The sequence below is a fragment of the Diospyros lotus genome, chromosome 7 (assembly GCF_014633365.1).
Source record: "Diospyros lotus cultivar Yz01 chromosome 7, ASM1463336v1, whole genome shotgun sequence".
Classification (NCBI taxonomy): domain Eukaryota; kingdom Viridiplantae; phylum Streptophyta; class Magnoliopsida; order Ericales; family Ebenaceae; genus Diospyros; species Diospyros lotus.
This window is the reverse complement of record NC_068344.1, coordinates 23,158,666-23,302,844: the sequence shown is the minus strand read 5'-3', so window position 1 is coordinate 23,302,844 and position 144,179 is coordinate 23,158,666. Positions and strand designations below refer to the sequence as shown.

The following is a 144,179-nucleotide window of genomic DNA, read 5'->3' as shown; positions in this document are numbered from 1 at the left end:
TAGGAATAGCTTTAGGAAATCTCAAACTAAAGATCTGTCACATATTTCTTACAATAACATTATCTTATCAAGTTATGTGGTTATGATTACACTATTTCTTATAAACCTAGAAGAAATAACTAGGCAATAGATGCCTTATTAAGACAAAATGCTCTTGCTAATCGAGACGAAGGTGAAATTTCTAGCCAAGCTCTCTTGATGGCCCTTTCTAGCTAAACTAGTGGTTAGGCTCTTAGGTTGTAGGAGGAGAATCAAACTGATGAAGAATTGGGAAGCCTACATTACAGATTTTAGCAAATTAAACTCCATGATGACCGTTATCAAATACATAATAGGCTCGTATACTATAAAGCAAGGATGTTGCTTAGTTTAAAATCTCCGTTAAAGGAGATAATCTTACATGAATTCAATGATTCTCCATTAAGGGGCATGTTGGGATTGTTAGAACCTATGTACAAAAGAGTAGTAGCTAATTCTTTTTGGACTAACATGGGAAAAGATGTTCAAGAATACGTGCTAAGGTCTACCATACGTCAACAAATGAAGAATCTTACAACCAAACTAGGGGGTCTTTTACAACCTCTACCAATACCTCAACAAGTCTTTGAGAACCGCTATATGGACTTCATTGTGAGGCTTCCAAAAGCCTAGGATACATAATGTTATATTGGTGGTGGTGGATGGGTTAACCAAATTTACACATTCTAGAACTCTTCACTCACAATACATATTGCTCAAATGGGAGCCTTCCTCTTTATATAGTTGGTTGCTAAAATCACTACAAAAAAATTGATTTTTTGAGGTGATTTTTTTAATATTTTGCGGCAATTTTATAAAATCATCACAAAATTCATTAAGAAATTAAATTTTGTGGCGGTTTTCGAAAAATTGCCTCAAAATTTTAAAAATAATTTAATAATTAAAAATATATATAAAATTTTAATAATTTATAAAAATAAATTTATTTTTATTTTATTCCATTATAAAAATATATTATTTTATTTTTAATTAATTTAATTTAATTCAATTAATTTATTGCATTATTTTTAAAATATATAGTTTTAATATAATAAATTAATTTATATTAAAAAATATAAAATATAATTCTGAAAATAGTGGTTAGATTTGTATATAATTAATATGTGTAGGTATATAATAAGGATGTTTCGCAGATCAAATGGGTTTGCGTGCGTACAGGAGGTCTCGAGTTCAAAATCAGGGAAGGGGAAGGCGTTGGAATTAAAATTCCAGCATTGCCACGTGGCGCGCTGGGGGAGGGGCATGCGGCCGGGCAGGAACACGGGGGCCCAGGCATGCGCATACGCCCCTGTGTGCGGGGCAAAAACCATGGCGGTTTTAAAAATTGCCGCTAAAATTTAAGATTTTTGGAATTTTGCGACAATTTTCAAACCGCCGCTAAATCTATTATTTTTGAATTTTAGCAGCGATTTTGAAACCACCGCTAAATGTTTTAAAAATTGTCTCAAAAAAATGTAATTTGCGACGATTACTCTAACGGTTGTTGAAACCCGTCGCTATATGCTTCACGACGACTGTTTTAACGACAGTTTTGAAAATCACTGCTAAAATTCTTTATAGCGATTAAAACCGCCGCTAAATACAAAAAAAAAAAAAAATGCCACTAAATATCGTTTTCTTTTTTTGTTGTGAATACATGGGTTTCCAAAGATCATAATGAGTGACAAGGATCCCTTTTTACTTAGAAAATTATGGAAGGCTTTTTCAAGGAAAGTGGAACTAACTTAAAATACAATTCTTCTTACCACCCACAATCAGATGGCCAAATAGAAGTGATCAACAGAATATTGAAATCTTATCTAAGGTCTTATGTGCAACATTTTCCCTAAGATTAGGTCCAACTCTTGTCTTAGGCTGAGTTGTGGTGTAACATTGCTTATCATTTAGCTATTAAGATGACTCCATACCAAGTTTTGTTAAAAAGATAACCTCCCAAATTACTTGATTATGTCATGAATGGTACCATAGTAGAAACTACCAAAAAGCTCTAATTAGAAGAATCAAATTGCTAAATGTTTTAAAAGAGAACTTAACTAAAACAGATAACAAATGAAGCCAAGTTATGACCAGCATAAAAAGGAATTGCACTTTAGTAAAGGGGATTGGGTGTGGGTTAAATTATAGCCTTACCGACAACATTCTTTGGCTCATAAACAAAACTCCAAGCTTAGTCCAAGATGCTTTGGTTCATTCTCTGATTAAAAAAAAAATTGGTATTGTAGCCTATTAGTCGACCTTTCCTTCTACCTAAAAAATATAGCTTGTCTTCCATTTGTCTTTTCCCAAACCTTACGGAAGATACCTTCCCCAACACAATTAATGGCACATTTACCTGAAGCATGTCTTTCTAATCAAATTGAGATTCTTCCTTTTGCCAATCTAAACACCAAAAGAATAGTACATAACGACAGGGACAGGGAATGAGTCTTAGTGTAGTGGGAAAGACTTCTCTTTAAAGAAGCTACTTGGGATGATTACTTGCAATTTATAGCTCACTACATTCACCTCAAACTTGAGAGTAAAGTTTGATCTTGTAGTAGATGGTGATGATAGAAAGCTGTAACAACAACCACCTGAGTTGGCCATTAATGGATAGGAACAAGGTAAAAGAAGGAGCCAAAGACAGAAGATAATACCAATGAGATTCTTGGATTAAAAGAGAAATGGAATGGAATAAGGCACTAGAATGTCATAAGGAGTATTTTGTAATTAAGGCATTGGAACTTGTCAGTGATCATGTGTCAATTTGTTGAGTTTTGTCCAAATTGGAAACGTGTTAATTAGTAAAGTAAACGTAGCCAATTCGATTGAAAACAGTGTCTATTTTGAAAACTGAAAACACAAAACACAAAAGAGAACAAAACGCTCTGATCGCTATAAAACTGAAAACTAAAATTCAATTTTCAATTTTCAATTTTCAAATGCGTTTTGTCTATTATAAAATGTGTTTTGCCTTTTCAAAATAGTAAAGTAAATGTGTTTTAGAGTGTCTATTTTGAAATTTTTGAAAACGCATTTTTTTTATCATTCTGAAAAATTATTTTTTAAAACAGCAACTAGAAAACACATTTATTTTACTATTTTGAAAAAAAAAATATTTTATAATATTTTATTCAATAAATTTAATTTCTAAATAATAAAATTAATCATTTTTAATAAAATTCTACTATTAGCATAAAACAATAAATTTAATTAATGAATTGTTGTCAGCAATAATTTATATTAAATATTATTATACATAATATGTGTAATATACTTAATAATATACTATATATTATTTTATATTTTTAATTATAATATAGATATATATTTTTGAAATTTTAAATAAATATATAATTTTATTCTTAAAATTTAAAAATAATTTTTTCTTTTTTTTCTCTTCTTTTCTTTTTTTTTTCTTTTCTTCTTCTATTCTCCGATGCCCTTGCATCTTCTCCATCATCAGCGACCACCACCAAGTGGATATTCACATGATCAGAACCTACCATTAAAAACTCTAAGACAAGGGGGTTAACATACGCAAAAATAAGCCAAATTTAACGGTTGAAATTTCGTAAATCTAATTTTTAATTTTCAGTCACAAGACTCAAAACGCACTACCAGTAGCCATTGGCCACCGTGGCCAGTAGTTTTCGGTGATCAAAGGTAACCACCCGACACCTAAGGGCCCATTGACCAACATATCCAAAAACCAATAAGATCCAATGGCCAAATCTCCTTAGATTTAAGCTTAAATGTTCGACCCACCTACTTATATACATACTATTAGTCGCCATCGACCACTGTGGCCGGTGATTTTCGATGATCAGAGGCAACCACTCAACACCCAAGGGCTCCTCGACCAATATACGCAAAAGAGAAGGGAGAAGATAAGAGAAACTTACTCAAAAACCCGACATACCCAAAAACTTAACACACAAGGGCTCACATCGCCCGTGGCTAGCAAGGTCAATAGCCAAGGAAGGAAAGAGAGGATAAATGAGAGAGAGAAGAGAAGTTGGGTATGTGAGATTAGGGTGGATTGTTTTGTGTGTTTTGAGTATATTTTGGTTGAAAACACTTAAAACAACAAAAAATTATTTTGAATTTTCTTTACAAATTTTTTTTTTTGTTTTCGTAAACGCGTTTATAAAAATAGTAAAGTAAATACATTTTCAATATTTCAAAAAACTAAAAACTCAAAACGGATTGAAAATAATAAAGAAAATGCAACCTAAATGTTTTGAAAGAGAACTTAACTAAAGCAGACAACAAATAAAGCCAAGTTATGACCGGCATAAAAAGGAATTGCACTTTAGTAAAGGAGATTGGGTGTGGGTTAAAATGTGTGTGTCGTCGGTAAAAATGAAAATCGCTTGAAGTTTTAGATAAATATTTTAAATTAAAAGGGTATTTGTGCAATTAACCCAATCCACAAGCCCTTTAGGATAATTTGCCCTTAAAAGGACATCTGTAACATGCAAGTTACCTCTGACGAGTTGTAAAGTCTTAAAAATATTAGTGCAATTTTGACTATTTATCTTAGGCTTGGGGTTATTTCTACTCTTTATGTTATTTTTGTCAATTTAAGTATATCACGGCAGTGGTGGAACTACAGCTAAGTGAGGGTGGGCACACAATTCCCCCATTTCCCCCGCTCTTTAACTTTTAACATTGTCCATCCCTATTTATTTTGTGTATAAATTACTATATATTCTAATATTTGTCTCCTTGAAATAAAAAAGGTAACGACAATTAAGTAATATTGGTTTTAGCTTTAGATCTATAGAGATCAGTCGTTGAATCTTGTTGGTTTTTTGATATGTTAGTTAATGAGGATAAGGGTGTTAGATGGTTGCCTCGGATGGCCAGAAACCACCGGCCACGGTGGCCAGTGGCGACTAGCAATGTGTTTAAATTGATGTTAGGTTTGGTCGAAACTTTAACCTTAGATCTACGAATTTTAGCCGTTAGATCTTGTTGGTTTTTGGGTATGTTGGTCGATGGGCCCTTGGGTGTCGATGGTTTCCTCTGATCTCCAGAAATCCACCGGCCATAGTGGCCGGTGGTGACTGACAGTGCATTTTTAAGATTGGTCGAAAATTAAAATTCAAATCTACTAAATTTTAACCATTAAATTTGATTCAATTTTTTGTATGTTAAGTCTCTTGACTTGGTATTTCTAATGATAAGCTCTGATCGTAGGAATTTTCCCATGGTGGTTGACGGCGGCAGCGTTGGCGACGATAGTTGTGACTATATACATACATACATATTATTTCGTAATTATTTTAATTTATATTGTGGATGTTGATATTCAATATATGATATTTAATTATGAATTTGTATTGAATTTGTGATCTAAATATTGTGATGGTTAAAATTAAATTGAATTGGTTGAAATTTAAATGTTAATAAATTAAATTAATTTGTATTTATTTTGTGAATCCTTAAATTGAAATTATTAAGTTTATTTAAAAATTAAATGGTAAATAGTTATTGTTAATTTTATTTGAATTTAAATATTTTAGATTTAAATTATGTCAATTTTTTTTATAATAAATTAAAGATTTTAAAATATTCAAAAATTTGAATATTTTAAATTCTTATATTTTGAAATATTAACAGATTAGTGATATATCAATAGTTTAACAATTTTGAATTGGTTTGTCCAACAGTTTTAAGATTTTGTGTTTTATCATTCATAAAACGAAATATTTATGAACATTACTCTAACAATGAAACGTAATTGCTATTAGCTGTCTGATTTTGAAGGAAAGAATCTAATGGTAATATTCAAATGAATAAAATAGTGTCACAAAGATTTTAACAATTGTAAACTCAAATGAATAAAATAATGTTACAAAAATTTCAACAAAGATTCTAGTTTTAACTTTGTAAGTAATCTCGCCCTAGGATAACAAATTTTTCTCTTTTTTTTTTTTTCTTAATTTTCTATTTCTCTCATTTCAATTAGATTTTTGAGTTAATAACTTTGCAACAAGAATTGAAAGTACAAGAAAAAAAATTCATTTTCAGAGGTGAATCACAATTCTGACTTGGATTAAGATAGAATAATTTTTAAAATTGATTTGCTACAACGTACAACTTTTTGAGGCTCATCTGTTTTTAATTTTAATATAATAACCTTTTTGTTTCTTACACAAAAAATATTTAATTTTTTGTATCTTGAGGAAAGTTAGAAATTATAAAATATTCAAAATTTTAAAATCTTCAATTTATTATAAAAAAATTAACATAATTTAAATTTTATTTAATATAAATTTAAAATATATATACATTAATAAATATCTAAATTCAAATTAAATTAAAAATTTATTTATCATTTAATTCTTAAATAAACTTAATAATTTCAATTAAAAAATTCACAAAACAAATACAAATCAATTCAGTTTATTAACATTTAATTTTCTATCAATTCAATTCAATTTTAATCTTCAGAATATTCATCAATCACAAATTTAATATTCGACTTCCCCATCTTCAATTCAAATTTAGAATTAAAAATCATATTAAGATATAACATCCACAATATAAATTAAAATAATTACAAAATAATATGTAGATATACACTATAGTCACAACCGCCGCCACCAACGCCATCTGCAACCACCGTTTGCCAAAGATTCTCATGATCAAGGCCTATCATTAGAAACATGAAGTCAATAGAGTTAACATGCAAAAAAATGGATCAAATTTAATGGTTAGATTAGAAGATCTGAGTTTTAATTTTTGGCCAATTTTAAAAATGCATTACCAGTCACTATCGGCCATCGTAGTTGGTGGTTTCCGACGATCAAAGGTAATCACCTAACACCCTTATCCCCATCGACTAACATACCCCAAAACAAACAAGATCCAACGGCTGAATCTGTAAGGGCCCTCTCTCGAATATTCCCACTAGCATAGGATATTTGAAAGGAGATCATCATAGAGATGATATAAAACAAATCATAAATAAACAGACAACTCATTTCATTACTAGCAGCGGAAACTAAATTAAGATTCAGTTACACTTCCAAAATCTCATGAGTAATGGCTCGAAAGTCATATAAAATAATTAAGAGGCTCTAATGATAACTAACAAAATAAAAACAATTTCATCTCAAGGCTCACCGAAATGCTAAACAAGATTTTCAAGTTATGACGCATCCCCGTACGTACACCACTATCCTTAGGCCTTGGTCCCACTGGACTCGCCTCCAATAATAACTTTCCCTTTTCCTAGAATGGCAACGAAGATTAAGTCAGCCACAAGGCTCAATAAGTTTTAGGAACAATGAACAATGAACATGAATAAAGAATATGGTGATTCCAAAAAGAGTAATCAAGAACTCAATAGTTATATATAAGATTTGTAATTTATGATTTTATCAATTTCAATTTAAATGCATCATGTCACCATATATCACTATGCAAATGTGCATATAAATTTAATATCAGTATCAAATCTCGTAGACTCGTAAGCCATCAATTAACACATGCCAAAGTGTATCACATAAACAAAACCTCACAATAATTATGGAGCTAACCTGTCAGGCTATGGCCACCTCGTCTCGCGCCAGGTGCTCTAGGGCACCCTTTACCTCCACGCAAAATAATAGATGCACAAAGATAAATAATACGATGCATCATAACATGAATATACTAACTGTGTACAAAACGTGTCATGCATTCATTTCCACATAAACATAGTGAAAGTTTGCCTCACAACTGTTGCCATACTTATATATATATATATATCTATATTTTCTATCCATATCACAATACTGGATAGTTTTCCTTTTACATCAACTATGTACATGAGACACAGTGATTATCTAGAATATTCTATTAAATCAATTCTCAAGAGGCTCATGAATTCTTTACAATTTATTTAAACGAGTCCCAACTATTAATACGCATTTTTAGATGTATGATTTATGTTATTCATGGGATAACAGTAGCTAGATGGGATATATTCAGCTTTATATATATATATATATATGAGTACCACCTATAAGAAGAGAGGATTTTGTTTTCGAAACAAACAATTCCTAAAACAAGACCTCACTGCAGACTGAAGGGTTGAGGCCTGCGATAAGGTTGGAGCTTGCGGCTAAGGGTTCGCGGCATGAGCACCCGACAAGAGTTTGAGGCAAGAGCTCATGGAAAGAGTTCATAGCCAAGGGGTTGAGCAAGAGCTCGCGGAAAGAGCTTGCGGTGAAGGGGATTAAGCAAGAGCTCGTGGAAAGAGCTCGCGGTCAAGGGGTTGAGCAAGAGCTTGCAGCAAAAGCTCGCAGCCAGAGGTTAAGCAAGAGCTCATAGCAAGAGCTCGCGACCAGGGGTTGAGCAAGAGCTCACGGAAAGAGCTTGATATCAAGAGGGTTGATTAAGAGCTCGCAGTCAAGGGGTTAAGCAAGAGCTCACAACAAAAGCTTGCAGCTAAGGCTCGTAGCAAAAGGGCATATAGGTATGAGCTCGCGGCAAAGAGTTCGAGACCAAGGTGAGCGGGATTGATTTTAACAGACATACATAGGCTTTTTAAAACAGAGGGTATCTACACCAAGCTGCTTGCCTCATATATATATATATATATGTGAGGGACTATCTGAATCGGGAGTATTTTTGTGTATATATATATATATATATACATGGAGGCCACTAGAATCAACCAGGAAGTAAACATGCGAGCTATTTGCTTCTTATAAGGGTTGCTCGAACAGGGGTGGGGTGTATATTAATACATATATAAATCTCTATATAACTTAGTTGTTACGGATACAAACAAGTGAAAGTTCACATCCCTACCTACCAAGGTGCCATTCACTGGAAGGAAATAGGGGTGATGCGAATCCCCCACCGTGACCTCATTAAGATTGTTAAATAATAATAGGAAACTTAAAGGATGTTAAAGAAGATGCTTAAGAACTTGCAGAATGTTAAAGGAGAAAACAGAAAATCAAAGAAGTGAAATACAAAATGTATAAGCGAGCTTGCACTGAAAATAAAATGGAAGTGCAAGAAGAACTTGCCTGTTGAGGATGCACAAATCCGAGAGAAGTCCCACCCGCATACAAGAAGAAATGCAGCAATAACAGTGAGCAGAAATGAGCAAATAAGATGGAGAAGGTGAAGTAGAAAAAGAACATGAAGAGGAAATGAATGAGCAATGGAACAGAGCAATCTGAAGGAGAGGATACACATTGCACTGAAATAGGAGATTTGCGCCCAGTTATAATCGAAAGGAGAGAGTGCGTACAGATATGCACGCCAACTCTAGAAATTACTAAAATGGCATTTTCTTCATATAATAGACAAAATTCTCTAGGGGCTTTATTTACAAATGCTAACTTAATTTATTTTTTTTTCTATTTTCTTATTATACCACCAATCCTATTATTTTCAAGTTATTTCTTACCATGGGCCTAAGCCCAAACCACATATACCCCATATATATATTCCAAGCCCATTAGGCTTAATTTTTCCACTTAGGCTAAACTCGTGACCTCATTAATTAATCAATTAAGACCCATTTCACTTAAATTCTTGATTTCATGAACCATAAAATAAAATTATACAATCTAAAACTATTTACGTGCCATTAAGCAATTTATCATTTAATATTAAAAATACTTAGACCCACATTTTAAATGCTATTAAACTGAAGTTAAGTATTAAAACATTTAGACCAACTTTAGGGTCATTACAGAATCTCCATAGATCTAAGTCTAAAACTTTCGGCTAAACTCAAATAGTAAACACACTGCCAATCGCCACCGGCCACCGTGGCTAGTTGTTTCCGGTGATCTGAGGCAATTACCCGACACCTTTTTCCCCATCAACCCACATACCCAAAAACCAACAAGATCCAACGACCAAATCCCCATGGATCTAAGTTTAAACTTTTATCCAAACCCAAATTGTAAGTATATACATATGAGAGAGAGAGAGAGAGAGAGAGAGAGACTTACCTCTTTGTAGATTGGGGTCGGAATGAGCACGCTGGAGACGTTGTGGCACGGGACGAGCAAAAGGAAAGAACGAGATCGTGGAGCATGGGTGAGAATACGAGAGAAAGAAAGGGAGCGACGATTGGAAGGTAAAAAGACTGACGACCGACAAAGAGAGAGGAAATGAAAGGGTTATTTTGAGCGGGCCAAGAATAAAAGTTGGGGCAAAAATTTGAAATTACTTGATTTTGGCTTCTCTTCATTCCATGATATCTCACGATATTTTGGAATCGAGATATCACGATCACGATATCTCGAGGGTGGCTTTCCGAAGGGCCGAATAGCAATACTCTTACGTTCTTTTGCCAAGTCTTTTGAGTTTTGGCTTCCTAATCACTACATGCCCGGCCCCCTTGTGTATTGAGGCAACTCTTCTTATAATATTCCTCATTCTTGACCATTATGCAAGAACAAAGAAAAAGATAAGAAAAAGGTAACACTAAGTGACGTATTAAGGAGACGTAAATGCATATTATTTTTAAGTGAGATGCATGCATGTTTAACCTATTTGGGTGGGTGGAGTCCACTATAATATTCGTATTCATGTGTTACAAGAGTCTTTAATTTGCAAGATACCAAATTTGATTATAAATGCTTGCATGCATGGCCCATTCAATGGCATTGCCGCTTCTATTACCATTTGTTCATACAGATTGAACCGATCTCTAAAATTATTTTCTCTATAATATTAATTTTCAACAAACGTTGGAGGCATTACAGACACTTCTTCACCATGATGCGTCCAATAATAATAACTCTTCATGAATCCATATTTGCAAATATCCCTTTTTTATCTCATCGATTGATTTAAACCTCAAACACTTTAACTTTCTTTCTAGTCTTATGAAAATCTCTTGGGTAGATACAAGTTAAATAAACTCATCGATGCCATTATAAAATTCTTGAGTGATTCCACCCCTTCTTAGGTTACACTTATTATCAATTCATTTACGATGCGACGAAATTTTTATTTTAAATTTAATAATATATATGACCAAAAAAAACTATCCTAAAAATCCACAAATCATCTTTGAGTACTACGTATCATAATCATTGGCAAATTCATATTTAAGTAATTAAAAAAATAAAATAAACTAACTAAAAAAAATAATATTATATAATTGTGTCGCTGATAAATTACTTTCCATTTATAGGATCATTTATTTTACATTTTAGTTTTCAGATTTTTTGTTCATATTTTCTATAATATTTCTTTCTGCATTAAATAAATTCATTTTTTAAATCGACATAAGGAAAAACCAAATAGGCTATAATCTAAATAAATCTAATTCATTTTTAAAACATCAAAATGAAAATAATTTATTTTTTTTAACTATTGAAGTTAATAAATATTATTTTTATTGCACTTTCAGAGTTTTAAATTTTTTCCAAAATAAATAAATGTTTTTATTAAAATTTATAACTTTATATTTTTATTTCTAATTTTAAAATTATATTTACTAAATAACTAACTCTACAACAATATTTATAACATTACATTTTTACTTCTTATTTTAAAATAACATGAAAAATTTTAATTTATCTATAAATAATTACAAAAGCCAAATAGTTTATAATCTAGTTAAATCTAATTAATTTTTAAATCATCATAAGAAAACTAATTTCTAATTTATTTTTTAACTACTAAAGTTTATAAATATTATTTTTTATTGCACTTTCAAACTTACATAGTTTTAAATTTTTTATTAAAATTAATAACATTATATTGGTATATCCAATTTTAAAACTTGTATTTAATAAATAACTAACTCACCAACAACATTTATAATATTATATTTGTACTTATAATTTTAAAATACAAATGAAAACTAATTAAAATACAAATATTAAGCTTTTCATTTAAAATTATTATACTATATTTAATAAATAACTACTTAAATTTTTTTTTTTACAAATAAATTGTATATTCATTTTATTTTTTTATATATAATTAATATTTCATTGAAAAACAAATTGACATAATAATTTTTTATTTCTAATTTACACATTTTCTAATGATTTCTCATTTAAATCATGAATAATATATACATAATACACAATAATATATACAGAATAAACAACTATATAAATGTAAAGTAAACAATAATATACATACAATAAATATAAATAACAGAGAAATTAAAATATCTAAAAATGATATTATAAATTAACAACTAATTATGTTGCAGTCATTTTATTTGTTTAACATATCAGTTAAAACGAAGAAATCTATAAGTAGATGGATATTTTTCATCTAAAAAACATTCGAATATGCATTTAAAAGTTAAAATAACAAAATACTAAAAATATAATGCACAAAGAAAAAAAAATATCTTATAAATTTTGGTGATGCTCATATCTTTTAAATGAATACTCTACAAAAAAAAAAAAATTAAACAAAACTTTGAGAGTGAGGTAGGGAGTACAGAAGGGGAGGGGATTTGTAAAGGGGCGGGGCCCCGAAGTGGGAGGAGAGGTGGACAATTCAAAGATGGGTGCAAGCGGGAAGAGAGGGAAATTCAAGGGGGGAATTCGGTGGGGGGGGGTAGCGATGGGCAGCCCGTCACTATTTTTAAAATTTTCAAGAATTTAAAAAAATATTTCAAATATTTTTTAAGAAAAATCATAAAATATAAATAATATATATAGAGAAAAATATATTTTATACTCAATAATAAATATAAAATAATATATATAAATAATAAACAAAATCTTGAATTTGGAGTATCTTTCTTTCACGCAATTCACAAGGTTCAACAAGCAATCGATAATTCACGATTAAGGGTGTAATACTCTTTGTAGTACTGGTCCTTATATATCGTATTAACAATTGAAATATAGTCTAAAGAAAAAATCTCTATTTCATAGCACTTTTTCCTATACTTATGAATTTCATTAGACCCATAAATGATACATTGGAAGACTCCTTTAGGTCTTCCAATATCAATAGATTGATTGTCTTGCTCCTATATATTTCAAAAAAAAAAAAGATCTTTAAAAGTTATTTCCTGAATTGGAAATAGAGTACTTGGATTCTCCCAATAACTAAAAAGTGTAGAATGCTTGATTTTAAATGGGGTTCTTGGTGGTGGAGGAACTGGATAAAAAAAAAGAAAGGATTCTAATTGTAAGATATCTAATGAAATCGTCGTTAGAATTAAAATCTTATTCAAATAAGAGAATTAATTCATATATAAATAATATACTAAACAAAAAATAATGAATAAAAATACTATATAAATTATATATTTATACTAAATAAACAAAAATATATATATAAATAATATTTTTAAACTTCAATTTAATGTTAAACTAGCAAAAAAAAATGATTCACAATTTATATGTTAGAGAACTAATTTTATGAGTAAATAATTCTAAATATTTAATAAAAAATATCTTCAAAATCGAACAAATTTTGTAAGTAACTCTAATTTTATTTGTACTAATAATTTTTATACAGATAAATAATGATCAACTATCTTCCATGATATCCGAATATGCAAATATATATTTGTGTCTTATATTCATATATGTTTTCTTCTTTGTGTCCTGTATTCGGATATATTTTACTTGTATTTGTTTTATATCCGAATATATATATATATTTTAGTTTTGCCTTGTATTTGAATATGGGCTTCTTTGTTTGTCTTGTATTCAAATGCAGATGGAATATTACACCGCTAATTCAATTAATTTTAATGTTTGTTAATTTTATTTTGTTACTAATTCAAATAAAAGTTTTATAAATTATTATATTAGTTGTGAAATTTAGTCCCTATTTTAATTTTAATTTGTAATTTTATTTTTTATTAATTTTACAACTTAACGATGGAATATTTTGTCACTAATTTTGAATTTAATTTGAATTTTTATAAATCCTACATTTAAATTTAAAAAAATTCTTTGTCAAATGAGATTTTAAATTTAATTTAAATATTTTATGAATTCACATTTTAGCAACCAAATAATTTTCTCACTAAAACTTATAATTTAATTTTTATTTTTTTTAATTTTAACAATGAAAGAATTCTGTTGCTAAAAGATTTAAATTTAAATTTAAATTTTTTCCCATTTAGCGACAGATTTATTTCGTTACTAAATAATTTTAAATTAAATTTTATTTCTTTCTTTTAGAGATGACATTATTCCATCGCTAAAAGATTTTAATTTTAATTTAAATTTTTTCTCATTTAGAGATGGAATAAATTATTTTAAATTAAATTTTATTTTTATTTTCTTTTAGCGTCAGAATTATTCTGTAGCTAAATTAAAAAATTTAATAAAAATTTTAAGTTAAAAATTATATTTTAAAACAAAAATCACAAAAATTATTTAGAGACGGGCATATCTCTGTCACTAAATTTTAAAAATATTAAAAATTATTTATTGAAGGGTCTTTCAGTCGTTAAATTAAAAAAAATTTAAAAAAAGTTAGCTATGGAATAAACTATCATTAATCCGTCGCAAAAAATTAACGACAGATATTCTGTCACTAATTAGCGACCGAAAAATTCCATTGTTAAAAAGTGTTTCTTATAGTGTTCCTAAGCTGTAGTTTCCTAATCTATAGTTTCCTAAAGTTGTAGTCATCTTCCTTATTAATAGGAAATGTAACCCCGTGCATATCGATGGGAGAATACTGAGATTTTTTTCAACTGTTATTCTCCTATTTTTCTATCAGTCTTTGTAGCAACACTCTTCTCTTTTCTAGGTCTTTTAGCCTTCACTGGACCTATTTGACATGTACGTTTGTTGTGCCCAAACTGCTTACATGATGAGCATCTTATGCTCAACTTGCTCCCTTTTTCTATTCTTTCTAGGCCTCCCTGTTCTTCTCTTAAGAAGAGGAGGTAAAATCCTCTGACTTTCTTTGCTGAGCTCCAATTTCAGTGCTAGGAAATGGATGAACTACTCCATTGTAAGTCTTGAGGTACCCCTCAATGGAGTAGTAATCATGGCAGTAGTCCTCAAGGTTGCCTCTCTTGCACAGAATTGCAAGAACTGCATGCTTGCAAGGCAAACCTTAGATGGTCCACCAGTTGCAGCTGCAGGTGTTTGTGTTAAGGTTCGCAACAAACTTGATGGCACCCTCCTGCAGTTCATACTTCTTATCCCTTCGAGGTAAAAGCTTGCAATGCCTTGCATGCCGAACAAGCTTGTTGAGCCTTTTCTTGCAATCAGAAGTGACTTTCCCATTCCATCCACACCCCTTTGCATACCTCTTATACTATCTGACCATTAATTTTTGCCTTATGTTATCAATGATTTTGATTGGGTTTTGAGATCTGAACTTACCAATCCAAGCATTGAAACTCTCTGTCATGTTGTTGGTGCAGTGCTCTGATTTGCACTAAGCATGGGAGGCATGCCTAGACCATGACCTCACATCCTTGTTCGCAAACCAGTCATGACATTCTTGCTTCCTGTTCTTTAAGTTCTTCATTGCACATTTGAACTCATGCTGGTTTGTGGATCTTGCACAACTCCAAAATGCCTCTTTATGCAAGTATGCCCTTCATATTAGCATAAAGATGTCTTTAACAGCTTCTATGTCTTGATGTTGGGTAGAAATCAGCAATGGCATCAATTAGACCGTGTCCAAAGTATAAACATAACAAGAAGTTAGTGGCCACAGTATATTGAAAGCAAAGTAAGTTATTTTATGATGCCAAAACATTTACCTTTTTCCCATCTGACATCATTGCATATGGAACTCCTTTGTCAGGTCATCATGGCATCAAAGAATCATGCCCAATTGTCATAACACTCAGATTCAGCAATGCAGAAGGCCAATGGGAAAATCCCCTTGTTGCCTAAGTGCCACAGCTGACAATAAAACTCCCCCAAAAGGCCTTTTCAGGTGGCAGCCATCGACACCAAAGAAAGGCCTACAGCCTCCTAAAAACCCAGGTATGATATGCTCCAAAAGACACAATGACCTTTTTGAGTGTTGGTGCTGAATCAAGGTCAACTTTGTCCTGGTATGCATATTTGACCACTATACCAGGATTGGGCTTCTTAAGTTGCTCAGTATATGCATAAAGTCTGCCAAAAGCCTGAGTATGTGTTCCTTCATTCTCAATCCTTGTCATAACCTTTGCTATTCAACTTCCACTGTTTGCCCTGTATGCCATACTGCCTAAGCAATTCATTAGACAATAAATCTATTTTCATATTAGGATTAGACCTAAGAAACTCTCTCATATTCTTGGCTATCCAAGCTAGGGTTGTATTAGAGTGAGTAGTGGTCCTTAAACATGTGTGCTCATCCTTTAATGTCTTAACCATAAATGTCTTTTTGTCTGGAAGCACACTTGCATATATTCTCCACTTACAATCCTGACCCTTGCATGTTGCAGTTACCTTATCATGATCATTTTTGAATCTCCAAACATCATACCCACCCTTCACTGCATAATCCCTAAGTGTTTTGGTAAAATGCCATACCCAATGTGAACTCAAAAGCACCGGAATCTAAACTCTCAAAAACTTTGCCCCTAACTCCTTCGAGAGGATCTATGTTCCTCTTAGTTCTCAAATTACCATCCTCATCACTATCAGACTTTGTCTCTCTCTTCTGAGTTATCAAAGCTGAACAATCAGAATCATCACCTAAACTAAGCTCAATTCCCTCTGCATTCTGGACCTTCTACCTCAATATCTTTGTTATCATCCCCATGTTCAGAATCACTAACTGCATTATTGTTCTCCAACCAGTCCTCATCATTTGAGTCACTCAACCTAAACTTCTCATCGCTCACCCTAATTTCTTCCTCAACATTACCCTCTTTTCTCCCCCTAAATCTATATTTAGATTTCCTATGTGAAATACCAGACCCTTTATTCCTACCCCTGATATTTTGGGTTCCGGTTTGTGTTTCAACTTGGGCTTGGTTGGGATTTGAGATTGGGCTTGAGGTTCAATTGGGGTGTCATATTGGGCTTGGGATTCATTTGGGGTCTGAGATTGGGTTTGGGTTTCAAAAGGGTTATGAGATTGGGTTTGGGGATGATAGATAGGAGTATCTATTAGAGTATACGTCTTCAATATACTCTTCCTTGACATTATACTCTATGCATAGTGTGTGTTTCCTCACATACATCTGTAATAATGCAACAATAAAAACCTCCAATTTAATCAAAACCCCCATTTTTAGTCTACAAAAACACTAACTGACATGCATTCTAACAATCTTCCATAAAATCGAATTTAAAGTGTTAAAATATGGTTAACATTAGCTGAAACGAAGTCCATTATCTATTATTAACTCTCAAAAAGGATTCAGACTTACCTTAACTATATATATAGGGGTGTTCTTCTTCTGGAGAAAGTTAATTTCTCTTAATCATCAATCAAAGGACTGTACATGCATGTTCTATATATATACAGAAAAGAAAAACCAATTACATCTCTAAACTAGGAAACTCCTAAGAATATGCAATTAACCTAATCAAAGAGATTTAGAAGCTGCCTATTCTTCTCACTATACATTGCCTAAAATAGGGGTATCTTGGGATATTCTGACAGAAATGAAAATAACTATTTTGAGAAAATAAAGCCTGTAATAATTCTACACTTTTACTCCACGCGATGCTAGAAGCTTTCGTACTCTTTCTATTTCTCTCTATTTCTACTGCCTAGCTTGTTTGTTGCATCGTGTCTTGGTTTGTGGTGGTTGTGTGGTTAGGGTCGCAAGTGGTGGTGGTTAAGGGCCGGGGGTTAAGATTTTTGTGGTTGTTGTTGTTGGGTTTGTGTAATCTAATAGCACCACACCAAGGGGGAAGGTGAATTGGATGTTTATAATTAAAAAAAAATTGTAAAGGTTTGCAAGAGAAATATGAAAGCTGTGAGTTAAATACAAAAAGATAAAAATCGAAGTATGTAAATGACACTAAGAATTTAGAGTGATTTGGCTCTACCCAGCCTACATCCACTACTTTAGCTTCCGAAATTCATTAAACAATTTTCAGGTTGTAAACCACAACTTATTACACCAACTAGCTCCAAACTAGTTCTTCTAGCACAACCCCTAGGAAAGATACAACACAAGATATTCAAATCTTCCAACACTCTCTCTGAAATCTATCTAGATTAAGGCTTGAAGAAATCTTTACAATGAATACAAATCTGCTCGATAGAAAAATGAGTGGAAAATGAAGCACAAGAAAAACTTGAGAATGTATAATAAAACTTGAAAGCTCAATTGTCAACTACTTCATCTCAAGCTTCAAATCATCTTTTATATATAGGTTTCGTGGCCTCTCTCAATAAATGTAGCCATTGGAGCCAAAATCTTGAGAAATCCTATATGCAGAAACTTGTCATGACTTAGGCTAGTTATATTTTAATTTTCTTTCTTGCAAATTGAATTAGTTTGCAGAAGAGTTAGTTATTGTCTTATCTACAAATTTTTGACAGTTGTGGGTTAGTTTAAGAGCGGTTACCTCTAGTGGAGGCGTGAAAACTTCCCTATAAAAGGTGGCTTATATATAAAGCTATACACCTTTTGATCAATTTTATGTTTTTGGATGAATTAAAAAGTATTCCTTCTCTCTGCAATTCTCCCTTACTCTTTCTCAGATCTCTTTATTTCTCCTTATTTTCTGTCTAAATTCTACCTTCTCTTTCTCAGTTCTCCCTCTTAATTAGTCTGATTTTTCCCCTTGTTCTCTCTAATTCTCTCTCTCTTTCGATTATCTCATTGAAGAACTTACAGTCAAACTTGGGTTCTTGACAAAATCAGGTACAATTAATCGTTGGAATTTCTGCAACAAAGCCGGTCGACTAATTCTCAAATTTCAGTCAATAGTTTACAAAATTTGGTTGACAGTTCCCAAAACTTTCGACTGAAAATGATATAGTAACAATCGACAACAAGCAACCAAAAGCATGCAAACTAAATTCTCGACTGTTCTTAAGAACTAATTGACAGTTTTCTACTGTTTTTAAGAACTTTTGACTGTTTTCTTGAGGACAAGAACAGGTTGTTAACATGTTCAATTGCCTTCTCATTTTCTTTCACCTTTAGCATATCAAATTCCATTCAAATTCCCAACAAAAAAGAAAAAAAAAAAAAACTCAGTTCTGATTTAGTAGCTTGATTGTTTGTATTCGCTTTGAATCATGAAACACCTTAAGTGCATCGCAGGCCTCTTTCACTTTTGTAGCAGGGGCTATTTTGGAAGAATGGTGTCCTGAACTAGGAAGGGAAGATAATGCTTTATAATTTCTTGTTCTTGGTGCCAAATCCTTTTGTCGCTGACTAGGATGTTCTATTTCCTCTGGTTGATAACATTTTTTCAACCATTTCCCAAAGATCACAGGGCAGGGGGGAAAAAATCATTTTAATTGACCAAAAATGATAATTTTCTACTGTGAACGCAGGTGAGGCAGGCAAGGCAGGCTGCGCCCATGTGAAGCCATGGTCTCATACAAATAGTCTTTTCTCATGAAGAGAAGTTCGAAGCCAAACTCGTTGAGCATACGACTAGACGCAAGATTTTTCCTAACTTTGTGATAGATGGTGTACGCATCACTAAAGAGAATTAGCTTGTGCTTTAGGCCATTAAGAGCATTTTACCAAAAGTGTATTCTAAGTCTGTTGTGCCTTTTGCCTTTTTCTTTCTACGGTAGCTGTGTGCCCTCGTCAACATTAGGATGCTTTGGTTCAACTGGTTCCTAGATTTCGAAAAAAACTCCTTCCTTGGATGCATGCATGTTGGCTGCTCCAAAGTCTCATTTGTCCTGCTTGAATGGTCTTGGTGTGTTGACTCTAGAGAACTCTCAAATTAGTCAAGGACTGAGGAGAAAATGCATTTTCTTCTGCCATCTTCCAATCTTGTAGCCATCTCTTAAGATTGTTATTGCAGACATACAAGAATGTAAATTCTCCAAGATTAGCTATGCTTAAGTAAATTTGCTTGGTAATGCTACCGAGAGATGTACCCTTTAGTCCCCCAATTAAAATTCTCATATTTCGTCCTTTTAACTATTTATTTTTGTTCCCTTTAGTCTTTCGATTAACGGGAGTTAATGACTAAATTAATAGTGACAAGTAAGATAAAATTTTTATTGCACATCAAATTAATTTTTTTAGATTGAATACATAAAAGGTTCCTAAACTATTAAAAAATTATGGCTTTTAGCTCTTCAGCTAAAATTTTAGCATATTCCTTCATTTAACCATTTGTTTTCCTCCCATTTAGTTATTAATTAATTAATTGAGAGTTAAAAGCTGAATTAACGGAATTGTAAGACAAATTTGGTAGTTATATAAAGTTGGTTTCTTGAAAAAATTAACTTGTGATTGTATATAATATATTGATAATTTGAGTATATAAATAGTGATAGAGGAAAAAGAAATTTATCAAAATTAATCTCATGTATTATGGAGATTTTGTCTTACTTATTATAGTTAATTCAATCGTTAATTTCATTTAACTGAAGGACTAGAGGGAATAAAAACATATGGTTGAATGAAGGAATATGTTAAAATTTTAATTGAGTGGGTAAAGATTATATTTTTTAATAATTTAAGGATCTCTTATGTATTGAGTATAAAAAAATTAATCTTATGTGTACTAAACATTTTGTCTTTGAAAAAATAGAAGTGGAATTAGTCAAGAGTGAATAATACTAGGGAAATTTGGAAAAAAAAGGACTCTCGGTTTGAAACTTTGGAAAAATAGGACACTTTGAAAATTTTGCAAAACTAGGACTTTTGAATTTTTACTAGACAAAAATACCCCTGCTTTAAATCAGCCAGCTATAGGATCCTGTCGGTCTCGATCCTATCTTCTCTTCTTCCCCCTTTTCTTTTCATGAACGCTCTCACTCGCTCACCGTCAATTTGCTGCTTCTTCATCAATCGTCTTCTTCAAATCCATTGTTGTCTCCATACCAAGTATGTATTCGTTCTCTTATCTTTGAAAATCTGCGCCAAAAAGAATGTTAGTAGGTTGAGTGATTTTATAGTAGTTTATGCTCTCTGTTGATTTTTTTTTTTTAATGAAAACGTAATGTGTTTGTGAATGAACATGGCTATGGTTCTTATTCAAAACTCAATTGAATGAAGATTATGCATTTAACTAGTCTTATCAAATATTAGTTGATATATCTGATAAGTCATGACATATTTCAACCGATATAGGTTAAAACACATGCACCCGCAAAAAATATTTTGATATTGGTTTATATATATATCGGGATGAACTGATATATTGATAGCATGTTATCGGTTGATATCTTATTTAAACCAATATCCTTCAACAAACGTATCCTTACACAACAGATTATACTTACAATAGTAGCAGAAGAGATAAAAGATGAGAACGAGACCTGAAGTTATTCAAAAGTAGAGCGACTCCAGTTTTGGCCTGCATGTACCACATGTTGCCCATGTTAACTTTGACTTGCCAAGAGGATGCAAAGAAATCAGAGCACGTGAAACTAAATAGTGGAGCAGGTTCTTTCAACCGATATCATTTGCATCTGCTATCTATGTATAAATTGCAATGTAAACAGAAACTAAATAGATACATCGGTTCTATTGTATCGGTTACCAACTGAAATGAATTGACTGATATCTCTATCATGATATCTCTTTATATTTTGTAATGTAAACATGAACTTACCGATATGACTTCACCAATATTGTTTCCAAATATTTTCTATGATATTGTAAGAATCCCTGTCCAAGGCTAGCAATATAACTTTCTTGGGCATCTCAGATACTGGGCCAGGTTCATTCACCGACTCTGATTCACTACCTCCTATTGCTAGTTCAGATTCCAAGTACATCGTCAATGCACTGCTACCAAATAGATACTGGGGCAGCAGTGCATTGGCAATGTACTTGGAATTTGAACTAGTAATAGGACACAATGCAATAAGAATGTGTGAATGAACCTGCTCCCATATCTGAGAAGTCTGAGAAAAGGGATCTATATTATTGGCCTTGTACTGGGATTCTTACAAACTTTGTGAATACAAATTGTACTCCTCCTAATACCTTCATCAGGAATAGAAAGCGAAAATTCTAGAGAGGCAAGATAACAAGAGCAATGAGATAAGTTCTACGCAATGAGAATAAAGAGTTGTGTTAGAGACAACGAGAATGTAAAGAAGCTAGAGCAAGGCAAATGGAATGGTTAAAAGAGAAATAGATCAGTTTTAAACAATATAAACAATTAAGAAGAGTGAGTGACCATATATATATATATAGTTTCAGTTGTGGCTTCCCAATAGTCGATACAATATAAATAAGCTAATGGCTTCCCAAGAAAGCATACCCAAAGTCGGGTAACCAAACGGTCGCAAATCACGAAGTAATTATCGATCGGTTATACACCGATATCATCATATAGTTGGAATAGTATAAGTTATTTTACATCAGTTGCACAGCGATATGTTTGACTGATATTACACAGTTGGAATAAATGAGCTAATGGCTTCCCAAGAAAGCATACCAAAAGTTGGGCAACCAAATGGTCGCAAATCATGAAGTAATTATCGATCGATTATACATCGATATGTGTTGACCATACCATCATATAGTTGGAGTTACATCAGTTATTTTACACCGTTTACACACCGATATGTTTGACCGATATTACACAGTTGAAATAAATGAGCTAGTGTGATCCCAAAAAAACATACCAAAAGTTGGGCAACCAAACGATCACAAATCATGAAATAATTATCGATCAATTATACACCGATATGTTTGACCCATATCATCATATAGTTGGAATAGTATCGATTATGATACATCGATTACGCACCGATAAGTTTGACTGATATTACACAGTTGGAATAAATGAGGTAATGTCTTCTCAGGAAAGCATACCAAAGATCGGACAACCAAATAGTCGCAAATCATGAAGGTATATGTTAGTCATATATCATATAGCTAGAATAGTATCATATATGTTATATCACATAATTGGATAAATGAGTTAGTGGCTTCCCAAGAAAGCATACCAACTCACGAAGTTTTTAATGCAGATAATTTCTATTAATAATGCAGTGAGACCTGTTTTTTATTTTTTTTAAATTTATCTTTTGCTGTTCCCTTCCCGCTCGCCACATGGTATCGTCTTGGACCGATATCATACAACAACAAAATAGTATCGGTTTGGTTTTATTGATATGTTTTACCGACTTAATTTGCATATGTTATCATTGGTATACATATTTCATTTATGTAACCAATATATCTACACCGATATTAATCATTTTCCTTTGCACTTCCTAATATCTGCACCGAAAGGATGTCTACTATTTTACTAGGCATAAATGCCCTTCCTGCTAAAAAAGATATATCCTCATGCTTAAACTTCCGTACATTTCTGTCTCTTGCTTCCCAGTTCAATACATAGTTGGAATAGTATCAATTATGTTATATCGGTGTATGGACCTATAGGGTTTGATCGATATTATTTAGTTGGAATAAATGAGCTAGTGGCTGCCAAAGAAACCATACCAAAAGTCGGGCAACCAAACGGTCTCAAATCATGAATATATTATTGGTTTGGACTAATATGTTTTGACTGATATCTTATATTTGGAATAGTATCGGTTAGGATATATTGATATGTTGACCCACTAAATTCACATATGTTATCATCGGTGTACATACTTCGTTTATGTAACCGATATGTATGCACCGATATTAATCATTTGTCTTTGCACTTTCCAATGTCTGCACCGACAAGACGTCTACTATTTTACTGGACAAAAATGTCCTTCCAGCTAAAAAAGCTATCTCCTCCTGCTTCAATGTCCATCCATTTCTTGTTCTTGTTTCCCAATTTAATACATTGTTTGCGACTGCTCTTGCTTTCTTCTAATTGAGTACAAGTCATCTCATTGCTCTAGTTATCTGTCTTCTTTTAAATTTTTGCTTTCTAATGGCTTACTCAAGTCATGTGTCGTTTGACAAGAACATCATCGAGAACAAGGCAAAGCCGGTGAAGAGAAAGAGTGGGTTGAAAATGACAAAGAAGGTTAGAACATGTTTTCTTTTTTTTTTTTTTTTAAATTTTGCATGTTTTGAAAAAGTTAGCAGAATGATTGATTTGAAATAAATCCAACAGCGATTTATGGGCATCAAACACTTATGTTTTCTCCTTTTGCTACAGAGGTTGGATGATGATTTGGAGATAAATGAGTTTTTCCACGCTAGGATCACACAACTTGATCATTTCAAATCAACTATTGCTCAGATTTGGACAGCATTAAAGGAGAAGCCTGACGTAGAGGAGCAGTTTAAGAATTCACGTTCCGACCAGCTTGTGTATGGAGTGCAAGGGCTGACATGGAACATAGAGTTAGTTCACAACCTGTTGTTAAGGGTGATGAAGATAAGGGAAAAGGACAAGGAAGGCTCAATGTACTTTAAACTGTGTGGAGAGCAATTCAAGTTTGGGAAGGAGGAGTTTGCTCTCATCACTAGATTGAAGTTTGACAACTGCAAAGCTGCCAAGCGAAAAATAAATGTGATTGAGACGCCAACGTTGTTTTCCAAGTTTTTCCCCGATGAATCTCCAATGGAAGTGCGGATAGATCCGATTGCTTAAACTTATACTTCAGCACAACTAACTTCTCAACCGAACTAACATTGAACTTGCTGTATAAGGAACTTACTAGTTGGTCAAATCTACAATCTGGCTCCACACATATTACCAACCCACATATATTAGTCACATATTTATATTTTTTCGTAGCAACATTATATTGCCATTGACCTCCATAAATCACAAGTAAAAACACTACAAGAAATTCGGAATTTAGCGACGGATTTTTAGAGACGAAAATTTTCTTCGCTATTTTGCAACGAAATAGGGGAAAATAATTTTGTGAAATTAGAGATGGATTAGAGACGAAAAATTATTCCTTTGCTAAAATAATTAAAAAAATTAAAAAATAAAAAGTTCTTAAGTTTTTAGAGACAAATTTAATAATCCGTTGCTAAAAGTAGTAACAGAAAGACCTTTTCATCGCTAAAATTAGCAATGGAAAGGTTTTTCTGTCGCTAAATTTTAATAAGTAAAAAAGAATTAAATTTTATTTAGAAACGAAATTGTTTTTTTATCGCTAATTTTGGCGATTAGCGGCGAAAAATGAATTCGGTTGCTAATTTTAGCAATGGAAAATTAATTCCGTCGCAAAAATTAGGGACAAAAAACCAATTTCGTCGCTAAATAAATATTTTATTTTTTTATTTATTAAAATTTAGTGACAGGAAGACCTTTCCGTCACTAATTTTAGCAACATGAAGACCTTTTTGTCGCTACTTTTAGCGACAAAAATATTAATTCTTCACAAAACTTAAAAATAAAAAAATTAATTTTAATATTGTTTAAATGACAAAAAGAATAAAAAATGGAAAATTACTTTTGGCGACAGATTTGGAGAATCCGTTGCTGATTTAGTGATGGATTATTTAATCTATCACTAATTTTAATTTTCCTTTTATTTTTTTATTTTTTAGTCAATTAATTTATGAATATTTAAACTTGAGAGGAATATTTAAATATTTAAATTATATAAAAAATAAAATATATTAATGTATAAATATATTTTAAAAATTAAATATTCATTTAAAAATGAGATGAATATAAAAAAATTATTTTATATAATTTAAAATTTTTAATTTAAATAAATACATTAATTTTAAAAACCATAATATTGTTAAATTCTAAATATATCAATTAATATATTTCATGTGCATAAACTAAAAAATATATATTAAATGTATAATAATTAACTATTGATAATATTTATTAAATGTGTACAAAATGTAATCAAACACTACATTTAAAAAATAAATAAAAAGTTTAAAAACCATAATATTGTTAAAGTTTTGATTATTTTAAATTTTTGAAATCACAAAAATGAAATCGTATTAGGGGATTATTTTATATAGAAATGAGTTTAGGGGTTACCTTGTCAGTCTCTTGCTCTCTATAAATAAGAAAACTTAATACTAAGCTAATATATACTCATAATCTTAGTGAAATTATAATTTCACTTCAAACACAAAATTGACTTATGCATTAAAAGGTTTGCAGGTGATCTCATTTGCGCCTTAAACTTATTTTTCTCTTTGCAAGTCTCTAAGAGATGCTAAGAGACAACTCTCTTGCATCTTGATCGAGACATTATCTTGCATAAAAAAATTATTATTATATCTTAACAATAACAATGTAAATTCAACATATAACAATGGTTCTTAAAACTTAACTAGAACATGCAATTTTTATTGGAAATAAATTATTTTTAAAATAAATTCATGAAATGTCTCCTTATTTTTTATGAAAGTATTACCAAAACCATTTCTAAACTCTCTCAATGCTCATCTTCATGCGTCGAGGTCTTCAATGTTTTATTGATCATCGTTTAACCTCTTTGTATGACAGTCATATATCACTAGTTTTTGAAATTAATTCTCTTTTCAGTGTTTAATTTTACTTTAGTTGTTTACAAGTTTTGCCTCATTAGTTGTTTGTGAAACTCGAGATCTACCCTGATAATCTGTAAATGTTTTGTGGTCTTTGTTTATTGTAATTATTATTTATAAAAAAATTAATTATTTGATGTAACAAATTAATAATAAATAATCCAATATATCAAACTAATTTATTATAATTATTAGATTTTTAATATAATTATATTTTAAATGAATATTAATTTGAAATGCAATAATTTAAATTATTTTATTGTGACATTTTAAATTATTACAATAATTTATTATTTAAATTATTTAATAATTTTCATAATTTAAATTATTTTGTCAACTATCATAATTTTAAATTATATTATTTTTATCAATTAAATAATTATTTTTATTTAATATTAAATATTTAATTATTTATAAACATTAATGAATTAAAGAGGCAAGAATCTCCCCGCCTCTTTCCCTAGCCAAACAACCCCTCCCCCTAAAAAACCCTTCTCCCTCTTTGGCTCTCTCGCCCCCTTCTCCCTCTCTACCTTTCCTTCTCTGACTCTCTCTCCCTCATCCGCTGCCTCGCCCTTGTTCTAGCCTCTTGTGGCTCGCTCTCTCCCTTGATCTAGGCTCTCGTCGTCACCCTCGATCTAGCCTCTCGTTGTTTTCCTTGCCCTCTCACTCGCTGCCTCACCCTCGCTTTCGCTCGCTTCCTCACCCTCGCTCTCACTCGCTCCTTAGCCCTCGCCCTCGATCTAGCCTCTTAGTCATTGCCTCGCCCTAAAGAAATTATTAGAATTTTAAGTGTTTATGAATAAGGTAAGTATAAATTTATTTTTTAAGTTGTATGTAATTTATTTAGTCTAAATCATAGTATAAAATATATAGTATAATTAAAATATGCTTATGTACCAGAAATTATATAGTATATATTTTCTTACTGTTATATATATGTATGTATATAGGTATATGTATAAGTATGTAAATGGGTATAGGTGTATATGTATATGTATATATATATATATAAAGTTAAAATCTCTGAAAATCTGGAGCAGGCGCGCGGCCATACTCTGGCCACGCCTACAATCGGCCACCAGAGGTAAGGGAAGCTTTTAATGCTTCAAAGGACGATGGAATAGTCGTCCAGGACGCGTGGCGATCGTGATGGGACAAGACACGTCGAGTTTTGGTTATAAATAGCTGAGTTTGAGCAAGGCCTTCATTAGACTTCTTTTACTTCATAGATCGCTCGATTGGGGTAGCATTTGAGAGCTTGGTGAGTGAGGTCTTGGTCTTTGCGTCGTGGGCAAGCTTTCTGGTGAGTTTGGTGGCCAACGGAGTAGAGGAAGCGGTAGATCGAAGTCTCGCTGAAAAATTGTGCCTCGCTGGAGCCGAAGCTTCAACCGTCGATTTGAGGTATTTTCTGTTTTTTTTTTAATTTTTAAGTCCGAAATCGGGGTCGGGGGGTCGGAATTAGGGGGATTAGAAGCTTCTTTTGAAGCTTTGGGAGCAGTAGCGTCACTGACGGCGTGTTGAGCCACTGGAGAAGATGAAGCAGACGGGCGCGCATAGCCACGCGCCCGTGAGTAGGAAGAAGGCGCGTGGCTTGCACGGCCTACCAGGAAGAAAAGAAAAATAAGAAAAGAAAAGAAAAGAAAGGAAAATAAAATAAAATAAAGAAAAATAAAAAGAAATAGATAAAAATTTTGCAAAAATTTCTATTAAATCTGGAATTTTGTTTATGTCTTAGTTTGTGAAAAATATTCTGAAAAATGCTAAATTAATTATTATTTAAATAGTTTTGCTATTATGGAAATAAGGAAAAATAGGATTTAATTTGAAAAATTTCAGGAGGCTAGAAATATTAATTAAAGAATATTAGTAAAGAGAAATTGGATTATATGAAAGTTTAGATAATTATTATGTAATTTTGAAGAAATAAGACTTAGAAAATAAAGAGAAATTGTAGAAATTATGAGAAAATAGTAAATTAATATTCTGAAAATAAATTTAATGTTTTAGGAATCCTTAGGGCAAGAGGATTGGGAAATAGCCCACTCAACACGGTTATCGAGGTCGACACGCTTTTTGAGGCAACTTAGTTGTAAGTGTACTTTTTACGAATTAGCACGGTTATAAATGTTTATCTTCGAGAATGCTTTCATCATATTGACATACTCTGCTATGTACCCATCACGTAGTCTGCATACATGACATGACTATAAAAAGTATAAATACACGTTGATATCATTGATCACACGCATTGAGGCCGTAGGGAGTACGAACTGGCACCGCTACTTTACCAAGGGTACCTCCAAACACCCCGGCTTTGAAAGAGGTGGCCGTAAGAATGCTAGGTAACATGAGGGGTGCAGTTGACACCTACGATGAAAGACATTGCATACACTCATGATATAGCATTATGTACCTTTACTTAGATGATTCATCATCTAACTTGGCTTTTGCCCTTGGAACATTAGACGTTCCAGTCAGGACTTGCAGTGATGGTACGGAGGTTGAAGATGTGTAGTGACGCGAGTCATCAAGAAATGAGCAAATGTGCCATGTTATGTTGTAATATGAATAGTTCAAGAATTATGTACATTTTAATTTATCTTCAGAAGCTTATGTATCAACTTTGTAATAAGTGCCATGTTCAGTTATAAGATTATATTTATCTCTAGTGTATGAAATATTTCGTCAACCACTAGATAGGTCTTAGGGAATTTCGGGAATAATGTAATTTCGAAAAAAAAAAAAAAAATAAGACCCAATTTCCTAAGGCATAACACGCCCAGGGTAAGTGGGGTGTTACAACCTTTCTTCATTGTCATTGGGATACTTTGGCTTAATCTTTTAAGGTTTGCTTCAATCTTTGTTGCTGTGTTCTGCTTGGTTTCAAATTCAATATTATGGTTTGTTCTTTTGATTCAATCTTTGGTGTTATGTTATGTTCTTGTTCTATTTTGCTATGTTGTTGGTTTAGTTTAGAAGTTTGTTTCCTAAAGTTATCTAACTTTGAAATTTGAAATACTAATTAGTAGAATGTATTTATTTTTGTAACCATAAACCAATTATGTAATTATGAATACAATAGTAACTTGCCTTTCTTTTTTCAAAAAAATTGTTCCTAAGGTGTTAAATAATAAATAAAAATTTGAGGAATATTTACTGCCATTTCACATTATGATGATTTATAATTAACATTATTTGTGCAAAATCCAAATTTGGTCTGTTTTGCCTAGAAATAGAATTAAAATTTCTCCTTGGGTCTCAAAGAATAATGAAAGCTTGGATAATTTTGTTTTTACCAACCTAATTAATTATAAGCATATGAAGCTAAGTTTTTGTTTTGAAAGTAGTTTTATTGTCCCTTAAGATAAGGGTTTATTTGTCAAGATAAATTGTTAATATATATATACACACACAAATATATTTGTTATGTATAAAATAAATAAAAGCAGAGTGAGTGCCAAAAAAATCGGGTCAAGAAAGCGCCCCATGGCCCCCCGAGAGAGCGCCACGTGGCAGCCCCTGGGTGGCCAAAGAAGGCCACACAGGGGGAACCACCCCCGAGTGAGGTCACTCGGGGGTGGCAGGCGCGGCCCCCATGGGCAGCCGCGTGCGCTGCCAGGCAGCACGCGGCTGCCTGGTGGGGGCCGCGCCCCTGTGCCAGGGGGGAGCGCCCCCTCCCCCGAGTGGACGTCACTCGAGGGAACAGTACCCCCGAGTGACCCCACTCGGGGGAAGGCAACCGCGCGCACGGCTGCTCGCGCGCGGTTGCCCGCGCAAGGCCGCGCGCGCGGCTGTTCGCGCGCGGCCACGCACGCAAGGCCTCGCGCGCGGTTGCCCGCGCAAGGCCGCGCGCGCGGCTGTTCCCGCGCAGCCACGCGCGCAAGGCCTCGCGCGCAGCTAGCCGCGCGCGCGGCTGGCAGCATATGGCTGCCCGCGTAAGGCCGCGGCCACCCGTGCACGGCCCCTCACGCTCTTTTTTCCATGCTAACAGATACCCCCGAGTGAGGGTCACCCAGGGATCCACACTCGCCTCCGCGGGCCTCCCATTCTTACTCAACCGCCTCCAAGAAAGTCGGCCTAAGGCTATTCCCGCGAGACTCGGTCAAAGCCCCTCCGAGATTCTTGCCACAAAACTCGGAGCAAGCGACACATGGATGCCCATCTTGTTGCTATAAATAGGAGGTCACTTTCTCTCATTCGGTATGCAATCTCTGGCTCTCACATTTACTCTCTTACTTTCGAATACTCAATTTCTACGGTGATCTAACTTAAGCATCGGAGGGTCCGCGCGGGGATTTTCGCCCGCGCTCCTAACCGATTCTTTCTCTAATAGGTCATCCATTGCTCGGAAACACCTCCGGAGACTCATCCATCACTCAGAAACGCCCTACGAGACTCACCCATCGCTGCCACATTACCCCGGGAGACTCATCCATCGCTCAGATAAGCCATACGAGGGTCATCCATCGGTGGTTTCCCATTTTATAAATTTTATTGTTGTAATCGTGTAACAACAATTGGCGCCGTCTGTGGGAAACGCAAACAAAAAGCTGCAACACTCTTCCCTCATCATGGCTCAAACTCGAAGCAATCGCCAGACCCTCTCCCGTGGGGCCCAATCGCCTCGACGAGAAACCCTCCCTCGAGCGGAAGATCAGCATCAGTCTACTCGCGATGGCCCGTTACCCCTCATCCATGGGGGCCATCCGCCCCTCTCCCATGAGGGACAGCCTCCCCTCACTCATGGTGGCCAACCGTCCCTCACCCATCAATCCCCTCGTGAGGGTCACCCGTCCCTCACACACCAGCAGCCGCCCCTTCCAGAGCCCTCTCACCCACTGGGGGCCCAACTTCAGGTGCCTCCTCTTACCGCCCCACATATTCTCTCGGGACCCTACTCAGGTATGCAGATCCCATCCATCGTGCCTTGGGCTGAGTACAAAGCCCTACGACAGCAACACGCTGAAGGAATACAAGCTCTGAGGGAAATGGCTGGTATTTTGCAAAGTCTGGTCCCCCACGGGACAATCCCAGCTGTATTGAGAAAGTTCATCCCGGGGATAGTTCCATCTCACAGGGCTCGTCAAGAGGTACCAGGGAACGACTCCTATCGAGACGCAAGCCCTGAAACCCACGTCCAACCTGTCCAAACTCGAAACAATCAACCAAGGTCTCCTTTAAGGGAAGATCACAGCCAAACATCTCCTCTTCGAGGAAATCAAGGAGGAACTGACCGTCGAAAGACAGAAAGACGAAGCCCACAACGAGGAAGATATTCGAAAACAGTAGCCAGCACTCCGATGGAAAGAGGCCGGGAGGCAAAACCCATAACCAAGCAAAATGATGGGCCTGAGGATAACCCTACTGCATTTAGTGCACGAGAGGCCGCCGATATGAAAAAGATGATTGAGCGGGTCCTACAACAGAATAAGTTATTACCAACCTCTGAGGAACAATCCAGAGGAAAGTTACCATTCGTGGCCGAGGTAATGGAGAAACCTTTGCCGAGGAAGTTCAAGATGCCTCAAATAAATCCTTATTCAGGAAAGGACGACCCGTACGATCACGTGCAAAATTATGAATCTTTAATGATGCTTCATGGATGGGACGACGAGATAATGTGCAGGGCATTTCCTTTAACCCTAACTGGGCATGCTCGAGCCTGGTTTAACGGCTTACCCTAGGCATCTATCTCTTCATTCGGGCAGCTAAAAATAGAATTTATCAAAGCATTCATTATTAACAGTCAGAGAAAGAAGGATGCGACATATCTGCTTAGCATTCGACAAGGGAATAAAGAGACCCTACGGCACTACGTGGACAGATTTCGAAATGCCACACTTGAGATCTGTAATTTACCGATTGAAATGGCGGTGTCTGCCATGTTCCAAGGGACACGACTAACCCCTTTGCAAGAATCATTATCCCTGGACCCTCCGAAATCTCTGGCAGACCTGTTCGTCCGGGCTAACAGGTACATACTCCATGCGAAAATGATGAGAACGATAGGGGGAAGTGAAGACGGAGAAAGAAAGAGGAAAGAACGAGATATTGAAGAAGGATCAAACCAGCGAAAAGAACGGACCAGGAGGTCGGATACCGTGGGGCCACAATTTCATCATTACACTAGGCTCAATCAACCCCGATCAGCTATATTGGCGACAGTAGAGGGGTCTGGTCTCCTCCAGCTTCCGAAAAAGGCAGATCGCCCCATGGGGAGAAATCAAGAAGAGTACTGCAGGTATCACCGAACTCGGGGACACTCTACCGATCAGTGTAGGGAGCTAAAAAATCAGATAGAAGCACTCATTCGTGAAGGGCACTTGCAAAGATACGTAAGGACTGAAGGTAGAAATGACAGAGACCGTCAAAGAAGGGAAGAAAGGCCCGAAGGTCAAGATAGACAAAATTTACGGCAGAATGAAGGGATAAGGGATGACAGAATGGTGGCCCCCCCTGACAATGAGCCGACTCATCAAGCTATTCATGTTATCTCTGGGGGCGAGACCTTAGCTGGGAATACTTCTTCTTCTCGAAAGGCCTATGCCCGTCAGGCCTACCAAGTCAACTCTGTGATGGAGGTGAGAGAGAACGAGGAGCCAATCACGTTCACCCCTGCTGATAGAGGTGATATAATACTTTCACATGATGATCCAATGGTAATTTCTGCAGTTATCGCCAAACACCCCATCAGTAGAATTTTGGTGGATAGCGGCAGCTCTGTTAATCTAATCTATTGGAATTGTTTCGAACAAATGAACATATCCCAAGACCGGTTGAGAAAAGTGTCCTCTCCCCTGTACAGCTTCACTGGAGAACCTGTCTCGGTAGCAGGATCTGTTCAACTACCTGTCACATTAGGCGCCGACCCACAAAGTGTGACTCGACAGGCGAATTTCATGGTGGTCAAAGCCCCTTCTGCAGCATACAACATGATTTTAGGCCGACCGCTCCTCAATGATATGAGGGCTGTAGTGTCCTCTTGCTACTTATTAATGAAATTCTCCACGCTCTCAGGAGTAGGGCAAGTTCGTGGAGATCAGAGGAAGGCTAGATCCTGTTATGTATCGTCCACAAAAGGAAAAAAGGCAGAAGAGACTTTATCTATCGTTGAAAAAGCCATACACAAATCCCTGGAAGAAGAGATTGCTCGCAAGCCCCAACCAGTGGAAGAGTTAGAAGCAGTGCGATTAAGTGACACAGATCCCGAGAAGTTAGTGTATGTGGGCATGAAGCTTCCGAAACCAGTAAAAGATGAAATCATGGGGTGCCTTAGAGAAAATTTGGATGTCTTTGCTTGGACACCAAGGGATATGCCAGGGATTAGTCCCGACGTGATATGTCACCATTTGAACGTGGATCCTCAGTTCAAGCCTGTTCGACAAAAAAAAAGGAATATCGCCCCTGATAGGCTACCGGCGTTAGAAGAAGAAATTGATAAGCTACTAAAGGCAGGTTTCATTCGAGAGGTGTTATATCCAGAGTGGTTGGCCAATGTGGTTATGATTAAAAAATCCAACGGAAAATGGCGCGTGTGTATAGACTTCACTGGCCTCAACAAGGCGTGTCCTAAAGATTCCTACCCATTACCTCGGATTGATCGTCTGGTGGATGAAACATCTGGGTATCATCTAATGAGCTTCTTAGATGCTTTCTCAGGGTATCATCAGATAATGATGTATCCTCCAGATCAGGAGAAAACATCATTCATTACAGAAAAAGGGACATATTGTTACCGAGTTATGCCATTCGGGCTCAAGAACGCGGGGGCCACTTATCAACGCATGGTGAATAAAGTTTTTAAGGAATTATTGGGTGATACAATGGAAGCATATGTCGATGATATGATCGTGAAAAGTCGGGAGAAGGAATCGCATGTTAAAAAGCTGGCACGAGTGCTTGAAGTCTTTAGGCAATACAAAATGCGCCTAAACCCAGCAAAATGTGCATTTGGCGTTCAGTCTGGAAAATTCTTAGGATATATGATCACACAAAGGGGAATCGAGGCGAACCCCGAAAAGATACAAGCGATACTGGATATGGAACCCCCAACATCAATTAAGGAAGTGCAGCGGCTGACAGGTCGAATGGCGGCTCTTGGGCGTTTCCTCTCCAAATCGGCCGAAAGGGAACTCCCGTTTCTTCAGACGTTAAGGACAGGGAAAAAGTTTGAGTGGACGGAGCAATGCCAAAAGTCATTTGAGGCATTAAAAGAGTACTTGAAGGAAGTCCCTTTATTGACTCGACCTGAAACTGGGGAAATGTTATATTTGTACTTGGGTGTAAGTGACAAAGCAGTAAGTGCAGTACTGATTAAAAAAGAAGGGCAGGTGGATCGACCAGTGTACTACGTCAGTAAGGTTCTACAAGGGCCGGAAACGCATTATCCCTTCACAGAAAAGGTGGCACTGGCCCTATTGAACGCCTCCAGAAAGTTGAGGCCATATTTCCAAGCTCACTCCATTAGCGTACTAACAGACCAACCATTACGGAGCATTTTACAAAAGCCTGAGTGTTCCGGTCGTCTCACCAAATGGTCCATTGAGTTGAGTGAATATGACATACAATATCATCCTAGGCAGGCTATAAAAGGGCAAGCATTGGCAGACTTTATTGTCGAATGTACACCCTCCAAGGAGGCCAAGGAAAAGAGCATAACAGAGTGGTTACTATTTGTTGATGGGGCTGCCAGTTCCCAAGGGAGTGGAGCGGGAATAGTGCTTATCCCACCAGAAGGAGAATCCCTTGAATACTCTCTAAGATTCGCTTTTCCAAGTTCGAATAATGTGGCCGAGTATGAGGCACTAATCGCTGGTTTGAGGTTAGCCCGAAAACTTGAGGTAGCACAATTGATAGCCCACAGTGATTCTCAACTGATCGTTCAGCAATACTACGGGCAGTACGAGACTAAAGAGCCGGCCATGGGACAGTATCTCCAGAAAGTCAAGGCACTCGCACAGTTGTTCGAAAGTTTCCGGCTAGTACAGATCAACAGATCCCTTAATGGCCATGCAGACGCTTTATCCAAATTAGCATCCACTAAAGAAACTACTGGGAGAACAATATATGTGGAAGTCCTTCAACAACCAAGTATCGAAGAATCTGAAGTAGTATGTATTGAGAATAGTAACGACTGGAGAACCCCTTTCTACAAATATTTGACCACGGGAGAATTACCGGCAGACCCAAGAGAGGCTAAGAAAATTAAGTTTAGAGGAGCTCGTTTCACAATAATAGATGGGATGCTATACAAGCGAGCGCACACTATGCCACTCCTCAAATGCTTAGGCCCTCGAGAAACCAATTATGCTTTGACTGAGGTTCACAGTGGAGTATGCGGTGAGCATCTGGGAGGAAGGGCCCTTGCGGCCAAAATCCTAAGAGCAGGCTTTTTCTGGCCCACATTACAACATGATGCTCAAGCAAAGGTCAAAGAGTGTGATAAATGTCAGAGGCACGCCCCGATTCATTCTGCTCCGATATCGCAACTACAACCCACATTCCAGCCCATTCCATTCGCTCAATGGGGCTTGGATATTCTCGGCCCATTTCCGCAAGCTACAGGGCAAAGGAAATTCCTTTTAGTGGCAACAGATTATTTTACCAAGTGGATTGAAGCCGAAGCCCTAGCCACCATCAGTGCGAGGAAAGTAGAGGCCATGGTATGGAAAGACATTGTATGCCGATTTGGAATCCCACGAGTCATTAACACCGATCATGGAAAGCAGTTTGACTGTGATTCTTTCCGAAATTTTTGCAAAGGCTTGGACATTCAGCTAAGGATTTCTTCAGTAGCATATCCCCAAGCTAACGGACAAGCAGAAGTCAGCAACAGAACAATTTTACATGGCTTGAAAACTCGGCTAGAAGGCGCAAAGGGAGCATGGGTGGATGAATTGCCTACCGTCTTGTGGGCCTACCGAACAACCAGTCGGGTCTCAACAGGTGAAACGCCATTTAACCTAGTGTATGGAACAGAAGCTTTGATCCCTGTGGAAATCTCGTGCAGATCACCCCGATTGGATGCTTTTGATAAATGTGACGGTTCGAAAAACTCTGATTCATTAAAAGAGAGTCTTGATCTCATCGAGGAACAGAGAGACAGGGCGGCTGTACGAATCGCTGCTTATCATAAAAGGGTCGCCAACTATTACAACTCTCGTGTAAGGAGCCGACCTCTCAAGAAGGGAGATTTGATCCTCAGAAAATCAGCCATCACCAATGCACACCGAGAGGATGGAAAATTTCGACCAAATTGGGAAGGGCCGTACCGCATTCAAGAAATGATAGGTCCTAGTACCTGTATCCTCCAAACGCTCTAGGGTGAAACCATGGGTAAAACTTGGAGCACAAACCACCTGAAATTATATTCCCCTTCGGACATGTAACGCAATAATAATATGAACCCGAAGAGGGACCGTGGACGTAGGCACATTTTGCCGAACCACGTAAAATTCTTGTGTTTTCCCTTTCTTTATTATTCAAGGCAAAGGAAAGAGAACGACCCGCTATGGGTCCCTTCTCGCACCAAAAAAAAAAAGCTTTTTTTATTGCTTCCTCGCAGAATAATAAGACAAGTCTTGCCCGGAGGTGAAAAAATCAAATGGCATTAGCAAGCAAATTAATGTCCCGCTAGTAAGATATTTTACTGAGCCCAATAATAATGCAAAAGGCCCTGCCGCATAATACGCTATGAGAAAAGCACGGCTCAATAGGCCCGACGACTACGATAGCCGTCCTGCCTCAAAGCCAAGTGGCCCGGTCTAGCGAAGTGACAAATATGTCCACAGCACCCCCTCAACATTGAAATCAAAAGGTTATCCCGCTAGCCTACTCAACTAGCCTGGCTCGATAACAGGAACAAGGAATGGCCAAAGGACCACTATGGGCTGAAGCGCCCATAGTCCACCTTGTGGCATGAAGAGTCTAAAACCCTAAGGTCGGAACCAGACTTTCGATGGGAGATAATAGTAAAAATCAGCAAGCTGTAACTACTGTTTAAGAAAAAAGACGAATCTTATTCATACAAATAAAAGATACTTCACTCAACAGAGAAAAAGCTACTACACTTAAAAAAAAAAAAAAAAAAAAAAAAGAGGTCTATTCTAAGTCCGCTTCCTCCTGCCAGAACTGGGAGCACCGCTACTCGGAGCAGATGGGGCCTCCCCTTCTCCTTGGCCCAAGGATGCAATAACTGTGTCATCAGCTGTGGGTAGGGCATCTGTCATCTCCACTTCCTCTGAGGCGAAGGCATACGGCTCCCACGGCCCCGACAAGTTCTCCAGATTATCAACCAAACGAGCATTCAAATAAGCCCTGGGACTAGTGGGGTCAGGATCATTATATCTTCGCCAGTCAGGAACATCAGACTCCTCAACCTCATCAGTATAGACCAATTCAGGGAACTGTTCTCCTGGGCGTTTTAATTCCAGATACGAGCGTGCGAGATAGAATCCATACTTCGTAAAGCAGCCCCCATAACTGATCTTTCTCTCTTGACAGTCCGTTGAAAGGCGATAGTCCCTCACAGCCTTCTCCTGTGCTGCTAAAATCTCTTCCTTCCTTCGGTCCTTGAGCGACCTATATTGCTTCTTCTGACGAGCAAGCTCGTCTACCCTCAAAGAATGCTCTTGCAAAAGGTTTTCATGAGTTTCCTTAACTCCTAAAAGCTCTCTCGTCAGCGATTCTTTGCTATTCCGGAGATCCACTATCTCCCCCTTTATGCTTGACGATTCACCATCAGCTTCCGCCAGCTTGGAACGCATGTCTTCTACCTCTCGGTTCAGCTTTCTGATATCGGCTTGATAGCAACGCTCGTGATCACTCCACTTTATCGCGTTTTCTCTTGCCTCCGCTTTCTCCTGTTCTGCTCGATGATGATAAGCTCTCCCGATGGCGTTGGATATCACCAACCCCTGAACCCCCTGGGTGCAAGCAATGTATTAGAAGACCAACAACCAAGTCAGACGGCAAATACAACATATAGGCACAATAAAGGCATCCTACCTCAATAATCTTTTGCTCAGGAGAGTTGGCAACGCTAGGCCAATTGCCAAAAAAATTCTGCTCATCTTGAGGGAGCACGGTAGCATACATCATCCTGGCGCCCACCCCCGGGTCCCTTATAGAGTCTGAATCAATCAGCCCGGGCTGCACCTGGAAGTGGTCACCCCTCACTCTAGTGCTGTTAGGAATTGGCACGGAATTCCGTCTAGGTTCAGCGATGGGAGGAAGAATAGGCCTAAAGTCTGGGAGCTCAGCCTTTAGCTTTCGTCGTTCCCTACGAAAAGGGACAAAAGGTTGGCGACTCTCCTCCCTGATTCTATCAAGCTCGCTGCCAAAAGAAGAGCGAGAGCTGCCGGTCCCCTTCCTTCGTGAGCCAGAGGCATCGGTTAGATGTGGTTCCCCGAGGGCGACTTCGGGGACAGAAAGGTCTGACATGGAAAGGCCTGAAGTGGGAACCGAGGGTTCAGGACAAGAAAGGCTGGGCAAGACACTCACCTCGGACCTCTTCACTTTTAGACGCCTTCGAGACGAGCTAGGAACTGGCGGAGGAAGAAGGCTAGGATCAGGAATGTCAGACGGAGGCCCCTGCGACAAGTCATGGAGCGCTTGAGGAGGAGGTTGTTAATCTTGCTCACCAGCCTGTTGAGAATTCCTACCACGTCGTCTGAGCGTTTGTTCCTTGAATATGTTCATATCGTCTGCAAAACAAGAGATAAAAGTCAACCACTTGCATGGATAATCTCTACAATTTTGGGGGTCTACCCTCAGAAGAAGAATAACCAAGAAAGACCATACTCCCTAGAGATCTTCCCTTTTCCTCGGGGCCCTCGTCCTCTTCCTCGCCGCCCTCTTCCTCCTCAACTTGTAAGGCGTCCTCGGGCATAGCCAGTGGTGGCACAAAAGCGAGAGTAGAGGTCCCGGGCATGTCTTCAAGCCGAACACCCCACCCTGCGGCAGCAATATTCTCTGAGGTAAGCAGGTCGGGTAGATTACAAGTGCCAAGGGCACATAATCTCTCAATTACTCGGCGATAGACAGCCCGGGAAATCCCGATGTCATCAAGCTTCTCCGACCAAAAGTCCCGCTCGTTATCCCAACACCAACGAAGCGGTGCTTTCCAGCTAGGAGGAGGCTCGACCACAATCCATCGGGACTCGAAGTCCACCTTATTTTGGAGCTTTTGAAAGAGAGGAGATAAACCCACAATCCTTTGAAGTGTGAAAAAGACGCCCCTCCGTTCGACCCTCCTCAACCTATAGAAGCAACCGAACAACTCTACGGAAGGAGGCACTTGGATCATATGGCAAAGGATGGTGAATCCAACTAACTGACCCCAACCGTTAGGATGAAGTTGAGCAGGGACAATGCAATGATAATCGAGCCACTCCATGCCAAAGCTAGACAAGGGGAAACGAAGACCTGCTCTTAAAGAAGCTAAATATACCCCGAAGCCATGTCCCCCTACCATAGCGGTACTTGTCTCCTCAGGCGTAGGAAGTCTAATATGATGATCAATTGGGATATGAAAGCGAGACTGTATCCCAGCTAATTCTCTCCCCTTCACCGAAGACCGTCGTCCCAAAGATATATATACATTGGGAGCAGGAGGTGGAGGTGGTAAAGCATTCTTAAAACGGCCCATGTTGAGTGCTTAAATCCTAAGGCGCGGCTGCGAAAAGCAAATTTTTTGAGCGAGTTATGACTCCTGGGGGTCACAAAAGACTAAGGGCAGGACCCATGGATGAGGGTCACGCTTAGATGGTAAAGAGACCCATGAGAAGACTCGCGCATGGTTAAGGCCAATAATTAAACCTATGGGTGAGGTCACGAAAGACTAGTAGTTTTCCCATGGGTGAGGGTCACGCTTAGATGGTAAAGGGACCCATGAGAAGACTCGCGCATGGTTAAGGTCAATAATTAAACCTATGGGTGAGGTCACGAAAGGCTAAGGGCAAGACCCATGGATGAGGTCACATAAGACTAAAAGCAAGACCCATGGGTGAGGGTCACGCTTAGATAATGAAGAAAACCACAAATAGACTCACGCATGGATGAGATAAATAACAAGACCCATGGATGAGGGTTACAAGAAGCTACGACCAGCAATTGGACCCATGGATGAAGAAGTATACCGTGTCAAAACCTAGAATGCTGAGAGAATTCTCACGGAAGAGTGGTTGAGTAATAAAGAAATGAAAGGCCAAATCTCCCCTTTTTATAGCGGTCATGGGAGACATTGTAGAAAGGATAAAGCACGAGAAACCTAAAGATGAAGGAGATAGATGCAGAAAGAAAACATTTCAGAATGAAAACGGCCTCAAGAAAATGGAGTTACAGCATAAACAAAATACTCTTCCTCCCGGTACTCCCGACAGAAAGAGTAGGGAGCAATTGTTATGTATAAAATAAATAAAAGCAGAGTGAATGCCGAAGAAATCGGGTCAAGAAAGCGCCCCATGGCCCCCCGAGAGAGCGCCACGTGGCACCCCAAGAGAGCGCCACGTGGCAGCCCCTGGGTGGCCAAAGAAGGCCACACAGGGGGAACCACCCCCGAGTGAGGTCACTCGGGGGTGGCAGGCGCGGCCCCCATGGGCAGCCGCGTGCGCTGCCAGGCAGCACGCGGCTGCCTGGTGGGGGCCGTGCCCCTGTGCCAGGGGGGAGCGCCCCCTCCCCCAAGTGGACGTCACTCGGGGGAACAGTACCCCCGAGTGACCCCACTCGGGGGAAGGCAACCGCGCGCACGGCTGCTCGCGCGCGGTTGCCCGCGCAAGGCCGCGCGCGCGGTTGCCCGAGCAAGGCCACGCGCGCGACTGTTCCCGCGCAGCCACGCGCGCAAGGCCTCGCGCGCAGCTAGCCGCGCGTGCGGCTGGCAGCATATGGCTGCCCGCGTAAGGCCGCGGCCGCGCGCCCGGCTGCCAACACGCGGTTGCCCGTGCACGGCCCCTCACGCTCTTTTTTCCATGCTAACAGATACCCCCGAGTGAGGGTCACCCAGGGATCCACACTCGCCTCCGTGGGCCTCCCATTCTTACTCAACCGCCTCCAAGAAAGTCGGCCTAAGGCTATTCCCGCGAGACTCGGTCAAAGCCCCTCCTAGATTCTTGCCACAAAACTCGGAGCAAGCGACACATGGATGCCCATCTTGTTGCTATAAATAGGAGGTCACTTTCTCTCATTCGGTATGCAATCTCTGGCTCTCGCATTTACTCTCTTACTTTCGAATACTCAATTTCTACGGTGATCTAACTTAAGCATCGGAGGGTCCGCGCGGGGATTTTCGCCCGCGCTCCTAACCGATTCTTTCTCTAATAGGTCATCCATTGCTCGGAAACACCTCCGGAGACTCATCCATCGCTCAGAAACGCCCTACGAGACTCACCCATCGCTGCCACATTACCCCGGGAGACTCATCCATCGCTCAGATAAGCCATACGAGGGTCATCCATCGGTGGTTTCCCATTTTATAAATTTTATTGTTGTAATCGTGTAACAACAATATTGAACTGCAATTGAGTGTTTAAATTTAGATTGATTTCTTTAATTATCAAATTGTATTTATTAAGTTGTTTTAATAATAGACTAATGTTTGTTCTCGTGTCAAAAAGATTGCATAAGTTCCTCTCCCTTGCTAGGTAAATTCTATGATTTAAAAATCTATGTTTAATTATTAATAATATTAATTATGCTAATTGATTTATTTAATTGTAGGCATGATAGGTGCTAGAGAACGTTATCATGCATGACGCAGTGGTTCTAGACCGAACTCTTCTGGGCCCATTACTACTTCCACTTCATCTACTACAGCACCGCATATTTCGGGGGATGTTTTGCCAGCCTCCCCCCACTAACATCTCTAGTTGCTACCCCTGTAGCTGCTTCTACATCAACCCTTGCTGAAGAGCCATCAGTACATCCATCATCCCACTCGATTGCCAATCCTTTTACATCCAAATCACAACATGTTATAGAGCAAGATGGCGATAGGTAACTTTGTTTTTTCTATTTTTTTTTTTTACATTATGACATATGTTAGTTTTTATACTAATTATTATTATTTGTATACAAGAGCATTTTGTGTCGTACAGTTAACATCTCCCATATTATATGACAATCTTTAAGAAATGTCTTCATAAGGAGGGCCATGTTTGGAAAGAAGTGCCTTCGAAGACGAAGGCCTTGTATTGGAATGAATATGCAGTATTAAATTCAAATTAATAATATAATTTTTTTTTGTTAATTATTAATGTAGAAATTTTTCAGATATTTAATCTTATTTTTGCATGCAAAAAAATTTTTAGAGGGATCCTATGATTGATGCATTAGTGAGAAGAGAGTGGGCACAAAAGGAAGCTAAGCGATACATCGACAACATTCGTAGGTGGCAAGCTAATGGAAAATCGGCTTTTGTGCCAGATGATGTATGGGACTTTTGGATGCAAAAATGGGAACAAGATGAAGCCTTCAAGAAACGGTTTGCACAATCGTCGTTGAATCGCTTGTGTGAGATGGGTGGCCTTGGCGCCAGTCCTTCTCGCCACACTAAGGGCTCCATATCCTCAATGAAGCATAAGAGACGAATGGTAATATAACGAGCCTAAAGTGGGTCTAGGTGTTTTAATACTTAACGTTAGTTTAATGGCATTTAAAATGTAGGTCTAAGTATTTTTAATATTTAATGATAAATTTCTTTGATGGCACATAAATAATTTTAGATTGCATAATTTTATTTTATGGTTCATGAAATTAGGAATTTGAGTGAAAGGGTCTCAATTGATTAATTAATGAGGTCACGAGTCTAACCTAAGTGAAAAAATTAAGCCTAGTGGGCTTGGAATATATATATATATATGGGGTATATGTGGTTTGGGCTTAGGCTCGTGGTGAGAAATAACTTGAAAATAGTAGACTTAGTGGTGTAATAAGAAAATGAAAAAAGAAAATAAATTAAGTTAGCATTTGTCAATAGAGCCCCTAGATATTTTTGTTTATAATATGAAGAGAAGGCCATTTTGGTAATTTCTGGAGTTGGCGTGCGTATCTGTATGCACTCTCTCCTTCCGACAGTTACTGTGCGCAAATCTCCTATTTCAATGCAGTGCGTATCTTCTCTTTTTGATTGCGCTGTTCCATTGCTCCTTCATTTCCTCTCCGTGTTCTTCTTCTACTTCACCTTCTTCATCTTGTTCTGTCACTTCTGTTTGTTGCTATTGCAGCATTGCTTCCTATACGCGAGTGGGACTTCTCTCAGATTTTTGCATCCTCAACAGGAAAGTTCTTCTTACACTCCCACTTTATTTTCAGTGCAAGCTCGCTTATATATTCTGTATTTCACTTCCTTGATTTTCTGCTTTCTCTTTTAACGTTCTACATGTTCTTAAGCATCATCTTTAATATCCTACAAGTTTCCTATTATTATCTAACAATCTTAATGAGGTCGCAGTGGGGGCTCGCATCACCCCTATATTCCTTCCAGTGAATGGCAACTTGCTAGGTAGGGATGCAAACTTTCGTTCGTTTGTATCCGTAGCAGCTAAGTTACATAGAGATTTATATATATACTTATATACGCCCCACCCCTGTTCGAGCAGCCCTTATAAGAGGCAGATAGTCCACATGTATACTTCCTAGTTGATTCTAATGGCCTCCCTATATGTATATATACACATATACCCCTGAGACGAACAGTTTAGTGTAGATACCCTATATTTTAAATAGCCTATGTATATCTGTTCAAATCAACCTTGCGAGCTCATGCTTATATGCCCTCTTACCACAAGCCTTAGCCGTGAGCTCTTTGTCGTGAGCTCATACCTATATGCCCTCTTCCCACAAGCCTTAGCCACGAGCTCATGCTTATATGTCTTCTTGCCATAAGCCTTAGCCATGAGCTCATGCCTATATGCCCTCTTGCCACGAGCCTTAGCCGCAAGCTCATGCCTATATGCCCTTTTGCCACAAGCTTAGCCGCAAGCTCTTTGCCGCGAGCTCATGCCTATATGCCCTCTTTCCACAAGCTTAACCGCGAGCTCTTTGCCGCAAGCTCATGCCTATATGTCCTCTTGCCACAAGCCTTAGTCGCAAGCTCATGCCTATATGCCCTCTTACCACAAGCCTTAGCCGCGAGCTCTTACCTCAACCCTTTGGCCTCGAACTCTTTTTGCAAGCTATTCTCACGAGCTCATGCTTCAAGCCTTCGCCGTGAGCTCCAACCTTGTCGTAGGCCTCCACCTCTGTCATATTTTGGAAATCAAATTGCCTTGAGCAATACTCTCTTTTAACAAATCAAAGTCTATTCTGATAGTAAATAAGAATACACAAGCGTGACCATTGTAAGTGTATTGAGTACACGATTTATCTATGTTAAATGATCTCAAATATGTCCAAATTATGAGATGCCCTAGTGAAATCCCTCCTAAATATTCCTCAGAATGTGGTCATTAATTTAAACACCCACTGTTTGTGTAAAAGATCAATACCAGTTTGTTAATGAACAAACATGCATGGTGTGGTCATTTTGATTACATGGGGATTAATCATGAATTTGAGCTATGAGTATGAATGCAAGTAAATGCACACTGACACTAGTTAAATGAAATAACAGAAATTATATGTTGGAAAAAATAGCATATTAAATCTATAATACCCAGTATGGGTGAATGGTGTTGAAAGTATGAATATTGAAGAAACAAGAATCTAAATGTATGTGGTTGGCAAATGCATACATGATGTATACATGTACATATCATATCTATATATTTTGCACACCTATTATTTTGCACGGAGAGAAATGATACCCTAGAGCACCTGGCGCGTGACGAGATGGCCATAGCCCGGCAGGTTGGCTCCATGTTTATTGCGAGATTCTATTGACATGATGCACTTGGCATGTGTTGGTTGATGGTTTGCGAGCCTATGAGATTTGATATTGACATTAATTTGTATGCACATTTGCATAGTGATATATGGTGACATGATGCATTTAAATTGAAATTGATAAAGTCATAAATTACGAATCTTGTATATAACTCACTACAAAAAAATTGATTTTTCGCGGCGATTTTTTTGCGGCCATTTTTTTAACATTTAGCAGTGATTTTCCAAAATCGCCACTAAATTCAGAAAATAAATAAATAATTAAAAAATTAAATAAAATTTTACGACGATTTTAGAAAAATCACCGCTAAATTAAAAAATAATTAAACAAAAATTAAATTAATATTTGCGGCGATTTTGAAAAATCGCCGTAAAATACAATTTTTTAATCATTTTAGCAACAATTTCTAAAAATCGTTGCTAAATTCATTTTAAATTAAATTAATTAAAAAATTAATATTAATTTAATTAATATTATTTAAATTAATTTAAAAATATAATTTAATTAATTAAATAATATTTACTTAATTTATTTTAAATTTATATTAAAAAAGTATAGAATATAATATTGAAAAATCATATTGGTTTAATATATAATTAATATGCGCGAATATATTATAAGGAGACTTCACGGATCAGATGGTTTCACACGCACACGCGCGTATGGGAGGTTGCGAGTTTAAATCCAGGGAAGAAGAGGAAGCTGAAAAATTAAATTTCAGCATGGTCATGTGGCATGCAGGGCCAGGCGTGGGCATGCGAGCCTGCGCCTGCGAGCGGGGCTAGGCACGGCGTGTGGGGCCTGCGCCCACGAGCAGCCGGGCGCTCGGCCTGGCCGTTTAGTTGTGAACTGGTTCGGCAAATAGAAAATCGCCTTTAAAATTAATTTTTTTTTAATTTTTTACAAATTTAATAATTTGCAATATTTTTGCGACGGTTTAGAAACCACCGCTAAATATTTTAAAAACCGCCTCTAAATCACATAGCTTGCGATAGTTCCTAAACTGCCACAAAAAATAGCATTTAACGGCAGTTACTCTAGCAGTTGCTGAAAACCGCCACTAAGTGCTTCGCAACGCTTGATATAGTTAAACCACCGTAAAATGCAAAAAAAATCACCGCTAAATTCTGATTTTTTTGTAATGACTGTTGAGTTCTTGATTATTCTTTTTTGTGTTACCATATTCTTGGTTCCTGTTCATTGTTCATTATTTCAAAACTTGATGAGCCTTGTAGCTCACTTGATCTTCTTTGCCATTCCAAGTAAACAGAATTTTGTTACTGAGGGCAAGTACTCCAATGGGACTAAGTCCCAAAAATAGTGGTGTACGGAAACGCATCCTAACTTGAAGATCCTAATATGTATTTTGGTGAGGCTTGAGACGAATTGATTTTTATTTTGTTAATTAACATTAGAGTCTCTTATCTATTTTGTATAACCGTCGAGCCCAAACTCATGAGATATTGGAAGTATAACTGAACCTTAATTTAGTTTTTGCTGCTAGTAATGAAATGAGTTGTCTGTTTATTTATGATTTGTTTTATATCATTTCTATAATGACCTCCTTTCGAATATCCTATGCTAGTGGGAATATTCGAGAGTAGGCCCTTACAGGTAAGAAATTTTATTTATTTAATTTGCTAATATTTATAATCTTTTATTATTAAAATTATTAATTATATATCACTTTTTTTTTAGAAAAAGGAGTTTGGGAGGGAGCCCACGCTGATTGAAGTTTTTGAACGAACTCGTTCAAAAAAAATTGAAGAAAGAGAGAGGACATATATCGACAGAAGTTTTACAAGCGTTGCAGTAAATTTTTTTCTATTGTAAATAATATTAATTTTATAATTAACATAAATTTTAATATTCATAATTAACATATTCTATTTTTTTTTTCATTAAACTATCGTAGGAAATGTACTAATAGATGTTGAAGTGGCGACTCAATTGGATGAGGGGTCCGATCAACCAGTTGAGCCAGTTGCAATAAGATATTCATTCAGATTGCTAGCGAGAAAAACAAGAATAAGAAGATTTACGGCATAGAATCCTTATTCCAATTGAATTTTTCAGACGTCGGCAACTCATCCACTATCTCATCCGGCCTTCATAAACTCGCAGGCTCAGGAGTTGAACGACTTTCGACGATAGATGTCTGAGATGCGAGCTTTGATTGAACAACTTATTACATTTACTCATGGCATGTTTCCTTCTTCTTCTCATCCATAGTTGATTCACTAGCCTGACTCGCCTAATGCTCGTGACGATTCAGAAGATTATATTTCATAGTTTTTTGGATATAATTATCAGTATGATATTAATATTCTGTTATTTAGACGGTTATGTTTCGTAGCTATTTTGATGTAACAGTCAGGATGATATTTTAATTTTTATTTTATAAATATAAATTTTATAATTTCTATAATAATTCTTGTTTGAATTTATATTAGAATTAAAATTATTTCAAATTATTTAGGTTAATTTAATAATTAATTATAATATAAAATAAAAATATAGTTATTTTAGCAATGGAATTAGTGACTCAATTCCATCGCTACCATAAATTTTTTTTTTTTTTGATATATTTAGCAATGAAAATTTCCGTCGCTAATCCGTCGCTGTTTAATTTGGCCGTCATATAAGACGACTGAATTAGAGACAAAATTCTGACGTAAATTTTCGTCGCTAAATTTTAAAAAAATTACATTTAGCGACGGAAAAATTTTCATCACAAAATTGGCGACGAATCCATCACTACTAAAATTTAGTGATGAGCACTTTAGCGACGAATATGTTCCGTCTCTAATCCACTGTTAAACTGATCTAGCGACAGATTCTTGGTCTTCAATGCCATAGATATATTTCGTCTATAAAACTCGAATTTCTTGTAGTGAAAGATAGGTCTCGAAGATACCATTCCTATAATATAAATTAAATCAATTTCTAAATTAAATAATGTAAAGTCATATTGGTTAATATATATCGATTTACATAAGATCTGAACCGATAACAATCTACCGATATATCAGTTGAGAAATGATGTCGGTACATATATATCGATTGATATATATCCTTACATAACCGATATATAAACCAATATAATAATTTTTCATGATATTTCTGTGTTTGAACTTATGTCGATTGAAATATGTCAAAACATAAATTGTCGATATATTAATTGAAATATGTCCAAACTAGCGAAATGTATACTTTTCACTAAATCAATTGAGCTTCTGAATGAAGAACCAGAGCTAACTTCATTTACAAACCCATTACTTTTTCATTCAAAAAATAGCAAAAACGAGGATAAACTATCCCGAACTCACCCAAACTCGTCAGATTCATTGACCAAATTACTTCAAACACTATAAAAAATCAGCGTTTTAGCGACAAAAAATTCAGTCGCTAAAACATCAAAATCCGTTGCTAAATTTTTTAGCAACGAATTTAGTGACGGGTACCTTTTCGTGCTAAAAATGGCGTCGCTAAAATTTAGCGACAGGTATTTTTTAGTGACGGAATCAGCGACGAGGGTTGTACCCATTGCTGATTAGCGACGGGGTTGATCCGTCGCTAAATTTGAATTATTTTATTTTATTTTTTTAGCGACGGGGTTTAGCCCGTCGCTAAATTTTATTTTTTTTATTTTTTAGCGACGGGTTTGAGCCCGTCGCTAAATTTTAATTTTTTTTATTTAACTTTTTTTTTTTTAGCGATGGGTCGCTAATTTTGTCGCTAAATTAAATCCCAAAATTTAAAATTCAACACGCGCTAGTCCCCAACCTCCTTTATGTGCGCCACATGGCTGCGTCTTTGCTCGCCACGTGGCAACGCTGGGATATCACTCTCCCAGCTATTATTCTCAAGCTTTTTACCGGATTCGAATCCCCAACCTCTCATAACCAAGTTTCGCGCGCGAGCCAACTGATCTAAAAGCCTTCTTGTTTATTGTTATACATAAAATATATTTATAGTATTCTCTACCAAATATTTCAAAATTATATTTATACACCAAAATTTCTCAAAACTTATTTAATAATATTAATTTTAATATTAATGCTAGTAAAGGGAAATTAATATTAATTTTAATTTTATTTCATTATTAATTCAAATAAAACTTTATTAATTATTATATTAGCAGTGAAAAATTATGTTTTTAGTTTGATTTTAGTTTGTAATATATTTAAAAATTATTAATTTAATTTTTACTAATATTAATGTTAGTAAAAATTATTATGATATGTTTAAATGTAAAATTTTCAATATTTTACTTAATTTTTTTTATTTTTTAGCGATAGGGTGACCCGTCGCTATATTTTAATTTTATTTATTTATTTATTTTTATTTTTTAGTGACTAGAGCATCCGTCGCTAAATTATAATTTTTTATTTAATTTTTTTATTTTTTACCGACGAGATTGGTCTTGTCGTTAAATTTTAATTTTTTTATTTAATATTTTTTATTTTTAGCGACGGGCTCACCCCGTCACTAAATTTGAATTATTTATTTATTTATTTAATTTTTTAGCGACGGGTCCCGTAGCTAAATTTTAATTTTTTTTATTTAATTTTTTTTTATTTTTTAGTGACAGGGTTGGCCCCATCGTTAAATTTTATTTTTTTATTTAATTTTTGTTTAAAATTCTTTTTATCTAATTTTTTTTTTAATTTTTAGGGACGAGATATGCCCTGTCGCTAAATTTTAATTTTTTTTATTTAATTTTTTTATTTTTTAGTGACGGATTGATCCGTCGCTAAATTTGAATTATTTATTTAATTTTATTTATTTATTTTTTATTTTTTAACTGCAGGTATATTTGTGAAAAGAAGGGGAAGAAGAGAAGACATGATTGGTATTGACAGAATCCTATAATTGACTGATTTAAAGTGGAGGTATTTTTGTCCAGTAAAAATTTAAAAAGCCTAATTTTACAAAGATTTTCAAAGTGTTCTATTTTTTCAAAGTTTCGTACGGAGAGTCCTATTTTTCCAAATTTCCCACAATACTATGATAAACTAGAGGTCTTATCACTTTGAAATAAATAACCATGCAATGACTTGCCGTTCCAAAATTGCAATTTGTATTTTCCAGCACGGGTCCCACTTAACTTTTCCTTGATGACAATGTTGATCAAGATGGAAGAAAACTAACAAACGGCGTGCGTGAGAGAACGCTAGAAGAAATGAGCTTGCTTACTGTCACTCGGCAGGCAGGATAAGAGAACGCTAGAAGAAATGAGCTTGCTTACTGTCACTCGGCAGGCAGGATAGACACAGCCGGTCCTGGGTTTTAGGAGGCTGAGGCAAATTTTTTCAAGTGTGCCTTTTTATATAAATTAAATAAAAAAATTAATTAATTAATTAATTTTATTAAAATGATAAGAATTTATAAAAAATAATTTGAGATTTCATTAAAACCTTATTTGAAGAAAATCTAATAGTACAAAACTTCAAATGAAGGAAAAAGAGTACCTTCTATTGTAAATATTGCATTAAAAATTGAAAACAACATATTTGAGTCTACATACTTTCTCCCGAATCTCCATAAGCATTTCTTGATTTGATCAATCTTCCTTTCACGTAGGGTTGTCAAAAAATATCTAAAAATCGATAAATTGGACCAAACTGGACCGAACAATACCTTTTGAATTGGTTCAATGGTTAGGTTCTGGTGTTAAAAAATTAAGAACCAATATATTTAGTTTGGTTACTAATTTTTTTTTTCAAACCATGTTTCGAATTGAATTGGAACCGATATTATACTTATATATATATTATAATTTTTTGAGTATATATATATATATACATATGCATAAATAGTATCACTTCTTAGAAAACTAGCGAGATTCATGAACTCTTTTATTGCTAACATTTTATGCGCTATTGCTATACTAAACGGTCAATGTAATTTCATTTGATGAGATAGTCTATGAATTATTTTGTTCTACTTTTAGTTCAAGACTTGAAGCATTAATGAAATTATGAGTTTATTTTAATTAAAAAATTTATTTGTAATTTCATATTTTGCAAAAATATTTAGAAGTTAAATGTTGATTGAATAGAACCGAAACCGGTCCGGAGTGACAGATTGATCATGGCTTGGTTTTATATATGTAATTGTTTGCTTACGGTTCTTATTTTTTCGGAACCTTTAAAAATGGTTCGGTTATTGAATTCTTATAGAATCGGACAAATTCGAACCATTGACATCCTTACTTTTATCCTCTACAATTAATCGAAGTAAAAACAATTATCACATATACCAACAAAAAAAAAAATAGCAATGAAATCTTCTTTTGACAGGATGTAAGTGACAACTTCTTTTGTTATTTTTTTTTAATTTTTTATACACATATATACATATATTTAAAAAAGAAAATTGTGCCCCCTCACTTATGGGCCTTGGGCTGTGGCCCTGGTAGCCCTGTCCCAGGGCCGGCCCTGAGGATAGATGATGGGCTGCCAGCCAAAACTCAGAAAGAAAGATGTTATTAGACGGCACCCCTCTGCCAAAAAAGTTTTAAGAATTTATTGAATTTCAAAAACTAATATGAAATTCATGTAGGTGTCATCCATCGAGACAATGACTAAGAATAAGATGCACTTAATAATTGAGTGTCGTGCCTGGCCTGGGTTGTATTTGGCTGGAAATTGGAACGTGTTGTTTTGTTCCAAAGACACCATCTCTCATTGGCCACACCTGAAAAAATCATACGCTTGTTACATGTCGTAATGATTGTATAGGTAATAATAACTAGTAGCATCTTGGAAAGCCTATTTAGTTGACAATAGACTAATACATTTTCCAGCCCAAATATTTGATTATATGCTTCAGTAATTAAAAAAGAAGTTAGCTAAATGCTTCAGTAATTTTTTTTTTTTGGGACTTATCTAGAAAAATTTATGCTCATCAAGAAAACAAAACAAAACATAGTCTAAATGGATCCACTTTGACTTATCTACTTGCTGTCTAATAACATCACTCTCTCCCTTCCAATTAGCGCTAGCTTGTCCTCAAAACACAAAATAGTTTTGGATAACGAACAACTAAGTGAGCAATAGACTCCCAAGAAGCGTCAACTGGGGATAAGCCTTCCCAATGAATCAAGGCCTTTCTTTCATTGACCCCCATCGAACTTGGCAATCTAGCTAGAACAATTTGAGGAGTGGGAATACGAACACCTTGGTTGAGCAGCAACAATTAATATTGTAGGAGAAACTAAATCGGTGCCATGTGGTTTGGTATATTTGGACAAGAATCTCTTATAGTTTACTTCTGTTCTTAGTGCTTTTCAAGAAAAGCCTCAGTTGTCGACAATTAATGGAGTAGTGGTTTTAAATAACATAATTTTGCGTTAATGCTAGTCGTACTTAATTGATTGGGGTTAAAGCTAGCGCAAAAAAGACAAAAAAAAGAAAGAAAGAAAGATTGACTTGAGGAGACTGCAATTGACTTATGGATCAGTTACACAATCGCAATCAATAATAAATCATTAATCCTTTCAGCCATGTGATTTATTATTCACGTTACGTTCGATTTGTGTTCTCTAACACTCATCCTCTTGTTTAATATTTGCATCTCATATAATACAATATGTAACTTACCATCATTTATTATTAATATGTTATACTAATCAAAGTAGTAAACTATAAATCAGTCCATAATTGATTAATTGATATACCCTTTTCGAAGAAGTTTAAAGACTGAGAACTATTTAAGATTCTTGTACCAAATAATCTCGCTCACATATTCTTAATAATTTAAGAATGAGATTTTTAACAAGATATTTAGGAATTTATTTGTAAGAACGAAAAAGATGAATAAGAAATGACTATTTTATTAATGAAAATAAAATACATCTTAAACCCTGTCATTTAAATACACCATGATCTTTTTCATCTCATTTTTAGAAGTCTAAAGTTGTGTACTTCATAGCAAATTTCTAAGGATTATATTCCTTAGACTGTTTCTTACTTAGCCAATGAGACTGTTGTTTAGAGTAGTAAGTGGTCTTTCCTCCCCAGCCAATGCAGACCCTTTATTTAGTTCTTCACATTTTGAATTTAACTGAATAAATATATATATATATATATATAAGTTTAGTATGTCAAGTCATATGTGTTGTCCAATCCTTGAATTTCATCAACTTTTTAATTAATATGCTATTCAATTTTGGCGTTTTATCGTTTATCACATTGCTGCTATCTATTGAGATTTCTTGTTGGTTGTGTTTGTTCTTTTTTTGTCTTTTATCAGATCATTTAAATGAAATTTAATTAGTTTGTAAATTAGTTGCTGGGTAGTCATCTTAAAAAAAGTACAAAAAATATTATAGTATATTCTATTAATTAAAAAAATAAAATAAAAATAACTAATGCCAAGTCTAGTAATAATTAAGATTGTCCCCATTAGTTATTTTTTTACATAAATGGTAGATATCACAAAGATAAATACCTGATTAGCAGTGAAAATTTAGGATCTTTGAAACTTGTCATGTCATGATTAATTAAATTACATTAAAACCTAATTAAATCAAAATAATTGAAGAAAAGTATCTCCCATCAGCTATTGACTGCTGGCGGCAACCTTTAGCGAGTGGCACCTATGATGGGTACACTACACGCACGTGCCAACGTATAGAAAAAAGGCCAAGTCCATATTTTTCTTTTTATATTTTTATATTTTTTTATGATTATTTAAATATTTTATTATTTCAATTACACATCAGAACTTAATTTTTAAGTCAATTTAACCCTTGTACTTTAATCTCTTTTTTTTTTCATATGACAAATTGAACTTTTCGTTGCTTCGATTACATCTCTCAACCTGCATTTGGGACTATTATTAAGATGAGATTTTGATTAATAGTTTATGAAGATTTAAGGGTCTAATATCCAAGTTAACTCAAACTACTTTAGTGGAAGATTATCAAATGAAGTTTGAAATTCTCTCATCAAAGGTCATTGGACTCCCACTAGATTACTTGTTAAGTTGCTTCATAGCTGGATTAAAACCTGTGATGCAGGTTGAGATAATTGCTAATTAGCCAATTATACTTCATTAGGCCTTTGCATTAGCCAAGCTATATGAAGCAAAATTTAAGGTGATCAAGAGCATGCAAGGTAATTTCATAGGATGTTCACTTCATCCCAAAGGTTAATTAATGGATCTAATCAACAATCATTTGCCTCCATACACTATTGCATAGAAATCACATAGAAAGCATTCTCATCTCTTATATCGGATGGTTCAACTCAATAGAAAATCTTCGACACAAGCATACAAAACAACTATGTCGCCTCCAGTCAGACCACCAGTTACACAATCGAAGTCTGTAGCAAATCATTAATTCTCTCAACCATGTGATTTGTTACATGCGTCACATTCGATAGATGTTCGTTCAACCAATATTTATCCACATGTCTACTATTAGCATCTCATGCAATATGGTATATGACTTATCATCATTATCATTAGTATCTCATACTAATCAATGGTAGTAGTCCATGTGACAGTTCGTAATCAATTAATCATATTCCCTTTCTAAGAAATTTAAGGACTAGGAATAGCTTTAAAAAATCCTAAACTAAAGATCTGTCACATATTCTTTACAATTTAAGAATAAAATCTTTATCAAGATATCTAAGGACTCATTCATAATATAAAATGAGAGATATGAATGAAGATATGATCATTTTATTAATTAGCAAGAATACATCATTAGTCCATATTATACACATACTAGATGTTATCTAAATCCAACATTAAAGCACTAACACTAACAATTAAAACCTTTTTTAAGGCAATATGTGGTAGTTTTTTTTATGATATACTAGTCTATAACAAGGGCCTAGAGGAGCATTACAACATTTGTCCTAGGTTTTTAACGTATTACAACACCATCAATCATATGTTAAAATGAGCAAGTGAGTTTTATTAAAGCAATTTAGAGGATTCTTGGGACTTACAAGAAGTGTAAGGAATTTATTAAAGGATATACCATGACAACAACCCCATAAATTCTTCTCTTAATGAAAGAAGCCTAGCACTATAGGGGTAGGAGGCAGAGCAAGCTTTTTAGAACCTTAAGAATTGCATGACTAAGGCACTATTATTGGTTATTCTAGACTTTACTAAGGCTTTTATAGCGGAGATTGATGCATCCAAAACAAGGGTAGGTGAAATTTTGGTGCAAGATAACCATCTCGCAACCTATTTTAGCAAGAACTCCCTAAAATATTATTGTTAACTTTAGTTTATGTGAGGGAATTTGTATGCCATTGTGCAAGCTGTTCAAAAATGGAGACCATACATACTGGGACACTAATTCACAATTTGTACATGCCACAAAAACCTTAAAGAGCTTATAATTCAAGTCATTCAATACAGTAGAACAATAAAATTGTCTTATCAAGTTATGTGGTTATGATTACACTATTTCTTATAAACCTAGAAGAAATAGCCAAGCAATAGATGCCTTATTAAGACAAAATGCTCTTGCTAATCGAGAGGAAGGTAAAATTTCTAGCCAAGCTCTCTTGATGGCCCCTTCTAGCTAGACTAGTGGTTGGGCTCTTAGGTTGTAGGAGAATCAAACGGATGAAGAATTGAGAGGATTGCATTGCAAATTTTAGCAAATTGAACTCCAAGATGACCATTATCAAATACATAATAGGCTCCTATACTATAAAGGAATGATGGTGCTTAGTTTAAAATCTCCATTGAAGGAGATAATCTTACGCGAATTCATTGATTCTCCATTAGAGGGCATGTTGGGATTGTTAGAACCAACGTTCAAAATGGTTGTAGCCAATTCTTTTTGTACCAACATGAGAAGAGATGTTCAAAAATACGTGCTAAGGTCCACCATATGTTAGCAAATGAAGAATCTTCAACCAAACTAGGGGGTCTTTTACAACCTCTACCAATACCTCAACAAGTTTTTGAGGACCGCTATATGGAGATCATTATGGGGTTTCCAAAAGCTTAGGGGTATAGTGTCATATATAGTGGTAGTGGCGGATGGGTTAAACAAATTTACACATTGTAGACCTCTTCATTCACAATACATAGCTCAAAAGGTAGCCACCCTCTTTATATAATTGGTTGCTAAAATACATGGCTTTCCAAAAAGCATAATGAGTGACAAGGATCCCCTTTTACTTAGAAAATTATGGAAGGCTCTCTTCAAGGAAATTGAAACTAACCTAAAATACAATTCTTCTTACCACCCATAATTAGATGGCCAAATAGAAGTCATCAACAAAATATTGAAATCTTATCTAAGGTCTTATATGCAACTAGGTCCAACTCTTGTCGTAGGCTGAGCTGTGGTGTAACATGGCTTATGATTCAGCTATTAAGATGACTCCATACCAAGTTTTGTTAAAAAGAGAAACTCCCAAATTACTTGATTATGTCATGATTGGTACCATAGTAGAAACTACCAAAGGGCTTTAATTAGAAGAATCGAATTGCTAAATGTTTTAAAAGAGAAATTAACTAAAGCAGACAACAAATGTGTAATACCCAGTATTTAATATTAAGAGTATATTCAGAATTTTCGAGGTCAAAATTGTACTTATTATAGTTTTGAGCCTACGTGTAATATTCAAAACGTAAACGAAAAGTGAGGGACTAAGTCAAAGCAAGTCAATAAAGGTAAAATTGTCCAAATAAGCGATATTTGCCAAAATCAAGAGATTTTCGAAGGATTGAAGTCGGAAACATGCGACTAGGGGTATTCGGGCAAAAGTGTAAATTTTGTAAAATACCCGAGGGAGGTTGAAACGACGAATTTTCTAGAAATTCCTGAGGGAAATGATTAGTTTAGAACTTGAGAGCAGTCAAGGAATTAACGAGAAGTCTAGGGGCATCAAGGTTTAGGAGGAAATGCAAATGGAAGATTGTTGGGGCTAAAAGGTAAAAATAATAAAATTTTCAAGTGGGAAACTGACCGGCCGCCTGTGGCCCCCTGCAGCCGCCTCTAAGGCATCGGGATAAGGACAAGCAAGATATAGTGGGGAATCAGGTCGAGAACGAGTATAAAAGAAAGTTGAAGGCCGAAGGTTTCGAAGCAAAATCGGCCAAAATTACTCTCGTTTTAGGCTGAATCGAGCTTCTGGGATAATTAAGGGGTTTTTGTTCCTTGGGTTGTGAGGATAATTTCTGGAGCATTTGGAGTCGATTGGTGTAGGTTAAGTGGGGTTTTAGAAAGTTGGCCGAAAAGTCGGGCTCGCTGGAATCGCGACCTGCAACCGCCGTTTAAGGCATTTTCTGGTGGTTGTTTCAGCCATTTGAGGTCGCCTCATCGAGATCTTCAAGGCCCCATAGTCGTTTTGGCCAAAGGAAGTCGTCGGAAAGCTGCCATAGCCGGAGAAGACAACCGGAGCCGACTACGCGTGGGCTTTACCTGCCGAGGCTTGGGGTGGCATGTGAGGGCACGTGAGGTAGTATTTTTCTCTGAAATTAATTTTGTAATTTTGTTAAAATTATTTTAGGAATTATCATGGAAAAATATTTGGTGAAATTTGATGTTAGGTATTTTTTATGAATTTTAGAAGGTAAGAAAGGTTTAAAAATGAAGAAAAATAGAGAAAATTGAGGAAAAATAGAAATATTAATTTCTAAGATCTTAACTGGTAAATATGAGACAATTGGGCTATTGAAAAGAAGGATTGCACGATTTTCGAGGTGTGACATTTTTCAAGGCAAAAATTGATCTTTTTCGAATTGAAGTGAGTGGTTTGATTCTAGCTTTACCTTATCTTGAATATGTGTTGGAGTGTGCGTAGTGGGTTCTGGCGAGCGATTTTACCCTCCCGAGCTTAGGATACACGTGATTGGACTAGTTTTAGTGAGCGGTTATACCCTCCAGAACTTAGGTTGTTTTTCAAAGATGTTTTCTCGTATGTACTTGTGGCGTCATATGCATATTGAACATGTAGTATATTGCATCAACTGTTTTAAACTTATAAAAGAGTCAATGCATGGCGTGTGATTTTCATATCATCGGGGTGTTGATTTTCGTGTCCTTGTTGGGTCCGTATGGGACAGGATGGGGTCTTCTTAAGAATGGGACAAGGTTAATCTAGGTAAACCTGTAACACGGTAGGGCACTCGATGGATTAAGTATGTCACGGCAAGGTCTACCCCAACGATGTGTGGAATGGATTTTCCACAGGAGGTTGAGTATGTTAGGGAGATTTCTCAAGATAGACATGTTGCATGTTATCGTTTGTCTGTATATGCCATGCTTATATGTCTTACATGCATTATGTAAACTGTTTCATGCCATCACTAAGATGTTTTATCATCTAACCTGTGTTATGCCCCTGGAACATTCAACGTTCCAACCAGGGACTGCTGGGAGGTTAAGGACATGGTCGGTGGGGCCAACGATGTTTAGTTGATAGTCGTTGTACCATTTTGGAGGTGTTAGTATTTATTTTAACATATGTATGAACGGTTGTATGAGAATGTTGTTATCATTTGATAGATTATAATACATATTTCGGTGTGGGAACACCTTGTAAGGAACTCTTGTTAAGTCACGACATTTTGATATTATTTAATCCACTGCGTTATATTATATCTCGTTTAGTTTTAAGTTTATTGAGCTTGTTAATTAAACCAGCAAGACTAGGGTTCTCGGGATTTTTACCTGCATGTGAAGATTACCCATGAAATCATCGCGAGCGCCGGCCATTGTATGCGACAGGTGTTTCATCTGCATGTGAAGATTGTTCCTATGGAGCCACATGTGACAGACTTGGGAAAAAAAAAGATTCCCAGAGATTCCCTTATAGTGACGCGCCCGTGTAAGGCGGGGTGTTACAAAATGAAACCAAGTTATGACCAGCATAAAAAGGAATTGCACTTTAATAAAGGGGATTTGGTGTGGGTTAAATTATAGCCTTATCGACAAAATTCTTTGGCTCATAAACAAAACTCTAGGCTTAGTCCAAGATGCTTTGGTTCATTCTCTGATTAAAAAAAAAAAATGGTATTGTAGCCTATTAGTTAACCTTTCTTCTAAAAAATATACCTTGTCTTCTATTTGTCTTTTCTCAAACCTTATAGAAGACCTTCCCCAACACAATTAATGGCTCATTTACCTGAAGCAAGTCCTGCTAATCAAATTGAGATTCTTTCTTTTTCCATTCTAAACACTAAAAGGATAGTACATAACGACAGGGATAGGGAATGAGTCTTAGTGTAGTGGGAAAGACTTCCCTTTAAAGAAGCTATTTGGGATGATTACTTGCAATTTATAGCTCGCTAGCTTCACCTCAAACTTGAGAGTAAAGTTTGATTTTGTAGTAGATGGTGATGATAGGAAACTGTAAGAACAACCACTTGAGTTGGCCAATAATGGATAGGAACAAGGTAAAAGAAGGAGCCAAAGACAGAAGATGATACCAATAAGATTCTTGGATTAAAAGAAAAAGGGAATGGAATAAGGCACTAAAATGTCATGGGGGGTATTTTGTAATTAAGGCATTGGAACTTGTTAAAGATCATGTGTCAATTTGTTAGAGTTTTGTCCAAATTGACATATTATCCAAGCTAGTTAGAAAAAGGTCTTTAAAAAGCCTTACCCGATAATAGATAGAAGGACAATGAGAATTCAAATCTTTTTCTTCTACCTATTTCTTCTCTACAACTCTCTTCTCATTGAATCCAATTTATCGCCATTCAACAAATTCTCAAAGGGTGATCATTTCCTATAAAGGAGATCCTATCATCATTTTCACATTCTAAATTAATTCTTTTTACTAGCTCTTCACTTGTAAGAAAGACACTCGCAACCATTATTCTCTAAAAAAGCATCTTTAGGTCCCAAAAGGTCTTCTACTAACCAGGCTTTAATATGTTGCTCAATGAAGTTAGTTGACACAGTGTAAAGGTCTCATTTGAGTTAGAATAAAGAGGTAGAAGACTATTGCCATGGATAAAGATAAAACAAATCATTTAAATCCTAAGACATCTTTTCTCCATACACCCAATTCCTAGTAAATCAAATTATTCTTTTTGACTTAAACCATGGATTTGGATGTGTTTTTCTTCCTTGACCACTAATGAGGTAGTAATGAATGATTCTAATTTTGCTTATTAGGCTTGATGGTGAAAGAAATAGCTAAAAGAAGGCCATCAACCATCTTTCCTCTTCAATAATCACATCCTTAGCTAATTTTTTATTTATGATGGTTGAGTTGGGGTAGGACTTGGAAATGAGGAATTAGTGGTTGAGCATGGATAGATGGAGGATATATATAATATGAGAATGGTTACTTATGTGAGGTTGTAGTGGAGGTGCGGTCATAAGAAGCAAAGTTAATCCTATGTTGGTTGCTATTGATATGTCAGTTAACTAGTAGGGAAAGTCTTGAACCCTACTGCTTTTTCTTTTTCTTTTCTTTTTTTAATAATTAGAGAGAAAGAGAAAAGAGTTAAATTTAGTCTAATTTGATCTTAAATAATGTTGTTTAGGTAAAAAAATTAACACATAGGGAGAGAGAGAGAGATAATGTGTGTGTAACACCCCACTTTTCCAGACATGTTATAACTTAGGAAATTCCGAGCTAAACAAACCTAACACAACACAAAACTCCCAAAATTTTCATCTACCATTCATCTAACTCAAATGAGAATCATCATAAATATCAAATGCGAGAACTAAGAATCGAACCTCGACAGAACATAGAATCATAACTATATTACACAGTCATTTCTCAAACATAAATCGTAATACATAACATTCTTTTATTTTACGAGACTATTTATCAATGGAACATAAGTTTCTCAACATGACTAAAACACATCAGAATCTTCATAAAGAAGAAAATGCAGGGACAACTAGTCAAACACATGACATCTTAAGCCATTACATCTCAACCATTTCCTTGCCTTTACTGTAGGCCCCAACTGGAACATTAATGTTCCAAGAACATAGCCCAAGTTAGACTTTAAAACATCTAAGTGAGGTTTTATTTAATAAAATTTCATGCATAACATGCAAAAAGCAAAATACATTACCATTTTCTTTCATGCTAATCATCATTTATGCGACCCTACTTACAAGGGTTGGATGTATTTACAACATCTTTGATAGATTAACATTTTCATCATTCCACATGCGATGCATGCCAAGAAATATTAATAATGTACATATGCATACCAACACATCATATGAATGCATTTCTAAATGTATGAGACATAACACATAACACATGATAATATGACAAAAAACATTTGTGTATTATTTTGGAAAATAATCCTTACATAAAGTCATACAAAGTTAGGGTCAACCGTTCACCTTAACTTAGCTTTTTAAGCCTTCTCAATATGCGTGCCCAAAAAATTTTTTGGCCAAAATTTCCAAAATATTAATAAAACATCTTTTCCTATTCTTTTTATAATTTTCTAGAATTGTTTTCCATTTTTTCCCTTTTTTTCTCTTTTTTCTTATTTTTCTCATTTTCTCACCTTCACACCAGCCCACGAGTCCGCACTCATGCTCCTAGCTCATGTATTGCATGCGCTCGTGCTCCAATCTCTTCTTCGGTGCTTCTTCATCGCCGATGACCTGGTCTGACCTTGTTTATTCGATTTTCTTATTCATTCCTTGCCTACTTGATCTTCCGAACACGATGGTACCACTTTAGGCTTGAAAAAATCGGACGAACCCCCTCATTTTGGCCGATAATCCCTCGGCTTCGGTGATGCTCGTTTTTTTGGTCACACCTTAAAACACCATTAAACCAACATGAAAACTCTTAAAACTTTTTAAAAATGATCCTAAGTACCTATAGAGCAAAAGTCCCTTATCTATTTCACTCGATTTCTTCCCAAACTCACAGATTTAGCCTTTAAAAGTTATAACAAAAAACCATGGCCAAAAACCCTCTATTTATAGTCACTCCAGCAGATTATCCGGCCAATTAGGGTTGCATCCTTGCCCCCCCAGGGCTGAGCCTAGGCCGTGATGACCTTATCTTCTTTCTTGGCCAACTATTTGACCTGATGGCTAACGACCATGGAAGGTTTCACACTGTCATTTGTTGTTCGGTCCGTCAATTTTGCTTCCCTTGCACTTTGGCCATTTTTTCTCAAGCCCTAAAGCTTTCTGAATTACACTTGGTCACCCATATACTTTGGTTAATTGCACTTTAGCCCCAAAGTTTTAGAAAATCTCACTTATACCCCCAAAATAATTACACATTAAACTCTAAATTTCTTCTTCATTTCATTTGGGTAATTTTTTAATTGCAATTACTCTCTCAACCATTGAATTTGTAATATCCCAAATTTTTTAAAGGGTTCAAGAGTAATTTTAATTTGGGTCATAGGTGAAATTATCAAAAGATTATGAGTTTAAGTGTAATTTCTTATAGTTATAAGTACCGAATCGACTGTAGGGAATGCCCCGAAGTGTAAATATCTATGAAAAATGATATGGTCTCGATGAACATTTCGAGATAGAATTTATGGTATTAAAAGAAATCAAAATTGAGACTATTTTCAGTACAGTAAAAATATAGTTATGATTTAGGCTGAAAAACTGAATTTTCGTATGGGATTTTCAGGAAGTCAACGAAACCCTAAAAGTGCTCCAATTTTTCATAAGAATCAACCCTGAAGTGGTTTTAGGATGAAACAAAAGTCCAGTGAGGGCGCAGGGATGAAATTGGTCTTTATCGAGTAAATATTGATTATTAATTTTGATAAATTGAGATATTGTGTGGCTTGAAGGTAATTATTTTATGGCGAGTCCAAGAGCTATTATCCAAATTTCTAGTGCAATTATCAAAATCCCTAAGTGGAATTATGGAGAGTTGGTGGGGTAAATGTGTAATTTGTGTGTATATATATATATATGGGCATGGCTGCATAAGATTCTCTTCCAACAGATCTTGGATCTAAAATTGGAGAAAGAGACAATGGCTGAGAGAGCTTGAGGGCAAGGCCGAGAGTAGATCGAGTGACAGAGTGAGCGATCGGAAGAGGGATAGAGAGAGAGAGAGAGGCCGGCCGAAGGAAGCAAGCAGCGGCCATGGAGTTGCAAGGGCCGAGCAGCTGCACCGAGGGAGGCTGGGCGGTGCTGTTAGCAACGCTGGCCGGTGGCAGTCGCGGTGGAAGGCGGCTGAGCAGCAGCCGGAGGAGGCTAGAGCAGTTGAGGCGAGCGACGGCGTTGGAAGCAGTGGCTGGTCGCGCGCAGGTGAGGCTCGCGGTGGCTGGCGGCCACTGGCTGGTGGTCGCGTGGCGGCGAGATCGGCAAGGCCGGTGGCAACCGGCGACGGCGGTGCTGGCCGTGGTGGCGGCTGGTCATGGCGGATAGGCGTTGCAGGCAGTTTGCGCAGAGCAAGAAAAAGAAGCAGGGGAGAGAAGGAGAAAAGCAGAAGAAGAAAAAAAATATATATATATGGAGAAAATTTTCAAAAAGTACTAGAAAATTCTAGAAATATAAAAAATAGAGATTTATTAATATTTCAAAATTTTGGCCAAGAAATTGATCAGGAACGCGTTTCGAGGTTAAGACCCGCATATCGAGAAAACCTGAGAAGCTAAGTCAAGGTGAGTAAAATTTTCTAAAAAATTTTAAAAATTCAAGAATGTTATTTTATGAATTGTCATAGTGAAATATTTCAAAAATATTTAGTTTGGATTTATTGAGGAAAAATAGGAAGATAAAGAGAAAAATAAAGAAAATGTAAAAAATTATGGAAATATAGGCTTTAAAGTTTATTTAAACAAATATGATGATTAGGGTGATTTGAGGCTTAAGTCGAAGTGACTTATGCGAATTTTGAGGTTGGCACACAAATCGAGACTATGCACATATTTCGAGGCAATGTGCGAATATCGAGATAATCCGATAAGCTTAAAAAGGTAATTAGTTCAACTAAAAAAACTTGATTTTATGTAAATAATTTTATAACGTTGTAATGTCTTGATGTGAGCATGTCATGTAGATTGTATTTACATGTATTGATGATGAAATATGTATATGAGCACAATGAGATTCACGGTCATACGTTGCATGGGTTTCAGATTAGGAACTAGCGTCGTTGCTTTACCAAGTGTGCACCCATATACCTCAGTCTAGCAGGAATACTGTAAAAATGACGGGCAACAGTTGGGTGCAGTTGACCCAAACATAAGAGTAATAATGATATGTCCATTGTATTCATACACATGCATTAAATGTTTTGTTCCCTTACTTAGATGATTTATTATCTAACTTGGGCTTTGTCCCTAGAATATTCAAACGTTTCAAATGGAAATTGTAGCAGAAACGATGATGAATTAGGCATGAAATGGCACTTAGCAAAGTGCATGATGAATTGAATGTATGTTATGTAGCTCATATATTTAACTTTTGTTACTTCGAATTTTGAACTTTTTGAGGCATGATAATATATAACCTTATTTATGATTAATGAGAATGTAAGAATTGATTTATGATTAATATTAAGATGTTAGGTTGGATTCTAGCTTCCATATTTGATGTTTATGATAATTTTCTTTCGAGATAAATATATTAAAATTTTGAGATGGATATGAGTAATAATATGGTTTAGTCATAGTTTTAAATATAAAAAATTTATTATCCCATAATTATCCTAAGTTATAACACACCCGAGAAAGTGGAGTGTTATAGAATTAATAATCATTGAGATACTTAAAATCTAAGATTAATAACCCAGTTACTCGACAAGCATGTTTTTTACCCTGGTGTTCTTACAGGACCCTTGTTTCATCCCAAAACTATTTCAGAGTAGATCCTTACATAAAATTGGAGCCACCTTAGGATTCCGTTGGTTTTTCGAAAATTCCTTACGATTATTCAATTTTTCAAGCTATATTTTAGCTGTACTATAAATTATCCCCACTTTAATTTTTTTTAGCGTCATAAATCTCATATCAAGACGTTTGTCAATGTCCTACCATTTTTCTTTGATATTTATGTTCTGGGGTTCTCCCTTCCATTTATTCGGTTGTTTAAAATAATTAAACTGTCTTCTAGATCTTTAAATTTGATTCTTCTAACATCACGAAATATGAGATATTTCAATAAATTACTTAATTATTTTGACTTGGGGTATTGCAGTGAGTGTGTGTGTGTGTGGTAGGTAAAAATGAAAATCGCTTGAAGGTTTAGGTACATATTTAAAATCGAAAGGGTCTTTGTGCAATTAACCTAATCCACAAGCCCTTTAGGATAATTTGCCCTTAAAAGGACATGTGTAACATGCAAGTTACCTGTGACGAGTTGTAAAGACTTAAAAAGATTTGTGCAATGTTGACTATTTATCTTAGGATTGAGATTATTTCTACTTTTTATGTTGTCTTTGTTAATTCAAGTATATCACAATAGGGGCAGATCTACAGCTAACTGAGGGTAGGCAATTCCCCACCTCTCCCCCTGCCCTTTAACTTTTAAAATTGTCCATCCCCTTTTATTTTGTGTATAAATTACTATATATTCTAATATTTATCCCTCTGAAATAAGAAAAACGTGAAGACAATTAAGTAAACTGAATTAAAATAGGAGAGAAAATAAAAAATAAAAAACAGAAAAAAGATAAATACTGTTTGGATAAAAAAAAAAAAAAGATAAATAAAATTTTCAATAATTTAGAAATATAAAGAGGTAAACCCACTTCATACACATATATATACATATGGATGAATTGAGTATAAGAATTTCAGTATGTTATAAAAAAACTTTAACATACGAATTTAGAATTTGGGGATGATGCATAATGTTGACTTAATGTTCTGAATCTCCTTTCGTATATGACACCAAAAAAATATATTATATAACACTTCATTATCATCCGTGAGACTTATTATTCAACATCTTGAATTTGGGGATGATGTATATACCAAAACTAGTTAGGCAATTAAATTTAAAACCACTTGTTTGGTAATTGGCTTCGATACTACTTAATGAATTTTCATATTCATATTTGGTACCTTAAATTATGAAACTCAATTAAAATTCACCAAAGTCCAAATATTTCATTTATTTTTTTTTTAAATTTTTTGAAAATTTTTTGTTAAGAAGTATCATTTTTGTTCATAAAATTTATTTGTAGACAAAATGAGAAATTTATTTGCCAAAATTTACTTATTTTGATGGTATTTAATTTAGTTATTTTGAATTTCATTTCAAACACGTAATTTTAGAATTATTAATAAATTTAATTTTTTTTATTAAATTCATTCAATAGAAACAAAGATGTAAATTATATATGTCATTTTCGCAGAAATTTTCAAAACCTCACATGGAACGCCTGCCCTTTAATTCATCGTCTCACCTATTTCGTCAATGTGTTGACTGAGTGCTAACATTCTCACCATGAACCTCTCTTCACCAACCAACACCCCCCCCCCCCCCCCCCCTCTCTCTCTCTCTATATATACCCCCCCCCCCCCCCCCTCTCTCTCTCTCTCTCTACACCTCAAACCCAACAACAGTAGTCCTCTTCCTCTCTCTCTCTCTAATTATCGTTGAATCAATGACTAGCAGTCCCTTCTCGCCTTCCTCTCTTCCTAATAGAACTTGCTATGCTTCTTCTTCTGCCCCATCTACAGTGACGATTGTGAGGCCGTGCGCCGCATGCAAGGTTCTCCGGCGGCGGTGCGTTGAGCAATGCATTCTGGCGCCCTACTTTCCACCCAACGATCCACTCAAGTTTGCCATTGCCCATAGAGTCTTTGGATCAAGCAATATCATCAAGATTCTCCAGGTATGTGTGTGTGTGTGTGTGTGTGTGTGAGTAATTGTCTTTCAAAGTGGAAATCAACCATTTCTTTTTCTTTGTTTTTTTTCTCAGTAAAATTACCCATTTAATTTCCTTTAGTTGCATGTCTTCCAGTGGGAAAATGACATCATTGTACAATTTTATTGCCACTAAAGTTATAGGTTGGTTAGTGGTAGATGATAGGGAGTTTAAGGTCGTCTGATCAATTGTTTCTCATTAGGTTTGGAGTAATATATAATCTTACTTATAAAAAATATATATACATTACAATTTTTAAAAATGTCAATGATTTACCCTATTTATGTATTTATTTATGAACTATTTTAGAGGGTATTTTTCCTTTAATGCATTAATTTATGATCATTAACCAACCAGCCAGGTAATTCTGTAAAAGAAATTTAGCACAAAACTTTAGTCATCAAGAAATTTCAATCAACAGCCAAGTCCGATTAGATACAAGTCGTGGCCTTTTCTTAATGTGCCCCAGTCGAATATTAGACACAAATAATCACTAAATATTAAACCCCAAATCTTAAACTAGTAAAATGTTTTAATGTATTTTTGCAGGAAATTCCAGAGTGTCATAGAGCAGATGCAGTGAGCAGCATGGTTTACGAAGCGAATGCCAGGATGAGGGATCCGGTGTACGGCTGCACCGGCACCATCTGCCAGCTCCAGAAGCAAGTCAGCGAGCTGCAAGTACAGCTGGCTAAGACACAGGCAGTGATAGCTAGCATGCGGAGCCATCACCAAACTGATCATCCAACGCCCTTGGCTTGCATGGATGTCTCACCATCTCTTCAACAGTGGCAGCAACAAGTGTTCTATCAGGATGATGGCAATCTGGTCAGCCCAGCCCCAGCCAGTTGGGGTTTTTGCTGGTCGCCGTGACCCGAACTTGAAGTTAATTAATATTTTCATGGAGCTTTAACAATTAATATCACAAGAGAGAGAGAGAGAGAGAGAGGGGGGGGGGGGGGGGGGGGGGGAAGGGGGGGAGTTAATCGTGATAATGAAGTATGGTACCATGGTGTTTAAATTATTTGCCTTGTCATTTTCATTGTACATCAGAGAATATTACATATTCAAACTCAACAGAATTTAAGATATAGCTACAAAGAATTGTACCACAAGCTTTTGTGAGACATGAGTAATAATAGGAGTCATGAGTGATGACAGTACTCCGATCCTAGCATTATTCAAGTTTTTTGGGCAACAATTTTTGACCCACAACTTGTCTCAAACCTTCTTTATGTAGTTTTGTCTTCTCTTCAAATAACTTTTCTTTTTAATTTACTCAGTACAATGTCGAACTATATTGAGTAGGTATTTTCTTTGTGATTAACATAAAAAATTACTTTGTAAATAATAAGACCCAAAATACTCATACTTCTTTTTCTTTTCACTATTTCTTTTTAGTTATATAGGTATAGTTTCTTTTCTTTGAAAAAATGCATGAGCCGGGTACTTGAGCAATTTGACAGTATATTCACACAAAGAAGTCTTCTTTAGAAAAGGGTAAGCAATCACATCATTTGAGGTCTCCGATTAATAGGTTTTAGTTGTAATAGCACAGGTGGAGAAATCACTAAGCCCTAAAAATAATTTACAGATCAAATGCTTACTTATACTACTGAAGGTGTCTCGATGTATAATACTATGTGCGGGCCATTTTATCATAATTATTATTGTATAATTATAGTAACAAGCAAATAATCTTACTGTATCCAATAATTTATGACAATAGATTTTTTTGAGGCTCTTATATCAACCCTGTGGGTTTGAGACACCGAGTGATTTGACAATTTCCTGTTAATTCAAATAAATATTAAAATTTATTGGAAACACTAAAAGTTCACAAAAATCTAACTAGATTTGGGAAACTTATTGGATCCCAACACTTTTTTCGAATTTTTATATGTTTTTGTTGGTTTATGTGTATATAGATCTAAGAGTTTCAAGATAATGATTTTGGGGATGAAATGACTAAAATTAAAAGGAGATTATCTACTGATTGAAACAATGAGGATTGTGAATAGACATAAAACCAATAATATCATATGATGGAGAGAAAATTAACTTTCAATGTCCAAGCCATACTACTAATATCTTGATTTCCTATCGGCTCAGGAAACATCACACAAAATAAAAGACTCAATATCAAAATTCCATCACTACAGATAACAATGCCATCATCAAACTAATTGTCAAGGTGCAAAAGAGAACTAGAGGCTCAAAAGAAACGTAATTTGATGTTTGCAAATCTCCCTTTTTAATCAATAATTATTTGGATGTTATAAATTGGTAGATCTTGCTTTCTCTATTCTTGTTGTGATTCGTGTTCCAAGTTGATGTTAGCAGACCTTTTATGGGTTAATTTAATTATTAGTAAAAAAAAACACACAATCTTCACACCTAGCACAAAGAAAAAAACTCAGGAAATAAAAAATAAAAAAAAAAAAAGAAACTCAAATCTGCTGAGCCAAAGAGCTAGTAGCAGCCCTGTATATATCTTCATGGGTATTTCGACATACCAAATGAGCAGATTAATTAGAAGAGCTAGTCTTACCCTAAACTGAACATAACACAGCTAATAATCAGCACTTTTCCGAAAAATAAGCAAGACACTGAATCATCCATATCCATTTAATTAATAGAAATAGAGGCACATCCATACATATTCTTCGAGAAAATTTTGGAAAGGTCATGAAATACTTATTGAAGAGAGTACGTACTGACCAAAACCTCTCTTTAATTATCTATCCAATCTTCAAGTAGTTGCTATCTGCTAGGGTTCTCAAATCTCTATGCATTCAAGCAGTTGCTATCTGCTAGTGTTCGTCTTTGGTAACTTGCCAAGGTTATTTAAGGACCAGACCAAGTGTGTGTACTTTTGCATGGGACGCTTCATAATTTATTGCATCAAAACCATTTCCTGAATGATTTTTTTTAGTGGATTTGTACGAATATATATGATGAGGGGATATTTTACTAAGGGCAAAATTACTATACTAGTACCCTCGAAGTATACCAACCTGGTGCCGCCACGTGGCACTCTCAAAAAGCGCCACGTGTCATCTAGATCTTCAACCCATATTTGATTTTGAATGAGGTTGACTCGGTCTCCGAGATTATCTCCATTATTCAGAAGTTATCTTATCTCTTTAGAGTATGTTCTACGCCATCTTTAAATAGCGATCAACTTCTACAGGTATGGATCATCTGACTACTGTGTGATTTTTCATTTCGGGCATTGTTCTTCTACTAACTTGAGCGTTGGAGTTCTCCCAAGAAATTAAAGGCCCTACCCTTACAGGTACTTACTTTGAGGCAGATCTCGGTGATCGGTCCAGTATCATCAATATACATTAAAATCGAACCACATAAAATCATCATGAATTCTTTATTTTCTCTCGTTTAAGATATGATGTTGAGGAATATAGAAGTCATTCCACCCAACACTATCTTCAACGACCAAACCTCTGTCCCATACCAGGTGATGTGACAATATTAGCAAACAAAGAGAAAATGAGTGAAAAAGTTTGTATTTTGTGAAACGCATGCAGCTCTTTTTCCTTTGTATAAAATAAGTGCGGCTAGCCATTGACTATATAAGCTGAAAATCTTTGGAGTTTCACACCCAAATATCCTATTAAAAGTATAAAGGATACAACCATAACTAGTAACCATCCCAAATAAAGAGCAGTGTAGTGGACATAAAAGCAACAAAATTCAGCAACGCCTCAAATAACTAATTAAACCATAACAAAAATAAACTTGAAGATTCAACTGATAGGCTCTGTTTGGGATGGGTGATGATAAAGCCACCGGTCTTGATGGATATACAGTGAAGTTCTTTCACCAAGCTTGGCATGTGTATTGATAATCGATGGTCAATTTTTAGCTTCGTCAAGCGGCTTTGGTGTCTCTGTTAGTATTGCTTTGGCAACCTGATCCTCTTCTCGTTGTTTATTTTTTTAGCTGCTTTGTTCGCACAGGATACGTTGTTTGGTGTTGTGGTAAGTCCATCTTATCTTCCCATTACGTCGTCTTCTTCCTCTCTCTACCTTTCTCTTGACGTTTGACGTTTCGCACAGGATATGTTGTTCGCACAGGATACGTTGTCTTCTTCCTCTCTCTCTCGCTCTCGCTATCTCTCTATCTGTATCTCTCGCTCTCGCATCTATCTGTATCTCTCGCTCTCACTCTCTCTGTATCTCTCTCTCTCTGTATCTCTCGCCCTCGCTATTTCTCTGTCGTTTAGTCGCTGTCGCCAGCCAACCCTCTTCTTCTCATGCAGATCGAGATAAGTGGCACACTTCCATTGGCTTGGTCAATGTAGGGCCACATCAAATGGCATGTGCAACTCACGCACCAATGCTTGCTGCACTAAGGTATGTAACTATTACAAAATTAGTAGTTGATGTATATAATAGGTTTAAAATTGAGAGGTGAAGGGGCTAATAGGTCCTTGTTTAAGTTAAGGGGGCAAAATAGTTAAATGGTGAAAGGTGAGGGGATTGGGTATGCCTTTAGCCTATAATATTCATATTCATGTGTTGCAAGAGTCTTTAATTTGCATGATACCAAATTTGACTACAAATGCTTGCATGCATAGCCGAATTAATTGATTGACGAGGGTGTCGGTGTCATATATATATATATATATATACACACACACTAGTTTAAGTGCCCATGCCTTGTACATTTGCTCTTGGTGTAGTTGAAGGCGAAGAATTTAGTGACAGAGTGTTGTTTTTTTTATTTTCCCATTGACATTAATTTAAATAAATTCCTTTTATTTTTCCATTTCTGTTACATGCATATTGAAATAAACTTGTAAAATTAATTTAAATAGATTCCATATAATTTGCAGAATTTTATGTGTGCAAATAAATTCATTTAATGAGTATAATCTTATTTCTCACTTTCGTAGAATCAATGTGATTTTAAACTCATTCCAATCACATTAAAATCTATGGAGAGAATGTATAATTTTTTCTGAGCTCATTTTATTTATTCATTTTAAAGTCTCTTAAACAACTAATAAAATTTCATAAGTTTACAAATTTCTTTAAGTTCTTTCTATCATTTCATAGATTTAATGTGACTTAATATTTCAATAACATAAATAAAAAATAAAAAAATATTAATTTAAATATCTTTAATATAACTTAATGATAAATTTGAGATTAATATTAATATAAAAATTGCAATAACTACCCTTGACGTTTGACGTAAGTGTAAGAACCACTTTCCATATTTTAAAAATAGTAATAACCTCTCATCTTTGTAAACGAAGAGATAAAATAACGATTTTACTCTTTATTCTATTTCTTTTCTTTCCTTTCTCCCTCATCTTTCCTCTTATTTAGAAAAAAAAAAAAAGAAAAAGAAAACCGGTGGTTGTTGGCAACCACTGAGTTATTTAAAAAGAGAAAAACAACACTGAACCTAAAGGATGAAAAGGTTTATCGTAGATAAGAGAGGGAGAAAGAATAGATGTCACTGCCATGAACAATTAGCAGTTGCTACGGTGAACAATTGACACCACTACACCCATGAAAATATTTGACAGATCAATAGAAAGATAAAGAGGTAAATAACCATACAATGGATTTAAAGTTTGAAAATGGCAATGCACTGTGAATCTAGCCAAATTTTCCTCAATAACGTTTTTATCGTGATGGAAGAGAAAGAGGGAAGCAACTACGAAACAGCCTGAGGAAATCTTACAAATGATCTTTACTAGGCAGTGGATACACTATACATAAACCCAGAAATGGAAATTGATATCTTTTAAGTTTACATCCTTTATGATTTGGGTAATTTGTAGTCTTAAAATGGGTTTGAAAGTCCTTAAAGTTTGATATTTTAGTTTGAACACTCTTTTCTGATACAGATGGTGTTAATTAATTTAAAAATATGTGTAATTCAAAGATGATGAATTATTCAGTTAACTTCTTCTCTCTTTAGTTACTCATAACATTTTTCTTTTTATAAATTGACACATGTATTATAATTCAAAGGGCAATTTTGAAAAGTTTTTTAAACATTATAGTTTATATGCATTTTTTTTTTTACAAATTGGGAGGGGGCAATTTGAAATTTTTTTCAAAAATATTAAAGGATAAGTGTAGCTTTCGCAAATTTAGGAATAGCAATTCTATGTAAATCCACCAGAGAAATTAATGAAGCCAACGTAGGTGTGGAGTTTAGAACAAGTTTGCAACTGTCCCTCAGGCAGAAAGACGATGTTATTGGGAATAGGAACCATCACAATGATTAAGATGCAGCTAATTAATCATACTTGGAATTAATAGGTTGTACAATATATAATACAAAAAAGATATATAAAACTTTTATATTGTTTTTAAGTTACATTGAAATTTCGGTGATTACTTAAAAAGTCATACCCGCGTTTCATGTCCAGTAAGGGTACAAAAGGAGCATGTTAATCGCCTGGGTAGCGCAGGGCTGTCATTAGCCAGCAGCATTGACTGGTTAGTCGGCTCCACATGGTCCTTGGGGTTGGTGGTTTCTGAAAGGGATAGATTATACAATCTGACAAAAGCAAACATTTGGTGCGTCTATTGGGTCTATGTAAGGACATGTTAGTTTTAAAACTTTTCCAAAATTAAAAACACAACACAACACAGCACAACACAACAATGGAAGTAAAAACAAACCCTTATAAAATTCGATATTAAACATCTATATGCATATGAAAAACAAAAATTATTCATATGGCGTTTAGAAAATATACCTCGATGGATGTTCTTGTTGGTTGTCTGATTCAGCTTGAACCAGAGCTTCTAGTTTCCTCCAAACCACCTCAAGCTGCTCTCGTACCTACAAACTCTGAGTAACCAACCTGCCTCCTCAAATGTGGAAGACCAAGTCCATCCACGCCTAAGCTACATCAAAACTCTTCATCGAACCTGTGCTAGGACCATCTCAACAAAGGTGAACAAAAGTTATGATGTGGTTCTTTTACTTTGCTTTCGGTTGTCGCACAACCAAGAATCAAATGAAGTAGAAGGGGAGTAAAGGAAAAGGAGACCGATCGATTTCTTCAAGCAAGAAAAAGAAGACTAGAAAACCAAAGAGCAGAAGGAAGAAGGAAGTAGAAATGAGAGAACGGCTGCTCACTTTCTCCTAGGCTCTTGCTCGATTGCTTCTGTATTCTTCTACATGCTTCTTCTCTTTTTTAAATGTCTTCTCTCTCTCTCTCTCTCTCTTTCTCTCTCTCTTATTTATTTCTCCTATTTAATGCCTGCAAGAGGCACCCATCAGAACATTTAACGTTGTGATAGAGAGAAGTGATAGAAAACAGAAGCACACGGGATTAATCCTTCTCTCAAAAACTGTCGACCATTTGTCGAGAACTATTAACCATTTGTGCCTACAACTATTCACTAATCCAACGCATTGCTCAATATGTATGTGACTTTCTAGGTTCATAACGATGTAACAATTAGGTGCATCAATTCATTGACCCTAATTAAACGTTTTAATCTATGAAGATGATCTTTTCATCTCCTTAAAGTATTCTAAAAGATCCTGAGTATCCCCTACGTAGGACTCGGGACAATCCTAGTGGCAATGAAGTCTATACTTTGGATGAACTTATTAAGACTTTTTTATTATCGCACACTTTAATCTTTTCATTGATTAACATCCTGACCGAGTGAGAGTCATAGACTAATTAAACTCATAGAACTCAATAACTATACTAGATCTAGTATAATGTAATCGAGATAACACTTCAGAACTCCTTCCGACATCAGAAACTCTTTTTCGATTATGCATATCCTAATCAAAGATTTTCCAACCACAACCAACTGAAATCACATAGGATATTCATCCACAATCTGGATGATCCATCAGCGAGCATCTACTTGTATACACCACTGCACAGACAGGGGTGGATCCAGGGATGGATCTGGGCCGGGGAGGATTGCCCCTAGATCCATAAGTGATTTTAGCCCCCTTCCCTTCCAAAATAGTCCAAATCTCAGGAAAAATTTGAAAGAAGGCTGAGGCTAGCATGGACTGCAGCCCATGCCTGCCCCCCTTAGATCCGCCATTGTGCACAGAGATCGCATAAAGAGCATCCTCGCATCTCACTTTGAATGGTTTTGCTCAATGACAAATCCCCAACATTAGTGCACAAAACAAATTTGTCGCAAGTATTTCTACTATGCAATCATTTAATTGCATCAAGGAAAATAAATTTTTTAGGTCATCCTATAAAATGGATTGATTGGTTAAAAAATGGTTGTCATGGATGTTCATAAACATGCAAAATACACACGATCATGTGGCGTTAGGAGTGTTCAAAAAAATTGACAAATTGTGAAAACCAACCGAACCGAACTGCATAGCACGGTGTTTTGAGGGGGCGGTCCGGCATGATTTGAGAAATCCTTAAACCGTGTGGTTTGTGGTTTGAAAATTTCTTAGTTTGGTTTAAATCGAATCGTCAGAGTATAATGTAATAATAAAAAAATTAAGAAATAATAACCTGTTTATAATAACAATATATTTTAAAAATAATGAAACAACTTATATATTCATGATGTTTATATATAAACAATCTGTTTGTATATAAACAGATTGTTTATATACAATATTAAACAGATTGTAAACAGTACTAAACTTGTATATAAACAGTATTAAACAAACAATCTGTTTAAACGGATTGTTTGTTGACAGATTGTTTAATCTGTTTAAACAGATTTATATTCAATCTTTTATTTATTTTGGTTCATAGGCTAAATGGTTGATGAAACAATTTATGAAATCGTGAAAATCGTACTACGAAAATAGATGGATTAATATTTCAGATGTTTTGGGCAAACCGCAAAAACCGCACCGAATCGCACTGCATTTTGTTGTGCAGTTCGGTGCGATTTCTACACATCAAATCAGACCACGTGGTCTAGTTTGACAGAAAAATTGTACAAGCAATTTGACGTACTAAAAATGTCAAAAATCGACCACATCGAACCGTGCACACCCCTATGTGGCGAAGTTTGAATGAACATGCGAGTTGCATGGGTAAGTCGGGTATGACACAGTGTGAATACTTCTAAAAATGATAAGATTGCTCATGTATGAAAAATCAAGTATTTTGTATCTACCTAATTAACGCAAAATAGAGCGTGGGTCATGTGCTTTAAATACGCTCATTACGGCAATGTATTCAGTTTATGGTCTCAAATCAATGGAGGCTAGCTGGTCACATGCAAGCCTAATTCAGACAGCCAGACGTGCATGGATCCTTCACAAACTCCTTTCACAACGTTTGTGCGTGTATCAGACATGTGACCCTAAATTTTGGGTCACAACATGTCTTAATCGCATCTTTTCTTACCCCAAAAATCCACAAATGGAATTTTAAATTGACTAAGTATGGCAGTCTTGCTAGAAATGACGTAACCCAAAATTCCATGAAGGCCTTCTACCACCTCCCAAGCAGCTAATTAAAGCAAAATCAAAACGTTGTACACAAACTCACAATACTATATATTTTATATATAAATGTATACTATTGTGCACTGAAACAATTTCATGTTGTTTGAATTTTGTGCAACATGTGTCATTCTGTTGATTTTTCTTTTTTCTGCTTCTTTAAAAAACACTGAAATTTGCCTTTAAATAATATTATTAATTATAATCATAATGATAATAATAAATAAAACTGCAACTGTTAATAAATAAGCAGTTGCAAATGTGGGTAGGGGAGTTAGAACGAAAATTTGCCTTATAATTTTTTTGTTGGAGAATACATTATGGTCGCAACTAACCAAAGAACAAAGCACAAATGTTGAGAATCAAGATCCTATCTAATTACTCCTTGATTATCTCTGTATATTTTTTACTTATTACTTTCCTAGGTCAAGCTATTAGTTAGGTAGGTTGCTATTATTTAGGAAAATTTTATCCTTCCCTTTGTGCATAAATTAGCTATTGTACATTCAATCAAAACAAACAAAAATTTCTCCTTAAGAGGAAATCTTACATGATATCAGACAGAGCTTGTATCTGCACATATCCAAAGAAAATCAACCACCAAGCTGCCCCACCTTTTCCCACATTTTCTTTTCTCCACCACCATTATGGAAAATGCTATTTGTACAAATAAATAGGTTATCTAGAATGATCAAAGATGCCAAATCACAAAAATGTTCTCATCCAATTTACAAATTCACCACCCTGTCCTTGATTGTCTCTTCTCTTCTCATCCATAACCGCCTCCAACAAGCTCCGCATCAACTCATCGTCGCCCTGCGTCGCCTCACGACGCACCTCGTCGCCTTCACATCGCCTTTCAACACACCTCATCGCCTTCATCTCACCCTGCGTCGCCTTGAAACGCGCCTCACCAACCGTCGATGCATCCTGTCATCAGCCCGTTTCAGCGCCTCACGCCATCACCACTACATCCTGTCGTCGCCTCGTCGTAGCGCCTCGTGCCAACCGCCGCTGCACCATCTCATCACCTTGTCGTTGTCGCCTCTGGATGAAGCCCCAAGCTTCATCCTGGATGAAGCCTAGTTATGCTTTATGAATTAAGCCCGATCGAGCTTAATTCGCTAATTAAGCCTGATTAGGCTTTATGAATTAAGCCCGATCGAGGTTCATCCAGGATGAAGTTTGGGCAATGAAGTCCAGGCTTTATCATTGGATGAAGTCCGGACTTCATCATCGAATAAAGTTTGATTCGGTCATCGAATTTGTATATATTCTCGGTACATGTAGCACGGTCCCCACCATTATAGTGCATCATAGTGGGTATTGCCCCACCTTTTCTTTTCTCCACCACCATCATAGTGCATCATAATGGGCATTGACCCCCCCCCCCCCAACTCAATTTTCTAATTCAATTCTCTATTCTAGAAAAGCAAAGTCCATTGATTTTTCTCTTTAAGGTTCAACTACGGAAATAAATTAAAGTAGTTCCTCTCGAAGGCCTTGCTAGCTACATCTTTTTCCAGATCTACGCGGCCGCCCAAAGCAGCTCAGCACTACTGCCTCCCCCCCTCCCCCGGCGTGCAACTCAAACCTCAACCACTATAAGCGAACAGAAGTATCGAAGGTTGTTGTGCACAAAAATTGCTAAAAGAAGAAGACGAACCAACGTGCAGGTCGTCAAAAGTTGACCGTCACACCACAATCGGAGTCGCAGACCATCACTTCCCTCCTTCACAGTAGCTACCGACAGTTGTAGATCCCTTAGATCTGCTTCCTTTCTAGCCACCCTACTCAGATATGCATCACCATCTCCAAATTCGACAAACATCGCTCTGTCCGTTGCCGACTGCTTTGTCGTCCTTCATCCATCAAAGCTGAGGCCTTCGCCAAATCTAAAAATTTTTATGATCGTCCCTCCCATCACTACAACCGTCAGGGACTCCAGATCCAGCCACAATCACGATCATTTCTCAATGGATCTGGGTCATCGTCGATCGCCCAGATCTGCATCGTCGCTGTCATCCTTCATCACCCAGACTCGACCACTGTTGTCGTCGTCAACATCACCATTGCTCAAATCCAGCCTCACCTTGCTCAGATCCAGCTGCCACCGATCAAATTCGACTCACCCACAGTCGCTATGGACCTCACCATTTTCAGATCTCACCACTTTAGATCTAAACCGTCGCAACCATTTCTACTTCAGAGCTATGAAATCTCCATAGCCTACTTAACTCCAAGCATTCATTCCTTTCAGATCCCATGGCAAAGAACGAAGAAACTTCAAAGTCAACTACGTCTTCTTACAACATGTACTTCTTACAACATGTACGATGAACCGAGTGATCCATTTTATCTCCATCACTCTGACCAACCAGGTTTCGTTCTTGTGCCTTAACAATTGACACAGAACAACTATCCTCTTTGGAGCTATGCCATGCTTATGGCTCTCACCACCAAGAACAAGGATGGTTTTGTAGACAGATCCATCACAGAGCGCTCAGCAACATCCACTAAAGAACACAAACAATTGACTCGCTGCAATCTCCAAGTCAAAGGTTGGATCCTCAACACTATTTCACCTAACACTACTCAAAGTGTGATGTATAATGACAATGCATCCAAGATCTAGCTAGAATTGAAATAGTGTTTCTCTCATGCAAAATGTACATCTTTTCCATGTTGACCAAGAGATTCATGAGTGTGTCCAAGGAGACATGAGCATTGGTGACTACTACACCAAATTAAAGGGCTTTTGGGATACACATGTGATGCTCTAAGCCATTTTCCATCTACTACTGGCAACATGGAAAAATAGTTGCAGGACTACCAACAAACACAACGTACTATTCAATTCCTTATGAAACTCAACCATGTTTATATCGAAGCTCGAGGGCAGATCTTATTCATGGATCCCTTGTCGCCCTTGAACAAGGTATTTTCCCTCGTCATTCAAGATGAAAAACAACGAAATGTCTCTTCACGTGTGATTGGGAAAACACCAGATGTAGCTACCTTTATTGTCAAACATGGACCACCAAATTCCAACAGGAATTACTCACCAAGAAATCCACATCTCAAATGCGACCGCTACAACCTTGTTAGACATACCATTGAAAATTGCCACCAACATCTTAAGTGTGATCATTGTGGTTACAAAGTCTATACCATCAACGTTTGTCTCAAGCTCAAGAGAGCAAATGCTCAAGGGGATAAGAAAGGTCCCTTAAATGGTTTTCCCAAAGCTCATCACATGGATTCCAAATCTGACAATACTGAAACAACCCCTTCCTCCTACAGTCTCATTGTTGAACAATATCGTGACCTCATTGAACTCATTGCTTGAATAAAATTGGTTAGTGCTGCCAATCAAGTGTCAACAATGAGCAACCTTTCAAGTATCATTTCTTGCTCTCCCATATACAGTAAGGGCATTCGATGGATCTTTGACACAGAAGTTGTGACACCCTAATCCCCACTACCGGGTGTCACCGTAACCCACAGTTATAACCCCGGCTTATCACGAAGGACGGCTATGCCCTATCAACATAAAGTATTAAAATAATACGGGCACCCTGGGTGGGGTCCAGACTTCGCCGCCTTCGACTGTCAAGAACTTGGGTTTAAAATACATAGGCAGCAGAAATTCACTCGAGTCTCACTTCTGACCAGGCCTTATAAGCAGATTAATAAGCTGTAATATAAACATATTTTCGATCCACACATAGTGTTCATTACAAAATAAAACCCAACTGACAAACAACAGTTATTGGAAGCTTGGTCATATGTCAACATACACACAAGGTTCGACACAACTACTAAACATGATAATTACAAACCACTTGACCCGCACTCCATCATGGACTGCCACACTCATCAACTGGCTAGTCGTCGACACACATCATCTTTCTTTTACTAGACTCTGTGCCATCTGGGTGGTTAATGGGAATAAATGGGTGAGTCTGGGGACTCAGTAAAGGCAATATGCAATGTAGAAAGTTAATGAGCATGACATCATAGATAGAAATGAAGTGCAGCATGCATGCAATCCCATCCACCGCACCTATCTCAAGCCCTAGGTAGCCTCTAGTAGTTCCCTCTATGACCCCGTCTTAAGACTCTCATGGTTAGAAATCCATCACCCCATGTCTAGGCATTCTCTTAATATCTTATGCAAGCCATGCTAAAAGTAATTTACACACAAAGTGTAATGTTCAATAATTTTGGGAGATAAATAATAATCATCAACTTGGATGTTTAAGGTTATTATTGAATATTTGAGAATTTAGAAAGAAATGATAATTTATGTTGGGGGATAAATTAAGTATGATAAATTATGAGAATTAAGTATGATAATTTATGTTGTTAAAGGATTTATCCGTTAATTATTTTATTTGGGAATATCTACAGGAATAATGAAAGAATAATATAAATTAAGTTGGGGAATTTATTTGGAAATTTGGGGTGTAAGTGAAATAAGTGGAAACGGAAGTTCGGATGTAAGGAAAATTATTAAGAGGCCGCGTGTGTAATTAATGGAAGTCGTGGGCGCTAAAATGTAAATTGCGAAAGTGGCCATGGGGTCACTTTAAAATTAATGGGGGTCGCATATATGTTGAAGGTGGCGTGTGGGGCAAGCGATCACGCGCGAGAGGGGCCAGGGACTGGATGCAGGATCGAACCCGCGGGCGTGCGCGTGAGGCTGGGAGAGATTTGCTAATTTTTTAGTAAAATCCTCCCCGAAACAACGTCGTTTCGAGGAGGCGGTGGTGCTCCCAGCGGCTGCCACGTGGCTCTCTCCCAGCCACTCATTTTGCACCTTTTTAAGCCCAATTCGGGCGCCTCCGAGCCAACAAGAACAAAAGAAAAAAATGGGAAAAGATGGGGGCTTAGCTAGCAGCGCGCGGGAGAGAAAAATTCAAGGGAAATGGGAGGAAATTTGGTTTAATCCGCGTTTTTAAGTGTCAGGTAAGTTAAATAAATTATTAGAATATTATATACATAGAGATATTAATTTTATAGGTTGAAATTAATTAATTAGGGCCCGAGAACTCATTATTTACTTTAACTATATTACTTCACAGTGGGACTGCGAGAAAAGCTATGATCGGCTATTTGTAGGCAAGCTCCTAACCTTTCCCCTATGTTCTTCATTTCCTGTGCGAGTCTCTATTATTTTCTATATTTTAATCCCTCTCTCACCATGATTCGATTCCACACATTAATAATGATAATCCGCGTGGCAACCATTCCACAACTTATATGATAATAATGGACCTATTGGTGATTAAATAAGTTAAGCAAATGATGTTTTGGTGTCGTTCACTTCCTCTGTCACAGGGCTTCGTACCGCTCCGCTTTCCTTGGAAATTATGCCGAACCTGATGGGCTAAGTTCTTAGAAGAGTCGATATGGATTATGGGGTTATGTTAAAGGGTTTAATGAGAAAAGTGAATGGTTCATTAATACGATAAGAGATGAGAATAAGAACGGTATTATTATATTTATGTGGTTGTGTACGTGAAGAGTTAGAGAGAAATGTTATGTAAAGTTAAGTCCAAAAGTTATGAATTAAATGTTGATCGTGTGTGTCCTAAGGGTATGGGGTACAAAGCCACTAACTATCGAATGTGGGTCGTGGCAGTTGATGGCCAGATGTATGGGCGTCAGTCATCGGTTGTTACGATAAGCGCTAGAAGAGCTAGTAATACAAATTCTTGCCTTGGTTTGTGCATATCATGATGTGTGTGCTGCATAGGGATTGAGTTGCATTCACTGGTGGGACATGCTTTGTGTGTGATGGGATGCATGAGCATTTGCATGACTCAGTTGGTCTAAGAGCCAACTTGGGTACTCTAGGTGAGCCGGTGCATTTAGAGCATATCGCATATGTGAATTCCTATGTGAGCGTAGCATGACCTGATGCTTGGTTTATGAGGGCCTTATTATCACGTTTATGCTACAGATCCCATTACATTTCTTATGTATTGTATTGCATGGTAAGGACAGTGATTTTGATAATGGCACGAACCCGGTAGCATGGCTTGATGCTTGATTTATGGGCGCCTTGTCTTCACGTTTATGCTATAGATGCCATTGCATTTCTTATGTGTTGTATTGCATGGTGAGAAGAGTGATTTTGATGATAGCACAAACCCGGTAGGTTAGCCAAGGAGTGCAAGGCTATAATATGGGTGGATTATGAGGCATGGACTCGGTAGATTAGCCGGAGAGTGCGAGTTTCGAACTTAAGGTTGAATGGTCTTATGTTATACACATGTTATGAAGGACAGGAAAAGACAGGTCAGGAATGATGGTATGGTAGCCTTATAAGGCCGAAACAGGTTTGTATGTGGGACTTGGGTGCCAAAGTGTGTCTTATGTGGGCCCCAATGACCGTTTATGTGCAAAGTTACTTTATATTATGCATTCGAGGTAGAAGCACATGTGGTACATGGCATGGTATGTTGTTGCGTTGGCATAAATGGCATGGGGCATTACGGGAAGAGTTATGTGTTTAACCTACAACCTTCTTTTCTAGGGCTTGCTGAGTCTTGTGACTCACGTTTGCTTTCCACCATTCCAGGTAAGAGTATCCTGAGATCGCAAGTGCGTATGACAGAGTTGGGTCCAGATCATCGAGTCATGATAGCAAGTGAAGAGTCATCCCGAGACTAGGTCATGGATGTCGTTGTGCTTTTGTTTTAGTAACATTTTATAATTTTGAGATGGATATATGTTATGTAAGCCAGGTGGGCTCACAATATGAATGTTTATGCAAGAATGACTATGAGATGATATGTGATTAAAAATGTATGGTTTTAATAAGGGTGGTGTTTGAGTTTTTAGTTTATGTTATTGTTCTATATCACACCAGTAATAACCCTCTCACGGATCATCAATGCTAGCGGGGGCTTCGAGAGGCGGGCCGTTACACAAAGCATATTAAACCCTTATCTCGAAATGCATGCCCAGATAATTTCTTGGCTTTGGCATGCTCTTTTAGCCCCCAAATTAATTCCTAGAAATTTTCAAAATTTTTCGAAAGCTTTTCCCATTTTTTTTTCCTATTTTTCTTCTTTTCTTCTATTTCTTTTTTTTTTCTTCTTTTTTTTTCTTTTTTCCTTTTCTTTTTCCTTTTTTCTTCTTCTCCCCTGCTTTTCCTTATTGCTCCACCGACCACCTCTACACCTGCTTCGCCGCCACCCCTCCTCTGCCGCCACCCCACCTCTGCCGCCGTGCCTCCCAGCTACTGCAACGCCAACTTCGTTGCTGCCATGGCCACCCCTGACTATCATGCACCCACCAATTGTTGCTACAACTGCACAGCTTGAAGTTGCTACTGCCATGGCTGAATTTGGCCGTTCCAGGCCACCGCTCACTGTCACTACAGACATTGGTCGGCCGCCACTGGCCATCCCACAATCAGCCAACATCTATCTCTCTCTCTCTCTGATTTCAGCCCCCTGCTCTCTACTTCTCTCTTTTCCGATTTCTACTTCAAATGCCCACCCATATATATATATATATATACATACGAGTCTTGGGCACCAAGCATTACCCATTGTTTCACATATAAATCATTTAATTCACCCATAAACTTTGGCCACATGCGTATATAATTAGATATTATATTATAACTATATAATATATTATGTAATATGATATCTCAAAAAATTATTCGTTTAATTCCAAATTTCTTCATCATCTCGCTTGGATATTTTCTCTAATTGCAATTATACCTACAAATATTTATTTAATTCTCAACGAGATACCTAAAATCTAAAATTAATAACTCAAAATTTACTCGATAAGTACGTTTTTGTCTCAACATTCTCACAAGACCTTTGTTTCATCCCAAAACCACTTCAGGGTTAATGCTTACATAAAAACGGAGCCCCATAAGGGTTTTATTGACTTTCTAGAAATCCCTTACGATCATTCAATTTGTTTTAGGATGTATCACAACTGTACCGAAAACTGTCCCCATTTTAATTTTTTTCAACGTCATAAATCTCATTTCAAGATACTTGTCAATGTCTTACTATTTTTTTATTGATTTCCTCAAAATCGCACAGGCCTTATAGAATATATTGGTATATGTTTTACTAATTATTTTTGGCATATGTTTCAAAAAGATGAATCTTCTTTCAAAACTGCATTATTGCAATCGACTGTGGAAGGTTTCACAATCAACTCTCCTGAAGCCTCCGGGAGAAAATGAGATTAATCGATCAATTTTCATCTCCCATTTTTTAAATATAAGTATGCCTAAATATATTTCTTAAAATCATTTGGTATCCTAGTGCTTCATTGTTTTATCAATCAACTGCAATTCTCCACAATAAAAAAAAATAAATAAATTAAAAAAAAAAAAAAACAAGAACCTGGAAAAGGCCTTCAACCCAATTCTCATTATTACAGCTTAATAAATCATACAAAAAATCAAAAAAAAAAAAATCTAATTCTCCCACGATAGCTTTGGATTTCGCCAATGGTTAGTATTGATGATGATTGCCGAACACGAAGGATCCAAATTCATCAAAGTTTTCTTCTGGGATGACTGGGTTTTCAGAACCCCAGATAGGGTTTGGATCATGTTAAAAATTAGTTTCCTGAAAATTAGAAATCGAAACATTTTCTTCTAGGATATGTCCAAAATTACCTGTGAAGCTCGGATCAAGTTCTGGAATAGAGTTTGAATTGGTTTCTGAGTGAAACCAAATTTGAACATTTTGAGGGTTTGCACAAGAGTCTGCAAACTCCTTCAAAAAGGCTAGATAAACTTGTAGATTGTTAACCTAAAAATAACACATAATTAGCAAATTAAGTCAAGAAACTCAAAAAGATGAATTGGTATATAAAAATTCTTTTTCCTTAAAAATTCTTTTGATAAAAAGGAGATGTCGTCTATAAAGACCATGGTTTCGTTAAACCTCAAAACCTTAAAATGGCATGATAAGGTATCAACCGTACAAAAATAATCTCGTCTTGACAATGGAGAACACAAGATTGAAAAATATAAAAAAAAATTTAATGAAATGTTAAATATATGAATCAAGTGAGAAATATAGAGATGCTTGAAAAGATAAATAAACAAAAAACACAAGTACAAGAGAACCCAAAGGATTTATAGTGGTTCATCATATATACCTGTTGTTAGAGGGAAAAAATTTTAGATACACAACCATAAATGAGATCTTGAACCCTAACTTGAGCTTCATATGAGAGTGTAATGGCAGCCGCATAACGATCATTTACCAAAAGGCCGACCAGGAGATTGGAGGCATTTCTGGCACCAAAAATCGTGTGGATTGCTGCAAAAGAAGTAGGTCCTTGTTCATGGCTGAAGTAAGGAGCAAAGACACACCCTTGAATACATCTTCTTCTCAAGAACTTGCAGGCACTGCATTGAGAACCATATGTTGGAGTTATGGCCAGAACTGCAACTGGGGCAGCAAAGGAAGTTGAAGGAGCAGCATCAACAGCAGTAGCATCAGTGGCCATAGTAGATTTTGCTCTTTGGTGAATAGTAAAAAAAAACGAGCAATATATGCTCTCTGGTGAACAATGGAAAGACTGAAGGAAAACTGAAAAGAGAAAGACTCACTGATTTCGTCTAAACCTTCTTGCAAATGGACGAAGTTCGATTATATAACCGGACCCAACCCGACATGGAAACAGACACTCCGTGAAACCAGCCTCAAAATCTGTAGAAAATCCGCGAGACATGCTGGAGAGAAACACGCAGAGAAAAATCAGAAAGGTTGTTGGGACTCGCGACAACATTTGGACGCTCGCAGAAATTCTGAAAAACTGTTGGAACACGCATTGAACGCGTGGAGAGAAATTCGAAAAGTTGTTTCAGATATAATAATAATAATAATAATATATGTTATAAAATAAAATATAAATAATTTAAATTATTGCCTCAAATTAATATCTATTTAAAAAAATGTAATTATATAATAAATCCATTTTGAATAAAAGAGAACATTTTTCTGTGTGTTGAATTTCTAAATGTGTTCTCATATATATATGAAAGATAGATATGTGCTAAATGCAAAAATATTTTACGAAAAATACTATTATCAAATAACTTTATACTGCATCATAATTTTAAAATTATTTTCATACATTTATATTGTCAGTACTTTCTGTTTATCATCCATCATATTGTTTATGTGGATTATGCTTGGTAAATTTCTCTCATGGACTGTATTGTTTAAATCTTTATTTTCTTCATTAACAATGTCTTTTTGATTATGATAAAAAATGAGAGAAAAATAAGATGTTATGAGATGAGAGATTGTATGTTTGAAAGTGTGAATTGTATATTATTTTTGTATGAGGGAGAAAAATATATCATGATATTTTTTCGTGTATGTGAGGAAATAGTATATCTGATAGATAGGACATCAAGCAAGTGCAATCAAGGCAATCAGGTTTGGTCTTTAAGACTCTTAAAAATTATTTTATCTATTAAGCTATATCGAAAACACTTTTATGCTATTAGTATTTTTTAAAGAGAGAGCTTATAGTATAAAATTAAGAGGGAGTTCAAAAATATTTTATCAAATTAATAATCTCATAAATCATTTTTTTTTTTTTTTGGTCATCATCGAAAAGAGGGAGAATGTTGAGTCAACTTGCTCATATTCATTAAGTTTTGATAATTAACAAAAATATTTTTATGATATAAATGTTTTCTCTTACTTATGCAAAAAGTAAATTTATTTTGAATTAAAAGAGAATTGATTTTAGATATGTTTTCTTATTTTAATCATTTATGTCTCAAAAGCTTATATTTAAATATTTAAATTTTTAAATTTTGAATTAATGGAGAATTGTTTTTAGACATGTTTTCTCTTACTCGTGCAAAAAGTAAATTTATTTCAAATTAAAAAAGATTACTTTTGGACATGTTTTCTTGTTTTAACCATTTATGTCTCAAAGTTTATATTTGAATTTTCAAATCTTGATTTCTCATGTAAAAAGTAAATTTATTTTGAATTAAATGTGAGACATGTTTTCGTATTGTTTGAGAAAGCCTAAACATTTTTTGAATTTCAAACTTTATATTAACATTTTCTTTAATGGCTAGTGTGTTTGGAAGATGTATATATATAGAGTAAGTATGGAAGCTCAAGTAGAACAAACTTAATAGAGCATTCAAATAAGAGTCAAAAGATTTGAAGTGCTGGAAGTGTGCTAGCTGGTAGAATTATTAATCGTTAGTGACTTGTTTGTAATTGACTCTGGTTGTAAGTTTGTTATTTTTACTCACTTGTTGTGTAAGGGAATTATTTTACTCACTTGTTGTGTGAAGGGATTATATTTGCTAGTAGTATGCTAGTGGTTTTTGCTTAAGCAAGAAATTGTATGTTGGTTCTAACTCCAATTAAAAGCTAGTGTTGATTCTCCCTAGTGGAACCTCAAACTAAGTCTTAAGAGAGAATTAGGCTCTTTAGAGCCAAATCTCTATAAATTTCTCTTATTCCTTGTGATTGTGTGATTTTATTGTTATTAATCCTATTGCAATCAACACATATTAAAATCACAAATTTAAGAGTTTTTAAAAAAGTTTAAATTATTAATTAATTTTTAAAAACCCATTTCACCCCCTTCTTGGGTATTTTTCTGGGCAACATCGACCATCAAGCAGTATGATGACGCAAACAACCCCTTTGACCATATAGAGTTCTTCACCTCACACATGTTAGTGTAAGCTGCATCAAATGGAATGTGGTGTCGAGTCTTGAATGGGAATACCTAGAATTGGTATTTCCAATAACCTAACTATTTTGTCCATGGCTTTGAGGAGCTAAAGATAAGTTTCCTCGCTCATTACGCACCCTTGAGGTGTCTTAGGAAGGTGACAATGGCTTTAGTTAACATCCAACAAGGGAAAAATGAGTCCTTGAGAGACTATGTTACTTAGTTCAATGAAGAGGCAAAGACTTCGACCAGTACATTGCAATGGTTGCATTCCAAAATAGCCTAAAGGGTGGTCGACTACTTGACTTGTTGCTTAAAAATGCCCCTGACTTATTTCTCAAACATCTTTAAGTGTCGTGAAATACATAAGCATGAGAAAAGTCTACTGAACCTAAAAGGCCGAGCAAACGAAAAATATAGAGAGAAAAGAATAAGATGCTAGGACAAGAGGCTCAACAAATTGATCGCAGGGAAATAGTGCAAAACCAGATCAATTTAACCAACCCTATAGAACTTTGGTTAGGTATACACCTCTAAAAGCCTTGAGGATCAAGATCTTTATTACCATCAAGAAAAATGACTCCTTAAGGAGGCTGAATAAAATGAAGGCCCCAAGCCAAGTACTATCGATTTCTTAAGGACCACAGTTGTGACACCAAGGACTACAAACAACTAAGGAAGGAGATACAAGATTTGTTGAATTGAGGATATCTTCAGTAGCCCATCGCTTAGGAAGGGGAAAGAATCAAGCAAGAAGACCAAAGATGGAGGAGCCCGTCTCATCTCTACCATTATTAGTGGCTGGAAGTTGAGGTAAATCCCAGTCGATGTTAGGAGCTCCTCAGAGATCCTATATATAGCGAACGGCCTTTCTTGATATAGGATATAAGATGGAACAACTCAAGTTGGTTCAAGTTCCCTTAATCGACTTTGATGGGAAAGTAGTGTATGTCGACTGGTCCATATAGATCTTTGTGACTGCAGAGGCAAGCTTAAGGAAAGTAACTACTAATCTTGATTTCTTAATGGAAAATACTCCTTCAACTTACCACATTATCTTCATTAGATTGGGATTGACCACTTTCCAAGCCACCCTATGCACCCATAGAATGGTGATAAAGTTCCCCAACCCTAACAAAATGAGAAAATTTAGGGTTGACCTGGTGAATTCTATGTATCATCCTTTCATTCTCAACTAATGAAAAAAGCTTGAAAGGCAAGGTAAAAGCCCTTCTGTCTAACTTAGGTGGAAAGCACTCTTAATATTTCTTCCCTAAAACCAACCATGATAACACCCTCAGGTCTAACAAGCTGTGTGTTGGAAAGGCTTAACAAGCTAAAGGTGATGGGATGCCAATTGATGAGTTAGTTGAAGTCCTTCTCCAAGAGGACCATAACTCTTAATTAGTTAATCCTGTCAAAAGTTAGGTCATAATACTCAGAAGTTTTTTTTTTTTTTTTTTTAATGTAAGAATCGAAGGAAGCCCCAGCACATAAGCTTTCGACAGAGACCGTCACCTTCTCCCCTATAACCTATGGGCATTTGTTAGAACAGTAGGTTCTATGGCACACACCAAGAGGGGGGTGAATTGGTTATTTTAAAAACTTGATTTAAAAATTTTGAAATCCTTTTGATTGAAAGTAAAAATTCAATGCAAGTGAGGATAATGAAATGCTAGCAATGATAAATATATCAAAGTACACAAGCATAAGAAAACACAAGGATTTATAGTGGTTCGACTTAACCAAGCCTAATCCACTACCTTAGCTCCTCACTAAGGATTTTTCAAACCATCCACTAAAACCCCCTACTTAAACCAAGTAGGTCCTCTAGTCAAAGACTAGGAAATACAACCTCTTGCTCATACAAGCAAGCCCTCTAGCACCTAGCTAGGAAAAACAGCCACTTGCTTCAACGAGCAAGTCTTCTAGCACAAAGCTAGGAAAAATTTAGAAATATAGAAAATGAGATAATCTAAGAGATGAATCTCTTAGTTACAATGTCTCTCAAGATTAAACAAGGCTTAATTGAATGGATTTACAATGATAGAACAGCAAAGCCTTGAAGAGAAAAATAAAACAATGAAAGCCCAAACACTGTAAGCTCGAATAAAATTGTTTGCAATTGCTAGATCATCTCGTTTCCGTCCATTAGCCTCTCCTTGATCATCCATGAGATGTATATATAAGTGTCCCACAAAGTTGAAGAGAAATATAGCCGTTTGGAGCCGTTGGGATTTGAAAAAATAGCCGTTGGAGCTTTCTGCAAAAAGAAATAGTCGACAGAAGAAATGCATAGTTGACTATTTTTACAAGTAAAGCAAGAAATAGTCGACAGACAAAACGAATAGTCGACTATCTTATAACACAAATTTTCAATAGTCGACAGACACATTCCAATAGTCGACAGATGCAAAAATGTGAAGAAAATTTTGAAACTTATGAACAAAAATAGTCGACAGACCAAAAGGCATAGTCGACTATCCTTACTCGATAGTCGACAGATGCTAAAATAGTCGACAGATGCCTTGAATAGTCGACAGATCAAATAGAATAGTCGACTATTTTCAAGCATAGTCAACAGAATGAAAAACATAGTCGACTATCCTTTTGAAAAGATTGAAAATTTATCAAATCCTCATTTGATTCTTTTGAATCCTCATTTTGATTATTTTGAAAGCTCATTTTGATTATTTTGAAAGCAAGTTGAGATTATCAAAAGTATATTTTGAAACAAATCTCTCTCAACAAGCCATACTCAATATTTCCTCTATAAGATTTCATATCTTGCTTTAAGACTTATATACTAAAAATTCATTTCCTCATTCATATAATCCACATAGATTGATTTTCATATATTGATTTTCATATAGTCATTATCAAAACCATTTTATTACTCAAGAGTAAAATATCAATTGACCCAAACCAGGCAATCAGGCTGAGCCAAGTAAGACCAAGTCAAAGACCCATGCCCGTGGCCCCTCGTGTATTAAAGCGATACCTACTGCATTACCCAAGATTTGAACACACAATCTTGGCATACCCAACACCCGAATCCCATGCAATTGATCACTTGAGCTACCCCGAGGGGTTCCTCAAAAAGTAATCACCCATAAAGTCAGCATCAACTAAGGTTGCAAGCCAGTGAAGCAACAAAAATGGAAATTCATGCCCAATAAAGCTCGGGCCAATTAAGGAAAGGTAGATAAACTACTCGGTATGTTTAGAAGGTTGATTACACTAAATAACTAGCTATGGTGTTGGTTTCCAAAGAGTTAGGAAAATGAAGGCTTTGCATTGACTTTACTGAGCTAAACAAAGTTTTCCTAAAGGACAACCCTCTTCCGAGCATCGATGCCGTTATCAACTACATGGTTGGGTGTAAACTGATGAGTTTCTTAGACACCTTCTAAGGTTACTATCAAATACCCCTCACCCTAAGGACTAAGGGAAGACAACATTTATAATTGACAAGACCATCCATTGCTACCGAGTCATACCCTTCAAGCTTAAGAATGCTAGGGCCACTTACTAGAGGTTTGTTAACAAGCTCTTCAAGGCACAACTAGACCAAAATATGGAAGGATACATGGATGACATGCTCATCAAAGGAAGAAAGCCAAGCAACACTCATGCGATCTCAATTAATGCTTCTAAACCTTAAGATAATTCAACATGAAGCTAAGCTCGATAAAATGCACCTTTAAGGTTACGACTGAGAGATTCCTTGACTTCATTATCCCCCACTAACGAATCAAGGTGAAACTAGAGAAAGTTTGGGCTATTCTCGATTTTGCCCCACCAAGAAACATGAAAAAGAAATAGAGGTTGACAAGTCGAATGGAAACACTCAAGTAATTCCTCTCTTGATCAACAAAAAAATGACTACCCTCCTTTTAAACACTTATGGGAAGTTCAAGGCTTGAGAAAAATTATATGAGCACGTCACAATCTTAGGCAAAAAGGCTAGAAGCTAAGACTACCACAATGGTCTTATCAAGTCTTATCAATTTTTCTTCCAAAGTAATTGAGGTATGGGGTATAAGCATCCTTATTTGCATTACTTGACATGAAATACATCATTACATAACAATATGTCGACGATATGCAAAAAATGGTTATGCACGTGTTAGTTACTATTTTTTGAAAATACATGAATATGCAATCTATGGTATTCTTTTATGCATGTTAAAATTACCAAAAATGTTTAGTCATGTCATAAACCTTATGAAAAAAGTTTTTGGAATGCTTAGCCCACCCCTAAATGTATATGTGTGTGTGTGTGTAAATGTGGTAGTTGAACTATCGAAAAGGGAATTGTTTGATGGAGAGAAGAGAAGATAACAAATTTGATCCTTAGAGTTTCATATTCATTTTCAAATTATATTCCTCCAATGGTATTATACTCTTATTAATGTTGTATCTTGAATGTTGTCCAGAAAAATAACTCAAGAGAGAGTAACTTTTGATTGAGTGAGTTTCATTGATGAATATAAATGAGCAAGTAAAAGCACAATTAAGCACAAATATAGAGGTTTGGCTCTAAGATTTCATGTCCTCTCTCTTCAAACTAAAGGTTAAAAGTTTTACTATGAATCAATAATAATAACCCTAACTTTTATTTAGAAACAAAAATCTCATTACAAATTTTCTTACTAACAAGAATACTCTTCTATCAAGTTAAAATCCCTCACAAAGTGAGATTTTCTCAAACACCAGTGAGTCAAAACACAATAAATGACTTAAAAAGCCTTTTAAAGTGATCAAAGATAGGAGGAAGAAATTGCAGTGGTACAATTCAATTGAATGTTTGACTGTTTTAACACCTTTAATTTTGAATGCACAAATTGAGAGTAGAATAAATGGTCTCAATGTTGGTAAGTGAGGCTCTTTTATAACCCTTCCTTCAACTTGTAGCCATTGTAGACAACAAGAGATGACAAGATTAGAATTCATGGAAAATCTCTATCAATCTAGTGTAATTTACAACTTTATAAAGAAAATAAGTCTTGCCTTTTAACCATAGATTAATTAAGAATAAGCCAACAATAAGCAGACCAAACACAATTGATGTCAAGAAAAACAAAAGAAAATTTCAGATTGGTGGGTTGTAGAATCTCTGTAGGCTTTCAAATAAGATTTTTGAATATTATAGTTGAAATAATTTGAGAATAAGATAAAAAAAAGCCAGCAACCATCAATAACTCATTAGTTCTAGAGCCATTTTTATCTTGCATCAAATAGGAAAAATTAAATCTGGAGGCAAAATAGTGATACAGGCTGTTAATAACTATGTTAGAGAAAGGTATTAATGCTTCAATAAAATTTTCATATTTATCTTTTAACCCAAGTGAGAAAATTTTGTTTGACTCATAAAAATCTCATACACTTATTAAGTAAAAGGAATTAAGTATATGTGATATAAGATGTGATTACGAATGAAGGTAAGGATCACACTCTCAAAAGCTAATATTTTATTTTGATAGTTCTTGGTCAACCAAACCAAAGTGAACTAAACTATCTTCTCAAAAAATTGAATCAAGAGGAAAGGTCATGTGTTCGCTTGAAAGTGTATAAATTTATGATCGTATTCGATTTATCCGGAGGCCGAACTAAAAGGGAAGACCGGTCTCCTCTAAGATTAAGCGGACAAACCACGAATACTTGGGTTATAAAAAAAAATTAAACTTTTTTCGAAAATCAGTTGTTGGACATCTTTAATTTACTAGACGGAAGCTTTAGTTGCCTAAACTTCATGAGATTATTCAAAAGATTATAAGTTATTATGTTGAAAACTTCACAAGATATTAAGTTAAAAAATATGTTTATTTCACTTATTTCAATTCTTCTAAAGCTTCATTGAATTTTAGTTTTGTTTGAGATACATGTTTAGATTTGAAAAACTTAATAATCAATTTTGTTATCATCAAAAATTAGTGATTGTCCCCTTAAGGTTAACGTTGAACAATTGCTATTTGAAATTGATTTGGATGAATGTAACAAATACTATTTATTAAAGATTAACTATTCTTTCAATTTAAGTTCGATTTAAATTATATTTTATGTCAAACACTAATTACCTACTTTAACTTTATTTTTATTGAGGTTGAGCTAATTTTGAAAAACTTTTAAGGTCTAGATATTAAAGTTTGATATGAAATATATGAGTCTAAATGAAGATATGACAAAAGACAAAAATACATGAAAGTCTAGAATTCATGTAACCGACTCCACATAGTGAGATAAAGGCTGGATATGTTGTTATTGTTGTTGTTATTGTTATTTTAAGATCAAGATATAATTATTAAAAAAAGTCTCAAATTCTAGATATTATAACACACCTTAAAGCAAGATGTCACAGATTATGCCAAGTGCATGCCTTTCATGAGTGCGATTTTGTTCACCCTCTTTAACGAGGGTGAACATAACCCCCACTGATTTGGGGGTTATGTTTAACAGAGGGGCAATCCCCTCTGTTATTTTTAGCTACCCCTATGTTAAACATAACCCCTAAATCAGTGGGGATTATGTTCACCCTCGTTAAAGAGGGTGAACAAAATCGCACTCTACCTTTCATGGACAGTCTTTTTGCCTTAGTTGATTTTTTTTTTTTTCTTGAAAGAAAATATTTAGAGTCAAATGTAGGAAGGACATGCTCCAAAACTACCCATGGACATGCAAAAAGGGACCCTCTCAAGAGCCATCAGCATATTCTGTTATTATGTTTTTAAAGTAATTTTGATGATAAAAAAATTCAAATTGATTTTGAAATTTGAAAATGAAATAGTTGGCATATGTTTACAATTTTCAAATTAAGTATGCATGGCTTATAGATGCTATCTTTCTTCTAAAATCTTTACAAGTCATACAAAATTTTTATTAAAAAATATTCTTAAAAAATCTCTCTTTGTGTCTTGAAAAATATTTTATTAAAGTGTGTTGAATTTTGTCAAAGCTTATTCGTCAAAATCACACTTCTCTAAAACGAGCAGTTAAAAAATGCCAACTCTTTCTTTCAAAAGTCAACTTTTTTCATGCATTTGTTGTATTAAATTTTGGAATATCATATTCTATCGACTTTTTCAATGTTTCAGTCTACTTCTTTTGTCCTTTGAAGGAAACCAGTCAACAATTTTTGGACCTATCGAAAGATAAAATTCATCATCTCGGTCCAAGTTCTTTTAGCTCAAAATTAATCGACAATAACTATATAGTATCGACTTTTATCTCAAAAATGTCATCCTTATTCGAGAAATAATCAACCTCTTTTTATATCAAGTCAAGTACTTTTCGTGAAAAGTCGACTAATCCTTTGTTGTTATTTGAATTTTCAAATGTTTCAAAAGAAACAGTTTAACTTTTTTATGTATATGTCGACAGTTTTTGTTCCAACGTCATTAAAACGATTAATTTTCAAGCATTTAATGTGAAACATGTTTCTTGCTTAGCCAACTATAAATCTATAAATATAACATAAAGAAGCATGTGAAGAAGCTAATGAACAAATGCAAGTTCTCATGCTGATCTTTCATCTTACAAGTGTCTTTAAGCTTTCATATTTCACATTCAAAGGCAAATTATATTACTTGTAATATTTGTTATAGCCTTTAATTCTCATCTTTGAGATTCATTATAATTAAAAGAGTTATTTCTTAATTAGATTATTTAGCTTGTGAACAAAAGAGCCTATCAGGTTATTTGTAAGAAGATTTGTATTTCTAGCATTAAAACTAAAAGACCTACCAACTTTAGTAAGAAATTTTAGTCAATAAAATCTCCAACCGGCTAATTAGGGGAATAGACGTAGACTAGTGTAGAATCATTGCACCCCTGCAGGGGCAACAGGGGTGTGGTGATTCAAGTTAGGGGTGTTCAAAAAAATTGGTGTACCGTAAAAATCGGCCGAACCGAACCGATCGATTTTTTTTTTTTTTTTTTCTGCGGTCGAAAACGGTTTGAATTCTGTCCAAACCGCGCGGTTTGCGGTTTGAATAGTTAGCGGTTCGGTTTTAAACCGAACTGCCCAAGAAAATAATAAAAAAAATATTATTATAAAAATCTAATAATTGACAATCCTATCCTATTTATTTTTTACACTATTTTATCTTTATTTTTTGCTCCTATTTATTTACATTTAATTATCTTTATTTACAACCGCACCAAACCAGACCGCGGTCTGGTTTGGCTGAACCCAAACCAAAAGGTCCAAATGGAAAGCTAATTTTTCTTAAATTCATTCATCACTTAGGCCTGACCAAACAACGCTGTGAATTGTATAGCAGCCCAGCATGGGCGACGGAGCTAAAAATTTGGTTGAGAGGCCTCAACAAGTCATGTCACCAATTAATTGTTTTTTTCTTTTTTAAATTTCGTTCAAACACTAGGGTGAACCAAGGCAGACACGTCCCGGCACAGACAAACCATCCAAACACAACAAAAGTCATAGCAAATAGCACAAAGATTTGCAGCACAGGGAAAGATAAACAAGGGAAGGGAGCCACCCACAACACCCTTGGATTGCTTTTTCAACACCCACTACCAAAGCCAATAATTCCTATTGTCAAAGCAACATTATTAATTGTACAAGCGAAGGCAACTTCAAACCTCAAAAGTGCACGGGAAATTATAGTAAACAACAAAAGTGAAAGGTTGGTATCGGCAGAAAAGGAAGATGACCACAGTTTTACTGCACATAAATGTACAAGTTGGGTGTTACAAGATTAAATAAAAACGCGTCATGGCATCCCATGCAATTGCAGATGGTTGAAACAAGAAAACAAAACTAGAAAGAAACTATATTGTCGAACAGAGAGGGGTAAGACAAATAAAACTTGACCAAACTGCTCCCTATAAACTCATAAAAACCACAAAACTTTTGGCAGCACAAATGCTATGGTCAGAAGAACCAAAGATTATACGTTGTAGAGTATATACCATCTTTTTCTTAAAAGAAAACTTACCCAGAACTGGTTTACTTCTTCTGACAGAGCTGCTCAGCAGCTTGCTCCTCATTTCTCTCCATGGCTTTCTTAGCAAGTTCATAGCCGGCAAAGTTCATGGCACCCAAAGGAGCAATCCAAAAGAACCTGGGCACGGCTCCTTTGAATAATCCGAGGGGTCCCTCATGACGGAGGATAGAGATGGCCACCAGTGACATCGACACATGTTGTCCCCCAGGAGCAGTCATCATTCTAGTTTTCATTACATCAAAGGGTGTCGTGATTACAGCAGTTAGCCCCCCAGACAAAGCCCCAACAGCAATTGTCTCCCAGGGCTCCAGATCCCGGCCAAGAAGACGCTGGGCAACCTTAAACAGCACAAACCATAGTGAATATACAAATCTACGTAAGGCCATATAATAGACCATTTCATATCATTTTGTTACACAGCTTCATAGTCACAGATTTAAAGGATGTGGTGTCAGATCTAAGGATCTGGCAAGAATTCTTGAGGGAATTCTGTAGAAACGGGGGTTGAGAGAGATTGATCGAGAAAGAAAGAAAGAGAGAGAGAGAGAGAGAGAGAGAGAGAGAGAATTTCAGAATTGTATTAATGAATCTTCTGATGCCTTCCAAGGGTAAAATCAGATTATATTTATACTGATGTGTCATGACCCAAGATTCCATAGAAGGGCATTATAGTAATAGACTTAGCAAGTTGTTAGGAGATATTTTATAATGTTGTTACAACACATGGATGCTGTTATTTTTGATAGAGGAAGCCTATAAAAGGCTGTTGGTAGGAGGAGGGAAGGAGGTTGTTGAATGAATGAAAATCTTATTTCTATCTCTCTCTCTCTCAATTCTCCTTCCCCTCTCCCGTCTCTCCCTCTCGTTCTTCTTTCCCCTCTCTTCTGTTCTTCTGTTTCTTCCCCCCTTCTTCTTCTGATTTTTCCCCCCTCATTCTTCTCATTTCCTCCCCCAAACCAAGCAATTCTTGGTTCTAAACCTATTGGATCCTTCCGATTTCCTATCTAATCCTAGAGTAAACCCTAAGATCATGACAAATGGTATCAAAGCAACGATTCTTGGTTGTGGTTCCGATTCGTTTGAAGGTAGCGATTTCAATGGGTTTCTCATGGCCAAGTGAGTTGCGACTCTAATCGAAAGTTCTGATCCCAACTGGTGAAGCAAATCGGTGGCCTTAGAGAGCGACCCACCTTGATCAGAAGAAGGTTCTGACTCGTTTTAGAGAAGTGACAATCCGTCGAAGGGTTAAGTGGACCACCAGGCGTCTGCAACAGTAGTGGACGTTCCGAAGGGGTGAGTCCGTCAGAGGGTGAAACAATCCGACGATATAAGCCACAATTGTCATGGGCTTAGGCGACTCCAGTGGTCTAGTGGTAGGTGATTGGGTAGCGACTCCACTAGCAATCTTGAATTCATTTGATCATGAGTAGATAGCAAGAAGGAAGGCGCGATCGAAGAAGGCATGGAGTAGTCCCAGTGAAATCCAGTGATTATGGCATTTCCGAGTCCGAGTCTTGAAGACGAAGCCAATAGTTGAGACTAGGTTTGAAATCTAGTAACGTTGGATAGAAATTGATGACGAGCAAATAAGACGTCTCCGAAGGGAAGTCAGATGGAAGAGTGGATTGATTTTCTTGGAGGCGAGCAGGAGGTCCATCCGCAGCTGCGATTTCAGTGAGCCGGAGTTGAAGTGGTAACATGGCACTGGCTGTTTGATCTTCAGGAGGACTGACAAACTCCTTACCAACATGATTTCCTATAGCTAGGCGAACTCCTTACCAGCGTCAGTTCTCTACTGTTTTTCTATTGATTAATTTCTGGTTGAATCTCAGAAATTGAGTCAACACACAAGGAGGTTGAGCTTGGGTTGATAGCTGAGGCCGAACTTGGAAGTGCGAAGCAAATTCCGTGAACATCCTTAGCCTTCAATTCCAGCAGCTTGTGTAAATTACAATTGTCCTAGTAGCTGGATCTAAGTCGCTGTGTGTGATAGAAGCAAGCAAACCCAAGCGATCTTGGCTGTTGCTTCTTAGCAACAGATCTCGGCCACTGCTTAGCTTCTGATCCCTCTTACTGCCGCTAAATTCTATGAGGTCTTGGCTAAATTATAAGAGGCTAAAGTCCAAGATTGCAAGACTGATTGGGTGGTAGGAGGTGGACAAACAGTTCTGGCCCAAATTGAAAAAGCCTAAGGCGACTTGTCTGTGGCTCCGGAGAAGGGATTGAGCAGCGAATCAGTGAAGAGGAATTCCGTAGGCGATAATTCCAATCAAATTCTAGGCTGCTAGTAAGGTAAACAAAGGGTAATTTCGACTTTGAATTCTTGCTAACTTTGTTGGAATTGGAGAGGCGAAGAAGAGCAGTATGTATATAGCTCATTGGTCTTCAAAGTATGTTGATTGTGAAAAATGGGCTAAGAGGAGACCATTGGAGCCTCAAAGGCAGCAGAAGAATTCTTCATTTTCAGTTGGAATGGAGTCCCAATTGCAACCAAATGATGCTGCATTTTCAGTGGTTAATTTTCAAGCAAGAGAGCAGCCTCAATTGCAGTGGAACAGTGCTGCATTTTCAATAGAGTGTCCTACTCATGAAGCTAGGGGAGGCAGTGCATACATGAAGCAAAATGCTTCACTTGCAGCTGGAATAAAGCCTCAATGGCAGCCAAAGAAGGCTGCATTTTCAATTGGCTACAACAGGGAACAGGAAAAAGGGATCAGCCAAGTTGACAAGGAAACAAGAAGTGTAATACATGAAGAGTGCAAGGAATTCAGTTGAATGTTTCGCGAGAAGTTGCAAGAGTTTGCAATGATACTATCTAAGAATAACATTACAGTTTTTCCGCCGAATACTTTGATGACTATCATGGAAGTTTTAACAAGGAGGAGTTTCTTAAAATAGAGAAGCCGAAGGAGAAGACAAGAAGGTAGGAAACTGATTCATCATTGACTTCCGAGTATGTGCTTGGGTATTTTGAATTAGGCAACAATATCAAGAAGGATGTTGGCAACATCAAAGATGATGTTGGTGATGGATTACATCCTTCAAGGGGAACCTATAATGAACAGATTGATAAGGCAGCCAATGCAGAGGGATCATCTGATATTGCTGAAAAAGAAGTACAAATAGAGGGGAATTGCAGCCAACAAAAGGGAAAAGAAATTGTTGAATTACTTGTAGGGAATCAAGAGATCATAACTGAAACTACAGTCATCATTAAGGATGTTCTAGGTGATAATCGAGGAGGTCCAAACCAAGAAATAATTGGGGAAGTCAATCAGAAAACAATACTGAAGGGAGCCAGCAAGAAATTGGGAGACTTGGGACATGAATTCGGCCACAGCTGCTTTGCAACCAGCTCTACAACAATAGAAAGAGCTAATACCTCGTCAGAATTGGCAGTTAAAAAATGAAGGATTATTGAAGGAAGAGGAAGCGGAGGATTTAGTTGATAAGCAAGCTATAAATCGTGTGGGAAAAGATGGAATGGATGAAGTACATATGGCAGCCACTGAGAAATCATTGGCAGGGATTAAAGTGACAGCAGATCCTAATTCTAAGGCTCACAAACAACCTGGGACTACGTATCCAAGGTAAGTCTACAGTTTCCCAATGCTGTATGTACAGGGTGTGGTGGATATTACTGAAACAGAGCAAGGCCATGGGATGAATGGGAATAGAGTAGAGGTTTCTATGGAGGTAGGTATGTCATCCTTCCTCGTATTGGATGGGGGGATTGAGTGTAATTGGACAGCCATTGCAGAACTTGGGTGCATCGGACTTGAACTTGATAAAGTTTCTTTTGCTAGAGTTTTGCGCCAACTTAGTCTCGGAATTAATCTTGAGAACCTAAAAACGAAGAAGAAGAAGCCTAGAAGAAGAAAGAAGGAAAGAGGCGTGACAAGGATTGAGAAAGCTAGAATTGGTTAATAGTAGTGACCAATTGTTGAAGTTCTTGGGGACAAGAACTCTCTCAAGGGGAGGGGAATTGTCATGACCCAAGACTCCATAGAATGGCATTATAGTAATAGACTTAGCAAGTTATTATGAGATATTTTGTAATGTTGTTACAGCACATGGATGTTATTTTTGTTAGAGGAAGCCTATAAAAGGCTGTTGGTAGGAGGAGGGAAGGAGGTTGTTGAATGAATGAAAATCTTATTTCTATCTCTCTCTCTCTTAATTCTCTTTCCCCTCTCCCGTCTCTCCCTCTCGTTCTTCTTTCCCCTCTCTTCTGTTCTTCTGTTTCTTCCCCCCTTCTTCTTCTGATTTTTCCCCCTCATTCTTCTCATTTCCTCCCCCAAACCAAGCAATTCTTGGTTCTAAACCTATCGGATCCTTCCGATTTCTGATCTAATCCTAGAGTAAACCCTAGGATCATGACATGATGTCCCCCAAGTCACATGGGAATCCTTTCCCGCCCAAAGTCATGACCGCCAAGGTACAACTACACATAGCATTTTCTAAGTACAAGGCATATCAGCCTATAACTACCTCCCTTATTCACGTGTACCGTCCATTAAGAAGGTACATGACAATTACCCTCTCCTTGAGGAATTTCTTGTCCTCAAGAGATGCAAAGTAAGCTCGCGACCCTTGGAAAATGTTTGAGCAAATCTGGTGGATACTCCCACCTATTGTTGTCTGAGTGGAGATTGGACCACTTCACCAACACCTGAGTAATGGGGGCTCCCTGTATGTAAATGAACCATTTATCAAGTATGGTTGTCGGCTCCACTGTAGGGCTGTTGGATGTCCGATGGTAGGTTGGGGCTTTCTGCTTGTATCCCTACAGATTTCCTGAGTAGTGATATGTGGAACATCGAATGGATTTGAGAATTTACCAGTAACTAAAGCTTATAGGCCACATTTCCTAGTTTGGCTATAATGGGAAAGGGTCCACAGTACCTCAGGCTCAGTTTAGAAACGAGGCCTTAGGTATGAGGGCCTTAGCTTCAAGTAAAACTCTTCCCACTTCTCCCTTTATCTGAGTGCTACTTCATTCAATTTTGGGCCGTGGCTAATTCTTTTTTGAGTTGTTGTAAGACCTCCTACCTTTGTTGGAGATGGGCATCCACTGTCACCACATTGGTAGTACCTTGGATGGCTAGTAAGAGGGGCAGTTTGTAGCCAAATAGGGCTTCAAAGGGGGACATCCGATAGAGCTATGGTGGCTTGAATTGTACCACTACTGGGCTAAAGAAATCCATTTGTGCCAACCTTTAGGGTGTAGGAAGCATAGGCACCAAAGGTAGGCCTCCAACACTGATTGACCCTCTCAGTCTGCCCATCAATTTGGGGGGTGATAGGCTGAAGACATGCTCAACTTAGCTCCTAAAGACTTCAACAGTGTCTACCACAGGAGGCTGGTGAATACCTTGTCTAAATCAAAGACTATGGTAAGGGTGAGATAGGCAGTGTAAGGGTGAGATAGGCTTATGAAGTGTGCAAACTTCATAAACCTATCCACCACAACCAATATGCAATCTTTTCCTTTAGATCTAGGCAGACCTTCAACAAATCCATTGATACACTCTTTCATGCCTGCTCTGGTATGGCTAAAGGCTTCAGCAACCCCGGGGAAGCCACTGCTTCGTGCTTGCACCTCTGGTAAGTATCACAGGCCATCACGAATCTAATCACTGCCTCCTTGAGTTTAGGCGAGTAAAAAAGTTGCTTGACCTTGTGGCAAGTGTTTTGTATCCCCAAATGTCCTCCAAGAGGGGATTCATGTAGTGTATGCAATATTCTCCTTGAGTGTCTTGCAATCCCCAATTACTATTCTTCCCTGATATTTGATCAACCCATTATTTAGTGTATACCCCTTTTTACTTGAGGGATCCAGAATTAGTTGCTCCAATAGGCCCTTGACCTATTCATCCAACTCATAACTCGCAACAACCTCCTGGTACCAATCCAATACCAGAACAGCTATAGCTACCAAAGTCCCTTCTTCTTGGCACCTTGACAACGTGTCAGCCGCAATATTCCCCTTCCCTTTCTTATATTGTATGACATAATCTAACCCAATCAGCTTAGTCATCCCTTTTTTTCTGTAAGTGAGTGTAAAGTTTCTATTGCAAGAGAAACTTAAGGCTTTTGTGGTCTATCTTGATCACAAATTGGCCCCCATTCAAGGTAATGCCTCCACTTATCAACCGCAATTAGGACAACTAATAACTCCTTCTCATAAATGCTCAAGCCCACATGCCTGGGGCCAGTGCTTGACTGATAAACGCTAGGGGTCTCCGTTCCTGCATTAGAACGACTCCAATACCCGTGCCACATGTATCATCTCCAATACAAAGGTCTTGGTAAAATCTGGTAACCCCAACACCGAAGCCTCACTCATAGCCTTCTAAAAATTCCTTAAAGGTTGCCCCAGTCTTGGGACCCCACTTGAAACCTTTCTTTAGCAATTCTGTGAGTGGCCTGCTTATTACCCCATAATCCTTCACAAACCTTCTATAATAACCGGTTAGGCCTAAGAATCCTCTCAAGGACTTAAGGGTAGTAGGCCTTGGCCATGAAATCATGGTTACTACCTTCCTTGGATCAATGCTTACACCCTTACTCGAAATAATGTACCCCAGGTACTCTAGTTGCCCTTGTGCAAAGGAACATTTTGACCTTCTGATATACAATTGGTTGATTATGAGGATCTCAAATGTGGTCCTTAGGTGTGTAAGGTGTTGCTCAAAATTCCTGTTGTACACGAGTATGTCATCAAAAAAAAAAAAAAAAAAACAAGGATAAAGTTCCTTAGGTAGGGCTCAAATATCTAGTTCATCAAGGATTGAAATGTAAATGGGGCATTGGAAAGGCCAAAGGGCATTACCAAGAATTCATAATGGCCCTGGTAGGTTTTGAAGGCACTTTTTGGTATGTCTTGTGATTTCATTCTGATTTGGTGATAGCTTGATCTGAGGTCAAGTTTAGAAAAGATGGTAACATGTTTCAGCTCATCTAATAGGTCCTTGATGAGGGGAATAGGGAATTTGCCTTTAACCATCATGGCATTTAATTGGTGATAGTCCACACAGAAACTCCATGATCCATCTTTCTTTTTTACCAACAATACAGGTGGGGCAAAGGGACTGTGGCTTGATCGGATCAAGGATTTCTGAAGCATATCCTTGACTATCTTTTCTATTTCTGTCTTTTGGGTGGAGGGATAACGGTATGCTCGAGCATTAATAGGCTCTATGTTAAGTTTCAGGCTAATAGAATGATCGAGGGTTCTATGAGGGGGTAAGGAATTAGGTTCCACAACAAGATCCTCAAATTCAACTAAAAGTATATTAAGAAAGTCAAGTTGATTTACCTCCAATTTAGCTTGGGGCAGGGCAACTAACAATTAGCATGAGATCTTCCCCCAACTCTGGGCCTTCTTCTTCCATCCTTTCCATGGCCTAAATGGAAAACATTTGGGCCACTTGAGTCATCTTCTATTTAAACATCTTTTGTAGTCGCCTTCCTGTAATCATCTTACATATTCCCATCGCCTTACTGCCTATGAAGGTCATTTTCTTACCCTCTTTCTTAAATGTCACCTTCATCTTGTTGAAGTCAAAACAAATTGGACTGATATGCTTCATCCAATCCACCCCCAACACCACATCACAACCTCTTAATTTCAGTAGCCATAGGTGGGCCTCAAATTCCTCCCCTTGCATCTCCCAACAAAACCCTACGCAAGCTAACCTGCTCATTACTTTGTTACCATTGGCCACCGTAACTATTAGGGGTTGAGTATTGACTAGGGTGCATTTCAATCTCTGGGTTGTCCCTTCATCTAGGAAGCTGTGGGTGCTCCTACTATTGATCAAAATCATCAACCTACAATCCTCTACCTTCCTTTCCACCTTGATTATCTTACTATTAGCCAGCCCCCTCAATGCATGCAATGATATTTCTCCATTATCTTCCTCTCCTCCTTCATGCACATTAGTTGTTTCCTCCTCTCCTGCATCTTCTCCTTCCTTCCCTTCCAACAAAAGTAGTTGCCTCTTACATTGGTGGCCCGAAAATACATGTCCCCACACCGGAAGCAGAGTCTGGTCTACCTCCTCTACTCTATCACCTTCCCTCCTTGAGTATTATGAGCCAGTAGTGCCAAACTCTTGACTCCCTGTACCCCTCTACTCACTTCCTTACCCAAGCTCTTACTCCATTGTGGCAGCACATTTTGAACTCCACCCTTGGCTAGTAACCTTTGCTTTTTAAATAGGGCTTCGACCGTCAAGTCATGCAACCTTGCACTTTCTGCTACATGCTTGAGGGTCTTAGGTTGTAATACCTTCACCATTGGTCTCAATTCTTTGTTCAAGTTGCTTATGAAGTTTGAAACGAAGTAAGCTTCAGTAAGGTGGGGGTGTTGTGGTTCAACATGAGTGCCTTCAATTCTTCAAACTTGAGTTTGTACTCCAACACAGGTCCCTCCTATATAATCTTATTGAACTCCTCCAATATGTCCGCTAGACCTCGATCTCCAAATCTCACATAATTCCTCTGTAAATTCGGCCCACTGACAATTCTCCTTCACCTTAGACCACCCTTGGTACCAAGCATCTCTCGCATCATTGAGGAAAGTCGCAGCTAAGGCTACCCTTTGTTGATATGGGATGCCATACCACTCAAACATTCTCTCACACCTTATCCACCAGCTGGGGCTCATCCCATCAAACATTGGGATATCCAACCTTAGCATAGGGAATCCGAACTGGTTGTGCACCACAGGTACTTCCTGCCTACACCCCATTACATTCTCCCCTACCTCCGCTAGATCTTCTCCAACTTCGAAGGTTCCAAGTGCTCTTTGATTCATCCCATGTCCGAGAAGAATCAGGTCATATCTCTCCCTAGGAGGAAAGTCAAGAGAGAGTCTTACCGAATTTCGTCTAGAAAACATTACCATGAAACCTTGCAATTGCTCCCTAGCCTCCCACCCCCTCACAGATCTGGGTAACCACTCCATCCAACTTCCAATCTATTGAAATGACCGCCTCATGGTTTCAGTTAGATCCGATCTCCAACTAATCCATGCGAGCTTGCAAGTCAGCCACCATGGAACCAAACGATTGCAGTTGCAACTCCAGATTCTTCATCCGAGTTCCCTCCACCATAGAGTCAAATTCACAAGGAATTCTTTGGCCTAAGACACGCTCTGATATCTAAATTGTCAAATCTTAAGGATCTGGCAAGAATTCTCGAGAGAATTTTGTAGAAACAAGGGTTGAGAGAAAGAGAAAGATTAATCGAGAGAGAGAGAGAGAGAGAGAATTGGAGGGAGAATTTCAAAATGTATTAATGAATCTTCTGATGCCTTCCAAGGGTGAAATCAGTTTATATTTATACTGATGTCCCCCAAGTCACATGGCAATCTTTTCTTGCCCAGGGTCATAACTAACAATGTACAACTACACAGCATCTTCTAAGTACGAGGCATATCAGCCTATAACTACCTCCCTTATTCGCTTGTATCGTCCATTAAGCAAGTACATGACATGCAGTAAAGCATGGCAAGGAGACAACTGAAAACGAATAAATAAAAAATAAAAATTTGACACAAGGAGGCAAACAGCAGAACAAAGTCAAGGTACCTAGGGAAAAAAGTCAAAAGGTCATGAAAATTTATAGCATTGACTTGACACAAAAAATTGGAAAACAAATATATGCAAACTAGTAAAGTAAGAAGAAAAAAAATGAATTTATTCCTAGTAAAGTGCATAAAAAGAAGACCAAAGTGAAGAAAAATTAATTAAATAGCTTGGAGAAATTCTCGAGGCTATTTAATGAATATGGAGAAACAAACATTACGTTAAGGCCCCTTGATAACTCCTAAGAAGATATGAATAATACATTCCATAAAAAATTTTGCTCAAAAGAAGTAAGCCAAGAAAAAGACTATGAATGATAAAGCAGCTAGACCTAATAATATCCAACAGAAACATTAAATGTATGGGAAAATAAGAAATTTTATAATCAACGAAACTATTCAATGTGATCCTCAAATCAAAGGGAATGCTTGATGAATAGAGAAGGAGCACTCTAGTGCCTGTTTACAAAAACAAATGTGATGTTTAAAACTGTGAAATTTACAAAAGAGATCAAACAAATGAAACTTTGGAAGGGGAGTGATTAAGACAAAGTTAAGAAGAAAAACCAAAGTCTCCAAAAACTAATCTGATTTCATGTCTAGGAGGTTAAAAGTAGAAGCTATACTTGCTTATGTGTATAATGAAAAGGTTTAGAGATAAGAATATTTATATATGGTGTTTATAGACTTGAATTTTGTGAAAAAGGGAGTCCAAGTTACATATAAATTATTAAAGACATGTATCACTAAGAAGAAATGTGTGCTAGACCTTGCGGAGTAGATATTGATGATTTTTCAATTATAATTGCATTATATCATGGACCTATACTGAACCCCATCACTTTGTTTCAAGGATAAATGAACTCACTAAACACATCCAAGAAGATAGGCAAGGTGCCTGAAGTATGTTATTTGTATGTGACTATTTTTTATGTATAAGACAAAAGAAAGGGTGATTACTGAACTTGAGTAAGGGAGACCAAAATCCAAAGACTTCAAGTTGAGTAGATCAAAAATTTAATATATGAAATGTAAATTTAGTTAAAGTAAGAATGTGGATGATGTTATAGTGAGACTTGAAAATCAAGGCATTCCCCCCCAAAAAAAAATTAATTCATATATCCAGAATCAGTTATTCAAAAAGATTGAGAAATTATTGATTTAAGGCAAGATGGTTTAAAAGGAAAAGGCACTTCCAATATTTCATGTGATTATAAGAACTCTTTAAAACTTTTAAATGGTGTATATATATATATATATATATATATCAAACAGCTAGAACTACAAAAGGGGTCATGCCAGCCCAAAACAACCCATTTTGTTGAGTTGGCTGGCTGATTGCAAGCCAGGCGGAACCTTGGAGGGGTTCAGCCAGCACGATTTTGAATGTTTTAGAAGTAAAAAAATATATATATTTTTTGTTTAATAATTTAAAAAATGCCATACTGAATTTTTTAATTATTTTAATGAAAAAACATATATAATATTGGATAAAACAATTTTTGTATAGAATAATACCTTAAAGTATTTTTATTGTCTCAAATATTAACAAATAAAAAGTTATAAAGTACATAATAAGATAATTTACAAAATATAATGTAAAAAGTTACAAATAATATGCTAAAAAGATACATATGCTAAGTTATACTTTAACATATTTATTTATAAATATAAATTTTAAAAAATATGATTTTATTTAATGGGCCCACTAGTAGGACGAGGCATGGCAGGGCTGTCAACCCAGGCACTGACTAACACCGTGCCACGACCTGTTTTGCATCTCTATGCACAGCTATCTGACCAGCCCCATTATATGACACAGAATGTTAGACAAGCAAGCACTAGCATGTGCAAAATATGAATATAAGCAAGCAATTTATGATAGATGTGGAGTCCTATAAAAAAGGCTGAACTAGAAATGTGATTATGATAGTATGAACATGTGACAAGAAAACCAATAGATGCTCAAGTGAGAAGATTTGATAGAATAAAAGAAATTCGTAGCCAAAAAGAAACAAGAGAACTTGGTGGAAAACTCAAGGCATGAAGAAAAATAATAGCCTTGCAGAAAATATAATCATAGATAGAGATGATTGGCAACCTAGAATCTATGTAGTTGACCCTGCCTAGTGAGATAATGGCTTGGTTTGTTGTATTGTTGTAGACACTTGACCTATGTTTGCGGTGATGAGAGCATGTTTAGTTGTTTTATTAAGGCCAGACCATTATAATGAGAAGTTACAGAAAATTAGCACATGCTTAGTGAATCTAAGGTAAAGCCAAACAGTGCAATAATCCGAAGGTTCTTGAATCAGCTCGAATGGAACTGTGACAATTCATTATGTGATCTCCGAGGAGAATTTAGTTCATCCTTTATCTAAAGGCCTAGGATGAGATTTGATCTTTGACAGCAAAGGAGACAGGACTAAAGCTTGTAATTGAAACCCAACTTGTTCTCTTACCAAAAAAAGACAAAGAAAGAAACCCAACCTGTTCAACAGATTCAAAGGAGAGCAAGCTAAGTAACAACATGCTGCTAATCTATTTTGAGATAGAGAATAAGAGGTCTCTCTCTCTCTTTCTTTTTCTGATATTGTATTATCCTGCAATAGATGTAAATGAGCCCTATTGATTTGAGGGTGACATCATTCTCTTAAACCACTTGGGTTGGAGTATCACAAGATGCACTCTAGATAGACTTACTAAGTGTTGAATCTAGCACTTCATATGAGACAAATGACGTCCCTAGGGCACTTACTGAAATTTGGGATTCAACACACATTATAAATGTGCTAGCCAAGAAGTACAAAAGACCTCAGAAAGAAATGTGCATGTGATATATCCTAACTGGAATATAATGGTTCTTTATTCAAGGTTATTCACTTAAGATTCCAAAGGGATCTAAGTTCAAGGTTTATCTATCCAGTTCCCTAACCTGGTTCTTAACTTCAAGGTTGTGAACTTAAGGTGACCAAGTGAACCTTGTTATGTTCAAGCCACATAACGGTTCAAACCCTAAGGTACCTTTATTTATGCACATTATCTTCCTAGAAACCCATTAACTGACACAAAAGTATGCTTAATTTAAATCAAGTGGGGATTGCTGAAAATGATTTAAATTAGATTGATTGAGCCTGATTAAAGCATTCAACATGTATTCATGAACATGAACTCAATTCCCTAAAGAATTTAAACACGCATTCATTGCATAGTTAGGATTCATGCATCTTGCTATACTCCATATTAATGTATCAATGCATCTAGTTATTATCTTCATGAATGCATCTAATAACTCACACACATATATTTGTATGTACGAACTCAATTCCCTAAAGAATTTAAACATGCATTCATTGCATAGTTAGGATTCATGCATCTTGCTATACTCCATATTAATGTATCAATGCATCTAGTTATTATCCTCATGAATGCATCTAATAACTCACACACACATATTTGTATGTACAAGCACTAAGTTATTAGAGTGCAATTCACAGTGCAGAAATAAAGTGGGCATTTTGAAAAAAGGTCAAGAAGTACTTGGTTCCTATCAATCAGTGAAGGTTATGAGGAGAAGGGTTCAAAGTCGAGCTAAGTTGAATCCCAGAGATTTGCTAGGTCCCATACACAATGGCAGGTTTCGACTACCTTCAAGAAGTGATAACGCACCTCTTAGTTGGATGAGATTATTTAACAAGAACTACTCTAGTTTTTTACACTTCCATTTTCTCTCTGTTTCCTTGGATTGATGTAAAATTTATAATCAACTTCAAGGTGTCCACTGTTTTTCATTGTGGTTTCTTTTGATCAATAGCAATCTATAACTTCAAACATGGAGGTAGAGAATGAAATACAACCACTATTTTAGGCAACTAGAATTCAAATTGGACGCTGCAACAGCCACGAATGAAGCGACTTGTATTAATAAAAGAGAGCATGATTCAGCAAACTCGGTGTTGATTTAAGTTTTGATCACTTACCCATCAATGATTGAAGCACAGCATAAATGAAATGTACATTAAAGCTTATGAGAAAATGATAATATTGAGACAACTAAACATAGTTACATATGAAAACATGCCTTACCTTTTTGGATTCAGCATAAAGCCCCATGCCTGCTACGTAAAATGGAACTTCACGGAAGAGGGTGGCACCAGTCCCACGGAAAAAACCCTTTAGACCATCTTGATTCCAAGTACCAACAATTGCCTCGCCCACATTGTCAAAAATGCCAGCCTGCAGCCTTTGTTTCAATACCTCACAAGGTATCCGTACTGCTGTTCCGAGGAAAGTGCTACAGAATGATGCTAAGGATTGAACCTAGGTAGAAAGAAAGTACAACATCAAGTAATTTAGAGTTTCAAACTTGCAAAGAAAACATCATCACAGTTGGAAGTCACAGATTGAAGCATTGCATGCCCTCATAACTATAATCTGACTCTTGACGAATCCCCTTTCCCCCATTCCAACCACCACCATAAAAAAAAAAAAGTGCACACAGAATTATGAACTGCAAGTAAACATGATAGTACCTGTAAGTCTGGAAGCGTTGGAGCAACATTCATTAAAACAAGCTTACTTGCTTCAAAAATTCCAGTTCGCAAACCATGGCTGCAATACCCAAACAACATATTAGTCATAGGAACATCTAGTAGAGAACCTAGGAAAGAGACTAAAAGAACACAAATAACCTTGAAAACTGTCCAAGAATTGCAGGGATTGAGCCTCTGTATAACTCCCTGACTCCAATTTCTGGAAGCTTTGACATTATCTCAGGGAAGGAAAGTGTCGATGCTTGCACTTGAGTCTGACAAACAAGAAACCATTGTCAAGGACGTCATGCAAGACAGTGAAGATACAATAATAAACCACACCCACAGCATCATAGCCTCTTCTGGATAAGTCATTTATTCATTTTTTGATCTATTTTGGTTTTCATACTTTTATTCAGTAATGCAGACAACAGCTAAATAAAATGAGTGGCAAGTTTAAGTGAAGAGTGGTATTTTTAATGTAACAATAAGAAAAGGAACAAGTATGCCTCTGAGAGTAATCTCTATCACTATCAGTTCAAAATTAGGTCCCAGGTGCATCTCATATTTGCAAGTTTATACGCTAGTATGCAAAAGAGAGATCTTTTTTTTTTTCTGAAATATTATTATCTCAACACAACTTTTGCAGGTTGATTTCTGTACTTGACACCCAACACAACGCCCCCCCCCCCCCCCCCCCCCCAAACCTTAAAAAATAAATAAATAATAATAGTAATAATAATAATAACCATCATCATCACCATGTCAAGAACTTTTAATATCTGTGAAGATAGGGATTTTTTTTTTTCTCAAAATAAATATAATCATATGCAATTCACACAACAGATACACATAATTTATATCTTTTGCCATTTATAGGTGATATATAATTTTAGTTAATCAAAGAAGAAGAGAAAAGTCTAAGCTCACATTTCAGAGGCACACTCTAGACTAAATGTTTCAGACAGAACATATGGAATTCTATACAACTAAAATAAGATGAACTTGATATGCAACAGATACCTCATAGTGATCGTTTTCAAAATCCTAGGCAGAGAGTTTCCAGAGGATCTAAGAAGGTAGGCCTCTAGAGTGTCACATAATAGAAAATTTATATGGGATACCAAAAGAATTAAAATTATCATTTTCACCTCATCCTAACCAAGTTAGGGCAGGTGGCACAGCATTCATAATGTCATAAACATCTAAAAATCACATTGACCATACAAATCAACGCAAAATTTTATACCGAATGCCTTATGGGTGCAACCCTCTAGCAAGAGAATGTTAAGATAAAGTTCCAACATCATCTTCATATGGAAAAGTTTCACCATAAGAATTGTTTAATATACAGGAAAAATAAAATGTTGTGCAGTACAAATATAATATCCAAGTAGATAAAAGGAGATTGTCAAGTGTAAAGTCCATGTATTGGTGTATCCGTGTATGCAAATTCTCATGATAAAACATGCCATTCAGCCTACTATGTCCTTGACTTCTATATCAAAAAATGGAGGAAGAATGATAAGCAGTGAATCCTAAGAATCAAATGGTGGGATTTAAAAGGAAAAATGTTTTTTTTTTTTTTTAAAAGTATATAACAGAAGAAGTTGAATTGAAGATGGTGAAGCTAATATGGCTCCAGTTACCCTATTCTATGAGGGTCAAATGGAAAAGCCCCAAACCAAAATAAATCATAATGGAGTGTGGAGGTAAAAGAAAAAAAAAAAAAAAAAAAGAAAGCCCAGAAAAAGCTTGCTACAAGGCTTTGCATGCATGCCCTAACGAGGGGAAATTGGAAATTTATATTTTAGCTAAAAAGGAAACAAAGAAGGTGGTAGTCAGCAAAACAAGGTCAAAAGTTTATAAAAATTTATAACACCTATTTCACAAAAAATAAAGGAGAGAAATACATACAAGCTAAGTAAGGCAATGCAAAGGAAAACAAAGAATTTTAACCAAGTGAGATGCATAAAAAACGAAGGCCAAAAAGTGATTAAATAGGGGGGCAATCAATGAGAGATGAAAGGAGTATTTATACAAGCTATTCAATAAACATGAAGAAACAAATATTATGTTGGGCATCTTGATAATTCCAAAGAAGATAGAAACTATATATCTTATAAATGTACTTGTTTGAAAGATGTTTAGCGAGGAATGCAACAAATAAAAGAGAATAAATAACAATAATGGATAATATTTCAATAGAAACAGGAAATGTATAGTAGAAAAAGGCATTTAAAGGTTAATGAAATTATTCAAGTGATGCTTATATCAAAAAGGAACTAACAGCTACAAAATGAGCACTTCATTTTGCAGGAATGAAAAAGATGTTCAAAATTGTGAACTTACGAATGAATGAAGCCACTGATCCATGCTATAGAACCTAAGGTTAAGATGGATAGCCAAGGTTTTTAAAAACCAATTTGATTTCATGTCTACTAGGTCAATAATAGAAGCCATCTACTTGTTAAGGCGTTTGACGAAAAAGTCTAGAGATAAGTAAAAGGATCTACATATGGTGATTGTAGATTCAAAAATAAATAAACTAATTAAAAAACGGAGTCTATGAGACTATCACAAATCAAAAACCTGTGTTAAAATTTATTGAGGAAATATTGATATTTTTTTATTTCACAACTGAATAATATCAAAGATCTTCACTAAACCCTTATCTTTTTGCTCCAGTGGCAGATGAAAACGTTTGCTGAAGGATAGATATCTTAGTGCATATTACTTGCAGATGACATTGTGTCAGTAGAAGAGCCAAAAGAAGGCATGAATAGTAAGTCTAAGTTGTAGAGGGATACCTTAATCCAAAGGCTTCAAGTTTAGTAGGTCAAAAATTGAATATATGGAAGGTAAAAATTTAAAGGGCTTCCCAATGCACGAGACTCCCCATGACAATTATGAGAAGGTAGTTTTGTACACATCATTAACCTTACTTTTCAAAGAGGTTGTTTACACAACTCAAAGCGATGACATTCCAATCACAAGGAGCAACCTTACTATTGTTACTAAGGTTCACCTCCGAGACTTGAAGATCAAGTTATTCAAAAATCTTGAATTACTCCAAGAAACAATCATTTTAGATAGTTCAATTTAATTTTTTTCAAGAAAGCAAGGAGATTATTGAAGATGTTACTCACATTATCAATGTAGGATGGGAAATTGAGAAATAACTCCAGCATTTTACGTGATTATAAAATTTTTTAAACAAAAATCAAAATTCTATCGAATGGTCATAAGACTAGCTCTATTGTATGAGAACAATGCCAGGTGATTAAACACCAAGATCTGCAAAATAAAAGTTTAATTGAGTTGTGAATCTTACAAAGGATGTGCGACCATGAAAGAAAAAACATAATTATACATGAGCTTATAATGATAAGGTTAAAGAAACAATATTGAAGATAAAATGAATGAGAATCATTTAAGATGGTTTGAACATAATGAGAAAAGTTGAAGGAACCGAAGAAATTTAGTTTAAAAAAAGAAAACAAAGTAAAAGAATGCCAACAAAATCTGGTGCAACACTCTGAAGCTTAACATGAAATGTACTAGCCTTGAACAAAATATGGTCATAGAAAGAGACGATTAGTGAGCTAGAATTTATGTAGTTGACCTCATACACCAGAATTAGGACTTGGTGGTGGTGGTGGTGATGGTGGCGTTATCATAGTACCAACTGTGATATTGGTGTGACATCACCACACCCATGATATGCTGAGTAGTCCACATGGTTACAAAATAATTGACCTCTTGCTATGTTGTTTAGCCTCTATGAGGCGCTTATTGTGGGGCAAAAAAGCCCCATGAAAGGCAGCATTTGTATCCATTCCATTCTACACTGGCTTCCTTCATATGGCCAACTACAATTGTATCCATTCTCAACATTGACTATTTAAGAAAAAGAATGTTATTGTTGACAGGTAATTATTAATTAATGTCTGAGGAAGTCGGTCGAGTATCTCATTTTACATCATTTAGTGACCTGTCTGTTGTAGAATCTGGCTTTGGCTTTTCTTTGGAGTTACTTGGGTGAATCCCCCATTCAGTTTTGAATATTTTTAACTTGTGAAAGATCAGTTGTGTCACTGATATTTGGCGCAAAAGGCACAAAGATCTCACGAAGGTTCTGAGAATCCCTCATGTTTTTAAGGGAATACTCCTCATTTTCCTTCTCTAGTAGCTGAAATCTTTTTGTAAATGAGTTTTTAAGCATAGATGGCTAGTTTTATAGGTTTTGTTTACTTTCACCTTTCACAGGATTCATCCCCCTTTCTGGCAATTTACAATGGATGTGATTTGCTTATCATTAGCATCATCAACTAAACCTATCCTAACTAAGTTAGGGCCAGTGACACTACATTCACAATTTCAATTGATTTCTTAAAAACACATTGACAATACAGATCTACAAAAAGAAAAATGTGGCAAAATTTTATATCAGATGCCCTTACTGACACAACCCTTTACTGAGGGAATAAAAAGAAAAAGTTCCAACACCATCTTCATATAGAAAAGTCTCATGAGATGGTGAATGAAGATACTTGAAATGGTCATGTTCCATTGCATAGTTGATATTGCAAAATCAACCTATACAACATGGAAATATGACCTAAACGTGATTTTCTTATCCAAAAAAATTAAAAAAACAATCCCTACATGACATTTATAAGCTGATTGAGAATAGAAGTAGGAAACAAGATGCCTTTTCTTTCTGTACTTGGTTTAAGTAAAGGACACTTGATTACGCAATTTATAAGCTGAGACTTAATGTTAACACTTGCGTGGGTAGGATATATGGTTACTCAAGAATTAAAATGACAACTTACTCAGCACTTGTGCAAGCAGGATACAAGATTGTGGAAGTAAAAAACAGGAAACTTAACCCCTTGGTGGGGCAGGACAGGATAGAAAGAAAAACATATTAAGCTAAGATTACCTTCATTGTAGCAATGGGTGCATTAAACAACAAAAGGAAGTAAAAAGATATAAAGCTGAAGGACTCCCTTCATTGCACCAGCAGACACATTAAAGAAGAAGAAGGGGAATTAAAATGATATAAAGTTGAAGTCACCTTTATTGTATCGACGGGGTGCATTAAAGAACAAGACAGTGCACAAGACAGGCCTCCTGCCAATGCAGATTTTAGGACACTACTAGCAGGTAATTCCACAGGTGGTGCAACAGCAACTACTGTAGCAGCTTCAAACCAGATACTCCTGCATGTTTTACAAAACCAATTTACTGTCAGACCAGTTACTCCTGCATGTTTTATTAAATGAAGTTCCTATTAGCTATAGGTAACCTAACAGTTTGTGTGAAAGCCTAAAATGTCACCTAAATTAGGAGTTATTATCACCAAAGCACTGGGTGAGAATATATGAACACAAGCTGAACTTCAAAATAGACAAGTACACCATGGATAAAACAATGGACGTGCTTCCTGGGTTCCTGCTTTTTACTTCATCAGCTAACACCCAGGAACTATGAAGATATTTAAATACCTCCCTCCCTTCCTCTCTCACACATGGAGAAACGTAGTTGTGTTTTCAAAATATTGAAGTTACATTATTTAATTTGACATTTCCTAAACACCCATCTGTCACGACCCTAGGGTTTGGCTAGGGTTTAGAAAGGAAATCAGAAGAATTTGGGAGAGAGAGAAGAATTGGAGGGAGAGATTGAGCAGAAATAGAGAAATAGAGGGAAAACAGGGGGAGAACGAGAGAGAGAGAGAATGTGGGGAGAAATTTGAATTCACTATATCATTTCCAACATATACTTTTGTCACAACCCTAGGGGCAAATCCGTAAAGGGCCGATAGTAGCCGTTAGTTGGTTAGCTGGGGTTAAGAGGTTAGTTAGTTAGGATGTTAGTTAGGTTGTTGTTATACTAATATAGGTTCTATATAAAGAGACCTGCTACTCTAAGAATGTATCATGAAAGAATAATAAGCTCTTACCTTTCTCTCATTGTTGTCTCTCTCTCCCTTTCGTTCTCTATTTCTCCCTCTTTCTCATTCTATATGTTCTTTCTCCCTTCCTCATTCTATCTATTCTCCCTACATTCATTTCTTCTTCTCGAAATTCTGCTTGAATTCATTCAATTGTCCAGCCCACAACTTGAGGGCTTGACAAGTGGTATCAGAGCCAACATTCTTGGTTGTGGATCCAACTAGTTCCAGTAGTGATTCCAATGGCAAAGAATCCAATAGCGGACCCAGATTTCAGTGGGCTCAGTTTGGGGCCCAACATCGGAATTTACTAGCAAGTAAGTCTGGCCCGATTGCAGGAGGCAAAACGGACGGACGAAAGCAGGTGATCTGAATTAATGGACGCGAGCAAGGCACAACCCAAGACGAGGCAATACGACATGAAGCTGGTGCAGGTGCAAGAGGCGTTCTTGATTAAAGCTTACGAACTAACGCAAAGCTGGTGAAGCAATCTAAGTTTGGGGTGGAATTGACCGAGTCGCTGGAGATAATTCAATAAGTGGCAAGTTCGATGACTCCAGAACAATTAATTTCATCAGAGGCTTGCAACCTTTGGATGGTGATCGGGTGAGTGAAGGCATGACGTGGAAGTAGGCCCGGGCAATCTTGAATTCCTTGGTGCAATTCTTGGCGGTGATTCCTGCGTTCTATGCAACAACGCATCAGGTGAATTCCAACTTCCGACCACTGGTCGATGATTGGGTAAGAAGTGGACGCAGGCTTGGGGCAATCTGGAATCCGCAACGTAGAATGGAAGGCTGTGACTACGAAGATTTTCGGTTTGAATTGAAAGACAAAGCTAATTCTGCGAACGACGGCTCAGATTTGAAGTCGCAACAGAGCAAGTGATCAAGGAAGTCGAACATTCTTGGGTGCAAAATTGAAGTGATTAGGTTGTTGTTAATTTCTATCAGAGGGTTAAAGACGTGGACGGAACTTAAGGCCACTAAGGAGGCGGACTAGGTTATAGGAAACAATTCTAGTTTCTAAGGGGACCCTTAGAAGCTGTTACAGAGGCGAATTTGCAAGGAATTGAACCAAGAAGATGGATACAGGAATTGCAAATACTTGGGATAGTATTGACAGCAAATTGAAAGGTCAATCCAACAAATTAAAGGATCAGGTTGGAGACGAGAGTTACAACAAGGAGTTCAACAAGTTGAAACACGAGGACTCGATTATGGAGTATTGAGTCAAGTTTGAGAAATTGAAAGCACGGGCGCTCCATTCCCATCCAACCTTGAATGAGTCTTATTTTGTATCAAGATTCACTAATGGTCTTAATGTTATGCTGAGGCTTATGGTGAATACGTCCTATCCTATGACGGAGGAACAAGCGGTGGAGAAGGCGAGGCTGTAAGAATTATCCTTGGAAGCCATTTGCAGAAAGCATGGGCTGCCACTTAAAAGTCTTGAGAGCAGCTAGCAAGACAAAGGTAATTCTATGGCTACCCTCAATTTACAGCAAGAAATTAATGAATTACCCACAACCGAATAGGAAATTCAAGAAGTAAAAGATAATCCTATCGAGGAGATCTCTAGGGAAGAAAAGGAAGTAGAAGATGTTGTGAATGCAAGAAAGGAAAAGATCACAGCAAGTGATATTGTTGGAGATTTCCTAGCTGCTGAAGAGGCAGAGGAGTTGGTGCTAATTTTGGTAGAGGGAAATGAAGGCAGTACTTCAAACGAGTTTGAAAAACCTGCTGAACAAAGGGATGTTTCCTCTCTTATTCATCAGATAAAGTCAAGGAGGAGGAAGAAAAAGAGGCCAAGGCGAATAAGAGAAAAGAACAAGAAAAGGCGAAGAAGAATTCAAATTGTGAAGGTTGGAATTGGATGAAGAACGGGATCCACAGCTGTCAATTCTTGGGGACAAGAATTGTTTGAAGGGGTGAGGATTGTCATGACCCTAGGGGCAAATCTGTAAAGGGCCGATAGTAGCCGTTAGTTGGTTAGCTGGGGTTAAGAGGTTAGTTAGTTAGGATGTTAGTTAGGTTGTTGTTATACTAATATAGGCTCTATATAAAGAGACCTGCTACTGTGAGAATGCATCATGGAAGAATAATAAGCTCTTACCTTTCTCTCATTGTTGTCTCTCTCTCCCTTTCGTTCTCTATTTCTCCCTCTTTCTCATTCTATTTGTTCTTTCTCCCTTCCTCATTCTATCTGTTCTCCCTACATTCATTTCTTCTTCTCGGAATTCTGCTTGAATTCCTTCAATTGTCCAGCCCACAACTTGAGGGCTTGACAATTTCTCTACATACTATAGCCTATTTATAGGCTGTTTAACTGAAAGTAGATTCTAGAAACAGTACCATGTGCACTTCAACAGAATTAATAGCATCTCCTAACAAACAATTGCAACTAATTACAGTATTGCCCCTCCTATGCCCTTGGGGTAGTGACACCATCTTCAATATACAGTTTACTTGGCAAATGGTGTGTAATGCCAAATACTGTTATGCTAATACTCAAAACAGGTAATGTAACATAAATCATATTTTTGTATAAAATCTTTAAAGTTCAAAACATTTATCTTTGCAAACAATACAATGTGCTGTCAGGTATTAAAGCACATTTTATATCTCAATTATGTAACAGCTTATCTACTATCTTCCACACCATCACTTCAATTTATATTTATAATATGCTACAAAAACATAAGAGCTGACACAGCATAGCATGTTATAGAGTCGGCTCAAATATGAGAATGTCAAAGCACAAGGAGTAAGATTTTGTACATTAAAAACTCTTCAAAACAAGTAAGTTATATACAAAAACAACCCTCAAAAAGTAGGGAGCCTTAAGTGTTAGGATGCCCAAACACTCTCCAAACAGTGCTTGTGCATCTAAAGAGCACCAATATTGATACGGGAATGGATATGCCAATTTGAAAAAGAAAAGGAAATGGATATGGTAGGAATAGAACAAACAACAAAAATAATCACAAGACTTAATAATCCCACATCAATTCAAGACCTACACGCATCTAGGGATAGAGCAAAAGAATACTGTTTTTTATATTTAATAGTAATGTTTAGAGGGACAAATAGAGGCTCATGTAAGAAGAATGGATAGAATGGGACAAGTCTTTAGCAAAATAGGTAGAGGAAGATCAAGAAAAAATGATGGGATACTCTTAGGCATGATATGAGTTATAAAGGCCTTACAAAAGATGTCATAAATAGAAATGATTAGCAAACTAGAATTCATATACTTGACCGCACATAGTTAGAAATGTTTAGAAGGTGAGCCTTTGGTAGCAAGTGACTCTAAAGTCAGAAGTTCAACTCATGGTCCATGCAAACAACCTCCGCTAAATGCAAGGGTAAGTTTGCACACAAAACAACCCTCCCTCGACCCCGGCGAAGTGGGGATCCTCTTTCACTGGGCATGCCCTTTATTTTAAAGTGGTGGATATATTTTAATGATGTGGTAAGAGTCATGGAAATACTTCTTTCTTTTAACATTTACGAGCACAATAACCAAAAAGTATAGAAAAAGTGCCACTAATCCAATATAAAGATCCATTCCAACTTTAATAACATTAAATACTACTAATCCAATATAAAGATACTCTTATGTCCATAATATTAAATATATAATTATTATTCATAATACAAAAAGAAGAACTAAATATTTTTGTCCAATTGTAATTAAGCTTAATTAAATTTTGCCCCAAACAATGTTCTAAAAACCAGATCATATTGAATCCTCAGGATTTCCAACTCATTGACATGTCATCGTATGTTCAATAGTGGGTGGCATATGCTGAAAGTTTTTAAAACAAAATGATAGTAAAAAGTAGGGCACACCATTTGGCATATTTAATACAGATACCTGCATCTTCCAACAAGTAGAATACTCAAAATGAAGTGTTAATGCTTCCTATCATGCACTATTTTGACCTTTTTGTTATTTATGATCATTTTTTACACGCACAATGTGATACTAGATGAGATTAAAATTCCTACCAGATAAAAGATGTCCAACCAGTTCCTTGCCAGTAACTGAGAATAGCTCGCCATTGTTTCCTAATCTTATCACAAGATTCATAAATAAAGCTATAAAGAATTAATGACCCAAATAATGAGAAATGCTGCCACTTCACTAGAAACCACCAAAAAGGAGCGCTGAATTCTTGGACAAACAAACTTCTTCTCCAATCTTTCCATTCTAAGTAACAGATCAAACACCTTTCAGACATCAAAAGATTATTCTCAAATTTTGTCCTATTCAAACTAACAAAAATATCTCACCGAGGATCTTCTTGAAGTCGATCAGATGGAAGCAGGAGCATAAAGTTCCGAAAATGTCCATAAGAGATAGATTCTTCTGTGTCTGCATTCAGAAACCTCATCATGGCAACAGCGTTGTCCTCGTTTGCTGGAAGTCCAGCATTTTTCAGAGATGCCAATATTTCGCTCTTTTGTAGTGTCCCAGATTTGCTCAAACAAAGAGTAGTATAAGCTCGAAGAATGGTTGGTTCCTTTTGTTCCATCAGTGACAAAAATTGTTTCCAACCAAATGACTTTGAAAACAAATTACTTCTAGTACGCTGCATGAATTCACGTGCATATCTCCGAGGCAGTTTTCGCTTACTAATAGCAACTTCAAGATCTTCTAAAGTGACTTGGCTATCACCATCTCTATCCAGCTCCTCAAAGAACCTCCTTCCTGTAAGCATGCAAGATTTAGAAGCTGAATATATCTTCATATAATGCAAGAAAACAAAAAGGTCATCGGCGTAAAATGAATCCAATCACTGTTCTTATCCTATTTTATGGTGAAGATCAACAAAGAAAAATACATTGGAAGGGCAGGTGAGTAAGGGACAACACCTGTGCTTGGAATGATAAACGTAAGAGCAGAAAAAAGTTCCAGCTTTCTTTTCCTTCTTTCATACCAAGAAGCACAATAGATCAGAAGAATTGGTTAAGGAAAAATAATAATAACAACAACATATCAAGCCTTACTCCTACTAGGTGGGTCAACTACATGAGAGCTCACCAATCATCTATATCTATGGCCATATCTTCTATAAGGCCATTATAACAATGCATATCATGCCTAAGAGTTTAACAAGAAGTTTTTCTTGGTCTTCCTCTATCTCCTTCCATTCCACCTACAATCCTCACAATATTATCTATCAGTCTTCTTCTCACAAGAAAAAACAATCTTAATCATGTCTCATTTATCATATCTTCAATAGAAACCACTCCACCCTTATATAATCTCATTTATAGTTCAATTGTCCACCCTTATATAATCTCATTTATAGTTCAATTGTTTCTTGTATACTCCCACATCCACCATAACATCTCCATTTCTATTATGCTCATGTTGATGTTTTACTGCCCAATATTCTGTCATAGAGAAGAGTTGGCCTTACAGCCATCTGATAAAAAATTTCTTTTTAGCTTTGATAAGATTTTTTGTCATATAAAAGGTCAAACATACTTCTCCATTTTAACCATCCCAAATTATGTGAGTAACATCCTCAACTATCTCCTATCTTTTTGAACAATAGATCCAAAATATCTAAATTGATTTTTTTCTTGGAATGACTTGATCTTCAAGTGTTACCATAACATCATCCATACTTCTATTCTTGCTAAACTTACATTTCATAAATTCATGTTTCAATCTGCTCAGCTAGAAGCCTTTTGGATTCTAAGGTGTCCTTCCATATCTTGACCATAGCATTCACACCTTATTTTATCTCACACACAATCAGTACCCATCACGGCATCAATTCTTTGGATGGATTTAGTGAGTTCATCCGTCACTAGAGCAAAGGGATAAGGGCTCAATGTAAATCCTTATTATAATCTAATTGCAATTGAAAAAGCCTTAGTTCTAATACATATTTCCACTCCACGATACATATCTTTAGTAACCTCTATATAACTAACTTGGACTCCTTTCTTCGCTAAAACTCTACATAAGACTTCTCTAGGGAATTCATCATAAACTTTTTCTAAATCTATACACCTCATATGTAAATCATGCTGTTTACTTTTAGAGCTTTCCTTCAAACACCCCAACAAATATATGGCCTGCCCTGTTGACCCACCAGGCACAAAAGCAAATTGATTTTTAGACAACTCGTTTCTCTTCTTAACTCTTGCTCAATCATCCTCTCTCAAAATTCCAGTGTGACTCATTAGGGATCAACTGTAATTGCTACAACATTAAATATCTCCTTTGTTCTGTTCCTTCTCCATTTGCCAGGCATCCTCTTCAATTTAAGAATCACATTAAACAATTTCATTAACCACAAAATGCCTCCTCCTCCCATGCATTTTCATACTTCTATCAGGATATTATCCAATCCAACTGCTCTACTATTCATCTTTATTATAGCTTTTTTTCACTTATTCCAAACAAAAACATCTATTAAACAAATAATTCTTATCATTTCCAAAATTAGTAAGAAGTCACAAGGTATATTTGTGTCTCCATATTGAATGGAATAGTTTCGACAAATACTTCTTTCTTCCATCTTTCCTTAACCCCCCCCCCCCCATTTATCAAAAACTTTTGGTCTTAGTGCCTGTTTAGCCATGGGGTGAAGAAGAAAAGCACTCTTTTATAACAAAGGCGCTTATGTCCAGTTTTTTTAACTGTTTGGCCAAAATTCCTGCTTCTGCTGTACAGCTAAAGCAAAAGCAGAAAATTAAATTATTAATGGACAAAATCAACCTCAATAAACATTTAAATTTACAACTATTGTCCTCTTTAAAAAAATATTTTATGTGTGCATATATATAAATTTTAAAAAATTAGATATGAAGGAGGAGGGTTGTGTTAGGTAGCCGACAGCCAATGTAAAACTTAGTCGGATCCAAAACATGAACTCTAGACAAATTATGAAAAAACGTTTGGGCGTGGACGTAACCCTTCATAGCGACGCGCTACACTGCCTGCGTGTAGTGTCAAGTGAGCTAGGGCCGCTGCATCGGCGCCCGGATGTAGTGACAAATGAGCAAGGGTTCCCGCATTTACTTGGATGGATGTGGGTAAAGAAGTTAGTCCAACATCAAAATCAAAATCAAAATCAAAATCAAAACCAAAACCAAAAACAAAATCAAAATAAAAAACAAAATCAAATTCAAAGTCAAAGCCAAAAACAAAATTATAGATTAAGGATTGGGTCATGGAACATAGAAACATTAACAGGCAAAGCTATGGAAGTGGTAGATGTGATGATTAGGAGAAAGATTAATATTATGTGCCTTCAAGAGACGAGATGGGTAGGGAAAAAAGCAAAAACTTTGTCAGAAAATGGATATAAAATATGGTACACAGAAAATGATCGAGCAAAAAATGGAGTGGGGATCATTATGGATAAAAGCTTAGTAGATGAGGTAGTGGATGTAAAGAGAATAGGGGATAGGATTATTATGGTGAAGGTTATTCTAGGAAGAATGACTATGAATATCTTTAATACATATGCACCACAGGCGGGGTTAGGTGAGGAGATAAAAGCAAAATTCCGGGAGGACCTAGAAGGACTCATACAAATGATACCAAAATGAAAGAAAGTGATTATAAGAGGTGACTTAAATGGTCACGTGGGTAGAGACGGAAACGGCTATAGAGAGGTACATGGAGGGTATGGATTCGGGGAAATTAATAATGAGGGTAAGTCTATTCTAGATTTTGCAATGACACATGGGCTCATCATAACCAATACTAGGTTCAAAAAACGGGACGAACACTTAATCACATATAAAAATGTCACATCAAGCACCCAAATAGATTACTTCCTCATAAGACAAGAGAACCGGGTATGTTATAGGGATTGTAAGGTGATACCAGGAGAGTGTTTGACTACTCAACATAGACTTCTAGTACTTGACGTCCAAGTAAGAAATTGGAAAAGAAAAAATCACATAAAACAAAATCCAAGAATCAGGTGGTGGGATTTAAAAGGGGAGAAACAACTAATCTTCAAAGAAAAATTAAGGGGTAGAAGAGAATGGAATGGAGAATGACAAACAAACCAAATGTGGAGAGAAATGGCTAATGCCCTGAGAAACACAGCAAAGGTAGTGCTTGGAGAGACAAATGGTAGAGCCCTTAACCTTAAGGAGTCTGGTGGTGGAATGAAGAAGTGCAATTGAAAATTAAAAATAAGAAAAATTGTTATAAGGCTGTATATCAGTGCAACAATGAAGAAAATCAAAAAAATTATAAAGAATCAAAAAAGGCAGCAAAAAAAAGCTGTTAGTGAAGCAAGGTCAAAAGCATACGAGAATTTATATAAACGACTTGATACAAAAGATGGAGAAAGGGATATATATAAATTAGCTAAAGCAAGAGAAAGAAAAGCAAGGGATTTAAATCAAGTGAAATGCATAAAAGATGAAAATCAAAATGTATTAGTGAATGAGGGAGCGATTAAGGAGAGATGAAAGGAGTATTTCACAAAATTATTCAATGATGATGGCGACACAAGAGTTAGGTTGGGACATCTTAGTAACTCCGAAGGGAACGTGAGCTATACATTTTATCGACGCATAAGTCCAAATGAAATAAAGCAAGCATTAAAAAAGATGAAAAATCATAAGGCGGTGGGACCAGATAATATACTAATAGAAGCATGGAAATGCATGGGAGAAGAGGGTATCTCCTGGCTAACGAAATTATTTAACGCGATTCTTAAATTAAAAAAGATGCCAGATGAGTGGAGGAAGAGTACTTTGGTCCCTATATATAAGAACAAATGAGATGTTCAAAACTGTGAAAATTACAGAGGAATTAAGTTAATGAGTCATACCATGAAACTCTAGGAGAGAGTAATAGAGCAGAGGCTCAGAAAAGAAACAGAGGTCTCAGAAAATCAGTTTGGTTTCATGCCCGGTAGGTCAACAATAGAAGCTATATACCTACTGAGGCGCCTAATGGAAAGGTATCGGGATCATCAGAAGGACCTACATATGGTGTTTATAGATCTAGAAAAGGCCTATGATAGAGTCCCTACAGAAGTATTATGGAGGGTTTTAGAGAAGAAAGGAGTCCGAATAGCCTATATACAAGCCCTTAAGGACATGTATCATGGTGCAAAGATAAGGGTCAGAACATGCGGAGGGGATACTGAACCGTTTAAAATTACAATAGGATTGCATCAAGGTTCTGCACTAAGTCCATACTTATTTGCTTTAGTAATGGATGAACTCACTAAAGATATTCAGACAGATGTGCCATGGTGTATACTATTTGCAAACGACATAGTGTTGGTGGATGAAACAAAAGAATGAGTGAACACTAAGCTTGAGTTATGGAAAAACAATCTAGAATCTAAGGGATTTAAATTAAGCAGAAAGAAAACATAATATATGGAATATAAATTTAGTAAGAATGCAAGAATGGAGGATGTTATAATAAAATTGGAAGACCAAATCTTACAAAGAAAAGACCATTTTCGATATTTGGGATTAGTGATTCAAAAAGATGGAGAAATTCACGAGGATGTCACACATAGAATTAAGGTAGGTTGGCTAAAATGGAGAAATGCATCGGGGTGTTATGTGATGATAAAATCCTATTAAAATTGAAAGGAAAATTCTATAGGACAGTTATAAGACCAATTTTGTTGTACGGCTCAGAATGTTGGGCAATCAAATACCAACATGAGCAAAAGACGAGTGTAGCGGAGATGAGGATGTTAAGATGGATGTGCGGCTATACAAGAAAAGATAAAATTAGAAATGAAATTATTCGTAATAAGATAGGAGTAGTGCCAATAGAGGAGAAGATGAGAGAGACTAGACTAAGATAGTTTGGTCATATGAGAAGGAGACCAAGAGACGCTCCTGTGAGGAGAGTTGATGAAATGGAACAATTAATCAAAAAAAGAGGTAGAGGCAGACCTAAGAAGACTTTGAGGGAGACATTAAAGTTTGATATGCAGTGTATAAATCTCAATGAAGATATGACAAAAGATAGAAATACATGGAAGTCTAGAATTCATGTAACCGACCCCACATAGTGGGATAAAGGCTGGATATGTGACGCAGCGTGTAGCGCAAGTGTGAAGAAAACACACCAAAATAAACACTTGAAAGAGCAAACTTCAATGGCCGAAGCTTGGCTTTCAAGAAGACGCAAAAACAAAACTGTTTCGTGTAGCACAAGTGTGAAGAAAACACACCAAAATAAACACTTGAAAGAGCAAACTTCAATGGCCGAAGCTTGGCTTTCAAGAAGACGCAAAAACAAAACTGTTTTGCTAAGAAAACCTAAATAGGTTGCTGAAATTTGATTAAGAAAAACTTGATTACAAACTCTAGATCCTAGGCATATTTATAGTATTTGGCTAATCCAAATCCATCTAATATTTGGAAAACAAAATCCAACTAAAATCCTAATAGAAATAAATCTTAATCCAACATGAAGTAGAATCCTAAATCAAGTAGAAATATGAAATTGAATCCTAAATCAAGTAGAATTCTAAAAACTTAAGAAGTATTAAAATATTGTTCCGGCGTGGTCGAGAGTCAGCTTTGGGTCGGGTCTTGATTGGTGACCACATCAATATGTTGTTGTTGTTGTTGTAGATATGAAGGCTGACTTGCCATGGGGGTAGAATGCACATGGCTAGGGGGCCCCCAATGATGGGGGTTCTTCCCCCATGACTGGGGATTGAAGAAACCCCCAAGGGGTTAAAAACCCTTAGCCATGGAGTTCCAACTGCGCACTCAGCCCTTAGCCAACCACCTTCACTCTACTTTTACATATATATATATATATACGTGCGCATATATATACATAAAATATTTATATATAACATAAATATGTTTTTAGTGAAACACATGTAATAAATGTTCCATTAAATGTTGAAACCACTTTTTATATCAAAATAGTATCTATAAAAGCACATCTATCAATGTCCTTTCTGGTAATTTGATTGTTAAAAGCACTTTTTTTCATTTGCTAGGCAAACACATATAACAACTTAAAAGCATTTTCAAATGATCTGGCCAAATGCTAAGCTACTTTCTATAAAAAGTGATTCTTATAAAAGCACTTATGCATGATTCTCACAACAGAAATTTCACAGCAACATCAAACAAAAACTTAATTTTTATACACTTCATCTTAGTAAAAATCCTTTGTTCTTCTCTCTTCAAGCCAACTGATATATCAAATCCATTTTGTTTAAGTTGATTATACAAGTTTTCATAAACTTTTTGACCTTGCTTCACTTATGGCCCTTATCTGCCTCCTTTTTAGCAAATCTATACATTTTCAAATTTTCCCCATTGACGCATCTATACCAAGTCCAGTAGCAACTTTTCTTGGCCTTGACTTTTTGTGTATCTCCTTATTTCATCATCATGAATCCTTGTGGTTCAGACTTCAGAGTTAGTCCTTTCCACTCTTCTAGAACAATTTTTATTACACTCCAAACTGTAGTAGCCATTTCATTCCACATTAGAGTTGTCTCACCTTCTACAATCCAATTCCTTCTATCACACTTTATAACTTTTTTTCCCTTTTAATCCAACCATTTGATTCTTGGGATTCACTTCTTGTCATCCTTCCTTCTCCATTTTTTGATATGAAAGTTAAAAAAACTAAGCTTATGTTGAGTGATTAGGCATTTTCCTGGTATAACTTTACAACCCTTAGTAGGCAACAATCCTTTTGCCTCATAAGAGATAAGGTTATTTGGGTAGTCTGTAAGCTACTTTTATATGTGATCAAATGTTCATCCTATTTCTTGATAATAGTATTAGCTATATAAGAAGATCACGTGCCATGGCAAAATCCAAAATGGTTTTTTTCTCATAATTTCTTTCTCCAAATCCATGACCTCTATGCACATCTTCAAACTCATTTGTTTCTCAAACTAGCCTCCTATAATGAACTTCTTGACTCAAGGTATTCCTCACAATAACCTCTCTAGCCCTCCCAAAATTGTCTTTTATCTCTTCTCCAATTCAACTTGCAGCGCATATGCACAAACAATATTCATAATCTTTTCTTTTCAAACAACTTTAACTATGATAATCCCATCTCCTAACCTCTTGACATCCACAACCTTCATTATTTAAATTCTTATCTATAATAATCCCCAATAAATTTCTCACATGGTCCTTCCCTATATATCAAAGTTTATATCCTGACTTAGCTAACATTTTATCCTTGACAAACCCATCTTGTTTGTGACAGCCTTGAAGAATCCAAACCCAAAATTAAGTATAAATGGGTTGATTGGAATGAACTGGACAAGTATAAAACAAGAAGGCCAAAATGGATAAATTGACCCTAGGGATAAAGTGAATATTTTACAACTGGGACTGAAGATATGGGGAACACATCTGAAATACCATAAATTTGGCTATAATGGTTAAATTTTGTGTTTGGGGATTATAGAGAGAAGCCCTTAGAATGAGGCAACGGTAAAAAGATCATAAACAAGGTCTAAATTGTCAAAACAGTTATGGCTCCCGGTTGACAGTTTTAGATTGAAGTTGAAATCCCCAAGTTGCGCAAACTCTCAACAGTCAGATGAGGACTGTTGACAGTTCACAGTAGATTTATCAACAACTTAGAGAAACTGTAAACAGTTTTGGTCAACTTTCAGAAGTTGGGCTGAGTTGTGAGGGGGACCACCAGGGAAAGGGGGGGGGGGGGGGAATGGGGGCTTATTAGCTATAATGGTTAGTGGACTAAGATGTGTGTAATGGTCCAAGAGAAAATAAAGCCCAAATGATTAAGATGTGTATGTGTAGAAAATGTGTGTGAGGCTCAACGGACTCTCTTCTAGAGGCTCTCCAAGTGTCCTTCCAGCATGAAAAGAGAAGAAATAAAAAGTTGCATTCTCCTGCTAAGAAAACTGATGGACAAAGTGAAAGGTGGTCCACAGATATGGTTATTCCCCATTTCCCTGTCATTATTTGTCATTTGTATACGTGAGTATTTTGCTGAAGAAAGGCTTGTCTCAGATACTCATTTGCTAAGAGACACCAAGTAGACCACTGTGCATGAGTGAGTTTTTGGCATTTAAAGAACACTCTCTATTGCAAAGAAGAAACTCCTCTAAGTGTGTATTCCTTCTGGTGCATGAATATCCCTCCAAGGAAGAAGAAGAGGGGTTGGAATGAGAAGAGACAGGGCCTAAACCACCTCAAATCTAGCAGGAAATCAGTGAAGGATAGAGGTAAGAGATACTTCACCATACCAGTTGTGTTATTTTTGCACTAGTCTTTGCACCACACACCATTTGCATATCATTATCACTGATTGATTATTGCATTGTTACTTGCCTATTAGGTGTGCTCGGTGATACTTAGCATGCTATACGTGTGAACATATGGAAAAAGTATACCAAGTATATGGTGTAGCACAAGAGCTTAGCCAATGCATGAGATATGCATATGCTTGTGCAATAACATGTTCTGAGTATGTATGAATCAATGCATGTGAGGGCGAGTGCCAGTGGCATGGGATTCCTTGTTGGGCTTAATAGCTCAAGTGATGTGGTTGTTTCTAACACCGATTGATTGCCAGGGGTGAGTAAGTCCTGAGGATGATGTTCAGCAATAAAGTCCTGCTACATTCTGTAGTTTGGCATATTGGCACAATTAAATACCATATGTTTGAGCTTGTGTTTGAATTCTTGTCATGGAATTGAGCTGCTCTTGCAAAGGAGTACTTCTGCTTGTGTTCAGACTAGATTTCAGTGTGTGTGGTAGACTTCATATGAAGGCTGGAAAGAAAGTGAAATGACACGTTCTGTTTAGTTGGCATGTTTTTTATTAGTTTTCAGCATGTATTGAAATGTGTAGTGAGGAGGAAACTGTTTGGGGCTTGTAATAGACGTCTTACTGAGAAATGGCAAAATATCATTGTTCTTCCATGTTTAAGTTTTTAAGGGTTGTATGGATTCTCATGTAAGGCCTTATTGGTCACTATATCTGTTGTGAAAATCTTCAATAATTGTAGAAAGTCGTTCAGTAGAAGCATCAGCAATGGAGTTAGAAATTCAATGGGTATAATAAAATCAGTTTCATGGTTTACGTTTCAGAAAATGTGATGACATAGAGAACTCTGATATATTGTTTACCTTAAACATGAACTGGATGATGGACCTTACCTGAAAAATATTACTAAATTGATGGATTATAACCTTCAAGTACTTGGTGAGAAAAACAAGATGCCTCAAGAGTTAACATTCTAAGATAACCATCAGAAAATTGTAGCAGGAGATAAATTGTTGAAATGAGGGATGAAATAGTCAACTGTATAACACAAACAGTCAACAGCCTTCATAGACTGTCAACAAACCTCTTCGAATAGCTGACCAATAGTACAAAGAAATCAAAGTCAGTGAGCCCCAACCAAAAATTGGGAATGAGGCATTCTGCCCGTTGACTATTCTTGAGAAATCATCGATAGATTGGGTGAATTGAAGAACTTATGTTCTGTCAGTCGACAGGCCTGTGGAGACTTATCGACTAGTTGAATGAGAGAAGTAAAACAGTCAACCACAAAGGGAAATCTGTTTCCAGTTTTGTCCTGAAGCTGAAATAACTAATAAGAGAGTTAAAATAATAAACAAATAAGAATAATTGACCCATTAGTCTTGGAAGATGGGGAAAAGGTCTAGAGTGACGAATAACTTTGATAAACCATGAATTGAAAAAAAAATAAAGAAATGGCTCGAGTTAATTGGGGTTTAATTGCACAATAGACCCAACAGTATGGGTTCGTCTTGAGGGGTTTACTTGATAACTGGGATAAATTTCGCACACAGCTATACTATCAAGGATAAATCAAGAGTAAAAATCTAGTTGTGAAGTATAGAGTCTGACTTTCCTTGCAATTCTAGTAAAAGGGTGAAGAGATTGAGTCCAGAGAGGATGGGGTCCGACATCGTCTTTTAGAGAAAAATATTATTATTCTTCTCCTAATCATCATATCTACAAGTTCTATAGATTTCCATATCAAGGAATGTTCCATGGACCATGATCCAATCCTAAGATTCTGATTTTTCACTAACTTCTTTAGTCGCATCTATGCATAAAAATGCAATCAACCTTACAAATTTAACACTACATTCAAACATCAATGCATCACCATTAGCCATTTTTTGCTATAGTCAAGCAATAAAATGCATTGCTAAGAGGGTTACATCCCAAACGAAATGATATTTTGCCCCAATGAAAATTTTATGTATAAAAATGTGATATTATAGAAACAACTTCAAAGCACAAAGCAACAATAAGTTACATGAAATGCATATGAATTTATAGCTCATTGACGGGAACAGAGCAAATAAATCAAAGATTGCTGATGCAGAGACAGAGCAGCTAGCAACTAGATATATAACTAGACAAGAAGAAACATGGAAGTGAAAACTTATATTCTTCATTATTTATATATTTCAACTTGATTGCTTAACAAAGAAGGAAGTCCTTCAATAACAATGAAGTGGAGATAAAACTTACACTGAATGGTATCAATGTTTGTTCCAGTCTCCTTACCCTAATCTTTGGTGCAGGAATTTTAAGGAGCACCTAACGAATTTCACATGGGCCTTTGCTTGAGACCCTCCGAAATGGTGCAATTAATTGTACTAACATTCCATTTTACATGCTCAGAGTTTTAGGAGGTAACACTATTCTGTTAACCACGGGAAGATTGTAATGTTGGTCCAAGGATTTAATGTAGGTTTACTCAGTCACTACGCTCCCCATATATTAGGGCTTTGAGTTACCAGAATTCCACCAATCACAGCTCCAAAGTTTCAAGTTTTCTAAATCCCAGATTCAGTAGAACTCAGAGATGCTCAGTGGCTTACAAATATAGGTGTAATCCTTCAACAGAATAAGTTCACTCTTTAAGAATTCAAAACCTAAGAGAAGGTAATGAAGCTTGGCATTCAATGGACCTGCGAGGCAGTAGATGGAACGAAAGAAGTATATTGCCAAAAAAAAACATAAAGGAGGAACAAAGACAATTTGGGGGAAAATCCATACAAAAAAATTAGGATTGACACATGACATGATGATCTTACAAGAGATATGACTGTAGAGTGTGGATAGAGATGGTTAGAGGGCTAAAACTCACATAGCCAACCCCACTTTGTGGAATTAAGGCTTGGGATGATCATAATAATCCATCTTCTCTAGGATAATATTTTCTTTTCTCGTGTAACAACATTAGTTTCTTTAGCTTCTCAACACAAAACAATAATTCTATAATCTTTATTTTCTTGTACACATTTAATGTAACTCTGAAAAGACAAACACTTAGTTGAATTTAAATTTTCCAACCAGAGATCTCCTTGAAACAAGCAAAACTAGAAAGCAAACCTCAAGCATAGTTGCGCCACGTAAATAACTAGTCTTCAATAAGTTAGGTGGTTTACCAATCTGGTCATCAATTTCAAAATACTTTTACCATTCATAGGCAGTTGAAACTTTAATCAACAACAAAAACTAACAACACCCTAGCAAGCAACACCTCAAAAGTGAGATGATAGCCAGAGTTCATGCAGGAATAAGACATTTTAACGGAGTGATGCAGGAACAGATGGCAGCTAGAAACTCTAGCATATAAATTGCATTAGTGCAAATTACATTCCTAACAATAATTAATTGAAGAAAGTATAACTAAAAATAAAAAAAGATGTCTTGCTAGCACTGTGGAAGAAATTGATGTCTAATAAGCTGCCAATAGTAGTCTTGGTGATATGCTTGCTGTTGTAGTGAATTAATGTTACCATTATTCAGTTGTATTTGTTATAAACATTGTAAGGCTGTTAGGTGGTTAAAGCTAAGTATATATAAACTTAGCTTCATTTCAGTTTCTGTATTGTTTTTCATTTCTATGCAATAAAATCAGCAAGGTTCTTTTTCTTTCTCGCATTTTCTTCTTATCCATCGTGAAGCTCCTGCTTCATGGTATCTAATCCTGAATTCAGTTCTTTCTCTCTTCCTCATTCTTCGTCCACTCTGTCATCGGCCTCACAATCTGATTTCTCAGCAGTGGCGAAGGCATTCAATTTTATACCAATCAAGTTAGATTCTGAAAATTATCTGTTCTAGAAGGCACAAATCTTGGCCACAATTAGGGCGTTTGATCTGCTGCCTTTCATCAACAAATCTCTTCCACCGTCAAATTACATCTCCGATTCAGCCACCTCCAATCAAGATTCTCAGGTTGTCAATCCTGAATACCTCAATTGGATCAGGTCAGATCAGTTGTTGCTAGGCTGGTTATTTTCTACAATAGAGAAAGAGGTTATTACACAAGTGATTCATTGTGAATCATCTGCCGAGGTATGGACCGTTCTTGAAAACCTTTACTCTCAACAAACTGTTGCTAAATCATTTCAATTGAAGCAACAATTACGATCTATAAAGAAGAATGATTTGTTTGTCAATGATTATATTTTGAAGATCAAGACCATAGCTGCTATTGGAGAACCTTTAAATGATAAAGATATGTTGATGGCTATTCTCAATGGGTTAAATAATGACTACAAGACTGTTGTAAGTCTTATTACCTATCAGATGGATGAAATTAATATAGAGAAGGTTCAATATCTTTTACTGATGCATGAACAAAGACTTGCTGCAAAGAATATGTCTAGTTCATCTGTTCTTGGTTTTGATTCTGGTGTACTGCCATCCATGCATGTTAATAATGCATCTCAGCGGTCTATAAATGGGAATGGTTCTCATAGAGGAGATTTTCTTAATAGAGGTGGTTTTGTTCCACATGGAGGTGGTTATAGAGGAGGAAGAGGTCGTGGCAAGTCTTCTGGGAGGAGAATTTATTGTCAGTTATGTGGGAAGCCTGGTCATTTTGTGGACAGATGCTATCATAGGTTTGATAGAAACTTCCAACGCACTTCAAGTCCAAACTTTGGCAGAAGTGATAGTATGTTGCAGTCTGAACCACAGGCACTTATAGCTACTCCCAATGAGTCTAATGAAGCTTTCTTGACTAAAATAGGGTTTGCACCCGAGGCTCACTGTGGCTATTTGACTCAACCTTTAGAGACTTAGTCTCAATCCTCTTCCTTTTCATCCTATCATGGTGAACCTTCTTGGTTTGTAGATTCTGGAGCTACAAACCACATTACTTCTAGCCTTAACAACCTTTCTCTTCATTCTCCATATAATGGCAGTGACAAAGTTGCAATGGGTAATGGTAAGAAGCTTTCTATTTCTAACATTGGGCTTAGTCAATTGTATACTCAAACTACTCCCACTTCCATCATTTCTTTACCTAATGTTCTTCGTGTTCCTAATATAAAGAAAAATCTTATTAGTGTTTCTCAGCTTACTAGGGATCATAATGTGATTGTTAAGTTTCATTATGATTCTTGTGTGATTAAGGACAAGGATTCAAGGCTGGTGCTACTTCAAGGAATTCTTAAAGATGGGCTCTACCAGCTGGCTCCAGGATTTGCTCATGCTGTTTCCAAGGCTGTGTCTTCTGTCAAGCCCAAAAATCTTGCTGCTAATGTTTCTTCCTCTTTGAATAAATGTAAAGGACACAGTGTGTCCTCTTCTAATGTGTCTTCCAGCATAAATGTAGCCCATGTTAACAGGGTATGTCAGCAATGGCGTGCCAGATTAGGGCATCCTTCTTTTCATGTACTCCAATCCGTTTTGAATAAAATCAATGTTCCTTGTTCTAGTTCTGATGTTTTCTTTTGTGATTCTTGCAAATTAGGAAAATTACATCAGCTTCACTTTGTTAATTGTCAAATCACAGCAAAGAAACCTTTAGAGTTGGTTTATTCAGATTTGTGGGGTCCTTCTCCTGTTATTTCCACTGAGGGGTATCGATATTATATCATTTTGTTGATGCTTACACTAGGTATATATAGTTATATCCCTTGAAACTAAAGTCTAATGCCTTGACCTTTTTTAAAACTTTTTGCAAATTTGTTGAATTACAGTATCAATCCAAACTTAAGGATCTCCAAACTGATAATAGTGGAGAATTTAAAGCCTTTTTGCCTTATCTTCATACCTACGGCATTCAACCTCAATTTACTTACCCTTATACACACCAACAAAATGGTATAGCTGAAAGAAAACATCAACACATAGCTAAGATGGGTCTTACACTGTTAACCCATGCTCACATGCCCTTAAAATTTTGGGTAGAAGCATTTCAAATTGCTGTCTACACCATAAACCTATTACCAGCCTCACCTCTCAAGTTTCAATCTCCTTTTTGAACTTCTTTACCACAAACAGACCAATTATATGCAATTGCAGCCCTTTGGATATGGTTGTTTTCCTTATCTTCGACCCAACAAGTACAAATTCAATTTTCACTCCACCAAATGTGTGTTTCTCGGTTATAGTCATGTTCAAGCTGGATATAAGTGTTTGTATCCTTCGAGAAAAGTCTATGTGTCAAGACATGTGCAGTTTAATATAGAGGAGTATCCTTTTCCTCTTTTGTTTCCAACTCCTCCTCCTTCTTGTCAGTCTCAATCAGTTTCTAATAGTCATTCCACTACGTTTCTTTAGTCTCTTCCTTCCTTCTCTTCTAGTCCTTCAACTCCTCAAGTAGCACAGCTACTCTATCCCCACCTTATCTCCTTCTCTTCCCATTAATTCCTCTTTTGCTCATTCTTTACCCACTAACTCTAATCAGCAGCCAATTTCATCCAAGTTACCTAAATATAAAGTTGTTCCAGCACCTTCTGTTCATCCTATGGTCACCAGATCCAAATCCAAGCAGCTTGTTATCACCTCTCCTTATGCCTTAGTGAGTTCCCTAGAACCAAATTCTGTTCATAAAGCTCTTTTTGATTCTAATTGGGTTAGAGCTATAGAAGAAGAATTTTCTGCACTTCAACGTAATCATACATGGGACCTCATTCCCTTTTCTTCAAATATGAACCTTATTAACAGTAAGTGGGTGTTTAGAGTTAAATACAATTCTGATGGATCTATTCTTAAGCACAAAGCTCGGCTAGTAGCTAAAGGTTTCCTTCAAACTCTTGGGATTGATTATGTTGAAACATTTAGTCCTGTTGTCAAGGCTCCTACTATCCGAGTTTTGTTTTCCTTGGCTATTACTTTTGGCTGGAATATTCAGCAAGTTAATGTCAACAATGCTTTTCTTAATGGGAATCTAAATGAAAAAGTGTTCATGTCACAGCCTTAAGGCTTTGTAAATTCCCAATTTCCTTCTCATGTTTGTCAGTTGGGAAAGTTTCTTTATGGTCTTAAACAAGCTCCAAGAGCTTGGTACACAAAACTAAGGTTTGCCTTGCAAGATTAGGGCTTCATAAGAGTTGTTTCTAATGTTTCTCTGTTTATTAAAAGAACCTCCAAGTTTGTTGTGTTTGTTTTGGTGTATGTGGATGATATTCTTGTCACGAGGTCTAATTCTATAGCTCTTCAAGCCTGTATTCGAGATTTGGACACTCATTTTGCTCTTAAGACTCTAGGATTTGTTAACTACTTCCTAGGGTTTGAAGCTTATAGAGACTCTACTGGTATATATCTCACTCAATCCAAATACACTTTGGACCTATTGAAAAAGACAGCAATGCAAGATTGCAAGCCTTGTGCTACTCCAATAAATCCGAGCATTTCTTTGACTGATGAGGGTGATTTGTTCTCTAAGCCATCTCTCTATGGAACCATCATTGGTTCTCTTCAGTATTTGACAAATACATGGCCAGACATTGCATTTGTAGTGAATAAGTTGGGCCAATTCTTGTCATCTCCTAAGGTGCAACACTAGTTAGCCTGCAAAAGGTTGCTCTTGTACCTTAAAGGGATTGTTGGTCTAGGCCTGTTGTTTGCTCCTCCTCCTAGTGATTTGTCATTAACCGTGTGTGCTGATGCTGATCATGCGGGTTGTAAGATTACTAGACGATCTACCAGTGGATTATGTGTCTTCCTTAGCAATAACTTATTGGTTTGGGGCTCAAGGAAACAATCTATGGTGGCCAGATCTGTTGGTGAAGCTGAGTATAGGGTTGTAGCATAGGGGGTGACTGAGGTTTTGTAGCTTAAGTCTCTATTTTCTAAGTTAGGTTATCCATGTGTTCATACTCCAATCCTATGGTGTGATAACCTTGTAACAGAAAAACTAGGGAAACGAAAAGAAAGCTAGGGCACAAAAGATCACAGTGAGAGAGAAAAGAAAGAACTCTCGTGTAATTCACTGACTGAAAAATGATAAGAAAAGATTCAAGAGGGAGAAGGAACTACTGAGTTTATAAACTCAGCGAGCCTAAATGCCAAATTGTCAAACCGCCTAACTAAAACCACTAACTCTTATAACAATACAATCAATAACACATATATATAACATTACAACAGCTAACTAACAACAACATGATTACAAATAAACTCAAGTAAAATGTTCTTCCACAAACCTAATAGCCAAAAGTATAGCTAAGAATCCAGTGTTTCACTCTCGTACTAGAACATTGAGATTGATGTGCATTTTGTTCGAGAGAAAGTAGAAAATGGTGATGTTGAAATTCAATATGTTCCCACTCTTCATCTGCTGGTTGATATTTTCACTAAAGGATTGTCAAAGGAAAGGTTTTTGTTCCCATGCAACAAGCTTGGTCTCAAGCTGTCACCTATGTATCACAGTCATGTTGCTACTTCAGACAGTCCACAGCTCAATTCTTTGTCATCTGCTATGGAGTATGATTTGAGGGGGAATGTGAAAAGAATTGATGTCTAATAAGATGCCGATAGTAGTCCTGGTGATATGCTTGTTGTTGTAGTGAATTAATGTTACCATTATTCTGTTGTATTTGTTATAAACATTGTAAGGCTGTTAGGCAGTTAAAGCTAAGTATGTATAAACTTAGATTCATTTCAGTTTCTGTATTGTTTTTCATTTCTATGCAATAAAATCAGCAAGGTTCTTTTTCTCTCTCGCATTTTCTTCTTATCCATTGTGAAGCTCTGGCTTCAAGCACAACCAACCATATCGGATTGCAATCCAAAATGTTTTAGTTATTGTTTCTTCTTTTTCAGACAAGCATACTGCATAAGTTTATTATCCCATACAATTATAACATGGCCTGATAAATAATCATCAGTCAACATTGCTACTGACGGAGGTAAAAATAGTACACGAAAATTATACATTAAATAAGAAGCCACATAGAGAGAACAAGTGAAAGAGATTTTCACTCAAAAAGGTCTGCTGCATCAGTAAACTTTAAATAATGCAGTTGCCAATCTACTTGAGAGATATACCTTCAGATTCGGTGTATCTGAAAAAATCTTGGACTGAGAATAGCTTCTTCTTGTCAGGATGGTCTTTGGAATGTCGCCCTAAATAGGGTACAAGCTCAATTAGTTCAGTCAATGAAACTGTTGATAGCGTAGACCTCAAACGCTCAACATTTGACAATGGAATACTAAGTAATCCATTAGCATGTTTCTGTGGAGAACTACCGCTGGTGTCTCCATTGTTGGTAACAGCCTCATCACCCTCTTCTTTAATAGAAGAAACTCCCATTATACTTGATGGCACACCTCCCACCCTTGCAAACCTCAAATTACCCAGAAACCCATTAACATCTGCTCTTTTACCTTCCAAGATACTTATTGCTGCTCTCAAATGATCGAACTGATTGGAAAGACAAGGAGGAGGAGTCGAATCACAGCCGATGTGTTCTCTTTCTTGGACATTTAAATCAAACTTGTGAAGATTTTGAGTTAATTGGTTGCAAACAAAAGCTACAAACGCTATAAAGCCTTCAATTGATGAATTATTTCCTTCTTTATGTTTTAAACCCTCATTCTGCGATGTGGTAACAAACTGGCCTGTTGATTCCATTTTCTTCACTTCTCGTGAAACCCTTGGTTTGGATGCATGGGCACAAGAATATGTATGAATCTTGTCCTTGTCACCTGTTTTGATGGACTGCTTTTTACTTGATTTAAAAGGAGCAGGAAAAGCCTGAACAAAACCATTAAAGAACAATGACCACCTGACTGCAAACTTGAAGCAACTCGAGCAAGTCCCATCCTCATTACCAACCTCATGTTTCAAACCTTTCTCTGAAGTGTCAATCTTATGTCCATTACAACTCCCACAATTTTGCGAACAAATTCCCAAGAAAGCCTTGATCGGAACCCTTACTGACAAAACCTTCATCCTCTCATCATTAACCACACATTTACAACACTTCTTGCTCACAGAAAAAATCTGACCCTTGTTCCCACTGTTAGCTCCAACCCCCACTTCAAGGCTGTTATTGGCCCGTTTCTTGGAGCCCGGCCAACTACGGTCCAGGTCTTTTGCTGCCTTCCTTATACCAGATTCAAGCGGAGAAAGCACATCCTTAACAACCTGAATCGAATTAAAGAAGGACTCCACAGGGTCAATCGCAGACACCATCACTAAATCTCCAAATCAACCCCTTCCGCTACAACACACATATCACGCCCTCAACAAAATCCCAAAAATCAACACAAACTAGGCAAAGGAAAGCGCGAAATTCACCTAATTACAACTGTATTTCGAAATCCCTCGGCAGCGACGATTGTAAAACCCTCTGCCCGTACAATCGAATCAAGAACAATCCATGACAATGCCCACACATACGAATCCAGTGTACTTGCAAACGAAGCAAAAAAAACGGATAGAGCTTCACCCTGAGAAGATTCGTCGGCGATTTATGGCTGCAGAAATTCGAGGGATTTTCAGTATTTCAGACAAACATGAGGCTGTGGATACTGTGAGCGAAGAAGAAGACGCATCAGATGGAGAGGCGGTAACTGTTCATTTCCCGTTCTTTATTTTGTGTTTCTTTCTAATGTAAATTACCTCAACGCCCTTGGCAAAAAAATTATATATATATAAAGAAAATTATGATTATTTAAAAAATGAAAGTAATTTTTTAGTATATTTTTCTCTGTCAAAATTATTAATGAAAAAATATCATCTCCTTTCCTTTTCTTATCTTTTTATTTGTATTCCTTATTTGACAAATTAACTAGAATTAATAGTTTATTAATTTATTTTTTCTTCTTAATTCGATGATAACTAAATTATTATCGAATTGTAAAAAGGTCGATAAATAATAAATATTTATTATAAAGAAATAAAAAATGAGATAAAATGTAAACATATATTTGTCACATTAAAATTTTTAATATCTACATGATAAAAATAAAGAGGGAATATGTAATTATAAAGCCAAAAATATCCTAACCTTTTTACCCAAACGTGGTGATTAGGGTAATTTACTTCTGTTTTTATGTAATCTGGGGAAAGGGATATCAAGAGATTCTTGAAGGATATGAGACAGATGGGCATTCTTGGAAGTCAGTGCATTCAATCTCTTCATTATTGATTTTTTTTTTCCTTTGATCTTATCCATTTGAGCCTTTTCTTAATTAAAATAAAAAAAAAGAATTAGACTTATTTGAAGCAAGGTTAGACAATGCATTTATTCTTGGGGATATTTAGACAACTTGTGACACATTGCCTCATGTTAATTTCCCTCAAACATTATAAAAGATTGTAAATGAACTCAAAAATATCAAATTTTATAATATTATATTAGGACGGTATTCACAATCTCATTAATCTCACTAAACTTGATGTATTTATAGAGTAATGTTATAGGTCATGACTAATAACAATCATCAACAGATATGGCAGCTCACGTGACAGGACCCTCATCTAGTTGGACTTCTCATTTATTATAAAAGAAAGAAAAAATAGACTCAGAAAAAGAGAAAACGTCTCTCCAACTTTTCTCTCGCCATTATGTCGATTTCCATTCTTTCATACCAATCTTCTCTCTCTCTCTATTCTATGATAAAATTTCCTTTGCACATGTGTCGTTGATAAAATCCATTGGAATCGTCGATTGCCACCACAACTCACCTCTTGACTACGTCGATTGCTTTCCACCACGATAAGCAGTCAAAATCACCTCCAATTGTATCTAGTATTGAACGACTAACTCCACCCGTCAAAAAGGATTTTCATCGATTATGGTCATCCAATGATTCCATCATGTTATATTTGGTTAGTACGATTCTAACATGCATTATAAGTTTTTTACAATTTGTCTTGAAAAATCATCATTGTTTATGTTTTGAAAGAAAAGTTTTATGATATTCATAATTTAGTTAGTCCTAATACGCCTTTATGTCTTGAAAACAATAAAGTTTCTTTGTAATTTGTCAAATTTTTAACAAGAACTTGAAACCATAAGATTCTTGGCATAGCTGGGTCATGCTCAAAAACAATTGGTCGTGAGATTTTGTGGCATAATGGGTGAGTAAGTCTATTATAGTAGTCTATTAGGTTTTCAAATTTGTTTGTAGAAATTAATCCAACTTAGAAGATGTTGTAAAGTACTAGCTCAATTTAATTTCTTGACTAAAAATCACTTCCTCAATTTAATTTCAGTTGTCTACAATATATTTGCATGTACTTTAAAAACTATAAACAAGCTCTCTTGTGGATTGATTTTCTCTCACATATACATACAATTTTTTGTCATGCGGTAATGTAAACAATTAGAGTGTGTTTGATTATACACATTTTCTATGGAAAATATGTAATTATTACACATTTTCTATGGAAAACAATCAAACACTCTTAATTTTTTTATAGAAAAATATGTATGGTACAACTAACCATTTAAAGCTTCTTTCCATAGAATTCATTTTTCAAGGGGGTGAGATAATTTTTATTTTCTAGACAATATTACTTAGAATTAAATTCTAGGTAATGCAATCAAACACACCTTTATTGTTTTCAATTTCATAGATTATAATGTGATCAAGATGCAAGCACTTGAAGTTGGAATGCATTTTGTTTCATTGGACATCATTTTTGAGTACTATAAACAATAAGGGAAACAAGAAGGCTTTGGAATTATAAAGAGAGCATCACGATCATTTGGGAATTTAAGATTTGTTACCTGATTGTGTTAGCGAGCAAGAATTATAAGACCCCAAAAACAAAATTACCTCAATCTGAATCCAATGATGATAAATGTGTGCAAAGCTAAGGTTAATGCTACCATTTTTGGAGATGGGAAATGTAAGTTCAATTCTATTATACTAGAGCATAATCATGGATTGAGTCCACAAAATTCACAATTTTACTCATACAATAGGGGAATTAGTATTGGTGAACGAAAGAAACTTGAATTAAATGATCGAGCTAGGATTGGTTTGGTAAAGAATTATCAGTCTTTTGTTGTGGAAGTTGGGGGTCACGATAATGTGCCATTTTTGGAAAAATATTATTATAGAAACTACATTGATAAGAAAAAAAGAATACGACTTGATACTAGAAATACTGAAGCAATCCATAATTATTTCGTTCGGATGCAAGCAAAGAATTCAAGTTTTTTTTATATGAAGATGACAAATCTCGAATTAAGAACTTATTTTGGGCTGATATAAGGTGTAGGGCAGCTTATGAAGAATTTGGTGATATAGTTACAGTTGACACAACCTACTTGACAAATAAGTATGACATGCTTTTTGCACCTTTTGTGGGTGTAAACCACCACAAGCACTCAATTTTATTTGGATGTGGATTACAATCAAATGAGGATGCTATTTCATTTATTTGGTTGTTTCGTACTTGGAAAGCATGCATGTATAGAAATGCACTGAGTGCCATAATTACATATCAAGATAAAGCAATGCAATCAAGGTTGTGTTTTATAATTCTCAACATTGTCGGTGTCTATGGCATATAATGAAAAGGATGCCAG

At 36.3% G+C, this 144,179-nt stretch overlaps 2 protein-coding genes across 5 annotated transcripts; one reads left to right on the top strand and one right to left on the bottom strand.

Moving 5' to 3' along the window:
* The first annotated feature begins 66,855 nt into the window (after positions 1–66,855).
* On the top strand, positions 66,856–68,107 carry LOC127806383 (LOB domain-containing protein 24-like). Its single transcript, XM_052343629.1, has 2 exons — positions 66,856–67,138; positions 67,721–68,107. Exons 1-2 carry the CDS (start codon positions 66,908–66,910, stop codon positions 68,042–68,044), a joined length of 555 nt encoding a protein of 184 aa, XP_052199589.1. The 5' UTR covers positions 66,856–66,907; the 3' UTR covers positions 68,045–68,107.
* A 22,351-nt stretch (positions 68,108–90,458) lies between these two features.
* On the bottom strand, positions 90,459–141,207 carry LOC127806380 (uncharacterized). 4 transcript variants are annotated; one of them, XM_052343620.1, is made up of 8 exons: positions 139,678–141,207; positions 121,708–122,125; positions 116,531–116,675; positions 111,607–111,722; positions 111,448–111,526; positions 111,002–111,235; positions 97,312–97,658; positions 90,459–90,614 (listed from the first exon to the last, which is right to left on the bottom strand). In XM_052343620.1, exons 1-7 carry the CDS (start codon positions 140,825–140,827, stop codon positions 97,323–97,325), a joined length of 2,478 nt encoding a protein of 825 aa, XP_052199580.1. In that variant the 5' UTR covers positions 140,828–141,207; the 3' UTR covers positions 90,459–90,614; positions 97,312–97,322. The 4 variants fall into 4 exon arrangements, with proteins under 4 accessions (XP_052199580.1, XP_052199579.1, XP_052199581.1 ...); XM_052343619.1 differs by lacking the exon at positions 90,459–90,614 and adding an exon at positions 97,007–97,037; XM_052343621.1 differs by lacking the exon at positions 90,459–90,614 and having other exon boundaries at positions 97,007–97,658; positions 139,678–140,779; positions 140,933–141,207.
* Positions 141,208–144,179: the final 2,972 nt, after the last annotated feature.

Bases quoted from the DNA above. Each gene is read 5' to 3' on its own strand.
- LOC127806383 (XM_052343629.1), top strand. From the start codon at position 66,908: ATGACTAGCAGTCCCTTCTCGCCTTCCTCTCTTCCTAATAGAACTTGC. The intron at 67,139-67,720 runs GTATGTGTGTGT...GTATTTTTGCAG, and splicing joins ATATCATCAAGATTCTCCAG to GAAATTCCAGAGTGTCATAG.
- LOC127806380 (XM_052343620.1), bottom strand. From the start codon at position 140,827: ATGGTGTCTGCGATTGACCCTGTGGAGTCCTTCTTTAATTCGATTCAG. The intron at 111,723-116,530 runs GTGACTTCAACT...CTTGTTTGTCAG, and splicing joins ACCCCGTCGATACAATAAAG to ACTCAAGTGCAAGCATCGAC. The intron at 97,659-111,001 runs GTAAGGCATGTT...GTGCTGTTTAAG, and splicing joins TTTATGCTGAATCCAAAAAG to GTTGCCCAGCGTCTTCTTGG.